The sequence below is a fragment of the Schistocerca nitens genome, chromosome 4 (genome assembly GCF_023898315.1).
Source record: "Schistocerca nitens isolate TAMUIC-IGC-003100 chromosome 4, iqSchNite1.1, whole genome shotgun sequence".
NCBI lineage: Eukaryota > Metazoa > Arthropoda > Insecta > Orthoptera > Acrididae > Schistocerca > Schistocerca nitens.
The window spans coordinates 550666455-550804314 of record NC_064617.1 but is presented as its reverse complement, the minus strand read 5'-3'; the positions used below and the strand labels follow the sequence as shown (position 1 = coordinate 550804314).

At 42.3% G+C, this 137860-nt stretch overlaps 1 protein-coding gene across 1 annotated transcript; it reads right to left on the bottom strand.

The window, feature by feature from the left end:
* Nucleotides 1-27294: 27294 nt before the first annotated feature.
* LOC126253185 (cholinesterase-like) lies at nucleotides 27295-124589 on the bottom strand. Its single transcript, XM_049954348.1, has 11 exons — nucleotides 124467-124589; nucleotides 122506-122640; nucleotides 114030-114306; nucleotides 79945-80130; nucleotides 55660-55865; nucleotides 51396-51537; nucleotides 49541-49722; nucleotides 40594-40723; nucleotides 32140-32272; nucleotides 27898-28079; nucleotides 27295-27647 (listed from the first exon to the last, which is right to left on the bottom strand). The coding sequence occupies exons 1-10, from the start codon at nucleotides 124527-124529 to the stop codon at nucleotides 27911-27913; spliced, it is 1623 nt and encodes a 540-aa protein (XP_049810305.1). The 5' UTR covers nucleotides 124530-124589; the 3' UTR covers nucleotides 27295-27647; nucleotides 27898-27910.
* Between the last annotated feature and the right edge of the window lie 13271 nt (nucleotides 124590-137860).

The window sequence follows — 137860 nt, the reverse complement described above, 5'->3', positions numbered from 1 at the left end:
GATTTTTACATCCACCAGATTAATCCATACACCATACTTAAAGTTTTTGTAAGTGTGGCTTGCACATCTGCAATCGTTTCTTCTTTTTCCTATTGAGATTTTTTGTATGCTAGTTATTTTCTTTTTGTCTCAAGTACATATAGTGTTGAGAATCAGTGGACAAAGTTCAAAACCATCGTACAATATGCGTTAGATGAGTATGTGCCAAGCAAGATCGTAAGAGATGGAAAAGAGCCACAGTTGTACAACAACTGAGTTTGCTGCGGAAGCAAAGGGAACTTCACAGCAAACATAAACATAGCCAAAGCCTTGCAGACAAAAATTACGCAAAGCGAAATGTAGTTTGAGGAGGGCTATCCGAGAGGCGTTCAATGAATTCGAAAGTAAAGTTCTATCTACTGACTTGGCACAAAATCCTAAGAAATTTTGGTCTTATGTCAAAGCGGTAGGTGGATCAAAACAAAATGTCCAGACACTCTGTGACCAAAATGGTACTGAAACAGAGGATGGCAGATTAAAGGCCTAAATACTAAATGTCTCTCTCCAAAGCTGTTTCACAGAGGAAGACTGCACTGTAGTTCCTTCTCTAGATTGTCGCACAGATGACAAAATGGTAGATATCGAAATAGACGACAGAGGGATAGAGAAACAATTAAAATCGCTGAAAAGAGGAATGGCCTCTGGACCTGATGTGATACCAGTTCGATTTTACACAGTGTACGCGAAGGAACTTGCCCCCCTTTTTGCAGCGGTGTACCGTAGGTCTCTGGAAGAGCGTAGCGTTCCAAAGGATTGGAAAAGGGCACAGGTCATCCCCGTTTTCAAGAAGGGACGTCGAACAGATGTGCAGAACTATAGAGCTATATCTCTAACGTCGATCAGTTGTAGAATTTTGGAACACGTATTATGTTCGAGTACAATGACTTTTCTGGAGACTAGACATCTACTCTGTAGCAATCAGCATGGGTTTCGAAAAAGGTCGTGTGAAACCCACCTCCCGCTGTTCGTCCACGACACTCAAAGGGCCATAGACACGGGTTCACAGGTAGATGCCGTGTTTCTTGACATCCGCAAGGCGTTCTATAATGTTCCCCACAGTCGTTTGATGAACAAAGTAAGAGCATATGGACTATCAGACCAATTGTGTGATTGGATTGAAGAGTTCCTAGATAACAGAACGCAGCATGTCATTCTCAATGGAGAGAAGTCTTCCGAAGTAAGAGTGATTTCAGGTGTGCCGCAGGGGAGTGTCATAGGACCGTTGCTATTCACAATATACATCAATGACCTTGTGGATGACATCGGAAGTTCACTGAGGCTTTTTGCAGGTGATGCTGTGGTGTATCGAGAGGTTGTAACAATGGAAAATTGTACTGAAATGCAGGAGGATCTGCAGCGAATTGACGCATGTTGCAGGGAATGGCAATTGAATCTCAATGTAGACAAGTGTAATGTGCTGCGAATACATAGAAAGTTAGATCCCTTACCATTTAGCTACAAAATAGCAGGTCAGCAACTGGAAGCAGTTAATTCCATAAATTATCTGGGAGTACGCATTAGGAGTGATTTAAAATGGAATGATCATATAAAGTTGATCGTCGGTACGGCAGATGCCAGACTGAGATTCATTGGAAGAATCCTAAGGAAATGCAATCCGAAAACAAAGGAAGTTGGTTACAGTAGACTTGTTCGCCCACTGCTGAAATACTGCTCAGCAGTGTGGGATCCGTACCAGATAGGGTTGATAGAAGAGATAGAGAAGATCCAACGGAGAGCGGCGCTCTTCGTTACAGGATCATTTAGTAATCGCGAAAGCGTTACGGAGATGATAGATAAACTCCAGTGGAAGACTCTGCAGGAGAGACGCTCAGTAGCTCGTTACGGGCTTTTGTTAAAGTTTCAAGAACATACCTTCACTGAAGAGTCAAGCAGTATATTGCTCCCTCCTACGTATATCTCGCGAAGGGACCATGAGGATAAAATCAGAGAGATTAGAGCCCACACAGAAGCATACCGACAATCCTTCTTTCCACGAACAATACGAGACTGGAATTGAAGGGAGAACCGATAGAGGTACTCAAGGTACCCTCCGCCACACACCGTCAGGTGGCTTGCGGAGTATGGATGTAGATGTACATGTAGATGAATATATTCCACTTTTCCTTTTTTCAATTAGATATCTTCAATTTCAAATTTTCTGTTAATATCAATAACACACAAACTGCACACAAGGAGATAGTTTCAGTAATATGGATAGGCTTATGTTTATTAAACACGACAGATCATTTTATTAACATCTGTGGAACAAAATTTTTCGTGGGAATCAATCTATATTTGATAGTATTGTAGAGAATTATGTTCTGAATTGAGAGAAATATGTTACCTCCAACCTTAATAAAATTTTTCTGTGTAATACTTAGATCTTCTTTTTTGGAGTATATATAACAACCTCTACATGAAACTTCCTGGCAGATTAAAACTGTGTGCCCGACCGAGACTCGAACTCAGGACATTTGCCTTTCACGGGCAAGAGCTCTACCAACTGAGCTACAGAAGCACGACTCACGCCCGGTACTCACAGCTTCACTTCTGCCAGTATCTCGTCTCCTACTGGAACCTCTACATGGTTTACGGAATATAATTATAATTTTAGGCTGCAAATCATAGTTTACTGAAGTTTCTCAGTTTTGGTTCTCTGGAAGATTTCATTCCACTCCACTCAATTTTCGGGTGTCGTCATTGGCCCAGTAGACAAACAGCAAAACTTTGTTAAATACCAAACAGCAGCTACTCTGTAAGTTATTCCTTTGATGACACGATATAGAAGTACACTCCTGGAAATGAAGAAAAGAACACATTGACACCGGTGTGTCAGACCCACCATACTTGCTCCGGACACTGCGAGAGGGCTGTACAAGCAATGATCACACGCACGGCACAGCGGACACACCAGGAACCGCGGTGTTGGCCGTCGAATGGCGCCAGCTGCGCAGCATTTGTGCACCGCCGCCGTCAGTGTCAGCCAGTTTGCCGTGGCATACGGAGCTCCATCGCAGTCTTTAACACTGGTAGCATGCCGCGACAGCGTGGACGTGAACCGTATGTGCAGTTGACGGACTTTGAGCGAGGGCGTATAGTGGGCATGCGGGAGGCCGGGTGGACGTACCGCCGAATTGCTCAACACGTGGGGCGTGAGGTCTCCACAGTACATCGATGTTGTCGCCAGTGGTCGGCGGAAGGTGCACGTGCCCGTCGACCTGGGACCGGACCGCAGCGACGCACGGATGCACGCCAAGACCGTAGGATCCTACGCAGTGCCGTAGGGGACCGCACCGCCACTTCCCAGCAAATTAGGGACACTGTTGCTCCTGGGGTATCGGCGAGGACCATTCGCAACCGTCTCCATGAAGCTGGGCTACGGTCCCACACACCGTTAGGCCGTCTTCCGCTCACGCCCCAACATCGTGCAGCCCGCTTCCAGTGGTGTCGCGACAGGCGTGAATGGAGGGACGAATGGAGACGTGTCGTCTTCAGCGATGAGAGTCGCTTCTGCCTTGGTGCCAATGATGGTCGTATGCGTGTTTGGCGCCGTGCAGGTGAGCGCCACAATCAGGACTGCATACGACCGAGGCACACAGGGCCAACACCCGGCATCATGGTGTGGGGAGCGATCTCCTACACTGGCCGTACACCACTGGTGATCGTCGAGGGGACACTGAATAGTGCACGGTACATCCAAACCGTCATCGAACCCATCGTTCTACCATTCCTAGACCGGCAAGGGAACTTGCTGTTCCAACAGGACAATGCACGTCCGCATGTATCCCGTGCCACCCAACGTGCTCTAGAAGGTGTAAGTCAACTACCCTGGCCAGCAAGATCTCCGGATCTGTCCCCCATTGAGCATTTTTGGGACTGGATGAAGCGTCGTCTCACGCGGTCTGCACATCCAGCACCAACGCTGGTCCAACTGAGGCGCCAGGTGGAAATGGCATGGCAAGCCGTTCCACAGGACTACATCCAGCATCTCTACGATCGTCTCCATGGGAGAATAGCAGCCTGCATTGCTGCGAAAGGTGGATATACACTGTACTAGTGCCGACATTGTGCATGCTCTGTTGCCTGTGTCTATGTGCCTGTGGTTCTGTCAGTGTGATCATATGATGTATCTGACCCCAGGAATGTGTCAATAAAGTTTCCCCTTCCTGGGACAATGAATTCACGGTGTTCTTATTTCAATTTCCAGGAGTGTAGTTAGCATGGAATACAGTGGAACACATTGTAAATGCTGTTTGTTGACGCTTAATACACTTATGCCGTCTTGCACACAGTCTAACACATGATTTGTTCTGTAAGTGTATATTGTAGCCTTAAGTCATGTTGTTCAGCCACGGGAGACGTTGAAGTTTCTCATAGATGCATATCTGGACATTTGATATTATTGATTAGATGGTTACCAATAACTTCGTCCACTACCATGATTGTTATTTAACGTATATATTTGTAATCTAGCTGTACAGCTGGAGCACACCCCCATTAAACAGTCTACTCAAAAGTTATTGTCACCGAATGGGGAGGCGCAGTGGTTAGCACACACGACTTGCTTTCAGGAGGATGACGGTCCAGATCCGCATCCTGTCATCCAGGTTTAAGTTTTTTGTGGTTTCCCTTAATATCTCAAGGTAAATGCCAGGAGGGTTCCTTTGAAAGGGCACAGCCGATCTGCTTCCCCATCCTTTACACAGTCCGAGATCGTGCTCTATCTGTAATGGCATCATTGTCGATGCGACATTAAACCCAATCGTCAACATTATCGTTATTTTTAATCATATTGCTCCTTCCTTTATGGTCTCGTCGCACACAGAAGTCATTGTTTGATATTAAGTAGCCACAAATCTCGATTTTGTTAAAAGTTCAAGTAAAATCTAGCATTACCGTATATCAAGATACACAACGCAGTATTTTCTTACATGAAGTTGCTACACTAGACACTTTCTCCATAACTGTACCCATTTTAGCGTCAGGCAGTTCCACTTTATATGGTATAGCTACAGGATTTTTAAAGTTGCCCGAAATGGTTACTCATGATTCCCTGCGGAATTCTTCCGAAAGACCTTGCCGTCATATTGTCGTTCCCATGTAGCAGAAGTGGTAGCTCCACCTCAACGCCATGTCTCCCAGAGATAAACTTGAAGCATTTACCACGCATATAGCTGTTAAAATCAACCACACATTTCTTTCCTTAACATTGCCTATCACCTCTTTTCTAATTGTTCTTGAGAGTCCACAGATTCTGACTAACATTATGTTGTACAGATGGGCATTGTAATGGACGAAAGTAAATTTAAATTTTTCCTACCAAAGAGTGTACAATTTCCGCTGCAAATTATGTTACCAGTGTCAGTATCATGACTGTCCAGGTTTCCCAATAATAATCACATACCAAACCGTCATTCCATTGGCCTCATGCTGATGCTTTCCGTTACGACAAACGACTGATCTGTTGCAACTGTCAAACCCTGTTCTATAAAAATCCATGGTGGTGCCTTTTATATATCCTCGTACATGCAATCCAGTCCCTAAATTTAAACAGCTATGCAGCGAAAAGATTATGAATTATATTCTGTCTGTCTATTGTTTCAATTATTTTGCTATAAACGAAGTGGATATTTCTGTGTGGACTACAACCAAAAAATATAAGTATTATACCAAGGGATTTATTAAAGCTGGATAAACATGACTTTCTCAATGTAGAGCACTGTTTCTCCACAATACTACCTAATATAGATATTACTGAGTTAGGACAGATTTCTACGAATAATATTGTCACACACCTCGGAACCAATGTGTCAAAATGACTTAAATCACTCCGTGTTCCAGGAATGAACCCTATCTGTGCAGTTAATGTGTTATGGATATGCAAAACATTACTGTAAATGGAATAAAGCGAACCAAAAAAATGAAAACTGGGGTATGGGACGAAAACTACTGTTATAAAGAAATAAGATAAATTGCAATAGGAAATAGAGAAAACTACTGCAAATATGAAAGCCAAGCTTGCAGATTACTTTAAGCGAAGTGTGAGGAAAAGCCTGGATACAACTGAAGAATATAAAACATCAGTATTTACTATAAATAGCAAGGGAATTGGACGTACCCTGATGTACTGACGAAAAATGATGAATTTCGTCATGTTTGTGACGTCAAAGAAGCACGAAAATCTGTTTGTAGAGCTCCAATCCCATTTGGATCTGTGCCGGCCCTGGCGGCCGAGCGGTTCTATGCGCTTCAGTCCGGAACCGCGCGGCTGCTACGGTCGCAGGCTCGAATCCTGCCTCAGGCATGGATGTGTGTGATTACAGGTTAGTTAGGTTTAAGTAGTTCTAAATCTAGGGGACTGATGACCTCGCGCCGGCCGGAGTGGCCGAGCGCTTCTAGGCGTTTCAGTCAGGAACCGCGCTACTGCTACGGTCGCAGGTTTAAAACCTGCCTCTGGCATGGATGTGTGTGATGGCCTTAGGTTAATTAGGTTTAAGTAGTTCTAAGTTCTAGGGAACTGATGACCTCAGAAGTTAAGTTCCATAGTGCTCAGAGTCATTTGAACCATTTCACTGATGACCTCAGATGTAAGTGCCATAGTACTTAGAGCCATTTGAACCATTTGGATCTGTTTAAAATGGGTGTTTACATTGAATATAAATGTAGTGTACTAGACATTATAAACCTAGTAATAAAGGAGTCATCGCTGATACGGGCATCATCTGTAACACGCAAACGTCTGTCCAAAGTTCGGTCAATAGCTGTCGTAGAGGGTCTTCTACACCTCGAATGAGACCCTAGTAAGTATAATAAGTTCACAATGGATCTATTCCCGACCTAGACTAATACTGCAACTTCTGATAATCAGAAACACTAGAGTTCGTGTCAGTATAAACTTGCACGAAGATCAGCCATTCTCCCATGATGAGTCTGTTGTAATATTAGTAAAGGGTAACATGTCACATCCCGTTGTTAAGAGAGTTCCTACCATATTGGTGTCTTTCGACGGGACAGTGACGGTGCAGTGTAATAACTTCAGAAGAGTTCATCGATCTGCAAACGTTTCCATGTGTAATCGTAACGTACATATGTAAAGGTGACATCGTAGGTGCTTTAGATTGAAATTATTTCGATGACAACATCGTCTGACGCAACGTCACTCTAGCACGTTCACCGCATACCGTGGATGAATACATCCTACAACAAATTATTCATCTTGTGGAGACAGGGGACGACGTTCGTACTTACATAGCCAAACAAGTATGGATAGATATTTCTGGAGTTTTAATCTGGAACCCTGCCTTTAGGGAGCAATATTCTTACCGACTGCTCTATCCAGGCACTTTCTGAACATCAAAGAAATTTTCGTTTATAGTTTGCGGGAATAGCACTATTGGAAGCGACAACTATGTGGTGAGCTAGCTTAACCATAGCTTAGGAGATTGTTAACAGAACTAATCTTTCACCCTGCAACGGATTTTGCTCCATTTTGAAATATCCTGTCAAGTTACTGGTTTCGTGCCCTGCGGTTGCACGAAAAGAAAATCTTCCAGGAAATTTCAAATCAGTGCTCACTCCCCTGTAGAGTGAAAATCTAATCGAGAAACAGTCCCTTAGGTTATGCCAATACTCGGGAAAGTAGCAGAGAGATGCTGGTTGTACCTGAATAACTCTGTAAGAGTATTTCACGGGAAAGGCAAGCTTCCAGGTTCAAGTCCAAGTCAGGACATGGATTTCAACTGCCAAATAAATTAACAAACGACGGAGCTGATCCCCCATTGTACGTAAGACCGGTCAGAACACTGTTTCAGAGACAAAGAAACAAGCATGCCAAATTTAAGCAAACACAAAACGTCCAGGATAGGCGATCTTTTACAAAAACTCGAAATATTGCGCGGACTTCAGTCTAAGACGCTTACAATATTCTCCACAACGAAACTTTGTGTCCAAACCTGGCAGAAAATCCAAAGAGAGCGATTCTGAATGTATTTAAAGTATAATAGCTGCAACACGCAATCAACACCTCTGCGCGGTTGCAATGGAAATACTATCGACGGAGCTGCTGCCAAAGGAGAGTCACTAAACACAGCCTTCCGAAATTTCTTTACCAAAGGAGACGCAGATGTTCCATAATTCGGATCACCTCAAGAACAGCTGCCAACACGAGTAACTTGGAAGTAGTGAAGCAACTTAAATTACTTAATTAGAACATGTCTTCCGGTCCAAACCGTATACCAATTTGGTCCCTTTCAGAGTATAATGATACAATAGCTCCATACTTAACAATCAAATACAGCAACTCGCTCGATGAAAGATCTGTGCCCAAAGATTGGAAAGTGGCACAAGTCCAACCAATATTCAAGAAAGGTAGTAGACGTAATCCACTAAACTACAGCCCCATATCATTAATGTTGATATGCAGCAGGATTTTGGAGCGTGTATTGTGTTCGAACATTTCGAATTACCTCGAAGGGAACGGTGCATTGACACACAGTCAATACAGATGTAGAAAACATCGATATTATGAAACACAACTAACTCTTTGCACACACAAAGTATTGAGGGCTGTTGGCAAGGAATTTCAAATTGATACCGTATTTATAAATTTCCAGAAGGTTTTCGACACTGTACCACACGAACGGCTTGTAGTGAAACTGCCTTCTTATTGTATATCGTCTCAGTTACGCGACTGGATTCGTGATTCCTTATCGGAGAGATCACAGTTCGTAGTAATTGACGGAAAGTCGTCGAGTAAAACAAGTGATTTCTAGAGTTCCCCTAGGTAGCGTTATAGGCCCTCTGCTGTTCCCTACCTATATAAATGTTTTCGGAGACAATCTGAACAGCCGTCTTACGTTGTTTGCAGATGATCTGTGGTTTATCGTCTTGTAAAGTCATCAGAAGATCAAAACAAATTGCAAAAGTGTAGGACAAATATCTGTATGGAGCGAAAATTGGCAGTTGGCCGAAAATAATGCCAAGTGTGAGTTCATCCCCGTAAGTGTTAAAAAGAAATCCATTAAACTTCGGTTACGCGATAAATAAGTCGAATCTAAAGGCCGTAATTTGAACTAAATACCTACGAATTACAATTACGAACAACTTAAACTGGAAAGAACTCGGCGAAGTTGTGGCGAAGGCAAAACAAAGACTTTGTTTTATTTGCCGAACGCGTAGAAAATGTAACAGATCTACTAAAGAGACTTTCTTTTGGAGTATCGATGTGCGGTCTGGGATTCGTACCAGATAGGATTGACCGAGTACATCGCGAAAGTTCAAAGAAGAGCAGCGCGTTTTATATTATCACGAACAGGGGAGAGAGTGTCACTTACATGATACAGGATTTGGGGTGGAAATCATTAAAAGAAAGGCGTGTTTCGTTGCGGCGGAATCTCCTCACAGAACTTCAGTCACCAACTTTCTCCTCCGAATGCGAAAATATTTTGTTGGCGCCGACTTATATAGGGAGAAACGATCAGTCCATCTAATTTTCAACCTTCTTCTGAAGCACCACATCTAAAATGCTTCGTTTCTGTTCTTTTCAGGTTTTCCAACAATCCGTGATGTATTACTATACAATGGTGAAGGAAAGCTCTGTTTGTACTAACATGGTTTTTATGTCCTTCTTGCTTCGACCGTTCTGGGTTTTTTTGCTCCAAAGTAGCAGATTTCCCTAACTTCGTGTACTTTGTAATCGCCAATTTTGATGTCAAGTCTCTCGCTATTATTTTTGCTTCTTCTCATTACCTCCATCTTAATCTGGTTTAGTCTGGATCCATACTCCGCAATCAGTAAACTGTTCATGCCATTCGACAAATTAAATCTGCTTCATTTTCACTGAGGATTGCAATGTCATCAGCGAATACTCCCATTGTTGTCCTTTCACCCTGAATTTCAATTCCAGTCATGAACCTTTCTTTTTTCTACCATTGCTTCTTCGATGTGTAGATAGAGCAGTGGGTGTGATAGATTGTATCAAAGGATTAAAATATTTTTAATCCAAGCTATTTGTTCTTGTTCTTCCACTGTTATTGTTCCACATTGTTGTACATCCGATACATTACCCGTAGTTCCCTATAGCTTGCTCCTATTTTTCTCAGAATCTTGAACATCTTGCAGCATTTTACATTGTCGAACGCTTTCTACATATCGTCAAATCCTATGAACGTGTCTTGATTTCTCTTCAGTCTTGCTACTATTATCAGGCGCCACATCGTAACTCCTTCTCTGGCGCCTTTACCTTTCTAAGGCTGAACCGATCGTCATCAAACAGATCCTCAATTATTTTCTTTTCCATTCTCCTGTACATTAACCTTCTCGGCTACTTGGATACCTGAACTGTTAAGCTGACTGTGCGATAATTCTCGCACTTACTTGCCCTTCCTATCTTCGGAATAGTGTGGATGATAGTTTTCTGAATGCATGATGGTATGTCGCCTGTCTCGTAGATTCTACACACCAACTTGAATACACGTTTAGTTACGAATTTTCCCTACGAGTTTAGAAATTTCGGTGAAATGTCTTCTGTCATCATTGATCTCAAGTCTTTGAGAGTACTTCCAAATCTTGACTAGTACTGAATACCCTGTGTCTTCCATACTGACCCCAATTTCTTTCTCTGTCACGTCATCCGGGGGGGGGGGGGGGAGCCTCCCCCTCATAAAGGCTTTAGTTGTATTCTTTCCACCATCCACTCTATCCCCTCCATTTAGCCGTGGAATTCCCATTGCACTCTTAAAGTTAGCACCTTTACTTTTAATATCACCGAAGGGTACTTTGACTTTTCTACATGCATTTTCAGTCCTCCTGACGATCATTTCTTTTTCGGTTTCTTCACATCTTTACTGCAGTCATTTCGCCTTGACTGCCTTGCAATTCCTACTTATTTCATTCCTGAGGGATTTGGATTGCTGTATTCCTGTCTTTCCCTGAACGGTCTCGTACTTCCTTCTTTCCTCGATTAGCTGATGTATTTATTCTGTTACACAAAATTCCTTTGCTGTTACCTTCCTTGTACCTATGTTTGACTGTCCAACATCCGTAACTCTGCTTTTTAGAGATGTCCTCTCCTCTTCAAATGAACTGCCTACTCTGGTATATGGTATCTACACCGTGTCTACATCCTTAGGGAACTTTAATCATGTATCATCATTTCTGAGAACTTCAGTATCCGACCTCCTTCCAGACTAATTCTTCCGAACGATTCTCTTGAACTGCAGTCTGTTCTTCATTATTACTGAATCACGATCTGGTTCTATATCTACTCCTGGGCATGCCTTAGAATACGTTATCTGATTTTGGAATCTCTTGATGACCATAATGTAATCCCGCTGGCATCTTCTCGTGTCTCTAGGTTTTTTCCAAGAAAATCTGCCCCTGTTATGATTCTCGAGGAGAGTATTAGCTATTCCCGTCTGAAACTTACTGCAGAGCTTAATTAGTCTTTCTCCTCTTTCGTTCCTACTGCCAAGCCCTTATTCTCCTGTTTCCCCTTCCTCAATTCCTTCCTCTACTATCGTGTTCCAATACCCCACGGTTATTTTCTATTCATGTCTCTTTAAATAGTGAAATACCCGCTCAACATGCTCATATACTTTTTCTATACCTTACGTGTCCTGTAGCGAACGATTGCTACTTGCAGGCAGCTGGCAACATGTACGTGTTTGCACCTGATCAAGAAAGACGGACATTGATAACAACAGTAATGTACAGACATCTGTGGGTCCGTGAGTTGACACTTGTTCAAATGCTCGTTACCAGTTACAATTTGCCTCTTCGGAAATTCCTAATCTGAGCTATGTAAACGAAAGCTACGGTTTCTCCGTTTGAGGAAACAAAACGAAAATGAGTTTCGCGCGCGCGACGATGTGATTCACTAACTTCAATGCTACACAATTCGTAAACGGCGAAACGTACAGATTTGTTTTGTTAACAAATATTTCTCAGCACAGTATCCCTTGCTATAACCCCACAAGCTTTTCAGACCGTTTCTGACTGCCATGCATATCCTATATGACATTTGAATGAGACTTCATTGGTGAGTTTTAGTTCAGGGTGTTCAGTCTTCACTAGGTTAAGGACGTTTCAGAAAGACGAGAATGGCTGGACATAGAACCGGAAGTGTAAAAGAAAATTTTAGGGTTACGCCTTTTTAACATGCTGTGGTTGAAATTCACGATTCTACTAACAGTATCCAAGTTCGTTGCCAGTTCTCAACTGCGGGATATTCGCCCCCACATATGAATCTGTTCCCTCACACGCCACTACCAGCATCACAGGATTTATGGCACATATCCCACTCCTCCCCTTCGCTATGATCCTTTTCTTTAATGTGCTCATGGCTAAGTTTCAGAGAGAGTTCCAGTACCTATAGGGTGAGGGCGTCTTCATTCCATTCCACAGCAGACAGTGGGCCAGTCCGATCGTCCTCATGGAAAAACTGAATGGTTTACTAATGATTTTTGTAGACTTCAAAACCACGATTAATGCTCTGCATTAATTCTCAATGTGTCATTGATGCATACCCTATATTAAAAGTAGAAGACATTATGGTGTGCTTTGTCGCTGGCCAAATCTTCAAAGGAACTGATCTTCATGAAGCATACCTCCAACTCCCACGAGATGAAGTGCTATAAAACATCTTGGTCATCAACGCTCGATTCCCAATACAATGAGATTCTCTTTCGCATCACCAGTGAACTTCCCACCTTTCAACTTCACTTAGAGCATCTTACACATCATGTGCCAGCCAACTACTGGTAAATGTTCAAGATTTAGCCTCCAACCTCGACTCCCTATTTATTGTTCTCTAGGGAGCCAATCTCAAGCAAAACAGACAAATGGAGTTTTTCGTACTGTAAGTAGAATATTATGCCGCACAACATCCATTCTGCCTAGAAACTCCTGACTCACAATGACATTAAATGTGTGAAATACCTGCTTGGGCAAGTCATTACCACAGAAAATTCATTCCTCATGTTGCTGCACACCGCAGAACCGCTCCATCAGCTACTGTGTAAGAATTTTATGTGAAATTGGACGGCTGGAGGCACAAGGACTTTTGGGATCTCAAACAAGCTCTTCTTTTTCAACCATGTCTCATTGTCGTACATCCTACCTTTGTATCTGCACAGTGAGTGTATTAATGTGTGCAAACTTAGCTTAAAACTTAGCGCGCAACTGGACAAAACCTCTGAACAGTCTTCTCAAGCCCACGGTGTCAAAGAGACATTCTAAATAAATATGAGTTACTCTGTCCTAAATCGCGACGTCTTTGAGTGTCTTTTTCATACATGAATCCCACTTCCCTCAAAACACCTTTAAAAGTTTCTACATTATCGCCCCCACGTCCTATCAAGGTTTGTTGATACTTCATTGGCAGTTTCGTTTTGCATATTTGAATCAATTCTCTATCGCTAGATGGGTTATCTAAATATTGGTTCCTTTTAGCCATATTCTCAAAGAATATGACCGCTGTTTCCTCACGCGAATTTTCGAATGAGACAGTTTGTAATAATACATATTTTATTCTCATCTGAACCTCAGGAGACCAATATCTTGCTATAAAGGCAGCTCTAAACAAATCATACGAATCGCAAGTTTCTGCTACCTTCTGCATAGTTTCAGCAACACTTCCCTCGATACGTGAGCAAATAGCCGGCCGGCGTGGCCGTGCGGTTCTAGGCGCTTCAGTCTGGAACCACGTGACCGCTACGGTTGCAGGTTCGAATCCTGCCTCGGGCATGGATGTGTGTGATGTCCTTAGGTTAGTTAGGTTTAAGTAGTTCTAAGTTCTAGTGGACTGATGACCTCAGATGTTAAGTCCCATATTGCTCAGAGCAATTTGAACGATTTTTTTTTTGTGCGCAAATAAAATCTGACTTATGTTTCAGTGGCCAATGTCTCGGAATTCCTACTTTAAATTGGTCAATAAATGTGCGGGGGTGGAGAATATTTGCATCTTCATTATATTGCTGGTATTTCCACGCTGTAAGAAAGTGGTTATCATCTAAACTTCTCGCTTCTCTCTACGATGTACCTGCTAGGTTTTGAAGACTGGAATTCTGTCCTTAGTTTTCGTCAAATCTACACAAACGTGTGTAACTTGGTTCATTCTTAAATTAAAGGGAAGGTCAGCGTTGGCCGTAATATTGATGTTTTAATGATGGAAAACTCGACATCTGTGCCGTAGAATCACTTGCAGGTCTTGTTATTCTTTCTTGAACAAGTTGTCGTAATCCAAGCTGTTCCTTACGGTTTACGTGATGTTCTGGCATACGCTGGTTTGCACTAATTTCCCGTTCGCGGTTTGCGGTTTCGGACTGGTATCCTCATTTGCCCGTCCCTCTTACGCCACACGTAGTTTCGGATACCCTTTCTGTCGTATTATCGGCAACTGAGGATTTTGCAGTATTTACAGTACTATCTGCCGACACTAAAGTGGATTCTGTCGTCGTTTGCGCCTCGTCACTAACGCTTTCTACGTCACCACGACTTTCAATCGAACGTAAAACTTCCGAACTCAGCCGTTGAAATTGGTGTTCGATTTTCTCTTGTGTTTTTAAAATACGAGCATCGAATTTATGTAATGCTGCTTTTTTTCATTCTTTTATGAGACGTCCTCTCAGCAATAAGATTTTTCGCCTTCGTCGTTGCTTTGATGGCAAAAGCTTCGACCTGTTGTTTAACCTTTTTCACACTTGGTTGATTACCTTCATGAACGTAATCATGTCTGTTTGGACAGTGTCAATATCTGTTCTCAATTTTTTGTGCCCTTTAACGAGCGTGTGAAGCGTGATTTGCGCTTCCTTAGCTTCAGTTCGCATTTGATCTAACTGGCCTTGAATATTATCACGCGGTTTTTGTATTTCCTCGTTAGCTTCTTTCAGCCTCAGTGTTATGAGCCCTTCTAATTCTTTTTGCCATTATTTTATGCGCCCTTCTATACCCTGTCCTGATTCTTGAAACTGTGTCGTTTGATGTGTTATGCGCCCATCTATACGTTTTTCTGATTCCTGAGACTGTTGTAATATGCGCTGCAAGATTCCAAATACGTTGGCGTTTTCATCTACACTAATTTCGCCAGTTGCCATCTGATGCAACCGCTCCCCATCTCGTTTTTCGTGTACCGTTTCCTTCACTTCCGAACATAGTGCAGGAGCACTAGCACTCGTTCTTTCATGCAATTGCAAGCCTGACTGATTCAGTATGATTACGTTTGGTTCAATATACTGTAAATCACTATCTACAGACTCAGCGACGCCGTTCTCATGTCCATTCTTTGTACCATGTTGAACATCATGTATTGCATTTTCGGTCTCATTCGGTATTTCTAAGTGTTCTGTCTCCTATTGTTCAGCTAATCTATCTGTAGTGTGTCCAACTCGATCCTATCAAGTTCCTCCATGACTTCTTCTTTGTCTTAATCGATTATTTTCTGTCATTTTTGAACGTTTCACAAAGCGTTGCTGTTCGTGAATTTTCCTAACCTAAGTACACGTTGACATCTGATCATAAGAATTGATTCTAACAAAATATCATCACGGTAAAATATTCAATATTTGAACCCGTTTCCTCGCCTTTTATGTAGACTTTTGTTTACTGGAGTTGAGCCACAACTCAACACAACCCAATTCAACGACGTAGTGCGCCAGCAATTAAGAAATACATAAATACCATTGTGTCTACACTTGCTACACAATTGAGTCACATTTACAGTTTACATTTTTTTGCTCCAGTTTGCGTCAGCTTATTGTTTGGGAGGTTTATGTGTTTTATACCTATCAAAAGCCAACCCTCAATCTATTAGACTCCTGTAATTTCGCATCCTGGCAGTGATGCCATTTTGTCATACATCTAGCCTTTGTATCTGCACAGTGAGTGTACTAATGTGTGCAAACTTAGCTTACCACTTAGCGCGCAAATGGACAAAACATCTGAACAGTCTTCTCAAGCCTAGGGTGTCAAACAGGCTTCTAAATAAATATGACTCTGGCCCTGTAAGGCAGTTACTATCAGGCATGGATCATAACAAAAATCATTATAAATGCTGCTGTCACTTACCTAGAGTGCATGAATTAATAAAAGTGAAAGTTTGGGGTCTATTCTAGAAAGACAAAACAGGTATGCCCCTTTTTTTATTCTAAATATACGAGGGCAGTTCAATAAGTAATGCAACACATTTTTTTTCTGAAACAGGGGTTGTTTTATTCAGCATTGAAATACACCAGGTTATTCCCCAATCTTTTAGCTACACAACACTATTTTTCAACGTAATCTCCATTCAATGCTACGGCCTTACGCCACCTTGAAATGAGGGCCTGTATGCCTGCACGGTACCATTCCACTGGTCGATGTCGGAGCCAACGTCGTACTGCGTCAATAACTTCTTCATCATCCGCGTAGTGCCTCCCACGGATTGCGTCCTTCATTGGGCCAAACATATGGAAATCCGACGGTGCGAGATCGGGGCTGTAGGGTGCATGAGGAAGAACAGTCCACTGAAGTTTTGTGAGCTCCTCTCGGGTGCGAAGACTTGTGTGAGGTCTTGCGTTGTCATGAAGAAAGAGAAGTTCGTTCAGATTTTTGTGCCTACGAACACGTTGAAGTCGTTTCTTCAATTTCTGAAGAGTAGCACAATACACTTCAGAGTTGATCGTTTGACCATGGGGAAGGACATCGAACAGAATAACCCCTTCAGCGTCCCAGAAGACTGTAACAATGACTTTACCGGCTGAGGGTATGGCTTTAAACTTTTTCTTGGTAGGGGAGTGGGTGTGGCGCCACTCCATTGATTGCCGTTTTGTTTCAGGTTCGAAGTGATGAACCCATGTTTCATCGCCTGTAACAATCTTTGACAAGAAATTGTCACCCTCAGCCACATGACGAGCAAGCAATTCCGCACAGATGGTTCTCCTTTGCTCTTTATGGTGTTCGGTTAGACAACGAGGGACCCAGCGGGAACAAACCTTTGAATATCCCAACTGGTGAACAATTGTGACAGCACTACCAACAGAGATGTCAAGTTGAGCACTGAGTTGTTTGATGGTGATCCGTCGATCATCTCGAACGAGTGTGTTCGCACGCTCCGCCATTGCAGGAGTCACAGCTGTGCACGGCCGGCCCGCACGCGGGAGATCAGACAGTCTTGCTTGACCTTGCGGCGATGATGACACACGCTTTGCCCAACGACTCACCGTGCTTTTTTTCCACTGCCAGATCATCGTAGACGTTCTGCAAGCGCCTATGAATATCTGAGATGCCCTGGTTTTCCGCCAAAAGAAACTCGATCACTGCCCGTTGTTTGCAACGCACATCCGTTACAGACGCCATTTTAACAGCTCCGTACAGCGCTGCCACCTGTCGGAAGTCAATGAAACTATACGAGACGAAGCGGGAATGTTTTAAAATATTCCACAAGAAATTTCCGGTTTTTTCAACCAAAATTGGCCGAGAAAAAAAATGTGTTGCATTACTTGTTGAACTGCCCTCGTAGTTTAACAACTGTTGCTTTCAGGGTTCAAGTGATAAACAACAATCATTTTCAATTACTTTTGACACTCAATAGCAAAATATTTCATTCTTGTACACTTTAGAATGATTATTATTAAAGTCATTACCTCTACACATCAAAATTTTTTATCACAGGGAAGAATAATTATTAAAAATCCTTATCAGCTCATTTAAGTCTACATTTAGCTAGTCAATGTACTGAGTTGATGGAGAATAAATTTACTTTTTGAACCAATGAAAAAGCAGCATCTGCAATGGTGTTGTCTCCGTGCTGGAGCTGAAACGTTACTTCCCTACTCTGGCCTTGACTGAATTCACTCAGTCGCATCTTTCATGCGTCCCATAGAACGTTAATCTTTCCCTAGTCGCAATAATAGCTATTGCATACTCGCTGTGGGTTGGAGCGATGTGCACAATTTCCTTGCCCGCAAAAATTCCCGCGGGAATAATTAACTACCGCTTTGCTATCTGTCGCCATTACACATGAAGCATATCATCCTCACTTCACAGAAAGCAAAGCTGACAATGCCCTCACTTATTTCCACACACTTGTGCAGTCTGCCGTGAGACAAGAGAGAGAGAGAGAGAGAGAGAGAGCCTTAAGGCCTCAAAATGCTTTTATGTGATCTCCCCACCGTGTCGCATCTGCATCGCCAAATATGGCTGCAGCCAATCGCCGCCTCACTAGCGGTGAATACATTTTCATTTTTCTTGCTGGATTATTGATGTTAGCCACTTGCCCTCGGTCCTGGCCTTATTTATGTTAAGAGGAATAATGTATTGTTCTGGCCTTATCCTCCTCTGCGCTGAAGGTCGCCGTTCTCTTGCTAAATGGGAGTTTTATGATATCATTAACCACCTGCTTGGTTCATCTCAAAAATGCGTTTCACTTTAACTTGTTTGTTCATGCCAATCCACGTATTGGTAGATATTGTTTTGTTAGTTTTCGGTACATGAGCTTAACTGCAAATTGCCTTTTGTTGATATAATATAATTATTATTTTCTGAGGATCTTATACTGTCCTGTCATTATGGATCAAGCTCATGTAAGGTCCATAAAATCCGCATGCCTTACATGATGTCCAAGCCCTTAATTACGGCATCAGGAGCATTGGACTATGACTTGTGGTGGTCCTTGTCACAAGGTTAATGGGGTTGAATGCCCTGTTGAGTTCATCTCAAAGACACTAACTCAAGCACAACATAATTACAACCGAATAGAGAAGGAGGTCTCAGCTATTACCCTCATCCTGACGAAACCCCACGATTATATACATGGCAAACATTTAACTTTTTTAACGTATTATATGCCTGTTTTGCCACTGTTTAAGGTCAACTGTAACATTCCAACCTGAGTGGCACATCGTCTTCATCTATCAGTGTTGTACACTTTGTGGTACACCTATGACTCACAGTAGAGATCCATAGTGCAACACCGGCAGTTAGACATACCATCAGAGGTCTGTTTCCACACATATACCGATGTATAAGAAATGGTGGCAAGCTTTCCTTTGGATTTGACAGTCCTTGCCCGCCTACCATTAGACAACGCAATAATCGAAAATATAATTCGATTAGTGGAGTGTGGTTCACCAGCTGACCACGAACAACTGTGCAACTGCAAAGTGTGAGCCTAGTAGTATCACTGAAACGAGCTGTCATCTGTCGATGACGTGCTATTGCTTCATGGGGACAATAGTAACACTCCGGTGGTGATTCCTCAATTCCCGAGACAACGTTTCCTGTTGCTGCTGCACAGATGTCATTGGGAATAGTCCTCACCAAATGACCGACTCCTGAGTCTCAGAGGTATTGATACTAGTAAGGCAAGGGGGCTGCTGGTGCAATTTTTATATCAAATTGATATCTAAGTTACTTAAATTCTGACATTTGATTCATTTATGGCATTAACCCATTGTTCCAATAAGTTGTTTTTCATTAAACACTCCCCTAGCCCCTCCCATTGACATATTGTTCTGCAAAGTGGTTCATGAGTCCTGGAGTTTATTTGACCCCTGGGGATCATACGGCAGTCTGAGAAACCCCCAGCCCTCCCACTCCCTCTCCACTCTCCCCCACGGTTCAGCAAACCACCCCCCACCCCTAACGCCGACAGAAGCACTCTTTCAGGCCTACGTTATTCAAATAGCCCCATCCTGCCCTTGGACTAATTAATTAAACTGAACAATTAACTGTTCCCTCCCTGGTACATCCCCAGCCCTTCCCTTTCCTCCATCACCTGGAAATTGGAGGGTCTCTGCTGGAGAGGTAGGATCTCACGACAAAAACGTCAACTACATAGGGAAGCATACATAGTTTATTTATAAAATTCAGTTCGCATGGGTTGGAGCTCTCTTGCTCATCATTCTCTGGTGTATTGATAGAGAAGAAGAAATTAAATCGACCGCTTGTTTCCCAGTCATGGAAGGAATACTATAAACATAACTCGCCACACATAATTATTGTATGGTATTGTATGGTAACCGGGGACCTAGAAACCACCGAGAAGTTCCGTCCCCGCCGCAGCCGCAGTGGTCCACAAACCCACGACGACTACCGCAGTCCACTTCATCCCTCCGCAGCCCCACACCGAACCCAGGGTTATTGTGCGGTTCGACCCCCGGTTGACCCCCTGGGAACGTCTCACACCAGACGAGTGTAACCCCTATGTTTGCGTGGTAGAGTAATGGTGGTGTACACGTACGTGGAAAACTTGTTCGCGCAGCAATTGCCGACATAGTGTAACTGAGGCGGAATAAGGGGAACCAGACCGCATTCGCCGAGGCAGATGGAAAACCGCCTAAAAATATTCCACAGACTGGCCGGTTCACCGGACCTCGACACAAGTCCGCCGGGCGGATTCGTGCCGGGGACCAGGCGCTCCTTCGCGCCCGGAAAGCCGTGCGTTAGACCGCACGGCCAACCGGGTGGGCCACACATAACCATACTGTTAAAAAGCTTCCGCACTGACAGACACGGCACTGTGTGCCCACGTCCCAACAGCTTCCCAGGCCCAGTTCACGTACTCCCTCATGCTTAGTCCACACTTCGCCTGCTTGCAACCTGCGACTACTGTCAGCAGCATCGTGCAGCAGCCACATAATGTGGCACACAGACCAGAAGCTGCGCTAATACCACGAAGAAAATCTTCAGGTTGTGGCAGCCCTTTGATATTGATAGCTAAGGAATTCCTCCCAAAATACGTGCTTTCCCACTTTCTCTCTCTCTCTCTCAAACACTCTAAAGGGGATGCTTTGTGTGAATCAACGTATGCAAACACACACACACACACACACACACACACACACACACACACACACACACACACACACACACACACACCAAGACGTCCCTGTCCCCTGACACCTCCTCCTTTCCATCCCTCTCCCACCCACCCCCTCATAAGCCACTCATGCAGACTTGGTTCAAATGGCTCTGAGCACTATGGGACTCAACCGCTGAGGTCATTAGTCCCCTAGAACTTAGAACTAGTTAAACCTAACTAACCTAAGGACTTCACAAACATCCATGCCCGAGGCAGGATTCGAACCTGCGACCGTAGCGGTCTTGCGGTTCCAGACTGCAATGGAAACCTGTAGCTGATGCGACAAAGATATTCAAGAAGGAGTAGTTAGTTTCTGTCATGTGCCGCACTAACCCCACCCTGGTCTTCAACAAAGTACGGTGGGACCTTGCTTAACGAGCACCTCCCATGACGAGAAAGTCGCATAACTAGCAAAACAAATTGTAAAAAATGACTCGCTTAGCGAGCGATGTTTCGCTTAACGAGTTCAAAAATGGTTCAAATGGCTCTGAGCACTATGGGACTTAACTGCTGAGGTCATCCGTCCCCTAGAACTTAGAACCACTTAAAACTAACTAACCTAAGGACATCACACACAGCAATGCCCGAGGCAGGATTGGAACCTGCGACCGTAGCGGTCACGCGGTTCCAGACTGAAGCGCCTAGAACAGCTCGGCCACACCAACCGGAGCGTAACGAGTGATGACGATTTAGTGTGATGTCATCAGCTGTTCGCCAGTGACGGGGGAAATGTTCACGTGCCGCACTAACCCCAACCTGGTCCTCAACAAAGTACGGTGGGACCTCGCTTAACGAGCATCTTTCACTGTCGGCAGCGCACATGAGCAATATCTTTAGTACGTACTGCAGTCAGGGTTTAGCGCTCCTTCTACTACCATCTTAAAGCAGCATACGGTGACACATTTTTCTAAACTTGTTTTAACATAGTGTTTTTTGTGTGCAGATTTTAATAAACTTCGTCTAAATGTCACCAAAGATAAAGCACATGAAAGCAACTTTAAGAGTAATATAATAAGCTTCGATATGAAACATAAAATATTTGAAAACTCGAATCTGTTGTGAGCGTTGCTGATTTAGTACGCACATAAAATCGGTCTACATCAACTGTTTGCACTATCCTCAAGAACAAGGACAAGATTAAGAAGATAGACGCATCAAAGGGAGTGACAAGAGTATCTAAACAACGACTTCGTATTCTGAACGATGTCAAAAGGTTACTCCTTGCATGGATAAATGAAAAGCAATTGCAAGGTGACGCTATTAACGAGAACATCATTTGTGAGAAGGTGAGAAAGATTTGCGCCGAACTCGTTAAGAAGACGCCAGGATCATCAGCAACTGGGGAAGTGTTTAAGCGAAGCCGTGGGTGGTTCGAGAAGTGTAAGAGAAGGGCTGACAACCACAGCGTTATAAGGCACAGCAAAGCAGCCAGTTCTCAACGAAAGGCAGCAGAGAACTTTAAAATGCTTGTCGATTCTTCGGGTTATCTGCCGCAACAGGTTTTTAATTGTGACGAGACAGGTCTATTCTGAAAAAAAAAAAAAAAAAAAAACGCCGAAGCCTACCTATATAACAGCAGAGGAGAATGCATTGCCCGGTCACAAGCCAATGAAACACTACCTCACATTGCTATTCTGTGCCAATGCAAGCGGCGGTTTGAAAGTTAAACCGTTGCTTGTTTACCATTCAGCAATTCCACGAGTCCAGAACAACAGGTTAAATGTGATGTAGTGGTGTAACAACCAGGCATGGGTGACACCTGAAATTTTTGTGATTGGATCAATGAAATGTTTGGTCCTTCTGTGAAAAAATATTTGATTGAGATGAATCTGCCACTCCGTGTCTTGTTCGTTATGGGAAATGCTCCTGCCCCTTCTCCATTCCAACAAGACCAATTCCTCGACGAATTTTAATTTATCAACTTCCAGTTTCTGCTTCCCAGCAACATTGCGTTACTCCAGGCTATGGAACAGCAGATTATTTCTGACATTAAGAAGCTCTACACTAAAGCACTCTTCGAGAATTGCTTTGAGTTTACTGAAGATACCAATGTCGCTCTCAGAGATTTTTGGAATTATCACTTCAACATCGTAGCCTCCATCAGGATGGCCGAAAAGACGTGGGAAAGTGTTACCAAGAGATTTCTCATTTCCACCTGGAAAAAGCTTTCGCCAGAATGCCTTGTCGAATGTGACTCTCAGTCATTTGAGTCAGTACCTGTAGAACACGTAGTCAACGAAATTGTGTCCTTGGCCAAGAGCATGGGACTGGGACAACAATTATATCGATGAGCTTGTGAAAGACCATAGCCAGAAAATGAACACCAAAGAGCTGATGGAGTTGCAGTGTGTTTCATAGCAGGAAGTTGTTGAGAGGAGATCTTCAGCTGAGGACACGGCGGTAACAGCAGTACAGCAACCTTCTGGCATAATAAGAGAAATGATGAAAACATTGGAATCGGTTGCATTGTACATCGAAAATTATCATCCCAATAAAGCAGTGGCTACATTATATTATATTTATTTAATGATATTTACTATATTTATTTAATGATAATGCTGTGTCGCATTTTCGCCAAGTGTAGAAGCGTTAGCAGCAGCCAATGACTATAGAAAGCTTGCTAGTAAAAAAGAGTCAGTTATGTATTGTGAATATCAAAGTACATAATACTCTATGTATCATTTTTTTAAAGAATGTGATGCATAAGATAAAACTATCAGTACTTTTTCTGTATGGAACGCTTATCTTACTTTAGATTAATTCATGTGGGATAAATTGTTTCGCTTAACTAGTGTTTCGCACTACAAGTAAGTTTCTGGAACGAATTACGCTCGACATGTGGGATTCCACTTTGGTGGATACCTGATGAAACCCCAGCTGTGGCTGTTTCAGAAATATTCCCTCACACTACCAGATTGATCGACTAATTAACTACATCGACACCCTTTGTGTGAACCCAGTTTCTCCTTTCATCCTATTGGTGGATACTAGGACTGGTATATTTGGCATTATTCGATCCTGCAACTGCCCTGTTTCCAAATCCTACTGGATTTTTTCCTTGTTGCTTTGTATTGGTGGACACTAGCACAGTTAGGTCATCTGGTAGGAAGTCCATACGTTTGAGATAGCTGAAAATTTCAGATTTAAACTCAGTTCGGTGATATGTCCTCAAAAAATTTGTGGAAGGGATGGGACAGATGCGCGCTCGCAACAGCTACTATCAGAAACAAGAAATTGACCAATCGCTAATTTGACGTTCCGATACAGTATTTAAAGGGCAATATTTCTAAAGGAGGAGGAAGGGCCTACTACATGATAGGCTAGAGACCACTACAAGGAGAGTTCAATTCATTGTATGGAGAAGCACTAAATATAAAACACTTAAACGAAACGATCTAAACTGTAGCAGTGGTGATCATGGCTAGATGTTGCAGATTGCTGAGACACTCTCATATCCCGCACGCCCCTGCCCAATGTTCACACCCAGCACGCCAATCCACTCATACACTACCATCACCAACGCTCAGAGGTCAAAGAAAACATACGTTACAACCACAGACTCTTTCGTGGGCGAGTGTGTATACCATAGTGCACCATCATCCCCTGTGATGGAGGACATCCAGGAATGACTGAAGTGGCAGAAATTCGAGCGTTATCACCCCATAAGTCCAGCGCCAACCCTTGGCAGTGATCGATAGTGAAATGCTCAATTATCCACGGAGAATACATGCAATAGAGGTGATGCGCAGACAGCCCAATGCATACTGAGTATTAGTTTGCTATTTAGGTATTCAGAGGGCACTCCTGGGACTTGCCCCTGCATCTGCGGTGAAGGAATCGACTAGCCATCTGGCTGGAACTTTTTTTGTACCTGCCACTCGCAAGAGCCTTAAGCTGAAAATGTCCACTCATTCCAAACATAGGCTACTTCCGCCACGCGCCCCACACGCAAAATGGTTCCGTTCAAGGAAAGCAACAACATATTTATCACTGTAATTACAATTAAATATTACGATTGCAGTCACAATCTGATGACATTCGACAACGAGCAAAGTATCAGAAATACTTTTCCCTGGTGACTGTGCCTCTGGAAATATCAATATCTGTATCCCTCTTGTGAATAGATATAATTTTCCACACAAAATCCTTCATTCCCTTACAGCTATCGGTGCACTCAATCTCCCACGACAAAACCATACGTCCCTCATGACCAGACATAGTTAATTTTTTTTGCACATGTTGGAAGGTAGACCACACAAACCTTACACCCCAACACGTTCGATGGACGTGCTTCAATTGTTTTTCTTGTGAGTGGTACCAGTGTGCCTTATAAAGAGAGATGTAATCATCGTATAAGCGCCCAGGTGTTAAAAACACGATCTCTACGACCACATTACTGTTACTCCTCATAAAATGTGGTCATGGTTACACACACACACACACACACACACACACACACAAGAATCGCTAATGGTATACATATTAAAAACTATACATGGTATATAAATCAAAGTTTGGTATTGCTTCCAAGTGAAGTGGTCTTCCACACAAATACTGCAACATTGAATGTAGACAGTGATCACGGGGTGTGTATTAACAGACTGAAAATATGAGTTCACTCCGGTAGTAGTGTAAACTCTTAATAAAAGCTCCATCACCACTTAATTTAGAAAGTGACTCGGCTAAGGAACGTTGTTTAAGCCTATATTTGCCACTTCCTCTTGCCACTGCTAGGTATTTCCCACACTAAGAAACAGTATTTGCAACACATTCTATCCCAATACCATGTAGAGTAGTGATTATGGATGAGCTGGGGTTTAATGTTATAGCCTGTATTCATTTTGACAGTGGACTCAGATCGGTACTGAGATTCTCTACTGCTATCTTCACGTTTATTGGCTTTTCACTTGGATACAACTGATGGAAATCAGAGTACTTGTCGTATTTGCAGAAGAACGAAACCGATGACACAGAATTTGCATATAATGAAAAGGGTACTGGACCTAATATTGAATCCTTGGGCATCTGATATTACTTTCCTCCATTATGACTTTGTGGTTCCAGACATGACGCGCTGCAGACGAGACGACAGGTATTAGCGAAACCATTGCAATGCACTTGGTGAGATATTGTATGTTAACACTGGTAAGTAAAATGGCAAAGTGAACATGGTTAAATTCCTTACTGAAGTCTAAGAAATAAATGATAGTTGCCTCTTGTGCAAGCTTAAGATCATCTGTTGCCTTCATCAAGGCCCATGTTGTGCTGTGATGCTTATGTCTACCTGAATGGTATTCATCTAGTAGGTTCTTTGTAGTTAGGTAATTTGTTAGCCAGTCACGGACTATAAATATATTCTAAGGCCTCAAACCGTGCGGGAAGAACGCAAATAGGTCAGGAATCGGATGGTGCTGCAGGGACGTCGTTTTTAGGAAGTGGCTTTACTAATCCCGTTTTTCTGGCCTCAGGGAAAACGCTTGTGGTTAAGGAGTGGTTGAAGATATCTGTTGTAGTGGGCAGTATCTAACTTTGTTACTGTGTAGACACATGAAATAATTCACTACTCTTAGTTATTCACATGTCCACTGTGTTCATGCAGATTACACAGAAAATCACTGAATACGGCTTTAACATATGGCTGTCACTCTCTCAGTGTGTTGTAGGCAGCCCGTAGTGCACACCCTCCGTCATATAAGTTCATAATGCTTGAATGACTCGGATAAATAGAAGAGTCTCCAGCTGCTACCTCGAGTGTTTCATAACTATACATCTTTATGATAGCTTCAAACCCAAGCACTTTATGTCTAGAAGAGATGGGTTATACTCTGTAGTAATTGGAGCACTGATGTTGGACATTACACAACGTAACTTACTCCAACTCTTTGATTAAACTGCACTTTAACACTGTGTTTGCGATTCTCAATTTCCATTATTACCTGGCAATCACTCTCTGTCCTTATGCCTACATTTACATGCTTTGATCTGCAGACAGTCAAATTATATGTTGTGACACAGAGTAACACCAATTAACTGCAGTTCATGTGTCTTGATCATATATATCTCGTAACCTGTATAGTAACTGCTGTGGCTCGATGGTTGGGGCAGCCAATAGATGCTGGAATAGATGTGTGCCCTGCTCCAACATGGTAGCTAGTGCTATATCACAACGCTGTTCTGCTGTTGAAAAGAAGAAAATCCATAAGTACTTGTACACAATGAACAGTGAGAGGAATTGGTTGGTAATAACAATAATTGCATTCGAATATGAGAGTATTCTTCTTATCATTCTGCCAGTGGTGGTAGCTGATCTCTGTTGACATTTCATGGCTCTTCCTTTAGAGCAAATAGAACAAAAGTGACTTAGTTGGTAAGCGGCTCAGGATTATCGTGTATGAGTAAATAACAAGTGACACAGTGAATTAGTGCATAATATTTGTATTCAAAATTCTCTGTACTGAAAGAAAGGATTACTGAAAAAATCCTTTGTACAATATACATTAATGTATGCCACGCATTATTGCAGTTTGTAACTATCCGCTGCACTTCCAATGCCTACAGATATTTCTTGATATTTATGTGGTGAATGTGTCTGAATTATATGAATTGACGCCTGAAACCGCATTGGCGATCAATTTTACGTGATGGGTTTCACAGTGGTTCAGTAGATATGCATAAGAGGTATCTGGCTCAAATTCTTGGGTGAGTTCTTTGCTGACACTCAGTACTCAGCTGTAGTCTGATGTTTTTCCTTTCCTCCTTTGTCTGTGCATATCTGTAACAGGAAACAGAAATCGTATTTACTTAACTCTGGAAAGGTAAGCGTCTGTAGAATTAATGTAGACATAAGTGATAATTTATCATCGTCAATATTGAACTTCCTTCATTCTTTCGATATTTTCAAAATTTTGTTATAATTCTTCTGGAGACGGTAGTCTACCAGTGTTCCAATATTCTAGCAAGAATGTTCCAATATAATTAAAAGAATTTTCACAAAAATGTTTTTGCCCATGCTGTGCTTGTACCTCTTATGGTGTATCACTGGGTGTCGGGAAATGGCAGCAGTGGCACGTTCTCTCTCCAGAATCCCAGGCGCTCACCAATCCTGTCGTGGGCGAGTGTAAAGTTGGCCTGCATCAGCAGGTAGCTGCGGCTGCTCTGGTCGTACGGTTCCCAAATCACAGGATCAGCCTCAGGGGTTGGGTTCCTGTTGAGACACACAATACACGCATAATCCTTCTATTTTCTCGAGATATTATCAAATAAATGTAAAGAGCAGGACTAAATTTCTTGCTAAAAGTTTTCATCACAAGGTATTTACTAATAACAAATTGAACAAATTGGAACCAGTGCACAGTCGTCACTATTTTTTTAATTTTTTCCAGGAGGAGAATGAAATATTTTGTGGACGTACTTGGAACATTTAGCTATAAGTTGCTATATAAAAGTATTTTCTTTTGTTTACAGGTGAGCCATAATAGACCGTGAAGTAGGTGTCAGGTTGCGACAAGGGTCGGTGATGGAGTTCCTCTTCAAGACCGGCGAAGACTCTGCCCCACCGATTCACAGAATGTTGCTCCCTTTTTATGGGCAGGACACAGTGGATCACAGCAGTATCCAGCGGTAGGCCAGCGACGCCAGTGAGTGATATGAATAAGGAGACCTGGCTCCACAATTAACTGGGACTGTTACTGTTTGTCATTGGACAAGGGGCGACGTGCCATCAAGACCCACAGATCACAGCTTCAGGGTCAGCTTATCAGACTACACCATGATGATGATGATGAGTCCCATACTCCTTTACAGAGCGTAGGGGGAGCGGCGCGGGAGACCCGCGCCGCCTTTCTAGGCAAGGTCCTAGTGGAGATGGTTTGCCATTGCCTTCCTCCGACCGTAATGGGGACTACACCATAACAATACCAAACCCCATACAGTTCATATGACGCAGGAGAAAATCAGAAAAATGGGTTGGAAAATTGTTCCTCATCCTCCCTATGGTCCGGTCTTGGCTCTGTCTGATTTTTACCTCTTTGGTCATCTGAAGGCCCACCTGCGCGGTAAAAGATTTGATAGTGAGAAAAACCTTATTTCCTGTGTCAAATGATGGTGTAAAAGTCAATCCTCAGATTTTTACCAAAGTGCATTTACATCATGGAAAGAAAGTTGGGCCAGATGCGTCACAGCTGATGGAGGCTACATTGAGTAGGCTCAATGTATAGCTAAATGTTCCCAAGTATGTTCACAAAAAATTTCATTCTCCTCCTGCAAACAATAAAAAAAATTAGAGCCGACTGTGCAAAACTTTTTGAACGACTTTTGTACAAGTAAAGGAAGTAGTCGTTGTTGTTGTGGTCTTCAGTCCTGAGACTGGTTTGATGCAGCTCTCCATGCTACTCTATCCTGTGCAAGCTTCTTCATCTCCCAGTACTTACTGCAACCTACATCTTTCTGAATCTGCTTAGTGTATTCATCTCTTGGTCTCCCTCTACGATTTTTACCCTCAACGCTGCCCTCCAATGCTAAATTTGTGATTCCTTGATGCCTCAAAACATGTCCTACCAACCGATCCCTTCTTCTAGTCAAGTTGTGCCACAAACTTCTCTTCTCCCCAATCCTATTCAATACCTCCTCATTAGTTACGTGATCTACCCACCTTATCTTCAGCATTCTTCTGTAGCACCACATTTCGAAAGCTTCTATTCTCTTCTTGTCCAAACTATTTATCGTCCACGTTTCACTTCCATACATGGCCACACTCCATACAAATACTTTCAGAAACGACTTCCTGACATTTAAATCTATACTCGATGTTAACAAATTTCTCTTCTTCAGGAACGCTTTCCTTGCCATTGTCAGTTTACATTTTATATCCTCTCTACTTCTACCATCATCAGTTATTTTGCTCCCCAAATAGCAAAACTCCTTTACTACTTTAAGTGTCTCATTTCCTAATCTAATTCACTCAGCATCACCAGACTTAATTCGACTACATTCCATTATCATCGTTTTGCTTTTGTTGGTGTTCATCTTATATCCTCTTTTCAAGACACTGTCCATTCCGTTCAGCTGCTCGGCCAGGTTCTTTGCTGTCTCTGACAGAATTGCAATGTCATCGGCGAACCTCAGAGTTTTAATTTCTTCTCTGTGGATTTTAATTCCTACTCCGAATTTTTCTTTTGTTTCCTTTACTGCTTGCTCAATATACAGATTGAATAACATCGGGGATAGGCTACAACCCTGTCTCACTCCCTTCCTAACCACTGCTTCCCTTTCATACCCATCGACTCTTATAACTGCCATCTGGTTTCTGTACAAATTGTAAATAGCCTTTCGCTCTCTGTATTTTACCCCTGCCACCTTCAGAATCTGAAAGAGAGTATTCCAGTCAACATTGTCAAAAGCTTTCTCTAAGTCTGCAAGCGCTAGAAACGTAGGTTTGCCTTTCCTTAATCTAGCTTCTAAGATAAGTCGTAGGGTCAGTATTGCCTCACGTGTTCCAACATTTCTACGGAATCCAAACTGATCTTGCCCGATGTCGGCTTATACCAGTTTTTCAATTCGTCTGTAAAGAATTCGTGTGAATATTTCGCAGCCGTGGCTTATTAAACTGATAGATCGGTAATTTTCACATCTGTCTACGCCTGCTTTCTTTGGAATTGGAATTATTATATTCTTCTTGAAGTCTGAGGGTATTTCTCCTGTCTCATACATCTTGCTCACTAGATGGTAGAGTTTTGTTAGACCTGGCTCTCTCAAGGCTGTCAGTAGTTCTAATGGAATGTTGTCTACTCCCGGGTACCTGTTTCGACTTCATCTACATTCTCTTCCATTTCTGTAATATATTCCTCAAGAATATCGCCCTTGTGTAGACCCTCCATATACTGCTTCCACCTTTCTGCTTTCTCTTCTTTGCTTAGAACTGGGTTTCCATCTGAGCTCCTGATATTCATGCAAGTGATTCTCTTTCCCCCAAAGGTCTCTTTAATTTTCCTGTAGGCAATATCTATCTTACCCCTAGTGATATGCGCCTCTACATCCTTACATTTGTCCTCTAGCCATCCCTGCTTAGCCATTTTGCACTTCCTGTCGATCTCATTTTTGACACGTTTGTATTCCTTTTTTCCTGCTTCACTTACTGCATTTTTATATTTTCTCCTTTCAACAATTAAATTCAATATCTCTTCTGTTACCCAAGGATTTCTATTAGCCCTCGTCTTTTTACCTACTTGATCCTTTGCTACCTTCACTATTTCGTCTCTCAAAGCTACTCATTCTTCCTCCACTGTATTTCTTTTCCCCATTCTTGTTAATCGTTCCCTAATGCTTAATACGTTGAAATCAGGCAACAGTCTTGGCACGACTGGGGGGCAATTTATATTCGTTACCAGCCAGCACAAAAGCTACTGGCAGAATAAGTCGGGTGACGACGTACCAGTCCAAGTAACTGCATCGTTGTGGTACGAGTCACGGTCTACCACTGACACTGAATGAATAAAAAATAACGTGTTCACACTGTTTAGCACGTATTTTACACTATCGAATCAAATCTGCAGTTAAATCGGTGTTCCTTTGCACATCACAAGACTCACATTCATTATCTTTTACGTAACTTGAGTGTAAACTAAAGAAGGGATAGTAAGATATTCAGGCAACAGAAAGAGAGATAAATGTAACAGTTATGTACTGGGGTACGGACATTCAGAGTCAAATCGCTATGTCTCCTTTGCTTTTTGGTATATGACACTGGCTGCCATGTTCAGTCAGTGGACCTAACTCCCGTCATACTGGTACAGCAGTACATTCCGTCCCTATTACTTTATGTTGATTGATATTCCTACTGATATGTTTGTCTGTCCTCTATGCCTGTATAAAGTGAGTATCTATCGTTTTACGTTGAGGCATTTTAACGTAGTGACAGAATGTAGTCGGAGTGTAGTCGGTCTGGAGCAGTGCAATGTATTATGTAGGATAAAGTCAACAAAATGTTGACTTTGTGCTGCACCAAGTTTCCTGTTCTGAGTAATCCCCAGGTGATGTTCACTATTCCCGGTAAAGTCTGAAGCTGTTATTTAACATTAGAATTCTCGGATTCTCTCGAGTCACCTGGTTTCTAAAAGGTTTATTAATGCTCTTAGTTTCAGCTGCAGCTGGCTTCTCGTACTCTGGCAGTATACGGTAACTAGTGATTATAATGCAGTAAATGTGCACTCTCTTTCCGAAAACGGGCATTTTCATGGATCCAAGTTTCAAGCAGAAAAAACACGTACCCATATTTTGCGAAATTCGTCCAGAGCCGCAGCATATTTCTGCGCACTTTGTCTTCTTCTGATTCAGGATCGAAGTTATACTCTTGATTTTTTCCGTAGAAAAGCAATGGTAACTCTCCCGCATGTGAAACCCCTGAAAAAACAATTACAAATAGAAAATATTTGGTTTTGTTCACATCCAAACAAATATACTGGACATATCAAGAAAATCATGACTTTATTCTTTTGCCCAGACGCCCTATTACACACACACACACACACACACACACACACACTTTAGGCTTTGACATTTTCATCTTTTCTGCTAAAGAAAAAAGTAAGTAGCAGATGTGTTATGTATGTCCTGGCAGAATATGTGCTCTCTTCCCACATCATTTCGAGCCATTTTCAGATCATTATCATCTAATTATATCAAGGCCCATGATTTTCTATTCAAAGATGTCTTAAATAGAGTGGCAGTTTGGTTCCATCTCTACTAGGATGGTGGTGTGACGGTTGTGACTACATATTACGAAACGTAAATACACTCATCATCGGAACAAACACTGGTAGCAGATACTTCTGTAAAATATCTGGGAGTATGCGTGCGGAACGATTTGACGTGGAATGATCATGTAAAATTAATTGTTGGTAAGGCGGGTACCAGGTTGAGATTCATTGGGAGAGTCCTTAGAAAATGTAGTTCATCGACAAAGGAGGTGGCTTACAAAACACTCGTTCGATCTATACTTGAGTATTGCTCATCAGTGTGGGATCCGCACCAGGTCGGGTTGACGGAGGAGATAGAGAAGATCCAAAGAAGAGCGGCGCGTTTCGTCACAGGTTTATTTGGTAAACGTGATAGCGTTACGGAGATGTTTAGCAAACTCAAGTGGCAGACTCTGCAAGAAAGGCGCTCTGCATCGCGGTGTAGCTTGCTGTCCAGGTTTCGAGAGGGTGCGTTTCTGGATGAGGTATCGAATATATTGCTTCCCCCTACTTATACCTCCCGAGGAGATCACGAATGTAGAATTAGAGAGATTCGAGTGCGCACGGAGGCTTTCCGGCAGTCGTTCTTCCCGCGAACCATACGCGACTGGAACAGGAGATGGAGATAATGACAGTGGGTGGCTTGCGGAGTATAAACGTAGATGTAGATGTAAATAGAGCTGCTCCCAGAAGGACAAGGCGGATTGCGATCATTGTTGGCAGGAAGTTAGATGATACATTTAAGAAATGATTACACTTTAAACTTGGAAGGACCAGCACGTATCGTGTTACATGGACACAAACGTATGTGCTGGTAAAGTGTTGAGCCCCTAAGGTTGTGAATACAAGAATCAAGACGTGCAGCATGGAGTTGTACAAATCTCGGATATAGTACTGTGATACTACATCGCAATCTGCTTGCACCTGAGGGCACGGATCCTACAATTTGCTGGGTGGAGTTGGAGGCTTGATGACATGCTCTATAGCATCCCACACATCGCGATAGGGGAGAGATTGAACAATGAGACTGGCCACAGCAGAGTGCCAACAGCTGCAATGCATGTTCGGGAAGTGGCAGCAGTAGGAGTACGAGAGTTGTCCTGTTGAAATGGGGCACGGCTGAATGGGGAATTTTGACGAAGGACGGTTGCTTAAGAGGACAGACAGTGCTCCTAGAAATCATGGAGTGTCTGACAAGCTGAATTATGGCTTCTTACAGCTCTTTGACAGCCTATAATATTTTATAGTCAACTATTAAAGCAAACCTGAATACATCTGCGATCTCAGAAAAATGCGGTTTATCCAGTGACACGACAATATTTTCAATATGGCTAAAACTACAGATTTAATATTTCACAGTAAATAAATATTTTCACAATGAACCTTTGAAATAACAACTTTTAAACATTTCATGCAATTTCGATATATGATATCTATGATAACACTGCACTTAGCTATCATCTGTGAAAGCTATGAATCTGTATATATTTTATTTCCTGATTTATTATGTTTTATATATCTTTTCATTACGCAAATTTTCCGCAGAACATCGCAGCCTCCGCCGCTCGGGATTAGTCGAGCGGTCTACGGCGCTGCAGTCATGGACATTTCGGATGGTCCCGGCGGAGGTTCGAGTCCTCCCTTGGGCATGGGTGTGTGTGTTTGTCCTTAGGATAATTTAGGTTAAGTAGTGTGTAAGCTTAGGGACTGATGACCTTAGTAGTTAAGTCCAATAAGATTTCACACACATTTGAACAACATCGCAGCCTCCATAGTCATACAATTAAACGAATACAGCATAAATATCTCAAATTTTGTTCTACTTGTGTATTCATTTAATGAACAGTTTACTGTTTTATCAGTAACTTCATTTAAATGTCTATTGCAGTTGATAATAGAAAACCATGGTAATTTAACAAGTAGTCAGCCGCATGTCTCAAATGACATCACTGCTGTAAAAGAGTCTCAAAAGATGTTTCTGACAAGCAGGTATATACAGTTGTTTGAGCAATGTTTAAAGGCAGTTTGTCATCATTTGTCATGAGCTTACTTGTGCAAGAATACTGACTTATCCAATATGGATAAACCTTTATTTTTATTCAAAATATCCACGGGTGTACTGCCGGTCTACAGTGTCCAACGGGCACAATATTTCGGCGATCATACATGTTGCCATCATCAGGTGAACTGACGGACTGAGCTCCTGTGAACGTGCCGGCACGGAGATCCGTACACTATGGCTGCTCAGGGGGAACTGGGTTCGATCGCGGCGGCGGCCGATTTAAATACCCTCCGCCCGCGGCGCGCTCACTCCGCCTTCCGCGCCCCGCGCCACGGTCGCGCGGTGGAACAGATTGCGACGGCGTCTGAAATGACGTCGGTGTGATGGCTCTGTCCGCCGTGGTCGTCACAACTATACATTTGCTCGATTTACTCTTGATTAACCCAATCGCTGGTTCCCAAGCCTTGCTAAGTTTAAAGCCACAGTCACGGTTTATGAGGTCGTCATTGGTGCGAATTTCGATGGCCTCTCTAACAACGCTGTCCCAGTATCTCGACGTCTGTACCAGAATCCTCGTGCGTTCATACTCCAGAGCGTGATTTTCCGACACTGTAGACCGGCAGTACACCCGTGGATATTTTGATTATCAAATACGCCGGGAGAAACTCAAGAATCACTTTATTTATATTCGTTGTAAATGATCTGAGTATATCGAAATGTTTACATTTTTTATTTAAATATTGTTGCAATATACTGGTTTAGTCCTATGTTCAAGTTGAATTAAATCATGTCTACAGATCTTAAGAACGTGTATTTTTGGCGGGAAACACCTTCACCCAATGGAAATACAGACAGTAGGGGAAACTATGGAAGCCAAGTGAAACCGGGGGCTTTTCGAATGAAGAGCTCAAGGGAGAGATACTGGACACTTTTTACAAATGTGATTGGTGAGAACAGACCTGCCTGTGGTAACAAGTGGTATTCTTTCGTTTGGCGATTGATGACAGCCGCTAACATACTTCAAGTTCTGAAGAAACCTATAGTTTAAGAGGTCTGAACATGCTCCCACGTAGGACTGTAACTTTTCCAGTTTGTGCTATGGAACTAAGATAGGCGGAGTGTTGTTGTTGTTGTGGTCTTCAGTCCTGAGACTGGTTTGATGCAGCTCTCCGTGCTACTCTGTCCTGTGCAAGCTTCTTCATCTCCCAGTACCTACTGCAACCTACATCCTTCTGAATCTGCTTAGTGTATTGATCTCTTGGTCTCCCTCTACGATTTTTACCCTCAACGCTGCCCTCCAATGCTAAATTTGTGATCCCTTGATGCCTCAAAACATGTCCTACCAACCGATCCCTTCTTCTAGTCAAGTTGTGCCACAAACTTCTCTTCTCCCCAACCCTATTCAATACCTCCTCATTAGTTACGTGATCTACCCACCTTATCTTCAGCATTCTTCTGTAGCACCACATTTCGAAAGCTTCTATTCTCTTCTTGTCCAAACTGGTTATCGTCCATGTTTCACTTCCATACATGGCTACACTCCATACAAATACTTTCAGAAACGACTTCCTGACACTTAAATCTATACTCGATGTTAACAAATTTCTCTTCTTCAGAAACGATTTCCTTGCCATTGCCAGTCTACATTTTATATCCTCTCTACTTCGACCATCATCGGTTATTTTACTCCCTAAGTAGCAAAACTCCTTTACTACTTTAAGTGTCTCATTTCCTAATCTAATTCCCTCAGCATCACCAGATTTAATTTGACTACATTCCATTATCATCGTTTTGCTTTTGTTGATGTTCATCTTATATCCTCCTTTCAAGACACTGTCCATTCCGTTCAACTGCTCTTCCAAGTCCTTTGCTGTCTCTGACAGAATTACAATGTCATCGGCGAACCTCAAAGTTTTTACTTCTTCTCCATGAATTTTAATACCTACTCCGAATTTTTCTTTTGTTTCCTTTACTGCTTGCTCAATATACAGATTGAATAACATCGGGGATAGGCTACAACCCTGTCTCACTCCTTTCCCAACCACTGCTTCCCTTTCATGCCCCTCGACTCTTATAACTGCCATCTGGTTTCTGTACAAATTGTAAATAGCCTTTCGCTCCCTGTATTTTACCCCTGCCACCTTCAGAATTTGAAAGAGAGTATTCCAGTTAACGTTGTCAAAAGCTTTCTCTAAGTCTACAAATGCTAGAAACGTAGGTTTGCCTTTTCTTAATCTTTCTTCTAAGATAAGTCGTAAGGTTAGTATTGCCTCACGTGTTCCAACATTTCCACGGAATCCAAACTGATCTTCCCCGAGGTCCGCTTCTACCAGTTTTTCCATTCGTCTGTAAAGAATTCGTGTTAGTATTTTGCAGCTGTGACTTATTAAACTGATAGTTCGGTAATTTTCACATCTGTCAACACCTGCTTTCTTTGGGATTGCAATTATTATATTCTTCTTGAAGTCTGTGGGTATTTCGCCTGTCTCATACATCTTGCTCACCAGATGGTAGAGTTTTGTCATGACTGGCTCTCCCAAGACCATCAGTAGTTCTAATGGAATGTTGTCTACTCCAGGGCCTTGTTTCGACTCAGGTCTTTCAGTGCTCTGTCAAACTCTTCACGCAGTATCATATCTCCCATTTCATCTTCATCTACATCCTCTTCCATTTCCATAATACTGTCCTCAAGTACATCGCCCTTGTATAAACCCTCTATATACTCCTTCCACCTTTCTGCTTTCCCTTCTTTGCTTAGAACTGGGTTGCCATCTGAGCTCTTGATATCCATACAAGTGGTTCTCTTCTCTCCAAAGGTCTCTTTAATTTTCCTGTAGGCAGTATCTATCTTACCCCTAGTGAGACAAGCCTCTACATCCTTACATTTGTCCTCTAGCCATCCCTGCTTAGCCATTTTGCACTTTCTGTCGATCTCATTTTTGAGACGTTTGTATTCCCTTTTGCCTTCTTCATTTACTGCATTTTTATATTTTCTCCTTTCATCAATTAAATTCAATATATCTTCTGTTACCCAAGGATTTCAACTAGCCCTCGTCTTTTTACCTACTTGATCCTCTGCTGCCTTCACTACTTCATCCCTCAGAGCTACCCATTCTTCTTCTACTGTATTTCTTTCCCCCATTCCTGTCAATTGTTCCCTTATGCTCTCCCTGAAACTCTGTACAACCTTTGGTTCTTTCAGTTTATCCAGGTCCCATCTCCTTAAATTCCCACCTTTTTGCAGTTTCTTCAGTTGCAATCTGCAGTTCATAACCAACAGATTGTGGTCAGAATCCACATCTGCCCCTGGAAATGTCTTACAATTTAAAACCTGGTTCCTAAATCTCTGTCTTACCATTATATAATCTATCTGATACCTATTAGTATCTCCAGGATTCTTCCAGGTATACAACCTTCTTTTATGATTCTTGAACCAAGTGTTAGCTATGATTAAGTTATGCTCTGTGCAAAATTCTACAAGGCGGCTTCCTCTTTCATTTCTTCCCCCCAAACCATATTCACCTACTATGTTTCCTTCTCTCCCTTTTCCTACTGACGAATTCCAGTCACCCATGACTATTAAATTTTTGTCTCCCTTCACTGCCTGAATAATTTCTTTTATCTCGTCATACATTTCATCAATTTCTTCATCATCTGCAGAGCTAGTTGGCATATAAACTTGTACTGCTGTAGTAGGCATGGGCTTTGTGTGTATCTTGACCACAATAATGCGTTCACTATGCTGTTTGTAGTAGCTAACCCGCACTCCTATTTTTTTATTCATTATTAAACCTACTCCTGCATTACCCCTATTTGATTTTGTATTTATAACCCTGTAATCACCTGACCAAAAGTCTTGTTCCTCCTGCCACCGAACTTCACTAATTCCCACTATATTTAACTTTAACCTATCCATTTCCCTTTTTAAATTTTCTAACCTACCTGCCCGATTAAGGGACCTGACATTCCACGCTCCGATCCGTAGAATGCCAGTTTTCTTTCTCCTGATAACGACGTCCTCTTGAGTAGTCCCCGCCCGGAGATCCGAATGGGGGACTATTTTACCTCCGGAATATTTTACCCAAGAGGACGCCATCATCATTTAATCATACAGTAAAGCTGCATGTCCTCGGGAAAAATTACGGCTGTAGTTTCCCCTTGTTTTCAGCCGTTCGCAGTACCAGCACAGCAAGGCCGTTTTGGTTAATGTTACAAGGCCAGATCAGTCAATCATCCAGACTGTTGCCCCTGCAACTACTGAAAAGGCTGCTGCCCCTCTTCAGGAACCACACGTTTGTCTGGCCTCTCAACAGATACCCCTCCGTTGTGGTTGCACCTACGGTATGGCCATCTGTATCGCTGAGGCACGCAAGCCTCCCCACCAACGGCAAGGTCCATGGTTCATGGGGGAAGATAGGCGGAGTGTGAGTTATTATTCTTGGTATCGCGTGTTTCATTTTGTGAATCATCATGTTGACCTCTGAACTGTTTTGAGCTAATGAATATTTCGTGAATTGTGACCATGAAATGAATTTATTTTTCATGAGTCTTTGATGAATATTAAGTTTGCGGTTTCTGCTATCATTCTAGTAACGCTGTCGATGTAATTTTACTGCATTTGCTAAGGATATTTTCTATCTGTATTTTAATTGAATATCGTAGGACCACTTCCCGTTTATATGAGATGCCCTTTCTTGAATAAACATTATTCAGTCTAATTCTCTGTCGTCTGTATCAGTTACAGATGTTAGAATAGAACCCTTGTTATTAAATAATTCGTTCAACTTTTATTTTGTATTCCTATGTATTTTATTAATGGAGTCGTGCATAGCCCACGTACCTAAAGCACGAGTAACCGAAGGTTAGGATGCAACTGGTTTTGCTGAAATTGGATGCTGTTTGGAAGAGCAATTACATTAGCAGCAACTGTTAGCAACCGCGGCAGTTGGGGTTTTCTCGTCCAGCATATGAATCTAATACTGTTCGAATTACAACTGTAATTCCCAACTATTACCATAGTCGGTCTCAGATTTATTGCATGTTAGGCAGTTTTCATGGGAGCTCCAAGCATGTGTTTCTTCGTCAGCCATGTGCTTGAGAACCGGTAGCAAAAGGTAGATGTGGGAAGTTAGACGCGGAACTTCTACTTGGAAGAAGAAGGCTACCCAGAGGAGTGCTGATTGCGAGTCTGCAGCGGAGACAGACGGCGGCACCGGCTGCGCGGACCACTGTTGGCGACTTCGTTCACCAGAGATAGCATCGGCAGCATCCACACATTCGACAGAAGCAGTATAGCAGAAGCAGCCAGAGTGACCGCCAAATGAAGTACTTGTTCTCTGCTTATCTCGTTTTTCTATACATGTCCGCCGTACCTACCGACTTTCATACCATTCGGTTAATTCCTTCATGATACGGTCATTTTTCTGTCTGAGGTGTATTTTTTATACTTCTATTTAACGAGTTTGTAATTTGAGAAAATTACGGGGGGAGGGGAGGGAAAGAGGGGGGGTGTCATGCTCTTTTCATAGGAACTATGCTGGAAGCGATTTAGAGGAATTGTGGGAAACATAAATCTGGATGCCCGGATGGGAATCTGAACAGCCATCCTTTCACATGCGAGTCCAGTGTGGCAAAAGAAATGTTGTGAAATGGGCGATTAAGAAAGCGGCTCGTCAGCTTGTGTAATCTAATAACGTAACTAGTGCGGAAAGGAAATGTTTGAAACGATTGACTGAACAAGGAAACTTTGTCCTGTTTTTAGTGTACGCTACTAAGCACATAGCATTAAAAGAGGTGACCAAGATTATTGCAATCGATACATGAACAGCAACGCTAATAGTAGGCTTCCGGGAGTGGAATATCAGAGGATTGGATAACATTATCTTTAGTGTTATTTGGTAACATCTGTAAAGCAAGAAGAGGAGCAACATTGACGTTATAACATTAGTGACAGTTACAGGTAATATTGTGATTATTGTACTTACCCCATGGATTTGTGCGAATGATGTCTCCTCTGTAGTCGAATACATAGAAATAGACGGTTTGGTTGGAGAGCTCGGCAACGGTTCTAATGAAGCCGTCATTAGGGTCGAACCATTTGAGGTCGTCGAAGAACTGTGAAAGTGAGGGACTACTTTATATTAACATCAAAACAGAAACACCGATTAACAAAATCTTACAAAACAAGATTAAACTGATGCAACAAGTAATGAAATATGTTTATTAAAATCAAATATTGCCTTTGTTGTAACTTTGTATTCTTATTGTAATGTTCTGTAGGCACGAAACAGAGTAACAGAGTAAGAAATTGAAATTTAGTGGTATGTGGTGCTTAAAGAAGAAAACATAGCTTGACAATTTATGTAAGTTATTATAAGCTATCGGAAACAACGAAGATACTTAATAGAAACCTTTGCTATTACGAGCAAAGGTATGACTGGGTAAAGGAGATTAGCGTGGGAGATGAATCATTAATTAACCTCAAAAAATCCATATAAAGACAATAATGAATGATCGAAAATTAATATGAAATGAGGAAACATTGATTACCAGTAGATGAGGAAACATTGATTAAAACGAAAAAAGCCATATAAAGACAATAATGAATGATCGAAAATTAATAGGAAACGTCATAATATTCATTAAAGATACCATCTCCGTGCGTATCAATTCGTCAGCAACGGTCGTGCGAATTCTGTTAACAATTCTTCAACTGAGAAATGTGACCGATGAATTACAATTTGTAGTACAGGGTTATTATAATACTACTTTCGCTACTTGAATCAGTGGAAAGGTAAAACTATTTACCGTATGGGTACCCAACTTTATAGGAATGATGTTCAGATTGTGCGCTGCATGCTTTGCGTTGTTCGTAGTGTTAGTGTCATGACTTGCCGTTAGGTGCTGGTACTGGTTCGGCAACGTACGTTGAAGCAAAAACATCAGTGTACAGAACAGTTGCAGACAGTCGACAGGGATCTGAGCAAGATGAGCAAGGCCTTACTGATAAAGTTATTTTGTCAAAACAACAGCAATAGTGCCACTGCTCTTCGCGAGTATCGAAGCATTAAAGGAATACGGAAAGGTCCTCCTCCCGCACCGCAGTTGAAGAAAATGATTCCGAATATGGAATTAAGTGGCGATTTGGGAGTTGGTCCTGGGACAGGCTGACAGTCAATTGTGCCACAAACTGTTGAAGAAGTTACTGCTGCCATGTGTGTGAATGGTGGACGCAATGTGCGATCTTCAAGCAATGCGCGAGCTGTGTCACGACTGCTGAACATTCCATGGTCCATTGTTCGAAAAGTGTTGCGAGCGATTGTGAAACGGTATCTCCAGTGCGGTTACAGGCTGTCGTGGATGCAGATGGTCGTAACTTTGAGCAACGTCTGTAACCTGGAACGTAAACATGGCACGCAATTAATAAATGTTACCATCTCTTGTGGAAATCAGCATGTGCTTCATTCAATCGTTTATTCGTTGTTTCTCTTAGGCATGTCCTTACAAATGTTTCTACAGAGTTTAGTTGTCCTGTGATCACTGTTTTTTTTAAATAGGGGACATTAAAAATAGTAAAAGTTTAATTATAACCATCCTGGACAGCCGACGTTTGTCGTTGATGATGCTATTTCAAAAATGAAAGTACAAGTCGTACACACTCGTAACAGTGAACATGAGACGATTTATGCCACTACTGAATAATTCGCTAAAATAACTGGCCACTTGCTTCTCAAAGGTTCCCACTAATCGACGCGTTTCGGGCAGAACTCGTCATCAGAACTTCAACACAAGAAGTGTTCATACAATGTACCGTAGTCAGTTGACTACTGACGTTGACTGCTGACACGTGTGACCCCATACTTTATATGAAGACTTTTATTTTTGGTGCTTTATTGATGGGCTATGTCGAAACGCGTCAATAATAAGAATTTTTGAACAGTAAAGCGACCAGTTGTTTTAGCGACCTGTTCACCAGTGGCATAGGTCTCATCAAGTTTACCTCATGTCGCAGACCTTGTGCGTAATTTTATTTCACTCCTGAACGTAATGACGAAGTCGGCAACCATAGGCGGTGTTGCATGTTTCGACAGGATCGAGACTGGAATGTGTCACACGTAATTCACGGTCATGCTCTTAAGGCTCTCGATGTAGAAAGTCATATTCCATGAGGTAGTTATTTGTTGTTACATTAAATTCTTGTTAGTAGACAGTAAAATATGCACAAAGAAAACATGATGTCTGGAAAGAATTTCTTTGATGGTGTTCCAGGTCTGGACCGCTTCCAACATCGCCAATTTAGCAAGGATTCTGTCGACGTAGTTAAATAAATACATTCTTGAAGTATCAGATGTGACCGTGGACAATTAATATTGATCGAAAACTGTCTCACAGAAGCTACCGCACAGAGTAAATTAGCAAATGAACCGTAAAGTCCTATCAGTGCGTCGTCAGAAGTGTACAGATTTATTTACGTTCGAAGCTTCTACCACTTTTCGAAGGAAGCTTTGCTGGTGGTGATCGACTTTCTTCGAGCTAATAGCCAGCCTAGTTTCTGACAGTTTGAACGACAGTAAATTGGGGAACAAGCTAAAATACGACGTACATTAATTCTAGAGCTAGTCTTCCACTCTTCAGTGGATTGTATGACGTTTCCAGACTTCCTGATTTAAGGATAGTGTGAAAATGTTTATATTACAATACTCGTAGTAATTACACGCTTACCTCTAACGACAATGTTTCAAATAGACCAAATGGGGTTGTAGACATTTTTTATTTCCGTGCAGTTAGATTTCGCAAACATTTTGTGATGGATTTTGCGGAAGATTCTTATATATTTGTAAGATACTGTTTTTCAGCCTCTTGGGAGACTACTTCCTAAACCCAGAACGTCGTCTGCAGCAAGTACACTACGTAAACTGATGTCTCCAGACACTTGTTACTGTTCCCTCTCAGAGAACCCAAAGAAATGACTAATATACAACAGGTGTTGACCTCCTTTCATACTGTTGCAGTAATTAGTTTGGCAAGAACGTTTTATGCTCCCTTTCAATACATTGAATACAGAGTTTGTTATTATCTTACCGAACCTTCGTGAATCATTGCACAACAGCTTTCTAGTGGACTTGTCTGACACTCCAGGGACGTAACAGAGTCTACGATGAAAGTCAACTCAGTTAATCTTTCTTATTTTGACATAGAAATGAGAGAAAAGTGTCTTCATTACTTTATCATTGGTTAAAAGGTAGATCCAGGAACAAACCAAGGTGTCTGCTGTACGTCCTAATGCCACCTTGACTGAATAACTATCGCCACAACACGTTCAGGCAAGTATACTTTCCAAGGTAGTCAATAGGTCCACACACGACCACGTTATTCAGTAGCTCAACATACTAAAGATAGCATTTCTTACATCTCTCTATGTAATTTGGTCAATAGCATATCAACAGATTCACAATCAAAGAAATTGACAGCTACCACATGTTGACACATTATTCTGTCACTTATCGAGGATTTAAGATGAAGCACAACTATGACAAATGAATTCCCACTTACGTGTGATAGTTCACTCACTTGGTGAACTTTCCATTTTGGCGATACTTCTCAGTTAACTCCCTATTCCTACGAGGTGCGGTGTTTTCACAAAGTTGTGAAGTACTAAAGACTTATCCCGTCGTAATTAACTCTTACCTATATTCATACTTCTGAAGTCGCATTTACGTATATGGCTGAGGCTGTTTCAGGTGGTGCTACAAATTCTTCCTTTCGCGAGGTCAGTTTCTGGACTAGGTTGACAGTCTCAAATTTTTCCACCTGGATCATTTCAAGTGATGTATGTGGGAACATTTGAAAGTTACCGGACTTTTATTGGAAAGTACGGCCTCGTAATTTACCAGTAAACCTCACCATGATGCACAGCGTCTTTCTTCTAGCGGCTGACACCGAAGTCTGGTAACTATCTCCGATTTCTCCGACTGTTCTTGAACAATGAATTTTGAAAAACGAATTGAAATCATTTCCTTATGACAACTTATTTCTATAGATGAAATATTGAATACATAATATATGTATAGGGTGAGGTGATGTTTAATGAATGGCACAAACATGTGATCTATTTGCCTGATTGTACACGCATAGTACAGCCTTTCTTCACTGCGGCTCATGGAGGGGGAGGGTGGCGTGAGCAGCATTCCGGCCGACTTTAACCTCCGAGGAAGATCTCTGGTACGCATCTGACAGCAGGATGAGTCGACCTGCCCCGTGCTGGAGGTACTGGAACGAGGAAAATTCGTCGCACCTCTCTGGGACTCAATCTGAGACCAATAGGACCGGAGTCTGGTGCTCTGCATGGTAGACCACCACAGCCACTGTCACGTATATGGTATAAAAATCTACCTACAAGCAGTTTTATAGGGTTTACAGGACATAAAAATAAACACCTTTTATGAGACAAAACAGTTGCTCCGTTTACCCTCTTGGGGTCCATGAAATTTTTAACGGTAGTGATGTTCAGAGAGACTTTGTTCAGACAGCCTGTGATGTACTTTGTGTTAAAGAAGTTGCTGAAAATGTCGCTGTTTACATTAATGCACAGCCGGCATCTGCGTGCTAATGGTTATCTAACACAGTCGAAGCAACCAGGACTTTCACCATATCGTCCACTGGCGGTCCTGGTATGTCTGTTGGTGTCATGTACGGCAAAAGCTTCATCTCCTTCAACAAAAAGAAATGAGGTCACGAAAACGCGGTGGTCTCGGTACTGGCTTGTCACTACAAATCCAATAACTGGGGTGAAACATTGTCTAAATGTTCTGTAATATCAATGGAAACGTCCGTTGGGCCCTCCCATCATGCTGAATCAAAAATCGTTTCCCGACCGGAACGTTCTCCAACATTTCCTGCACTATTTTTATAGAGGAAGTTCGATAATTTCGTCCACCAAGTGTGGTAACCAGAAGATAGAGTCCGGTCAGTCATGAACGACGCCAGCCTACTCACTTACAGGAAGTCTTTGTTGATGGTAGAACACACCAGTGCAGTAGTAACAACACCCATACATAGCTATTGTGGTTGTTAGATACTCCTTCCCTTGTGACGGCAACCGCATCAGTGAACAAAGTCATGGATGTCTACAATTTTGTGTCGATACCATTGGCAAAATTGCACGCGCCGGGAAGGTAATCAACTGGTGGGTCTCGTACTTCACGAGTGAACAGCGCTTGAGGTGGCAGAAGTGGCGTTCCCCGGAACACTGCTACACCTGCCCGTCTAGCAATCCCAGTGAAGGTTGCTGTAATTTAAGTAGATTCTGACTGTATTAGATTCGTCCCTTAGTTAAAGACTTCTTAATCAGAACAATCTTTGGCGTCTTTTTTCGTTTTCACTACTTCAGCACAGTCTTTTAGTCATATCCAAGACTCACAATTTGTTCTAATTAGATATGGCAGAAACCACCCTTGTCCTGAGTTGTTTCAACTCAAAAATATGATGGGTCTCAAAAAGAAACTTCGTAAAAATAATTTCTGACAAAAACAATATCTTTTATTTGACAAGAACCTTTTATGTGTTAAAGCAGGAGACAATGCAATTTCCGAGTTCACTGTCGCCTTTGTAATACTTGTTGGATTATTCTAGTTTAGCCTTTAGCAAGTGATGGTTCAGTGTCGGTGGTTCTGTAATGAATTCCGAATACAGCGTTCGGTGGCCTAAAAAGCAGAAATGTCAAGGGAGTTTTTGTGATGGGGCATTCGATTCCTTCACCAGCGCTGCTGACAACATGGAGGACCGTTGGTGATGTGTACGCTGATTCAATACGTCTCCCCAACGCATACGACGAGAGCTCGATGGGATTTAAGTCAGAGGAACTGGCAACTCTGTCCATTCGCCGAATGTCCTCTCGTTCCAAGAGCTCGTCCTCCTGCGGTGTTCTATGTGGTCTCGTACTGTCATTCAAAAATGGGCGAGGCTAAATGAGGTTCTGAAAAGAGGCACAAGCTGGCGGAGTACAGTGTAACAATATCGTTGACAGTGACAATAAATGGCTCTAAGCACTGTGGGACTTAACATCTGAGGTCAGGCAGTGACACGTCAAGCGAAAATTGGTTTCATATTTTAAAGTTTTAAACATGGCTGCGTGGTCAGCGACCGTTTATAAAGTAAAATTAAACCAATAAGAGACCTCGGTGGCAAAAATTAAGTCTTTTGACCTGGTTTTGGCACTACTATGAATGCCTTCATCAGAAGTAAAACATTCAAACTGGCATGTTACGTATAAAATAACGGCACCAGTGTGAAGACGTAGACGCGTTCCTTCCGTCAGTTAAGCTTGATTTTATTTTCCGCCATCACTTACTTTTATATCTATTATATCTTCGACACCTGCAAATATACTTCTGCGGAGGGTACCCTGTACCACTACTTTTTCTTTCCTCTTCTGTTCCACTCGCAAATAGAGCGGGAGAGAAACGACTGTCTAAAGCCATTCGCACGAGCCGTAATTTCTCGCATCTTATCTTCATGATCCTTGCCCCAAATATAGGTTGGCGGGATTAGAATCGTTCTGCAGTCGGCCTCAAATGTCGTTTCTCTAAATACGAGCAATAGTGCCATGGGGAAAGAGCATAGTCTTCCCTCCAGGGATACCCAGTTGAGTTCACGAAGCATCTCCGTGATACTTTAATGCTTATCGGACCTACTGATAAGAAATCTAGCGGCCTGCCTCAGAATTCCTTCGATGTTTTCCTTTAGTCCGACGTCGTTGAGATTCCAAACAGTCTAACAGTACTCAAGAAGAGACCGTTTTTTTGAATGAGCTACGCGTTCGCACAATTCTCACAATAATCGAAGGTAAACAGTCGCTTTCCTTTCTGCCAACCTGACATGCTACTTGCATTTCATATCGCCCGGCAACGCTACGCATGGATATCTAATGGAAGTATTCTGTATTCGTACTTTACAAGACTTTTTTTCCTTCTAATCCGCAGTGACTGACGTTCTTCTACATTTAGAGCAAGCGCCGCTCATCAAACCAACTAGAAATTTTGTGCAAGTCACCTCGTATCCTCCTACAGTCACTCAACGACGACACCTTCCCGTACACAACAGCGTCATCAGCAAACAGCCGTAAATTGCTGCTCACCCTGTCCATCAGGTCATTTATGTATGAAGAGGATGCATATCATACTTTTCTGAGGCACCAACGACGATTCCCTGGTCTCTGATGTACACTAGGCATCGAGGACTACATACTGGGTCGTGTATCTGGAAACTTTAAACGGTATGCTCGGACCTCCACCAGTAATCTACAATGTGGCACCGTGTCAAATGCCTTTCGAAAATCTAGGAACACGGAATCTGCCTATTGCCCTTCCTCCACGGTTTGCAGGATATCATGTGAGAAAAGGGCTAGCTTAGTTTCACACAAGCGATGCTTTCTAAATCCGTGATGATTTATGAACAGAAGCTTTTCTATCTGAAGGAAATTTTCATATTCGAACTCATAAAGTGTGCAAGAAACCTGGAGCAAACCGATGTAAAGGATACTGGTCTGTAACTGTGCGGATCAGCTCTTTTACCTTTCTTATACATAGGAGTCACTCCCACTTTCTTCCATTCGCTTGGGACTTTTCGTTGGGCAAGTGATTCGCGATAAATACAGGTCAAGTAAGGAGTAAGGCCTCGGAATACTCTCTGTAAAACCGAGTTCGAATTCCATCTGGACCTTGTCACTTCTTTGTTTTCAAATCTTTCAGCTAATTCTCCACGCCACGAACGCCAGTTTCCACGTCCACCTTACAGGAGTCTGTACGACAGTTAGCCGACAGTATGTTTGTACGATCCTCATACGTGAATGATTTCATCAACGTGAAATTTCAAACTTCAGCTTTCTTTTCACCATCTTTTATTGCCAACGCGGAGTGGTCGATGAGAGTCTGGTCAGAAGCCTTCGACCTGCTTACTGATTTTATGTATTACCAGAACTTTCTCGGGTTGTCGGCAAGGTTTTTCGCTGGTCTATGACGGTGGGAGTTGTATGCTTGGAGCATTGCTCTTCTTACTGACGCGCGAATTTCTGCTAGCTATAGTCTGTCAACATTTATGTGCCCTTTTTTGAAGCGAAAGCGCAACAATCAATGTTTCCTCACTATTTTCCGAATTTGATTATTAAAATACGGAGGGTCCTTTCCGTCCTTAATTCACTTATTTGGCGCATACTTCTCCTGAACAAAATTTACGGTCATTTTAAACTTTGCTTTTAATCTCTCCAGGCCCATCACACTGGAGCTTAATAAAGTCCACTCATTGTCTAAGGAATGCTAACAACTGCTTACCTGTTTTTTCTAGCTTAAACCATCGCCTCGGCATTTTGACGGATTTGTAACCTTAGAAACCATCTTCGACATGATGACATCATCATCACTAATTCCTGTTTTTGTACTGACACTGTAGATATGGTCGTTCGTGCGACAACTGAAGAGAGGGACAATATTAGGTCTTTCCACAATGAAACCATTTATGATGCCTGAATTCATTTCGCCGTTAGCTCTGCAATTCATTTCTATGCTAGTACTATCACACAGTGTACTGTAAAGGATTTTGATTTGTTTTCTGGTTTTACATAAGATGAAAACGTTCTAAGATTATCTGCCACGTTGTTACTTACATTTCACATTCTAATTCGGTGAACTCCTTAAGGTCCGTTTGATTTATTTGAGCTCTTATTTGTTTACAGCGCTCTGAATTTCTATAAATAAATGATGAAACTCCCTTTGCTTACACAAGCTTCTCATCTGATTCAGTCTGACAGGAAACAAGTGTTCATCAACGAGCGGCCTTGCGGCGAGTCCCTCAGGTTGGGTGTCCGAATACTTTTATCTGCGCTGAAAAGGTTACCATCATTACTAAGAAGTAGTTCAGCAATAAGCAGTCACTCACGTAAACCAGAGGGTCTGGATTGTCTACTGAAATGGTGTCGTTGCCGAAGTAGAAGTCTCTCAATTTGTAGGCAGCCTCGGTTTGCTGTTCCACGGTAGGCAGATGGAGTAAGGGACCTATCGCCGCCACGAAGTCTTCGTTCATACTGGCGATCGCTTCCGTATTCCGAATAATTTCGTCTCCTGTGAGAAAATATAAGCAATCACTTAGAACGAAATATTGTGTTCCACTGCACAGATATCAGTTTACGAAACTGTCATGACAAGAAAAATTAATAAATTTCAATATCCATTACCAAATAAAAATGTATGTTATTACACACCATTAATTTACTAAGAACAAGTAAACAACTACGTAAAAAATTTGTAAGACAGCCAATTAATAACGTTTTTTACCTCTGCCTGATTGTACTGAGAAAAAACAAGAAACATATTACTTCCATTCTCAATTAGTAGTCAATTCTTATTAGTAATTTGACCGCAATGGCTGTGATTAGACATTACATAGTTGTGTGATACGGAAAAACAGGTAAGATAATATTCTTATGGAATAGAGATGTTCGGTAATACAACATTTTTGTCCTTCTATTTGTCTGTTCCAACTGGACATGTGTCATATCTTAAATGTATCTGTGTAGAGAACATTTGTGATTCGTGGAGTGGAAATTTGTTATTTATTCAGAAAATTTTGATATTATGGACAAATTAACTGTCGTGAATAATAATAACAACACTGAACAATCAATATCGCTTTAAAGTGCAATAAATATTATAACAAAAAGTCGATAGTGACGATGTGTTTCCAAAAGCCGCATATATCGTTCAGGAGTTATCCGGCCTTGCTCATTCAACAGCCATACTTTTACATTTTGAAAAATATCTTTTGGGTGTACACCAATTCATTATGACAACCCGCTAGTGTGGTTTCACTCTTAACGTAGACAACTTCCCTAAAGGTGGGACTCATAATTGTCCATCAAGAATTAATTATTTCATCTCTCAATGAGCTGTCAGTTCTTTTCAGTACTTCGGCCACAATAGCTGTGAGTAGGTCTTACATAACTTGTTGATGCCCTAAAACAGTGAGATAATATTCGTATGGAATAGAGATGTTCCCTAATATAAAGGGAATGGATTTTGTCCTACCATTTGTCCAATCAAGCTGGGCAAGTGTCATATTTTACATCTGTCTGGAGAACCTTTGTGATTTATGGAGTGGAAATTTGTTATTTATTGTGTGTGTGTGTGTGTGTGTGTGTGTGTGTTGTCTGGGGGAGGAGACCAGACAGAGAGGTCATCGGTCTCAGCGGATTATGGAAGGACGGGGAAGGAAGTCGGCCAGCCCTTTCAAAGGAACCATCCCGGCGTTTGACTATGCGGCTTAGGGAAATCATGAGAAAGCCTAAATCAGGATGGCCGTACGTGGATCCGAACCGTCGTTCTCCCGAATGCGAGTCTAGTGTGTTAACCACTGCGCCACCTCGCTCGGTGAAGTAGATGGACTGCCACCGATTCTTTAGAGTAACTCAACAAATGGTCATAAATGCATTGTATTTCAATCCTAATGTTTCAAATGGCTCTAAGCACTATGGGACTTAACAGCTGAGGTCATCAGTCCCCTAAACTTTACTTAAACCTAACTAACCTAAGGACATCACACACATCCAGCCCGAGGCAGGATTCGAACCTGCGACCGTAGCAGCACCGCGGTTCTGGACTGAAGCGCCTTGAACCGCTCGGCCACAGCGGCCGGCATTTCAATCCTAGTTTTACTTCTAAATCTCTGAGTATTACATATTAAAGCACAAGTATTGTCAACTTAATCAGTTCCGATAAAGAAGGCCCGGAATACGTACCGGATTCTTCAGAAACAGTACCCGCCATGACAGGCACCTTGTTGAAACGGCCGTCGATAAGTCTCTGAATATAGGATTCAGACAGGATAGCACCTTCCACGTCTGGCTCGATGTTTGGTCCCCATAAGAGGCCTATTATTGGCTGAAATCGGAAACGTAATTTGTAGTTCACACATGTAATGTGGCAAAAGACATATGAGAGGTATCGAATCCATGTTTAGCCTCAAGTATTACTTATATTTGTTTACAGTATTACTCCGTCATTTTTATCTTTTAGAAAAAATCTCTAGTAAACACAACTTTAATGAGAGAAGTGTTTCATGAATCCAGCTACATATCAGAATTTTGAGACTTTTCTCCTTTCCTCAAAGAATGGAAAATGAATAAAGTAGTCTTCTGCACGTTGGCTAACGATGAACTAAAATAGCTCATGAATCTCAGAGATGTTGCACGGCTGGCATAAAAACTACGCCCTACATATGAAACTCATATTACAAGCAGAAACGGAACAGTCAGTCATGGCAAATGCTCAAATCAAGGATGGTCTGCGTGGTCTTGGCATACGCAAAATTAAATCTGTAGCTGATTCCATTGTTCCAGCCGATGAATTGAACCGGTGTTTCACCGTACCTGCAATCGCAATTGAAGCGAAGACGGAACAGAGAATTATTGATTACTTAATTGGGGTAAACGACTGATGCTACGAAAAATTATATATAAAGCATACTATTTGCAGTATCACCGTAAATAAAGCCATCATGCTTTTCAGATCAGCAGCAAGCGGACACAATCCCATCGCATTCCAAATGATGAAGCTTATTATTGACCCACTTCTGCCCACTATAACATGTATCTTGAATACTCCTTAATCATAGGTGTTCTCCATGAGGCCTGGAAAGAAGGACTAGATAAGCCACTACCCTAAAGAAAGAACGTTGACACAGCACCTTCTGATTACCGACATGTTTGCATTCTTCCGTAACTGTGCAGGGCCTGAGAATATATATTGCACACCCTCTAATAAACTTCTCAACTACAAAAAACTAACCAGACGAATTCCAAACAGGTTTCCATACACATCACAGCACATCTGCGTTAATAAATGTAACAGATGATCTGAAGCCCGTCATGACGAACAAGAGGTGACTGCATATGCTCCTCAGATTTCAGCAAAACCTTTTCACTCTGTAGACTTCGATATTTTAGTTGCCAAGCCTAAATTTCTCGCCAAGTGCAGTCCAATGGCTTTGCTCATGCCTCACGTCTCACCGTGTCTGGTACCATAAAGTTACAGTGGAGACAGGCTGTATTAGGAGTCCCGGAGGGCTCGCTATTGCTTCACTGATGTGTCAATGATGTGTCGTCAGTTGTGTCCTACTGCAAATGTATGTATGCTGTTGATCTCTAGTGACATCTAACTGCAAAACCAACAAATTTGAAGACTGCTTGTGAAAATTTCAGCACTGGCCCGTGTGCACTACGATAATGGACTCAAAGTATGTGGTTAAAGCTGTAATCCTAAATGGGACAAGTACCAATACCTCTCACTTACCATAGAGTGTAAGAGCAATAAGAGATGTAAATTTAAATTAGCATGTAACTTCAGTGCGTAAACAGGCATCAGCATCTCTCTATGCCCTACACAAATATAAAATGCTCTTCCTTCTTGTACTGAAACAGAAACTTGTAAAAACATTTATACTTTCATTTATTGATTACAGTGATGTTTTTGTGCATGGTCTTTCTCAGGAGAGCTCACTGCGCCTTGAACACGCCGTGAACGCCTCTGTTCGATACATCTGTGTGACGCACTGATCATACTTCAACATCATATGAATAGCTATCTTGGCTGCGAGCAGGGAAATGCAGAGATTGCCGTACGCTCTGTCTCGTCTAATGTCTTATCAACGTACAGTGTCCCTCATATCTTTTCTCAACCATAATATTCATGTCTGAAAAACATGGCAGGAACACCCATTCCCATCAGAGCAAAATCCTTTCTGTCCCACTCTGTCACGCAGCCACTTTGTCCTTTTCAACAGCAGAAAATTAACTCTGGAATGACCTCCCTCAATGTATTATAGAATTCAATAACATCTCCAGTTTCAAAAGACAGTTAATGACATATATGCTGAAACAGGAATAATGACTACCATTGTCTCTGTCGGAACACGTTACCTCTTTAAATTCTTCTTCCAGCCAGGTGTGCCTTATTTCCCAGTATACATAGATGGTGCAGTCTTCTTAAATCTCCGTTCCCCAGAACTAGCTTACTTTGTCTCTAAAGACACTCATTTTATTAGTTTACATTAGACTTATAGCTATTTTTAGGTAACAGTGATATAAAAAGAAGTACTGCATGTGTGAAACCTTGGTCCGACGTACATGGTGCCCGAAGGCCCTAACCAAATCATGTTAAATCCAAACATAAATAATATTAAAAAAGAAACGTATCCTCACTTTGGTTTTGCTTTCACTGCTGCTGGGGAACACATTCGTATCGTCGTTGCATAGCGCAAAAAATATCAAAAGAATGCATTAGTCGACTAATCATGTTAATGAAATCAAAGAAACAGTTTTATCGTAGGGTGTCGGATAATAGGTGCTGTTACCTAAGAAAATTATTCCACACTGAGTTATTGTTGTCTGATGTGTAACAAATAGTTGTCCGTCTTCAGATGCAACAATTAATTATGAAGACGTCAAAAATGTACACTCCAAACAGAAAACAGCGTGTTTCTTTTTATATGACTTAGTTTGTACTCGTTTTAAAGAAAAATGTCACAGATTACGTTTTGGTGACGTTTTAAAGTTTTTGCTCGTGGACTAAGTTGCATACCTTAGATAAACATTCAGTCGAAGAGTTGTAATTCATACTCGCCATTTACTTTTTGTAATAGTTCCCCAAAAACCTCTATATGTATCAAAACATGAAAGCTACAAAAAAGTATATTCACTTTCTAAACATAGATTACAATCGTAAACTGTACCAAATCAATAATCAGCTATGCTTCTTAGCTCATATGCCATTGTGATCCACACACCAAATCATACGCTATGCTCGAGGAACTAACTAATTTACATATCTCAACATCTCGTTGTGGAGCAAAGCACCTACAGAAGTATTCAGTATCAGTCTGAAAATACGTGGCGTGTGTAATATATACTGACTAGCAGAAACTGAACCAAGAGTTTTGCTTTGAGTCTCAGTCTTCTGACAAATTTCGTTAAGCCCGCCATTAATTCGTCTGCTACGCTAACGTCTTCATCTTAGACTAGCGTTTATGCTATACGTCCTGTGTTATTTGTTGGATATATTCCATCCTCTGTTCCACTACAGTTTATACCCTCTACAGCTCTCTCTAGTACCATGGACGTTATTCTCTTATGTCTTAACACGTGTCCTCATTATCCTATCACATCTTGTTGTGAGTATTTTGCGTACGTTCTTCTTTTCGTCGATTCAGCTGAGAACCCCCGCCCATAGCTTATTACTCTACCTATTTAATTTACAACATTCCTCTGTAGCACATCTCAAACGCCTCGGTTCTCATCTGTTCCTGTTTCCGCGCTGTTCGGTGTTCACTACAATGCTGTTCTCATGACATACTTTTTCAGAAATTTCTTGCTCGAATTGAAGCCTATGTTTGACAGTAATAGACTTCTCATAGCCAGGAATGTCCTCTTTGCCCGCGCTAGTCTGCTTTTTATGTCCTCCTTGCTTCTTCCGCCATGAATTATTTTGTTTTCAAGGTAGCAGAATTCTTTAGCTTTGTCTACTTCGTCGTCACCATTTTTGTGACAAGTTTCTAGATATTCTCATATCTGCTACTTCTCATTGCTTCTGTCTCTTTCGGCTTTTTCTCAATCCATAATTTGTACTCGTCAGACTGTTCATTCCACACAACAGCACCAGTAATTCTTCTGCGCTTTCACTGAGAGTAGCATTGCCATCAGTAAATCTTATTCTTTTACCTTGCATTTTAATTCCACTCTTGATCCTTTCTTTTATTTCCGTCACGTCTTCTTCGATGCAGAGTTTGAACCGTAGGATCAAAAGACTGCACCCTGTCTTACACGCTTTCTAATTACAAACCCAAAGCTGTTTCTAGTTAAATCTCAAACCGTATACTCCCCCCCCCCCCCCTTCTCCTAACACTGCTACCTACCGTAGCTAAGATCATGGGACCACGGGCCTGCTCTTGACCAGAAAGACATGCAGTTAAGACACGGTACAGAACAAGAAGGCTGCGCTCCTACGTACCTTTTGTGGCATGATGAGTGAGTCGTCTACCAGCACGAGGTCTTCAGCGCTCACAGACTGTAGGAAGTCGATCAGCTGTTGCGAATCGTCTGTTCCGTAGCCGAGTGCGGCACCCAGTCCGAAAGAATGGTTCCGGGCTTCTGCGATTGTGAGAGGATGTTCGGTGATGACGGTCCCACTCTGAAGGAGGACTTGTGAGAACAGACCTGCGAAACGAAGTATTACATAGTTTAATTTACTGCTGGCGCTTAGAAACGTATGATAGGTATTGTACTCAGGCGTGACTTATTCACCTTGTTTCTGGATAACTCAAGGTAAACATTTAGTGGCGCTGTCTGTAGGACATTATTAAATAATGAGAAAGCAGTTCCAGGTAAATTGAGTAAATAAGGAAGAAATGTAAGAATCTCTCTTTTCACTTAATGTTCAATAACTTCTAAGTGTTATCTAGAATTAGCCGATCTGATACCAAAATTTAATTAGAGAAATGGTGAACCATCAGGATTCTGAAAATGTTTAGACCATAGATTGTATAGCAAGTATTGTACTGTCAATAACATATATTTTTGTGAGTAGTATCGCACAACATGATTCATAACTCTATAACTATACGAGGAAAATATACGCAAGGAAGAAGAAAAATAGAAAATGAATAGAGGGAAGATCAGCTTTTAGGATAGAAAGAAACCCAAACCTCGTGTTTAGTAGAATAATAACAGAAGAAACTGAAACCTAGATTCCTTTAGTTAGTCTAAAATGTGTACGGTATCTAAGAACGGCGGGGCTCAAAGGAAAACAAAGATAAGTGAGTACGAAGATTTCGAAAAAATAAGGCACTTAACTGGAAATTTAAGGTAGGCATCAATCCGTTACATAAAATGATTCGGATTTTCTTTCAGTGTCTATAACACGGCGCCTTGTAAAGAATCTAATAAATGTACTGAGAGATATTTATAATTCACATCGAAATGATCTTCCCATGAAGGTAGCTGTGGATTTGTCCGTGTCAAAATTACATTCTTACAACCAATAGAGGACGAAATAAAATTGTATACTGTAGAAGAAGAAGAGATCATATAAAATAAAGAACTACAATGGTACCTGAATTGAATATGCTTTGCAAAGACATTCTCTATACTATGATGGAATAACTGCACTAAACATTCTTTCAGAATTAAGTACATTACGTTAAGGAATTACGAACACCTTTATTTTGAAATGCAGTGAGTTTCATGGACGACAACGGAGAATATGACGTAAAGCAAAATTCGAACTACTCGGTGTTGTAGCAACAGCTTAAAAGCAGTACTTTAGAGGCAGATAACTAAATGGCTCCGAGCACTATGGTACTTAATATCTATGGTCATCAGTCCCCTAGAACTTAGAACTACTTAAACCTAACTAACCTAAGGACAGCACACAACACCCAGTCATCACGAGGCAGAGAAAATCCCTGAGCCCGCCGGGAATCGAACCCGGGAACCCGGGCGTGGGAAGCGAGAACGCTACCGCGAGGCAGATAACTGCCTGAGTTTGTGTTACTATCTGTATCTCATTTTACATAAATAAAAGTGAGACCCTTTGTTTTCTACAAGATAAATTCTCACAATCTTCGTCCCGTTTCTATTCAGTGGCTTCACAATAATTATAACTTGGAAGAGGCTAAATTATATTTTCTATTGCCAAACGAAATGTGATGGTGGAAAAAGAAAGAAAAGAAAATTCAATCGCCGCTTCCATCTCAACAACTTTTATGCCTCATTAAATTACTTATTATGTTTACTGTTTGTCCACCCTATGAGGCTCCACACACGTGTATGGTTTAATTTTCATTTTCATATGCCATAAACCATTACTTTTTCTTGCACACCTATTGCGGGAGGAATGAAAGAACGTCATTTCACAGTTTCGGAGCTGAAGAAGCGTTATTGCTTTGAGTAATCAGAGATTGTAGAATTAGATTGTGCCATACTCTTCGGGACTCAATTAGTGTTGAAATCGATCGGGACAGTCTGTAAAATTTGTACCAGTAGTAGTAGCAATCATACAGATTCTGGAGAACGAAAACCCTTCACAGATTTTAATCAGGCGTATAAAACCACAAAAAGAAAAAAAGAAAAAGCAGTTCCAGCCATCAAGAAATATGTAACCACATTCCAAATACAGCAATTCTAGTTCTCTTCTTACGTAACTCAAGGCAGATCTACAATACAGCTGTCGCTCAGTATCAGTAATGTATAACATGACATATGAAAGGTTCTCTAGTAAAATGATAGTGAGCCATGGATCCATCGTACATAACATTCCAGTTCGAGGAGGCGCCTTAATGACATCGCTCTCAAACCAAATGATATTACTTCCATAAATTATAGTGCGTTCCTCTGATCTGTGTAAGAAAAACTTCGAGCTGATGGTAAAAAGCTGCACGAAGCAGACATTACAGATGGAGCAGTTCTACACTCTCTCTAAGAGGATGTGCTGGATATAATATTGTACCTTTCGTAACTTGCCCTAACTAATACGACTGTACAGGAAACTTTCTCCAAGAGAGTACCTCTATGGTTGCATTTATAACGTCGAGAAAGCCTTTGACAAACATGAAGGTTCAATATCTCATTAAAGGTTAACAGTCAGTTTTACTACTGCCTTTTTCTGAAGATATATCTTTCATGTATCAAATAAAGGTGAGCCGTGAGATACTAAGCTGTTTCTGCAAGTAATTTCATCGGACAAATTTATTTAGTAGCAAAAATGTATTACGGGCAAACGTAAAATTTTCTCAAAGCCCTCTCGAGCCAGCAGAAAGCCAAGGCAAGTGAGTTCAACGCCCAGTGTCGCAGTCAGACAGGCAGAAAGCCGACATCGTGAACATCAGAGCAAATCTGGAACATATTGTCTCACCCCGCATGATGAGTGACTCGTAACCCAGCAACATGATTTCAGCGAGAAGAAGACATAACGTTGCTCTAGCAGCACGCCAAGAGATACTAAAAGAGTTAACTGCAAAACAACAGAGATTAAAAGAGTCACAAGAACGCCTGAAGCCCATACTTCCGAAATAGACGAGTGGTAAAGACTGGCGACGAGCCGGGGGGAGAGAAGGCCACATACGGTCATCGTCAGGGAGGCATAGCATCATTGCGTCAGACGAGTAGTAATAAATACTCAGGCTCCAGAGTTTTACAATCAATTACGTTGCAGTACACGAGCTACGAGACACAACGTGTGTTGGACTGCTACCCTTCGCCAAGCTGACTTCCGCTTACGAAAGTCAGCTGCGACTTCGCACCTATTAATGAGAAAACATGTAAATTTCTAACAGCTGTTTGCCAAACAGAACTGATGAAGTTTGTCGCACCGTCCAGTTGCCAAAGGGTTCAGGAAACGCGCTAACAGCTGATGCCGCCGCCTACTACCTGTGATCTGTGGTAATGTCATCGACATCCCCTACCTTCCTTGGTGGTAGGGCTGCCCATTGTCCATCTCCACACTGTGCAGAATGGCTGACAGATTACCTGGGCACAGCCTTTCGATGTCCACGAGAGTGCTGTGGAAATACACAGTCACCGACCTGGGCAGCAGCGCCTCCCGTATGGGCTACACCTGCCGACAGCGAGACCTGCCACCCGCCACAAATTGTCTTTATGTGAATGGGCGGCGATATACTCCGAAGACTGCGGAGACAGCATCAGCACGTTATGAAGCAATGCACTGCAATGCCGCTGGCCTGAGAGTCACCAAACTATTGTGGCCATATGTAGTAAGTGTTGCTTCACGCAGTGGAGAATGGCAAAACAAAGGCACGCCAGCGACCGAGGCGATGCAAAATAAGCACGCACAGATAGCCTTGCTGACAGCAGCAGTCTACCAACAGACTGACGCAAGGACGCACACAGACTGATAGCGGAGCGAAGCCTGGAGAGTGCTGAGTAAGGGGAAGTGAGGTCAGCACACTAAGTTACGCTGCAATATACTGCGGGAGTAATAACAAAAAGCTACCACCGAGGGTAAAAAACGTCCTCCTGCCAGATATAAATAGTGGAGCGCAGGCAGCAACTGACAGAAGCCATTAGGAATCAGTTCGGATCTGAGGACGGACATGCTCTGTCAACTGTTCGCCGCCAGATGTCAACTACAGCTCCGGAGGTCGGCCAGAGTTCGGTCGGCAACATGGCTGACTAACTACAGCGAGAACTTCCAGCAGGACCGGCCGCAGCGCAGTCTTGGTCACAGGCGCCGCTGGGGACTGATGCCCGAACTTCACGACAGCCCGGCCCCATGGCGCGTGGTCCGCCCATGACAGGACCTTGTAGACATCGCGACCGACAGCTTCCCAGCCGCCGGTGCACCAGGCGTCAGCAGCTGACCTCATGGCGACGAGCTCGTCTCAACCACAGGGCATCCTGCCTGCAGCGGAGCACTAGTGGCCTGAGGCTCCCGAGGGCGATCAGCGGCGCGCGTTGCGCGCATTGTCACAGAATCTACACAGCAGCAGCCAGGCGGAGGGATCCGCAGGGCTGGGCAGCGACGACGGGGGAGAAATTGTAAGGAAAGATCAATAAATAATTGTAAAACTCCACTTCGTCTCAGTCTTTGGCGCAGCCACTGTGTCTGGTGCTAACAAGTGGTGCAGAAGTCGTAACAAGTGGTGTCAGGCGCACCCACGCCACGACTTGGACTAGCAGTGTGCGGAGCAACCGAGAAACACCGAATAGGGTGAGTCCAGAAACTGCATTCTCTCTATGTTTTCCGTGTAGCTAGACATGTCGAGGGTAACGTTAAGGGATGTGAGAGTGTCATTTGAAAGGCCTAGCAGCCCTGTAGACTTATCGCAGTTTCGTGGGAATGATAGTCACATTAACTTAGTACCATCTAAATGTGTAGTGTATGGATTAACAGGTCACGTCGCTCCTTGCGATAAATTTTTACCAAGCACTTGTGATGTGTGTGGCTTCTATGGTCATGTAACGGGGCAATGTGGTAAGTCTAGATTTCTTGCCATTAGACATGCCTGGAATTAACTTGATGCTGGATAATATAATTTTATTTTTGTGAGGTGAGGTATACCATACGGAAAATGCCAGAGACACGTGCAACCGGGACAAGTGACGCCGTAGTCGCATTGACAGAGCAAGTTAAGAAACTGATTGAAGAAAATAAGGTGCAAAAGCAGCACATGCAGAAGGTGAAGCAACAATTATTGCAAAATACTCAATCAGGTTCGGGAAGCGATAGTGTAGAAAGCAAGGGTACTGTCTTTTCCGGTGTGGCAGATTGTTCAGCGGCTAATTTGATACCTTCCAACTCGGGTAAAACATCAGAGGATGTGAATATTTTCATTGGTGACGTACGTAGTTTGGATAGACTGTGTGGCTGGTCGGATGAAATGTGTTTGCAGATGGCGAGGTTACGGCTAGTAGATGACGCAAAGACTTATGTGGCATTCCAGGAAGGGTTAAAGGATGCTACTATGTTCACAGACCTCCCCCCATGAACCATGGACCTTGCCGTTGGTGGGGAGGCTTGTGTGCCTCAACGATACAGATAGCCGTACCGTAGGTGCAACCACAACGGAGGGGTATCTGTTGAGAGGCCAGACAAACGTGTGGTTCCTGAAGAGGGGCAGCAGCATTATCAGTAGTTGCAGGGGCAACAGTCTGGATGATTGACTGATCTGGCCTTGTAACACTAACCAAAATGGCCTTGCTATTCTGGTACGGCGAACGGCTGAAACCAAGGGGAAACTACAGCCGTAATTTTTCCCGAGAGCATGCAGCTTTACTGTATGATTAAATGATGATGGCGTCCTCTTGGGTAAAATATTCCGGAGGTAAAATAGTCCCCCATTCGGATCTCCGTGAGGGCACTACTCAAGAGGACGTCGTTATCAGGAGAAAGAAAACTGGCGTTCTACGGATCGGAGCGTGGAATGTCAGGTCCCTTAATCGGGCAGGTAGGTCAGAAAATTTAAAGAGGGAAATGGATAGGTTAAAGTTAGATATAGTGGGAATTAGTGAAGTTCGGTGGCAGGAGGAACAAGACTTTTGGTCAGGTGAATACAGGGTTATAAATACAAAAGCAAATAGTGGTAATGCAGGCGTAGGTTTGATAATGAATAAAAAAATAGGAGCGCGGGTAAGCTACTACAAACAGCATAGTGAACGCATTATTGTGGTCAAGAAACACACAAAGACCACTCCTACTACAGTAGTACAAGTTTATATGCCAACTAGCTCTGCAGATGATGAAGAAATTGATGAAATGTATGATGAGATAAAAGAAATTATTCAGGTAGTGAAGGGAGACGAAAATTTAATAGTCATGGGTGATTGGAATTCGTCAGTAGGAAAAGGTAGAGAAGGAAACATAGTAGGTGAATATGGATTGGGGCTAAGAAATGAAAGAGGAGGCCGTCAGGTAGAATTTTGCACAGAGCATAACTTAATCATAGCTAACACTTGGTTCAAGAATCATGAAAGAAGGTTGTATACATGGAAGAACCCTGGAGATACTAAAAGGTATCAGATAGATTATACAATGGTAAGACAGAGATTGAGGAACCAGGTTTTAAATTGTAAGACATTTCCAGGGACAGATGTGGACTCTGAGCACAATTTTTGGTTATGAACTGTAGATTAAAACTGAAGAAACCGCAAAAAGGTGGGAATTTAAGGAGATGGGACCTGGATAAACTGAAAGAACCAGAGGTTGTACAGAGTTTCAGGGAGAGCATAAGGGAACAATTGACTGGAATGGGGGAAAGAAATACAGTAGAAGAAGAATGGGTAGCATTGAGGGATGAAATACTGAAGGCAGCAGAGGATCAAATAGGTAAAAAGACGAGGGCTAGTTGAAATCCTTGGGTAACAGAAGATATATTGAATTTAATTGATGAAAGGAGAAAATATAAAAATGCAGTAAATGAAGAAGGCAAAAGGGAATACAAACGTCTCAAAAATGAGATCGACAGAAAGTGAAAAATGGCTAAGCAGGGATGGCCAGAGGACAAATGTAAGGATGTAGAGGCTTATCTCACTAGGGGTAAAATAGATACTGCTTACAGGAAAATTAAAGAGACCTTTGGAGAAAGGAGAACCACTTGCTTGAATATCAAAAGCGCAGATGGAAACCCAGTTCTAAGCAAAGAAGGGAAAGCAGAAAGGTGGAAGGAGTATATAGACATGGTTTATACAAGGGCGACGTACCTGAGGACAATATTATGGAAATGGAAGAGGATGTAGATGAAGATGAAATGGGAGATACGATACTGCGTAAAGAGTTTGACAGAGCACTGAAAGACCTTAGTCGAAACAAGGCCCCCGGAGTAGACAACATTCCATTGGAACTACCGACGGCCTTGGGAGAGCCAGTCCTGACAAAACTCTACCATCTGGTGAGCAAGATGTGTGAGACAGGCGAAATACCCACAGACTTCAAGAAGAATATAATAATTGCAATCCCAAAGAAAGCAGGTGTTGACAGATGTGAAAATTACCGAACTATCAGTTTAATAAGTCACAGCTGCAAAATACTAACGCGAATTCTTTACAGACGAATGGAAAAACTGATAGAAGCCGACCTCGGGGAAGATCAGTTTGGATTCCGAGAAATGTTGGAACACGTGAGGCAATACCGACCCTACGACTTATCTTAGAAGAAAGATTAAGGAAAGGCAAACCTACGTTTCTAGCATTTGTAGACTTAGAGAAAGCTTTTGACAATGTTGACGGGAAATTCTCTTTCAAATTCTGAAGGTGGCAGGGGTAAAATACAGGGAGCGAAAGGCTATTTACAATTTCTACAGAAAGCAGATGGCATTTATAAGAGTCGAGGGACATGAAAGGGAAGCAGTGGTTGGGAAGGGAGTGAGACAGGGTTGTAGCCTATCCCCGATGTTATTCAATCTGTATATTGAGCAAGCAATAAAGGAAACAAAAGAAAAGTTCGGAGTTGGTATTAAAATCCATGGAGAAGAAATAAAAACTTTGAGGTTCGCCGATGACATTGTAATTCTGTCAGAGACAACAAAGGACTTGGATGAGCAGCTGAACGGAATGGACAGTGTCTTGAAAGGAGGATATAAGATGAACATCAGCAAAAGCAAAACGAGGATAATGGAATGTAGTCGAATTAAGTCAGGTGATGCTGAGGGAATTAGATTAGGAAATGAGACACTTAAAGTAGTAATGGAATTTTGCTATTTGGGGAGCAAAATAACTGACGATGGTCGAAGTAGAGAAGACATAAAATGTAGACTGGCAATGGCAAGGAAAGCGTTTCTGAAGAAGAGAAATTTGTTAACATCGAGTATAGATTTAAATGTCAGGAAGTCATTTCTGAAAGTATTTGTATGGAGTGTAGCCATGTATGGAAGTGAAACGTGGACGATAAATAGTTTAGACAAGAAGAGAATAGCAGCTTTCGAAATGTGGTGCTACAGAAGAATGCTGAAGATTAGATGGGTAGATCACATAACCAATGAGGAGGTATTGAATAGAATTGGAGAGAAGAGGAGCTTGTGGCACAACTTGACTAGAAGAAGGGATCGGTTGGTAGGACATGTTCTGAGACATCGAGGGATCACCAATTTAGTATTGGAGGGCAGCGTGGAGGGTAAGAATCGTAGAGGGAGACCAAGAGATGAATACACTAAGCAGATTCAGAAGGATGTAGGCTGTAGTAGGTACTGGGAGATGAAGAAGCTTTCACAGGATAGAATAGCATGGAGAGCTGCATCAAACCAGTCTCAGGACTGAAGACCACAACAACAACAACAACAACAACAAGTTCACAGAGTTGGCTGAGGGATTATCGCAAAGGTTTAGGAAACAAAACAGTGCCAGATTTTCTAGAGAAAAATTGGGGAGGATGATACAAAAAACGATTGAAACGGTAGAAGAATTTTCAGACAGAACTAGGAGAACGAATGCGAACACGTATGAGTTAACGCAAGATGTGAGTGCAAATGAAGTTCTATTGAAAGAAGCAGAGAATAGAGCTTTAGACGCATTTTTGCGAGGGGTTTCGCCGGATTTTTCACGCCGGATACGGATGGAAAATCCAAGTGACTTAGTAGCAGCATTGCGCGTAGCTACACATTTGCAGGAAGTGGATAGTGCCACTAGAAGTCGCAATGACAAGAAAATTTTTTCGTCTTCCAAAGAGTGTTACCGTTGTGGGAAGCAAGGTCATTTTAAGGGACAATGTCGGGAACCGCAGTGTTTCAATTGTCAGAAAATAGGGCATAATTCACGGCAGTGTAAAGCCAAGAACTGGGTTAATGATACAGCAGGTAAAAAATTGTTAAACGAAAAAGGGAGTTTTCCTGCCGTCGGCAGGCATTCGCATTAAAAAGAGGTACTCAGAGAGTGCACGAAGAGGCGGATTGTAGTTTGATGGTTTGGATAAAAGATAAGTGGCGAAGAGTTTTAGTGGATACTTGAGAGCTTGTATCAGTTGTCAGTGTGGACCCTGTGGGCAAGAAAGGATTGGAAGCTCCGAGATACAGATTGCGCGCAGTAGGTGATAAAAAATTAGATACACTAGGGACAGCACAGCTCAAGTTTAAGATAGGGAACGTGTGGTTCCGGGAGCAAATGGAGGTGTTTTCAACTGTGGGACAGGGATTTTCAGCGATACTTGGGTTGGACTTTCTGATTAAACATCACGCCAAAATTGACCTTTCGCAACACACGCTGTAACTCCATGGTAACTTGTTCTCAATGGGTTCAGCCGTTGCAAATGTTTCAGAGTCGCAGGGTGGACCGGTAGCTAAGGTCATACCAACTAAACTGGGTACAAGTACATTAAAAGTGATTTCGTGTGACAAAGTACGAACAGGTACAGGGAAATTGATCAGGGTACCGATGGATGTCGATGTGCCACAGCAGGGGTTATTCTTGGTAGAGCCACTACCGAGTAATGAGGTTTTAGACGAAGAGCATTGCTTTATTCGTAGGAGTGCATCATGGGTAATGGACATAAACGGGCGGTTTATGGTTCCGGTGAGTTTAGATAACTTCGGTCGGGATGAAGTCGATCTGCCGAAGAGTTTTAGTAATAGCCACAGTAGAGTTAATGGATGAAGAGGACATTGATAGTCCGAGGCGAGACTATGATGTGATGCAAACCGTCAGCACGTGTGCACTTCGTGACAAGGTAAATCATTTGAGAGGAAATGATCGTTCGGGTATGGAAGCATTATTACTGAATTATAAAGCATTGTTTGAAGCACAGGGTACGTTACCTGCTACACCGATAACACAGCATCGTATTCCGACAGGGAATCACGCTCCGGTGCATCGTAAACCATACAGACATTTGAATGAACGGACAGTGGCGGACGTATATCCGATTCCGAATATCACAGAAACGTTAGACAACCTAGGGCAGTGTAAATTTGTCTCCACTATGGATTTGCGAAGCGGTCATCGCCAGATTGAAGTATGTCCGAAGCACAAGCCAAAAACAGCATTTACGACGCATTGCGGTCACTTCGAGTATAATAGAATGCCGTTTGGACTAAAAAACGCTCCAGAAACATTTCAGAGCTTGTTGGATGGAGTCCTTCGCGGGTTGAAACCGAAAAAATGCATGGTGTATCTGGATGACATAGTTTTTTCAGGGGATATAGAGCAGCATGTGGAACGGTTAGAGGAGGTGTTCAAAAGATTAGAGGCAGCACGGCTAACATTAAGTTTGGACAAATGCCATTTTGGGACAGCAGAAGTAAATTATCTCGGGCATTTTATCAGTTAGGATGGGGAACGGACAGATCCTCGTCTCACATCTGCAGTACGAGATTTTCCGGTCGCGCAAACGGTTAAACAACTGCAATCGTATATTGGTCTTGCGAGTTATTATTGAAAATTCGTACAGGGGTTCGCAGAAATAGCGAGGCCACTTACTAAGTTGCTAAGAAAAGGTGTTACCTTCCAGTGGACGCCAGAGTGCGAGAAAGCATTTCAAGAGTTGAAACGGATACTGACATCAAATCCAGTTTTGAAGTTTCCAGACTTTTCGAAGGAGTTTATACTGCAATGTGAGGCGTCTAATCACACTTTTGGGGTTGTACTTGGGCAAGTCTCGTCAACTTAACAAGGCGGAACAAAATTACTCCACGACGGAAAAGGAATTGTTAGCGGTAATACACGGGACTTCGTACTTTCGATGTTATCTGTACGGTAGAAGGTTTAAAGTTGTGACCGATCATTCAGCTCTGAAATAGTTATTAGGTCTGAAAGACCCAGCGAGTAGGCTAGTGAGTTCGATTATGAGGTAAATCACAAGCCAGGTGTGAAACATGCAATGCTGACGCATTGAACAGGAAAGTGGCAGTATTACAAATAACAGGGGTGACTGAAGATGATTGTAACAGGGCACAAGCCGTGGATTGCCAATTGTTCAGAAAGCAACAGTAGTTCCTAGTAGAGGACGGGTTACTTTGCAGGTCGACGAAATGCGGCCAGCGCGTCGTCGTACCAGCAGCGTTAAGATCTGAAGTTTTGCTACAGGCGCATGGCCACTTTCTTTCAGGACATGGCGGGAGAAGAGCTACGGATAGGCGGATAGCGGAGAAGTTTTGGTGGAGGACACGACGTCAAGACGTGGACGAGTACGTCAGGAATTGTGTGCCATGCGCACAGCGTGCAGACTTGAGCCATCAAAAGCCTCAGCTTCAAAGATTACCAGAGGCAGACAGACCTATCCAACAAATCGGAATTGATGTATTAGGCCCATGTTATAGGAGTGCAGGAGGGAATAATTATCTGTTAACAGCGACTGACCACTTTTCTAGGTATTTAGTCATGGTCGCATTACCAGATCACAAAGCAGGTACGGTGGCACAAGTTTTAGTTAATAATTGGTTACTCAGGTATGGGATACCTCAGTCTTTAATCTCGAATCAGGTTACTAATTTCACGTCTGATCTGAAGAAGCAACTGTGTAAGTTACTGAAGGTAAACAAACTACGGACTAGTCCATTACATCCGCAAGCAAACGGACGAACAGAGAGACTGCATCGCACGATCGCTAAGATGTTGAGTCACTATGTAAATAGTCAACACACCGACTTGGGTGTGTACTTGCAATTCGTAACCAGTGCATATAATAGTAAGGTACATACGTCGACAGGATTGTCGCCGTATGAAGTGGTGTACGAGAGGAAGATGCCATCACCTTTTGACGTGTTTCGTCCAAGCCTGGGGGCGGAGGGCGAGCGTGTAAGGCAAGTTACGAAAACCATTAAGGAAGTATGGCAGAGAGCTACACGAGCTTACACGAAAGCATTGGAACGACAAGAACGGATGGGAGGTACAACGAGGAAGTTGCCACAGTACGGAGTAGGCCAACGGGTGCTACTAGCTAATCCGTATGTTCCAAAAGGAAGAACCAAGAACACAAACAAGTTCCAGAGACCGTATCAGGTAGTGGAGACGATGTCACCTGTCAATGTAAAATTACAATTGCCTACCAAGACAACGGTGGTTCACGTTAGTAGAGTTAAGCCGTTCCAGGGGGTAGTGATGGGAGATTTTCCCTTCTCTCTCCATTCTGTAGGTGACGCAGGATGGGGTACAAGTGCATAGTATGGGGTGTAGTCCTCTGTCAACTGACACAAGCTGGCCAGGTACAGGATATGCCATCACGAAGTGGGATGTTGTTCGGGAAACAACCGGATGTGGTCCTCATGAGTCACGAGTGGACGCTTCGGCTGGCAGTCAACATCCTGCAGGCAAGGAACGAGATGCGGCAGCTACAGGAGGTGGTATTGAGTGTGGAAATGGTTGCATCTAAGAACGGAATATTACGGGATGCGCAAGAAGAGTACGAGGCTTTGGATAGGCCACGTAAGGAAATAAGGGAACAACTGCGCCAAGTCGTGAGAATGATTCTAGGGAGGAGAAAGAGAGTAAAGAGGGGTTGGTTGAATGGAGGTGGGAAGTTGCTCAAAACAGTTTTTGGAACAGCGGATAGAGACGATATTGAGAGTTTGAACAATTAACAGTTACTCGCGACAGGGAGGAAAGCATAGGGAAGTTAGTGGATATACACACAACAGAGATACGGGAATTAGGCACAGAGTTGTTGAATGTGACATGCATTGTGCGTGGGATGGCTACAGGGTTACGAGTATATATAGAACAAACACAGAAATTATTGAATACGGATCTGGAACAGGTACAAACGCGATTGGATATAGTGGAAAGGAAGCTGGTAATGGCTAAATTGCTGCGGGAACTGGTTAACAGCATTGGTGATGCACGAGTGAGGATGGATGAATTGCAAGAAGCAGTACATCACGCATTGCACGAGTAGGTGAGGGTGACATTTATATCACCAGAAAAATTCAGTTGGAGTCTGAAGCAGGCAGAGGGAGAGTTTCCAGAGGGTGTAGAGCACGTAGTGCCGATAATTTAAGTGAGTATGTCAATTTTTTATCATATGTCTAGGATTAAGGTAACAACAGACCTAGTAAAGATGTATATAGAGATTAGATTTCCAATAACTAGTGTGGGGAGACAGTATCACTGTTACACAGCGCATCCTTATCCAGTCAGATGGGAGCGCATGGGGAAGGGCGTACAGTTCAGGACACAGGAGGTTTCATTAACTTCTAAGGAGGGGGATACTCATGCTACTATGTCGAGTTTAGAGTGGAGTAGATGTCTAACGGAGTCAGTTTCCATTTGTGCATCACGGGTTGTTTTCACGGGCGAAGGGTCGTGTGAGATAGAAGCAGAAGCTTCTGAGTGTCGGAGAATAATAGCGAAGCCTACGCCACATTTTCAGCAAGTTGGGAGGCATTGGTTGTATTCAGTATTCGCTACAGAGAGGATATCAGCCAAGTGTTATGACAATGGGAATTGGACAGCAACCATGGAAATGGAATTATGGGACAGTGGTTTGCTAATCAACGGGACAAATTGTGAAATATTAGGGGATCGTTTCAGCTTACCAGCGACAGTCACAGGAGTCACCAAGGTTACAGATACTCATGTGACGTTGTACTGGCCTGATGCGTCATTCAGCATCGCTCCAGGAGAAACTTTTACATATATTAACAACACCTTGGATGCTACACTATTGGAAACGATAGATAAACTCTTAGATTCGGAGAAAGGTCAAATTTCAATGCAGAAATTATTAAGACATGTGGAGGAGTACGATACAGGTGGAAACATATCATAGTGACCATTGGTATTTCAACCAGTGCTATTACCGTGTTGATTGTATTTATCGGTGTGGTATATGTCTTATTAAAATGGAGGATTCGGCATGTTAATGCAAGACCACACCATGAGATTCCTGCGGAATGGATTACCAATAGGGCATGAGTCAGGGCAACCAGGATGTATGTAGGGAAGGAGTAGAATATAGGATAGAACTAGAGTTAATGTATAGGGTAAATTCGGGGACGAGTTTAATTTTTAGGAGGAGGCAGTGTTGCGGCCACATGTAGTAAGTGTTGCTACACACAGTGGAGAATGGCAAAACAGAGGCACGCCGGCGACCGAGGTCCTGCGAAATAAGCACGCACAGGTAGCCTTGCTGACAGCAGCAGTATACCAACAGACTGACGCAAGGACGCACACAGACCGAGCGCCGAGCGAAGCCTGGAGAGTGCTGAGTAAGGGAAAGTGAGACCAGCACGTTAAGTTATGCCGCAATATACTGCGGGAGTAATAACGAAAAGTTACCTCCGAAGGTAAAAAACGTCCTCCTGCCGGATATAGCCTGGAGAGTGCTGAGTAAGGGAAAGTGAGACCAGCACGTTAAGTTATGCCGCAATATACTGCAGGAGTAATAACGAAAAGTTACCTCCGAAGGTAAAAAACGTCCTCCTGCCGGATATAAATAGTGCAGCGCAGGCAGCAACAAACAGAATCCATTAGGAAGCAGTTCGGATCTGAGGACGGACGTGGTCCGTGTCCGAATGTTCAATCTTCGTAGGTGACGATTCCGGAAGTCTGTTCCAGCTTGCAGGAGTCATCTGTTCGCCGCCAGATGTCAACTTCAGCTCTGGAGGTCAGCCCGAGTTCGGTCGGCACCATGACTGACTAACTACAGTGAGAACTTCCAGCAGGACCGGCCGCAGAGCGGTCTTGGTCACAGGCGCCGCCGAGAACTGACGCCCAGACTTCACAGAAACCCGGCCCCATGGTGCGTGGTCCGCCCATGACAGGAGCTCGTGGACATCGCGACTGACGGCTTCCCAACCGCCAGTGCAGCAGGCATTGGCAGTTGACCTCACGGTGACGAGTTCATCTCAACCACAGGGCATCCTGGCTGCAGCGGAGCACTGGTGGCCTAAGGCTCCCAAGTGCGATCAGCAGGGCGCGTTGCACACATCGTCAGAGAATCTACACAGTAGCAGCCAGGTGGAGGGTTCCGCAGGGATGGGAAGCAACGACGAGGAAGAAATTGTAAAGAAAGTTCAATAAATAATTGTAAAACTCCACACTATCTCAGTCTTTGGCGCAGCCACTGTGTCTTCTGCTAACAAGTGGTGCAGAAGTGGCAACAAAAAAATGGTTCAAATGGCTCTGAGCACTATGGGACTCAACATCTGTGGTCATCAGTCCCCTAGAACTTAGAACTACTTAAACCTAACTAAACTAAGGACAGCACACACATCCACGCCCTAGGCAGGATTCGAACCTGCGACCGTAGCCGTCACGCGGTTCCGGACTGAGCGCCTAGAACCGCTAGACCACCGCGGCCGGCGAAGTGGCAACATCTGCCGATAGAGATACCTGCAACCCGCCACAAATCGTCTTTATGTGAATGGGCGGCGATATACTCCGAAGACTGCTGAGACAGCGTCAGCACATTAAGAAGCAATACGCTGCAATGCCGCTGGCCTGAGAGTCACCAAAGAGAATAATACATGATTTAAACAGGCCTGAGAGCCACCAAAGAGAAGAAGACATGAATTAAACTTTAAGCTTCTAGTTACGCTAATATTGTATCATTACGGCCAAGTATGCTAACCGATTTTCTCCACCGCACTCGACGCTGTCATCCCAATAACAGTAGGGATCTCAGTACAGGACACTACAGATTATTACTTAATGGACTGGTCGTGTTGGGCCGCTTCACTATCATAGGTTCGAGTCCTCCCTCGGGCATGGGTGTGGATAAGTTAATTTAAGTTAGATTAAATAGTGCGTAAACTTATGGACTGATGACCTCAGCGGTTTGGTCCTATCAGACTTTACCACAAATTTCCAATTTTCGTGTTGGGTCACTGCAGATAGTGTAGAACGGATACCAGGTGGTCATGTGACCTTCCACTGCTGATGTAAGCCATGGCACTGAAGTGGAGTGTGTATTTATCTGTTGGTTGTATGCAGTCAGTACTGTAAGATGACCTAACTTGAAGACGTCACAGAATTGGAGAAAGGAGCTACTGTGACTAGTCCATGACCACACCGTGACTGAAGTGGCTTCATTTCTTGGAATACCAGTGCAGACTGTCCAACTTGTCTACAACTAATGCAGCATAAGATCATTAGCCGCTAAAATATCCTGCCCGAAGCGGTCCTGAGATGTAGCGTCATGTCTTGTTACTGACAGTAACTTTCACACCAGACTAAAACGTCCGAAGAAGCCTTGCAAGGCCCAACGGTCCGACCAGCCGCCGTGTCATCCTCAGCCTTCAGACGTCACTGGATGCGGATATGGACAGGCATGTAGTCGACACACCTCTCTCCCGGCCGTATGTCAGTTTACGAGACCGGAGCCGCTACTTTTCAGTCAAGTAGCTCCTCAGTTTGGGTCACACAGGCTGAGTACACCCCCCTTGCCAACACCGCTAAGCTGGCCGGATGGTCACTCATCCAAGTGCTAGCCCAGCCCGACAGCGGTTAACTTCAGTTATCTAATGGGAACCGGTGTTACCACTGCGGCAAGGCGTTTATCATTCAAACCAGACCTGAATTGCTGCTATTGCGACAATCAGTTTCCGAGCGAACACTGCGAAGAGAATTGCATCCGTAATTGGAGTCGACCATCCCACAAAAGGCCATTGCTCACAGAAGAACATAAAGGTTACATCTTAAGTGGACCAAACAACATGCAAACTGGACAGTAACTGGAGAAATGGAGTGGGTTCCAAAGGGTAACCATTTTGCTTCTTTTCAAATGACTATGTGCGTCGAGTTGTCATGTAATTGTAGATACACAAAGAAAACGACGCACCACGAAAGAATTATTGGAATGGGTCTGACGTCAGTAGATATGCACAGACAAAAAAATGATTACAGTTTCAGAAAATTTTAGAAGAGCTTCAATGGTGTGAATATACTGACATCTAAAAGCAATGCTTCAAGAATATGCTTCTAAGAAACAATAAACTACTAATTTAAACAATGAAAGTTAGCCAAAATGTTATTATGGTGTAAATCTGCCTATGTTTACATGTTTTATAGTGAAATTCTTTTCGTGAGTGCTAAATTTCCCATTATTCCTCTTCCAAAATATTAAGTTTATTTTCCTTGCTTTCTCGATCCAGTATCTGAAAATTAGAGGGGAGATTCGTAAATGACTACGCAGTTTCCTGTAGGTGGGTATTTAAAGCTGATTTGAAGCCCGGCTTGTTAATGTGTGCTTTTATCGATTTGATGCGTCCTTTTCGGATCATTCTAAATAAATCGTTCTTCCTCAATTTTAATTTTTCTCGATTTCAGCGTCATCCGTCAAAGGTTTAAAAAAATATTTCAGACAAAACTTGATAACTTTTTTATGGAGAATCGGAATCTACAATTAAAAAAAGGGAGTTTCCATTTAAGATTTAGAAGTTGTCCCTCCCCCCCCCCCACCACCCGCCCCACCCAAGGGGGCGGGGATGGGTGGTCACGTGTAGTATCATTTGATGTCCCCCTTTGAGCTTACGAACTTGTCTTACCCACTATTTTTACCCGATCTATAGTTTTCGAGATAATCCCATCCGAAACTTCAGATGGACCAACCTGTAGAACAAGTTTGACACTATGCGAATGGGCTAAACTTCAAATTTATATCTGTGTTTCAAGGAACTTTCCACACTTATGTAATTATCTGTGGTCCTATGTATTTTGAGTCATTTATTGAGCACTGAGCCTATGTGCCTATTCACATAATGCTGACTTTTAAGTTCAAGTGGATATAACTTATTATTCATTTATTTACTATGGTTTGTTTCTGTTACTGTGTCATATATGAGACTTTTGATCTCCTATGTCAGTTACGAGACCCTGTTTTCTCAAAGGATGCAATGAGAATGCTTTTATGATCTTCATGAATTCTGAGGCACTCGACAAGTTATACTTGTGCCTTATACTATTACTAGAGATTCTGTACCGTATCATTTCTCAATATGGAAAAGAGTGCCACATTAAAACATTTTGGTGTGGTTTTCAATGGACAAAGTGTGAGTTGTCCCTGAGTCTGCTGCACCTAAAACATGCGTTTCTTCTATTGGTAGATGATTTTTACATTTTGACTTCTTGCCAAATGATACTTGTACGTATATTTTATTTCTCTTTGCACTATTTCCAATTCTATATAATACTTGTATCTATACAACTGAAAGGCAACTTATTTTTATAATCTTAGTGAACTTTAAATAACATTTTGGTATTCTGTCAAATTAAGTACTATCAATGTCGGCCGGAGATCAGCACTTACAGAGAAGCTGCGCGACTTGAGAGATCGCAGCCTGCCGTGATCGTGCTACACAGAAACGCAAAACGAAACTCGTATGAGTATGTGAATTCAAATACAGAGAACTTTAAACATGCAGAATACGGCGCTGCTGTCGGCAACGCCTACGTAAGACAACAAGTGTCTGGCGGAGTTGTCAGATCGGTTACTGCTGCTGCAATGGCAGATGAACATAATTTAAGTGCCTTTGAAAGCGGTGGTATAGTCAGCACACGAGCGATGAGACACACCTTCTCCGAGGTAGCGATGATGTGGGAATTTTCCCGTACGACCATTTGACGAGTGTTCTGTGAATATCAGGAATCCGGCAAAACATTAAATCTCCGACCTCGCTGCGGCCGGAAAAAGATCCTGCAAGAAGGGGACCGACCAAGACTGAAGAGAATCGTTCAACGTGACAGAAATGCAGCTCTTCCATAAATTGCTGCAGATTTCAATGCTGGGTAATCAACAACGACGAACCATTCAACGGAACATCATCGATATTGGCTTTCGGAGCCGAAGACCTTCTCGTGTACCCTTGATGACTGCACGACACAAAACCTTACGCCTCGCCTGGGCCCGTCAACACCGACAATAGACTGTTGATGACTGGAATCATGTAGCCCGATCGGACGAGTTTCGTTTCAAACTGTATCGAGCGGATGGAAGTGTACGGGTATGGACACGACTTCGTGAATCCATGGACCCTGCATATCAACAGGGAACTGTTCAAGCTGGTGGACGCTCTGTAGTGGTGTGGGGTGTGTGCAGTTGGAGTGATGTGGGACCCCTGATACGTCTAGATACGACTCTGAAAGGTGACGCGTACGCAAGCATCCCGTCTGATCACCTGCATGCATTCATGTCCATCGTGCATTTTCGACGGACTGGGGCAATTCCAGCAGGACAACGAGACACCCCGCACGTCCAGAATTGCTACAGATTGTTTCCAGGAACACTCTTCTGATTTAAAACATTTCCGCTGTCCACAATCTCCCCAGACACGAACATTATTGAGCATATCTGCGTTGCCTTGCAACGTGCTGTTCAGAAGAGATCTCCACCCCCTTGTACTCCTAAGGATTTGTGGACTGCCATGCAGGCAGGATTCATGGTGTCAGTTCCCTCCAACACTACTTCAGACATTAGTCGAGTCCATGCCACGTCGTGTTGCGGCACTTCTGCGTGCTCGCGGGGGCCCTACGCGATATTAGTCAGGTGTACCAGTATCTTTGGCTCTTCAGTGTAGTAGTGCCGGAGGAGCCTGGTTTTCATTGAGGAGTTTTGGTAATTTGTCTTTTTGCTACACGTAGTGTTTGGTTACTTGCGCAGTAGAGGGATTTTGTCAGATTTCTGTCTGCATACAATGAGAGTTGTACCCGTGAGCCTTGGTAAAAGATTGCTGTTTTGATGAGCGCGCCGCAGCGCGTTGTGTGAAGCAGTCGCCCTCCGTTCTGGCGGTGGCACCGCTGTGGTAATCGCAGCTTTGGTGTCTCCCTCTGGTGGGAAAGCGGAAAGGTTGCCTGTTCACGTGCATTTAAGGGGCGCTATCAGCTCGGCAGGGTGGTCAGTCGGAGTGAGGCTAGGTCAGTCTCGCGTCACCAGTTGCTAGTCTGTCTCTCGTTTGCATTTGTGCGGCAATTAGTGACTGTCTGTCGTCCGAGTGCTAGTATGTCTGTCCTTTGGATCAACTTTAAAGCCAGAAAGTGAGAGTCTTGCCACTCCGGCAGTAACAGAGCTAGTGGTCGCCCGGTCGGGACTGAAGTCCTGCATCTGAGTATGCGCGTTAGGCCGCCACTCTGCTCGAGTTGCTCGGGCAACGGTGATTGAGGGTTGGATCGGTCGGTTTTGTCGGTCGAGCACTGAGACACGAGATGACGTGTGCGCCTTGAGCGTAGGCCCATGTGAGGTCCCAACGTGAGTCCAGTGGGCAGCGCCGTATAGAAAGAGGTAGTGGCTTCGCGGTTCACGCGAGAGCAACAGGAGCGAAACCACGACATCGAGCTGGTCGGGGCGAGCTGCGACGCCGTGAGACGGGAGATCGGCGCGCCTTCCTGCGTCCATTGAAGAGGCTGGCAGCGGACGGTTCGGGAGAGCGTTGGGGGTGCTGCGCCAGGTCTTCGCCAGAAATTGCAGTTTGTTAGAAGTTAAGTGGTTGGAGATATATCGTTTCATTTACTTGTTAAATTCTACTTGTTTTCTTGGTGAGGTCACCAGACGCTTTGTTTTGGGGTCGTCCCACCATTCTTCTCCGTTTGCCCACCCGCGGGAAGGTGGTTATTTTTGACCCCCACCCCCGTCAATGTGCCGTACGTTAATAGCTGCCTCTGTCATGTTTGTCGGGTTCGGTGTTAACGAATTAAGGAAAAGGCCGAATTCCTGAATTATGTTTCTATCTTGCCTATCATCTTGCGAGGCGGTATATGTGTAATGTAGAGCATGTTGCACATTTTATGTAAGTCTGAATTTCATGGGTTTTATTTAAATAGTCATTTTTATAAAGTTGCCACCCTTCCACCATAAGAGCCCTTTTAGAAACAAATTGCACTTTTGGTGGCAAATAATTTCTTAGTGTGAGTGTTTGTACCATTTCCATCCCTCTTACGGGGTGCATAATTAATGTGTTTGTGTGAGTTGCTAAAATTTTTAGTTTAAAGTAATTTGCACCAGTGTAGTTTTTCAGAGGTCTTTGTGAGCGGTCGTGACTACGGCCGTGTTGGAAGGGAGCGGAAGCTTCTCAGCCCGAAGGCTTCTACAGTTAAAAAATAAAAATTAAAAAAAATAAAAAAATAAAAAAAGTTGTTATTCTGCCTCTGAATAATTGTAACTGGATATTTAGAGGGTGCTTTCTGGTTGTAATATTAAATCTGTTTTTGAAAAGGTTTTTAGGAATAAAATTCACATTTGTTAAAGGTAATTTTATTTTCCATCAGTTACTTCCTGGCAACTACTTCCACGCTCACCTAGTGTGATTAAATGGGTTAATGTTCTTTTTGAATCGCTAGTAAATAAAGTTAATTCTTAAGGAAAGGTTTTGAAAGTAAATTCACGGTTCAGGAATAATTAAAGGTCTGTGTAAAGCTTGTCAGTGTTTGAAAAATATATCACAAGTGTAATAGACTGTACACTTTATTGGTTTCTATCACTTTTTCTTACATCGCTGAAAGTTAGTTGACCAAACACCCCCTCATCATTCGATTTTTATTTGTAAAAAGGTATGGCTGTAGTTGCTGCAATTAGTTCATGCATTGTAATCTGCATGGATCGCAGTATTGCTTTTGTTCTGTGGCAGTATGTCAGGGAGGAAATGGAGCGATTTCACGGGATCAATCCGAAGATTCCGTTTACCAAGGAGGAGGAGGCAGGCGGAATATTACATTTCCTTGATGTACTAGTTTTGAAGAAAGAAGATGGTTGCTTGAGCCACACGGTTTCCGAAAACCCACGCACACAGGTGGTTACATACGCCGGGATTCTAACCACCACCCACAGCAAAAGCGAGGCATTATAAAAAAGTTGGCGGCGGACAGAGCAAGGAAAATCTGTGAACCAGAGCTGCTTGACGCAGAATTAAAACATTAAAACACCAATGCATTGCTTAAGAATGATAATTCGTTCACTAATGTGAAATGAGTGCTAGGAACACCGCATGGAAATTATAGCGGTGTTCTAGCGCCGGTGAAATCGGAAGTATTCGTTCCATTCATTAAGGACATGACTGACCGCATAGGAAAAATCCTAAAAAAAGCGGAACATCGCAGTAATCTAAACACCTACACGGGAGATACTAAATGACCTAAAATCAGCCAAGGATGCTCGCAAACCGATGGAGAAAGCTAGAATTTATGGGATTCCTTGTAGTTGGAGGTATACGTGGGTACTACAAAAAGAATTTTCAAAAGCGACTCGAAGAGGACAAGGGAAATTGCAAAGAGGGGAGAATGACAGATTAGCTGTTGCGGAACATGACCTGCAGCAGGAAATCACCACATTCATTTTGATAGCCACAAGCGGATACCATGAAAGGCTAGTCAGAAAGGCCATTGTAACTGCGAAACACCACAGGAAATTCATTAGGAAGAAGGAGGGCGTGAAACTGAATTAAATTTAAATTCCGGTGGTGAAGAAGATGTGTAGTCCACCGTGGGATGATAGCAACAGCGGCCGACGGCAGTCGTCAGCGGCTAGTTGTGCTCGCGTGTTCAAACCAAGTGACTTCACGCCACTGTACGGAAGCTCTAGGAAACGGAATTACTGTAGCCAGGATGTGAATCGGACACTCAACAAACGTACGATCCCCCTTGAAGATGGCCTCAGCTGATAGGGACGAAACACTGGGTTTTGAAGTGAAATTTATTCGACCATGGCATAGCCCAGAACATTTTATTAACTGTGACATTTCCGTCCATGAAAGTTTACATTCTACTATAATGTACCTGTTACCATGTGGTGTGGCCTGTTTGATGACATGTGTGCACGTGCAGTGTGCGAGACTAGCCCCGTCTGATCGACGAGAAAATGGTAGTTTCTCGTCGTCGGTCAGTTGCGCTACAGAGTAGCTCGAACACTAGACTTTTAGTATTTTAAGAAGTGCTGCATCAGTGAAGAATAATGTTTCATTTGCTTTAAAATACTGAAAACGGAAAGAGAACGGAAGGAACCACAACAAACTTGCTACATCAAATAAGAAGAAAACTTAAAACTTAACAATTAATTCACAGTTTACGATAAAAATACAAAGTATCTCATCGGCTACCTGTATTTACATAACACTCCTGTATCAGCTTGTAGCCCTTAAAACTGGGATATTAACGCGAAAGACAGAGTTCTTCAACCTCAGTTTTCATCCTTTAGCACTGCCTATTCCTAATATGCAGATGGTCGTATGATCGTCAATTACAACAAGATTCTTAACCGTAGTTTGAAACGATTAGAACCAGTAGGAGAATACTAATGATTTTCTGTAGTAGTTCACCACTTAACATTCTTCGAGGAAATCAATGAGCCGTGGACAGATTATTTTCTTTCCTTTTTTTCCCTCTTTCATTTAATATTCGGATTACATGTATATCGAAACGGAGGAAGTTCATAGTTTTTCAATCTTTGCCCTATGCCTACGTTTATCATAGCAGATAATATGGATAAAAAACTGAAAATCTGTTACTTCAGAAACAGGCAATTTTCGCGGTTTCAGAGGTCAGGTTAAACTGGCATTGAAAAAAAAACGATAAACATCATTCATACTCCATCTTTCTTCCTCTTTTAGTTCTAAAACCGGCGTGCAAACCTCTAGGCACTGGAGGGAAACACCCGTAAAGAAGTCGTCGGTATTCCTATTGCTGTACTGGAGAACACTTCGCTTAGTAGCTTGATAGTTCCTCTATATGAGTGCTCCGCTAAAGGCGGTGCTCATCTGATTGATGTGATCTTTAAGAAGTGAGTGCATGGAACTCAAAAGTCTCACTAACACGTGTGCATTTGTAAATCATGATGACCTGTGTTCATAAAGTTTTAGTGAACTGTTGAAAAAGGGGCGTTCTCTCTGGATCACCCTGTAAAGTAAATGTGGAGCTAAACACTGCCACAACTTCTCACCTGAGGAGAGCGGTGAGACAAAGTGCACTGAGGTAGACATCGAACCGGCGCTTTGTCCGAATAACGTGACTCGCTGCGGGTCGCCGCCGAAGCTGGCGATGTTGTTCTGCACCCAGGTCAGCGCCAGCTGCTGGTCCTTGAGTCCCGCGTTGCCAGGTGCGACGGCGTCTCCCGTGCTCAGAAAACCTATAATTGAACACGACATCCATGACAAAGAAAGTTATTCACAACAGAATCAAGCGACTACTGTAGAGGTAGACACCGAATGTTAAAGCGAAATGTATTGATCGCAGTTGTGTGTATACAGTATTCATGATCCATTTCAAAAATATCTTTAATTTGTGGTTCAAAAGTACCTGAGTTAGTAGTGCACGAGTACAAAACAAAAGCGAGAAACATATAGACGGTGACACGGAGAAACTTTTCTACAATCTAATAAAACTATAAGTGAAGGAAAGAAATTCCATTCATAGTAATTAAAACAGTACAACTTTGCCATTTACGAAACATTGATGGTATTTATCATTTTTAAAAATTGTGTCCCTTAGAGAGCGTCCTCCTTTACGAATAAATTCGTGAAATATGCTGATGAGATTCCTCATTGACCGCTGCAACGTCTCAGCTGTGGTCCTGTGAACTGTATCCCGCTGTTTCAACTCATACAAGGTTCTCGGTTGAGTCATGTAGACTTTGCTCTTGAGGTAGTCCCACAAGAAAAAAAAATCACAAACGGATAAATCTGACAATCTACCGAATCGTGAAATCACAAGGTTTCCGAACAATTCTTGCACATGTGCCATTGATTGCCGTGCAGTGTGTGATGTCACTCCGCCCTGATGAAACGAGGCTTCTTGAACGTTTGTAAAGTTGTTCAATGCAATTGTAACGAAAGTTCGTAGCATCTCCACGTACGATCGGCATTGACAGTTATTGTGTTTCCCCGTTCATTTGCCAAAAAATACGGTCCGACAATCCCATGTGATGAAACACCACACCATGCTGTCACTTTACGAGCGTGTGAAAAGCGCTCATGAACGTCATTACGATTTGTGTTTGCCCAGTAACGGTAGTTCTGTTTATTCACACAACCTGTGAGATGAAAATGTGCCTCATCTGACACCAACAATTTGTTTAGAAATTTAGTCATTGTTTATTTTTGTTATCATTTCTTAACAGAATCCTAATCGTAATCGGTAATCGTTGTCCTTCAATTGTTGCACCATCTGTAGTTTGTATGGATGAAATTTCAAATCAAGATGAAGAATTCTGCGAACACTCTTGCTTACGAATTGAATAGCGTGGGCTCCGTAAGACTGACTCGCGTACAACATCAATGTTCGCTGGAGAACGCCCACTTCTTGATCGTCCTGTTGGTTTCTTCTTGAAGGCAGATCCAGTCTCTTCAAACTTATTAATCCATCATTTTATCGCGTGTTTCGACGGAACGGCATCATGACGTCCTATATTATAAAATCGTCAAAACCCCCTCTTCACCGCTACCAAACTATCATTGTTTTCATAAAACATTTTTGTGGTTAACGCACGCTGTTGTCCGTTCCACCGATCCATGATTACTGAAATGGCGGACTGTTACTCATCGAACCCGCAGCGCTGCCACCTGCCCACGGCTGCCACTACTCATTTCAAACATTCCCGTTATTCTGTGTCACCCTGTACATATAGATGAGTAATGAGGAGAAACTGAATAGAATTGGCGAGACAAGAAATTTATAGCACAACTTGACTAAAAGAGAGGATCGGTTAATAGGACACATTCTGACACATCAGTGGATCACCAATTTAGTACTGGAAGAAAGTGTGGGAGGCAAAAATCATAGAGGGAGACCAAGAGATGAATACAATAAGCAAATTCAGAAGGATGTAGATTATTGCAGTTAATGAGAGATGAAGAGGCATCATTCGAGTCTTCAGACTAAAGACCACAACAAGAACAACACAGTACCAAATTTTCCAACGTAAAATTCATGGACCTGTCCCAACCCTTATATAATGATAAGTTATGGCTGACAATTTTTAACATACAACTTGTACATACAGTTGGTGTCTACATATAATGTGCCGTAAGTACATGTAAAATACACATACTTTGACACCGCGGATCCAAGTTTCCGGAAAGCATCATCAATGTGAATATAAAGATGTTGCTAGTAAGATATTCCTACGCAATTCTTAGCTCCAAACAATGGTAGTTGCTTGTAATTTTAATATTTCCTTACTCTCGTGACATTAGTATAAGTGTAATTTCAAATATTTTCCCTTTACCATTATTGTCACAGTGCAGGCTCTTGGTGACCAACATTGAAGAGTTTTTGGTCACACCTTATAATATCCCAAGGGTAACCTGAGCTATTGTCACTCATCATTCTTCCCCGTATTCACGACGTTACTAATTTACTTTGCCAATCTCCAAACTGCTTTCAAAAAGATAAAAAAATAACCACACAATATCATGTAGTACTTTTGCGTCAAACATATATATATATATATATATATATATATATATATATATATATATATATATATATAATTTTCATAATTGTAAAGAATTAGCATTCAGAGCGTCTGTTTTATCGATGAAACCATGTATCTGGTGCTCAAGATGGACCAACCATTCACAATTTGTGAATGTATGAGCTGTTTATGAAGAAGTCTAGTGGTGTCATAAACTATAAGATCAGTCTAAAATACTTAAAGAACATGTACCAGTGCGGCGAATCAGTTGTGTGTCCTATCTACAGGTTGGAAAAATACCTTCCCATGCTACTAATACCAAATGTCAATCTCTAAAACGATAATATTCGTAAATTCAAGCCATTAGTTGAGGTGATCAAAATAAAGTAGCTCGCCCCAAATCACATTAAGACAAGACTAGACGCGGTGACTTTACTTATAAGCAGACACGACTGATCATTCAGCAAGTCACTTTATACAAGGCATCGTCAAAATCTTCCAACACATTTTCTTGTAGTCTTTAGTATGAAGACAAATGTGATGCCATTGTCCATTGTCCATATCTACTAAGTCCACAGCTCGTGGTATAGTGGCTAGTGTTGCTGTCTCTGGCCCAAGGGGTCCCGGGTTCAATTCCCGGCCAGGTTGGGGATTTTCTTTGCCCAGGGGCTGGGTGTTTGTCTTGTCCCCATCATTTCATTGTCATCATCATTCGTGACAGTGGCTAGATTGGATTGTGTAAAAAGATTGGACTGTGTAAAAATTTGGTCTTTTTACGGGTGCTGATGACTGCTCAGTTGAACACCTCACAAACCAAATATCATCATCATCTACAATTAGTTTTGGAGACGTAAAGGTGTTCATCTTATTCAGTTCTTGGTCACCCCAGAACAAACTTCCGTCCGTTAGCAAATTTACTGTTCCTTGATGCATCTGTATGCATTGTATTATATTTAGCCTATGTTGTTTAATAAAGGCCTTTTCTTCTAAGTTCGGTTCAGTATCTCTTCATTAGTTACTCGATCTACCTCTCTAACCTTCAATATTCTTCTGTAACACCACATTTCAATACTTGGTATTCAGTTTTGTATGGCAATATTACCGCCCACGTTTGATTTCCATACAACGAATGCTCCATACACATACAGAAAACACATTCCCTGACAAAAAAAGTTAAGTAGCCAGAAAGGGGGATGAAAGGAAATGAAAATTCACCCGTTGAAGGGGTACATGATGTTATTTTTGTGATTATAAAACGTAATGAAATTTATGAAGATCTTGGGCAGTATGAGCACACATATCAGTATGACGTTGCACTCTCACTAACCTGCACTGATACACTGATTCAGTTGGGATGGGCATCATACAGCTGTTGTATAGTCACCTGAGGCAACCTAGCCCAAAAGTGTTGTAAGTGGTCGTTGATATCCAGGGACTGATATGGAGTTGACGTCCTAGCTATTCCCAGGTATGTTCCACTGGAGACAAATCAGTGGATCTTGCTGGCCACAGGTGTACCTCAGCATCACGAAGAAAGTTCATAGAGACATGTGTTACACATGAACAAGCATTTTTAATTGAAAAATGACACCACGATAGTGACATACGAGAGGTAAAACAAGATAATGTAAGGTGTCCATGATGTACCGCTAGGCCGTCAGTACCTGCTGCGACCCGAAATCATACTCGATAGCTCCCCACACCATTATACCAGGAGTACTGTGTCTCTGAAATAATGGGATCTCTCTCCAGATTCTTGCTACACATGCAGATGATGACCATTCTAGGTAGGGCAGAACTTCAATTCATCGCTGAACACAATGTGATGGCAGTCATCAGTAATGCATGCTTCCCCTTCATAACACCACTCCAATCTCAGACATTTGTGTTGTGATGTTAATGGTAGTCTATGCACGGCATGATAATTCTCTAATCCGGCTGCCAACCATTGGTGTGGGATGACACTGAATGACGCAGGGCGTCCATTACTTAATCTTGGATGCCACACACAGACGTGAAGGAGTTACCCCGACTGTATTCCGTTAGAAACGCGCGAAGTACGAATTATATCACAGCTGAGCTAGCCACAGGTGAGCGCAGATATTACGCCTTACAAAATACAACACAGCCACGGAATGTTGCGAGGGAGCCATCCAGGCGAGATATGAAAATAGTTGACACGGCAACATCTAAGCGGAACAAGGCGGAAGCCTTTAGATATCAGCAACTGCATAAGTGTCCAATGTACATGCTGCAAGGCATAGCAAAGCCAAAAATAGTGAGGCCCGTGAATTATAAATACCTAGTCACTTTTGTATTGAAATGTTCTTGTGTAATATTGCAGCATTACCATCACACGGCTGTGAGACTTGGGGTGCCGTCTGGAATGCTGTAAAGAATCTTCAGTTCTACTTCATATCAGAGCCCTGAACATAAGGCACAGAGCTGCCGCCGCCACGGAGCCTACCGTGTCCTAGGTCATAACGTGCTGGCTACAGTGCTCTTAAAGTCACAGCACTGGAGACATACGCCACTCCTGAGCTCTGAGGACTTCGCTGACGGAAGCTGTGGTGTTACGCCATTGGTTGGGCATGCTAAGCTCTGTCAGCATTGTGGGTTGCCACGCCTACCCATGAGGGAGGCAAGTCGATGCCTCAGCCATAATAAAGGAATCTGAAACCAGAAAACCAATCTACTAACTCTACTTCTATTTCAGTGTGCTTGGTCCACTATGCAACTATTCCTCCCCCACCCCTCCTCCCCACCCCCCACTCAAAAATGTGGTGGTCACATGTGGTGCAATGAAATGCTGATGATGAGTCAGTCTGACCTCACGTTCTGATACAGTCCCACGTCAGCACACGATTACAGCCAAATCTCCCTCAAATCTGGATACTGCACGATTCGACCAGCCGACTAAATGGAGTCCTGCAATGACACCCCTTTTCAAACTCTGTTACGCGCTGACTACACTGTCTTACAAGTGTATGCAGCCTCTTCGTGTCTTTCACAGTAATGACTCACCATGTTACGCTGTTCACGCTTATGTACACATGAAACCTGGAAACAATAGTAAACACAAACAAAACTAACACACTTGGTGGCTGTTCAACCTGTTACACCGAATTGCAACTCTGATCATTTATCTTTTGCCGATGTATGCATGTGTAGGAAGTTAGTTTATCATCATACTATGCCTTCTGCTTACTTCAGTTCTTTTTTTTTTTTTTTTTTTTTTTTTTTTTTTTTTTTTTTTTTTTTGGCAGACAGTGGACATTCCAATAGGAAAAGTTATATGTGATATTACAATATTTTCTTTTAAGAGAAATCTTTCTAATGCTGTTGCTAATCTATATTTTATATCTTGGTTGCCTCGCTTTCGTTGGTTAGTTCTGTGTCCCGAGTGAACTCATGTACTATTATTAGGGTATAATCTCCTCAGCATCCCCAGATTTTCTGTCTCCTATATTGCGTTATCATTCCTTTGTTTTTGTTTTGTTTTTGTTTTATACATATTGTAACATCTTTTCAATAAACTATTCGTTCCATCACTGATATTCTCAGTCCTTTGCCATGTAATAACTTTAAAGTTATTATCTCTCCATCCTGAGCTTTAATTCTTCTTTGCAAATTTCTCCCTAATTTGTCTCACTGCTTGTTGAATCCTTTTCTTTTTATTAGTCATAAGTATTTTGATTATCTTGATGGTGTCTGCCAAGATACCTCTATTTTGCCAGCCTCTGCATCTCACAGTAACATCTTCACTTTTCATTCTCAATAGTTTTCCTGACGGATCCCAGTTTCTGTCTTTACCTGGAGTTTTCACAATCTACCACTTCCTCTAGTACCGCGAAAGTTGTTCCTTAGTGTACTGATACATGTTCGTTCATCTGGTCTCTTCTTCCAGTGTTTTCCATGTGTACCTTTCTTCGCCAATTATGTGGAAAATCTGCTCATTCCTGATCTTATTAGTCCATCTAATTCTTAAAATCCCTCTGTTGCACCACATTTGAAAACCTCCAATTTTCTTTTGTTTTTGTTCTCCCACAATTTATGTTGGATACAATGCTGTGCTCGATAAGTACATTCTAAAAAATTTCTTCCTCAAATTGAGGACTATCTTTGATTACTAGTAGACATCCCTTGACCAGAAATGCCTTATGCTAGGCTGTCCTCCTTTCTTCGCGCATCACTTGTTATTTTGCATCCAAAATACCGAAAGTCCTTCACTTTGTCTACTTCGTTGTCATCAATTTTGATGTAGAGTTTGTCACTAATCTCCTTTCTAGTGCTCCTCATTTTACTTTTGTCTTCATTTATTTACTAACTATCTATAGTGTATGCTCATTACACTGTTTATTCCAATCAAGACATCCTTTAAATCTTCCTTCCTTTCACTGAGAATTGCGTTCTCATCAGCGCATATTACCATTGATATCCTTTCACCCCGTATTCTAAGTCGGCAAATTTTATGACTGTGTCATGATTTGTTTGACCATTGCTTCTGTTAACAAACGCAACATAGGAATTGCCGCTCTCCTATCTTTACCTTTCCTAATGTCAAACTGTCATCTTTTCCATTCTAGTTTATTTTATTCTTGTCAGTAAACGGGATGAGTTATCGGTTAAGCTGATTATGTGATAGTTTCCGTATGATGTATCCTACATTGCTATTTTCGGAATTGCGCGGATAAAATTTTCCTGAAAGTCAGATGATGTATCTCCAGCCTCATAGATTCTATAAACATTTGAATGGTCTTTTAATTGCCACTTCCTTCAATAATTTTAGAAATTACAAAGTAATATTATTTATCCCTTCTGCCTTATTTGATAGAAAGTCTTCCTAATTTCTGTTAAACTCTGACTCTAATATTGGATTTCCTATGTCTTCCATATCGACTCCCACTTCGTTTTCTATCACATCATCAGACAAATCAGTGCCCTAGAAAAGGTCTTCAGTGTACTCTTTCCACTATCTGCTCTCTTCTTCGTGTTAAAAAGTGGAATTCTCATTGCACTCTTAATGTTGACGCACTTGCTTTTAATTTCATTGATGACTGGTTCCTCATTTTCTATATTTCGAATGTGTTCTTCCGGCAATCATTTCTTTTTCGAACTTTTCACGTTTTACCTCTAGCCATTTCACCATTTATTTCGTGCACTTACTACTTGTTGCAGTCTTAACTGAGTTATACTGCTGCATTCCTGCCTATATTTCAGTATATCCTACTTCAGTCGATGAGTTGGTGTATTTCTTCTGTTACCCGAGCTTTCCTCTCAGTTACCTTCCTATCACTTATACGTCCAACTTCCGTGATTTCTCTTTTTGTAATGTCCATTCGTCTTCAAGTGAACTGCCTATTAAGATATTTATTACTGCAGTATCTACGGCTATAGAGTACTTCAAAAGCTTCTCGTGATTTTTCAGTATTTTAGTATCCCCATTATTTTCGCTTTACTTCTTCTAAGCGATTCTCTTGAACTTGAATTTACTCTTCTACATTAAAAATTGCGGTTAGAATCTACTTCTGCTCCTGCATACGTCTTACAATGCACTGTCTGATTTCGGAATCTATGTCTGATCACGATGCAATCCAGCTTGAATCTTATCATATCTCCTCTTGTTAACATCAGTTTCCAGTACCAAGAAGTTGCCCTTAAACTCTGTCAGCTCTTCGGCACTCTATGACAAGGCTGATAGCTGACCTAGGATGATTCCTTATAACGGACGTCTTCGGCCAGCATTGCTGATGATTTTTATTCAAAGTTTAAACAATGACTGGGATACAACTCGATACCCAGAATGTTTTGATTACTAATTGAAGGCGTACCCCCGGTTCACGAGCTCAATGTAGAGACCGAATGACAGAGTAAATGTGTTACTCTCCAGTCTAACTCCTTTCTCAACTACTGGCCTTTGTCAAATAGTTTGAATGTGGTTTCTATACTAGCTGCAAGTAACCTTCTGCCTCCTATGTTTTATTGAAGTTTTTTTTTTTGGGGGGGGGGGCGGGCAAGTTGGGGGGGGGGGAGGGGGGAGGGAATCAGTATTGTTTCAAGGGTTCCCATTTCTCTCCACAATTCAAACTGATCTTTTCTCCGTCCAGCCTCTACCTATCGTTCCAGTCTACACTGTACTGCACTTACCCCTTTTCGACTTATGTCTTTCAGTGCCGTGCCAAATATTTCACGTAATATCACATCACTCCATTCCCCTTCAGTTTCCCTTCCCTTTCCATAATATTGTTCCGGTCTGTGGTAGATAGGTCGTGTTAGTATTTTGGAACAATTAAACTGATACCAGTTAGCACAAGTCTTCTTTGGTAGTAAGATTATTACATTATTCTTGTCATTAGAAGCTATTTTGCCTGTTTGATATATCACCCCTATTAGGCGGACCAAACCTCTCATAAAGGCTCTCCAAAGAATATAAATAATTGTGGAGGAATTAAGAGTACTCCAGTTGCCCTCTTCCGACTTAGGTCTTTCAGTGCTCTGCCCAATATTTCTCGCAGTATCACATCACACCACTCACCTTCACTTTCCCATCACTTTCCATAGCATTGTCCTTTATAGAGTTCTTCTATATATTACAGCAAAACTTTCAGTTCTTCGTTACTCGGACACGGCTTTCTACCTGTGCCCTTGATGTTACTACATGCATGCTGCAGTTCCAGTGTATTACGTATTTTACTGGTGAAGTGAGAAAGCCGTGCCTTAATCTGATGTTCAAAATTAGTTGTAAAAATATTACGGAGACGATACGCTAGAGCTGATCCCATAAAAAGATCCCACTGCACGACACCAGATCTAAACTAATTAAAATTAAAAACTACCTCCAGTAGCTGTAGTACATTACTTATTCGTCATCTGATCTACCACTGTGTTTCCCAAGGTTCAGTGCAGCCTGGTTAGAGACATCACCCTTGGCGACACTGGTATAGACTTCTGTAAAATGTAAACTTTCACGGCCATAAATGTCACAATTAAAAAAATGTTCTGCGCTATTATGCGGTTGTCGACTGGATTTCATCTTAAGCTGAAATCCATCCGACCACGACGTAACAGACCGGAACATTATATTAATTGTGGCTAGTATAAACTTTCTTAATGCCAAGAGGCACAGTACAGGTTTCAAGAGGAATGTTGGTTGCTTGGTTGATGTGGTGGAGCGGACCAAACAGCGAGGTCATCGGTCGCAGAATGTTGATTACTGTACTTTCAGTACTGTGATAAGATGGTTTCTATTCTAGGTTGCACTGAATCTTCCTACACATAGTGGCAAATCAGGTGACAAAATAAGTAATATATTACTGTTACTGAAGTAGTTTCTGATCATAATTATTTTAGATTTGGTGACCTGTCTTACCGGCAACAACAAGACCTTGCTGTGGGGTCGTCTCTGGCGTATTGGCTGGCTAATATTGATATGACTGACCTTAAGCTGCAACCACTGTGGGGATGACGTGTTATTGGTCTACACTGGTACTAAGAACATTCTTTGTCCGGAGATGATCTAAATATGCAACATGCCTCTATTCACTTCACAATGCAAGAAAATAGTCAAGGGAAACTCCCTTACCTCAATTTGCTGGTTATATTTGTCGACACCCAAATTAGGTAAGGTATGTACACCAGGGGTTCAATAGCTAATGCAACACAACGCGGCCAAATTTCGTTGAAGAAAATGGGGAATTTCTTGTGGAACATCGTGGAACATTCCCTCTGTAGCGCATACGAGGTGCGGCTAGAAAAAAACCGGACTGATGCTGGAAAAAACATTTATTTACAATTATTTACAATTTCATGTTATCTCCTTCAATGTACTCTCCTCCTCGGTCTCTACACCGCTCCATACGAATTTTCCACTGTTCATAGCAATCCTGCAGATCATTTTCGGTAAGTCCATACATTACTTCCGTCGCTTTTTCTTTTACTGCTTCAACAGTCTCAAATCTTGTTCATGTTGAAACTTTCATGAAGAATCTGCCTAACACTTTCCTTGTCAACTCCTGTTAACTCAGACACTGCTCTGATTGTTAAACGGCGATCTTGTCGAACAAGTTTACCGATTTTTTCAATGTTTGCATCAGCTTTTGCTGACAATGGTCTGCCAGTGCGAGTGTCATTACTGGGGTCTTCGCGGCCATCTTTAAATCGTTTAAACCACTCAAACACTTGTGTTCGCGATAAACAATCATCGTCGTACACTTGTTGTAACATTACAAACGTTTCACTTGCAGATTTTCCTAGTTTGAAACAAAATTTGATGTTAACACGCTGTTCTTTCTGTACACTCAACATTTTCCGACGCACAAGCAAAACGTCAACTACTAAAAACAGACGCCACGGGCAGACTGAGTGCAGGAGGCAGATGAAACTCGAGCAGTAGGCGGAGCGAGAGTCACGTGACAGGCCACGCGACTTTCAGCCTTATTGCATTCGTTTTATTGTTTCACCAGTACTAGTCCGGTTTTTTTCTAGCTCGTATAGTTTCATGAAGTCCTGATTTGTGGTGGCGCTACACGTCGCCTTCAAAATAGCGTCTTGTAACGGAGGAGCGTCCCAAGCAGAGATCTATCAAGAAGATTCTTTTGGCGGGAAACCAGAGCGTCACAGATATTCATAGCCGCTTGCAGAGTGTCTACGAAGGTCTGGCACTGAACAAAAGCACAGGGAGTATTTGGGCAGGTGTCTGTCATCATCGCAACGAGGTCGAGCAAAACTGGTCTCCCGCCTGCATACCTACGGTGAACAAAAGCTCGGTGAGTCGTTGGGGGAGGCGTCTATCACCATCGCAACAAAGTCGCGCAGATCTGTCTTTATCCCGCGTGCCGGCCAGCCGGCCACAATTGTGACCACTGCAATATTGGAATGTGCGGACGCTCTCATTCGACGTAATCGTCGGATCACAAGTAAACACCTCGCTGCACAACTTGACATCTCTGTTAATAGTGCTGCCAAACTCGTCCACGAGTTTGGCAGCACTCAAAGCTGTGTACCTGCTAAGTTTCTCACCACGTAATATAATATCATAAAGAGCAACGAAGGACCATCTGTGCGCAATTGCTTGCTCGTTACGAGGCTGACCGTGACAATTTTATGTTCGAACATCGTCACAGGCGATGAAACATTGGTTCACCAATTCGAGCCGGAAACAAAATGACAATCCATGGAATGGCGCCCCACCACCTTTCTTCCGAAGAATAAGTTCAAAGCCGCACTCTCAGCCGGGAAAATCATAGAGACTGTCTTCTGTGACTCTGGAGGGATTTCTGTGTGATGTCCCCCATCATGGTGCAATGATCAAGTGGAAAGTGTATTGTGCTACTCCCAGAAAATTGGAGAAGGGGCTTCAGCGTGCTCGTCGCCAAGAAAATGCAGACGCAAGGCATGACAGCGCAAGGCCAGACACAAGACTCGCAGCCTACAGAGGCTCACAAAGCTACACTGGAATGCTCTTCCTCATGCACACTACCTTTCGGATCTGGTACCATGCGAATTCCATCCGTTTGGCTCAATGAAGGATGGACTCCGCCGGAAGTAGTATTTGGACGACTGGGAAGTTGTTGATGCAGTAAGGCTTTGGCTCCGACGTCGACCAGTAGAGTGGTACCATGAGGGCATGCAGGTCCTCCCAGTAAGCTGCCTCTTGCATTGAACGGCGATTATGTTGAAAAATAGGGTTTTGTATCCAAAAGAGTGACGAATAATAATGTGTATTGTAACGAAGAATGAAACCAACGGCTTTCATAAGAAAATGGTTTACTTATTGAAAGTCCCTAGTGGCAAAGAGATCACTATTGACTTGATCATTCACAGTGATTCGAACCAGCCTTTTTCTTATAAGATGGCTGACTTCAGGTCATTATTTCACAGGTTGCATAGTGTTCCACTTAGCCATGAAGCATTAGATATGGAACTGAAAATACATACCAATACTAATACCATTTCAATGGATACAATGCCGAGTTTTTTTAACAACATTATTAGAGGAATTGTTAAAATAAATCTGAAAAATAATGAATAATACCAACTCTGATTAACGCTAACTAGGTCTTGGTATAATTTTTGAAGGAGTTCATAAAACATAGCATGCAGAGAAGGTTACCCACGCTGGTTTGATACTTGTTGGCTGTGCGAAGCACAAAAAGAGGTCAGGGGTTGAGTTCTTGAATGGTAAAGGTGCGTATGGGATTTCTTGCAACTGTTGCCCAGTAAAATATGTTGGTCAGACGGGGAGAAGTTTTAATTTTAGATTTAAAGAAGACTCTGGTAGAAGAACCCGAAAATCGTGCACAGTACACATCTACGTGATGCAGAACATTCTAGTACTAATGCTTCCAAAAAAAAATAAAAATTTTACATAATGAACCTAAGGGTCATCTGCTTAACACTTTAGAAGAGATGGAAATAATGACACACCCTAAAATTATTCCTGAGTTTATCGTAAATGGACAGGTAGAACTACGTCACCATTCCATTTTAGCAAATTTTGATTGGTACACATGTGGGAGACAAGGGGAGAGGGGTGTGGATCACACATAAGTATGTTTACCCACTGCCTGTGCCTTTCTTGGGATTGTTTGTATCCTCTTTCTATAGAACCTGACTTGTGTTTGTGACACTGTGCCAGATTACTTTAGGATCTTCTTGGTACTTGTAACGCTATTAACACCTGCTATCCCGATATTTCTGCGGGAGTTTCTCTATCTTCCAAAGCTTACCAGCATATTTACATCGGTTTAGTTTTGCACTTTACCATAGCTTCTCACGTCAGTGGGTGGCTCTTGGTTTGTTAGGTCGGTTCTCCCAGTTATCCCGCGTGCCCTGCTGCGTAGTCCCCCTCAGATGATGCTTGCTTATTATGTCTATGTGACACTAGTGTAGCTGGTCGCAGCCTGAGAAGTCGTCCCACAGTGTCCGGTAAGCAGGTTAAGGGTTGTCTTGTTTCCACGGAAAAAAAAATGGTGAGTGGTTCTCATAGCAAAACGCGACCGCACTGTGAATTAACAAACACTATTACGTAAAAGCATTATTTTTATCACCAAAATGGAAGAGACCGAACAGTTGTGGAGGTGTGGACTCCGTTATTGGAAGTGACTATTCTGGACAGTTTGTGTTTGAGAAAATGAAATGTAAACGGAGTGACTGTTGTCAAATTATTTACTATTAGGAAAAAAGCACTTGTTATTCAAAAGTAGAAGTGTAAATCAAGTGACAGTAAACCACTCTAATTAAAGCGTATGTGATAGTCCATTGTTGCAACCAGAGAACAGTGGGTTTGCAATATAACCCAAATAAATCCCACCCTACGCCTCACCTGAGGTGTTCTATGTTCTTATGTTCATTATCAGAGCAGCTATTTGAAAGGAAAGTATGTTTCTTATAATCTGATTTGAGGATTCGTTGCCAACAAAGCAGCTTCCTGTTCATCACGGAACATCTACCACACTATAGATTCAGAGATTGTTATCTGCCGCAGCGTTTGCAACGCAGACGATAAAAGGTTCATACTTTTCTGGGCAGCCATTTCCCCAGTCTTTACACTGGAAATGAGCAATAAGCTATAGACCTTTTAAAGTGTAGACAACCGCAAAAGACATTGAAATAGTGTTAGCTACTAAAAGAATAAAGAAATGGCAAAGGCACCTCGGATAAAGTGCCGCAGTGAAACACCAAGTTTTCTCATAGTCGAATATTTAACACTACTATTTAACTACAGTAGGAAAACCCTACCCACTTGAAGGAGAGAAATTGAATCCTATTGCACCGATAGCTACCTACTGTAACTTCGTGATTTAATTTTGTTTTGGCAATTAATGCCATAGCAATGCTCAGCCGATATATACAAACAGCCACTGACTGTAGAGCGTCGAAATTGAATCCTTTTGCACCGATAGCTACCTACTGTAACTTCGTGATTTAATTTTGTTTTGGCAATTAATGCCATAGCAATGCTCAGCCGATATATACAAACAGCCACTGACTGTAGAGCGTCAACGTAACAGCAGCAATTTTGCATTAGCCAGTGACTCCTTCGCGCTGATGGCTACCTACTGCAACCTCGCACTTTAATTTTGCTTTGGAGATTAATGCAATTGCAGCACCCTGCCGACATATGCAAACAGCCCATGGCTATAGAACGACAACGCAACAGCAGCAGTTTTGCAGTAGCCAGCTGATATTACAGCCTCTATTCAGCCCTCACTGTTCACTCACAGATCGCTCAGGAGGCTCAATAAATTCATAACAGTTAAAGGACTCGTTATTTTACATAAAACGATTAACACCATCAACAATAAAACACACAAATCCGTCAAACCGAAACGTGACATATTTTAACTACAGGATTAGTTGCACAAATATTATTGTAACACTATATTTGTATCTATACTTACATGTGTCTTGTGTGTATACGTGTGAACTTAATTTGCAGGGGCGGAAATGAGGGAAAGCCAATTCAAGAACAGCAAGAGAGTTTGCTCAGATTTAATGTATTTTACCAAATAGTAGCGAGTGTAGAGGTAGTATTTCTATTGTTGTTCATCAGTGATTCCTTCATATCTGTGTTAATGAAAGAGCAGTATTCAGTCGATAGAGCAGTGTATCTGATTTAGAGACGAAGTCTGTCCAAGTGTAAATTATAAATGTTTTAAGACTTTGTAATGTGGTAAATGACTGCCATGTAGTTGCTGGCCTCACACAGGATTGTTCGTAAGCCCTCTGGGGTTTCAGAAAATGATTGAGCGAAAGGTACAAGACTTACTAAAAATGGCCGCATATTAGCGGACAGTGCATTTCTCCAAACCTTTAATTCAGATTACAGAATCTCAAAAAGGACATACTTGTGTCATGGTAATCATTAATATGTGGATGCAATGTACTGAAGACTCTGTTGCTGTTGGCCATGAAGCTATAATGACAGTGGCTCGTATGAAAATATCTTCATTGGGTCGCCTAAATGCAATCACGAAGAACACGAAGCAGATGATTTGTCTAGGTGTTCTGACATGTCTTCCCTTTAGTGGTGTGCTCTACTACACAGCGCCTATTACTCATCTGAACTTGAAGAAACGCTCTATCTACTGATATGTGCCATTTTTTAGTATGTCTTCTAATCTTCTGAAATTCCGGAGTCGTTCATGAATATGTATAACCATGGTACTGGATGTAACGTCACTGTTGCTTAGTCCATCGCGATATATCGCAGTATGTTCGTTCCATCTCCACTCTCTCCGCATTTTCCTGGCAGAGGGCAGGGTCCACGCTGTACTAAGTAGCAGACTCCATTTTTAGGGAGAGTGTCATTAGAGATTTTTATCTCTTATAATCTCTACTATTTTGTATACCAGAAATCATCCCTCATGATGATACAGGAGTCGTTGGACATAAGCTCATGTCCATTTTGCAGAGGACGTTCAGCTCCCGCATTTTCTCTGGAAAAAGTAGTCGCACATACCTTTCTTATTCAATATGGCGTCGTTCTGTCGTGCACACACTATGCCCTCAGTACAACTGTTCACTCTCACTCACACAGTGTTTTGTAAGCAGCGTCTGTGAGGCATATCAAGTAGTAAAGGCAACAGTATTCAATCACAAATATTTTTTACTGTCCATCGGTTTGCTATGAGGTCATCTTCAGAGCAGAAAATATAAGTTAAAACTTTTGACACGAGTAGATCAGACGGTACTTATATGTAAGTGGTCTCACTTTTTTAACTTACATTTATTGCCCTGGAGATGGCCACACAGTGTCCGAAATCTGGATATGCAATAAACAATACGTGCGATTGACTTCTGTACTCTTTAGTACTTGAAATAAAAACAGTCGCTGGGCACAAATGTTTCACCATGCTGTCAAATCTGAGGCATATGTTATCTGTTAGAGGATTTCTCTGGAATGCGTTAGGTGAGGGCTACAGTACTTGGTACTATGTCTCTTAAGAAGACAGTTATTGTTCCAAATAATGACAAAACCGGAAGCATTTTAGTCGCCTCGTGAGCAGTGCTCCGCTTCCGGATACATCCTAACACAGCTCGCGATGTTTGTTGGTCATTACAGTCATTTTCACCGAAATATCTTTGCAGCTGGCGGTGGGAAGCTTACGGCGTCAGAAATGTATTCCGCTGGAAGAATAAAGGTTCTTATAAACGTACCATTATGGGCCTGGTGGCGGTGAATAAATGCGTTCGAATACAGTGAGTGGGTTTCCTATATCCACTGTAACACGTTTTCGCGGACGATGAGGTCATGGAAGGCAAAGGAACCGGTTATTAATGCTACTGAGGTAAGACATCGAATCTGTCGTTGATGAAGCTATGGAAACGACTTGTCTTTGCTGAAGTAGCTCCCTAGACAATATCTAAACGTCCTTCATGAACAAGTTAACTACGGTTGCAGTTTGCTGCATCTCATCGCAACACGATCCATCTCGTCCAAAATACTCTTTAACACTCAAAACATAAAACATCAGAGTGTGTCTAAATAGATATTCCTCTGTCAAAGAAGTCTGAGAATAAGCATACCATCTCAAATACGAAGACGCAGATACGTCATGCATCAAAACTGGCCGAATGCTTCTTGTTATAAGCGCGCTGTCTCACTTTCGAAGTTCGTAGACTGGAAAGATCTGTTGCCTATTTATGTATGTCAGAGATCCAGTGGTGCTAAACATATGACGTACCTGTAGGAGTGTCTCCTTTTTATGAAATGGACATCTGTGAGAGGGAATTCTTCACAATACCTTTTTGTAGCGAAAGCCGCATTAGTAGCTGCGATATGTTCCTCATTATTTTTGAGTTTTCGTCACGCAACAATTTTCGGTAGGTGTAAACGGATCTTCATGCCACAGCGAGTATCTCACCTTTGACGAGGCCGTTAGAAAGGAGCAGAAGCTCGGGTTGAGTAAATGTAGGGGTGGAAGCTGCGTTCTTTCATGGGAGCCATCTCGACATTTGTTTTAGGTGGTTTAGAAAAATAATGGAAGCACTCAGTGTTGATGGCTTGACGCATATTTGAACGGCTGCCCACAAAAATCTAAGTCCACTATGCTAACGACTGTGTTCTGCAACTACCGGCACGCCACAGCGTGTATTACGAATCGAAGAGATGATCCATCCACTAACATGTGTCTTTTTCAGTATGTCTAGTAGTTTTCGCCCAGTCATCTTCCCAAGTGCTGGAGGTCTTATGAATAACTCTGTATAGCTCTTGTACTGCCTGTGACTTTAACTGATACTTGAACTCACAATTAAGTTTCACTTATTTAATGATTGGCTTCGGGAGGCTAACAAAACCTGCCCTCATCTGTCTGTATTTATCGACATCCAGAAACCATCTCCTAGTCAAGGACACCACTACATCAAGTACGTAGTTATTATCAGTTTCGTTATCTGTCACAAGTGCTGACAATAACTATAGAACTGACGCAAATGGAACCTCCCTTTAACCCGCCGTAATGGTATCTGTGACTTGAAGATCGTCGGCAGTTTTCGACAAATACACATTAAAACATCTTTTGGTGATTTCGTGATGCTCTCCTGTAACGACAATGAAACAGTGCAGCACTGGCTACAGAAGCTTCATGTGTTTGATGGAAAATGCCATTTTTTTGGGTAATATTTGTATCTACGGTTTGAAGAATGCAAGAATTTTGAGATTCGGAACAAAGTCAAATAGAAAAATCGATAATCGCATCCCAAGTATTTTCAACTGGGAACCCCTCAGCCTTACTACCAGCGGGGTGTGACCATAGTGAAATGAACGGACCTCTACAAGCATAAAAGACTGGATATCAAACATACCTCATGCACATTATCGAAAAAAAGAAAATATATTACAGTTACATATTTTGCGATCTGGCAGTAATGTCTAAGGAGTAAGTTAAAAATGTTGTCCATTCCTTGTTTTCTCTAAAATTTTAGTATGTTTACCTCGGTCAAGGGGCAGATGCCTTCAATACATTTCATCAGTATAGGCGGCCTTAGACTACCGATATAAACAGTCACTTACTATTTGCTCACGCATTGTCAAAATATGTCGGAGAAGTTCAGAAGTTCGGAGGACGCACTCTCCCTTCACATAGAAAACTGCTCCTGTATGCAGAAGAATCAGCAATAAACAACGGCACGAGTGTGCAGAAGGCAATGAGAAACACTGCGTTAAAGACACATAATGTCAGTCCAAAGAAAATATGTTCTGTAACTGAAAGAAGTATCTTGAAGTTCTCTCACATTAAACCCTATTTGGACGTCTGGGAGGAGACTATCATGGGAGAGGTGAGCATAAGATGAAAATGGGAAAAACTAAATAAGACTAACTTTCTACTAGTCAGAGTGAGGAATGTCAAAAGTATGAATGAGATAGGTAGAAACAAAATACGAAAATGTAAATATAATGGCTCAAACTAGATAGAAAAGTGGTCAGTGATGTATAACGAAGATAAAAATGGTTGATAGGATGAAGGTAGAGTATCTAAAGCACCAGGAAATACGCTATGCCACATAATTAAAGGGTCACTTTTTCGAAACCCCGTAACTGCCTCCGACTGCACCACAGAAGTTTGAAACTTGACTCCAATGTGCCTAAAACCTTCCTCTGTAGTAGTGCAACAGCGCGGCACCATACGACGTCACTCTCGAGCACGATTACACGGTTACACTCCAAAGTCGTCGATACATGAGGGAAACAAGGTCGGAGCTTAGAAGTTCATGTGAGGTTTAACGCTGATTAGTAATGTCACAGTAACACCAAATTTCACCACAATTCTGCCCAATGCCACCATGGACGTTTCAACCGTTGGGAAGGTCGCCATACCTTTCATACACACATTACACTCCTCTCGCAACGCCTCTACGATGGAGGTCAGAACCGCTAAGCGAAGCGTTGAAAGCACTCTGTTTTCTATGGGTGGCCGAGGAAAAGATTTCAGACATGCCACCGCTTAGTATTTATACTAAAACGCCTCAGGCGGTGGCAAAAAAGAGCGTCAACGAAACCAACCTTTCCTTTGGGTCGTTGATTCCCACACATTTCGCGGTCACAAACGACAGTTTAGAGTGCTATGACCAACACGACGACTGCCGGCCGCGGTGGTCTTGCGGTTCTAGGCGCTCAGTCCGGAACCGCGCGACTGCTACGGTCGCAGGTTCGAATCCTGCCTCGGGCATGGATGTGTGTGATGTCCTTAGGTTAGTTAGGTTTAAGTAGTTCTAAGTTCTAGGGGACTGATGACCACAGATGTTGTCCCATAGTGCTCAGAGCCATTTGAACCAACACGACGACTTTCTCGACAGCCTTCGACACTGCTGACAGCCCCTGGACGATTCGACCCTGAAATCGTGGTCCTGAAAGCCTACTGCACGTGACTGCACCCTTTTGGAGTGTAGTGAGACCGCAATTGTTGCTCTGGTGTACAGGGGGAAACACCAGGGACGCTTCAAAACCATTAGACCAAATCTGAATGAGACCTTAAGCAGAAAAACATACCATAGATAGTTTTCGTCTGCAATGGCTCATGTGCAAATGTTTAATTATAACCCCCCTGTATTTAAATGGAGACATACCAACGTTTTGTATCGTATTCTTCAACAAATGATTACATTGTGGTGAGAAAAGTTGAATGATTTCGTGTAATAATTCATTGTGTGAACCTTGGAGGGTCCTGAAACACCCCCTCCCCCTCCTCCTTCAACACAGACGTTTGAACAGAGTGAGACTGTGACATACGTTTTGTATGGAGCCGTCTTCACATTGTTAGATGATGCTGAGTACATAGTGTGATATGACTAATTTTTAATCGACATTAATGTGTTTCTAGAGTTGGAATATTTTGTGTTCGGAGCTGGGCTGCGGTAGAAATGAGGACACCAGGCATGTAGTAGAGATTTTTTGTGGTTCTCTATTCATTCAGATAATCTTTCCCGCGAATATTTAATGTTTGTGGAGCCACTACTAAACGCTGAATACAATTCTGTAGCTAAACCTGCATATTTCCTGTGCAGCGTTGCTTTTGCTTCAGTTTTTATTTCTGAGATTCCGCACATTAGTGGGGAGAGATTTCGAGTGTTGCCTTATTTAATATTAGCATGAGCCGGCCGGTGTTGCCGAACGGTTCTAGGCGCTTCAGTCTGGAACCGCGCGACTGCTACGGTCGCAGGTTCGAATCCTGCCTCAGGCATGGATGTGTGTGATGTCCTTAGGTTAGTTGGGTTTAAGTAGTTCTAAGTTCTACGGGACTGATGACCTCAGATGTTAAGTGCCATAGTGCTCAGAGCCAATATTAGCATGGGGCTTTTTAGAGAATTTTGGGAGATTCATTCGAGGAATTTTTTGGTCATCAACTAGTTGTAAGTTTACCGATTTGGTGAGCTGCTCTGAGGCAGTTGTTCATTCATTGGAACTTTTGTTATTAATTTTATAACGCAGAAGGCTACAGTAAGTCAAAGAGCGAAGCAGCAGATTGGGTAGAATTGAGAACTCTGCGGTAGAAATGTAGTCTGATTTTAATGTTGTTCTGACCACTGTTACCCAACATGATAAATGTGTACCTTCTTGGGATTCAGTCAACATATCAGTTAGTTAGACGATAATAACTGAGTTAACAGTGCTATTTTTGTGACTCAAGAAGTTAGTGGTGTGATTATGAATGAACTAGCAGTTATTTCTGGTGCAGTCTGTCCATATGAGTCCTCCAGCAGTTGTGTTGCCTATTTAGGAGATTCTGCAGCTTCTCATGTGATCTTCAGTCCGAGGACAGGTTTGATGCAGCTATCCACTCTAATCTGTATAAGCCTCTTCATCTCCGAATAAATACTGCAGTCTACATCCTTCTGAATCTGCTTACGGTATTCATCTGTTGGCCTCCATTTACAATTTTTAGCCCAAACACTTCTCTCCAATACTAAATTGGTGATCCGTTGATGTATCAGCAAGTGTCCTGCGAATCGATCCATTCTTTTAATCAAGTTGTGCCACAAATTTCTTTTCTCTCCAATTCTTTTCAGTACCTCCTCATTAGTTACATGACCTGCGCGTCTAAACTTCAGCATTTTTCTGTGGCATTACATTTCGAATGCTTCTATTCTGTTCTTGTTGAAACTGTTTGTTGGTCATTTTTCACTTCCATACATGGCTATACACTATACGAATAATTTCAGAAAAGACTGCCGGACGTTCAAGTCCATACTCCATGTTAACAAATGTCTCTTCTTCAGAAATGCTTTTCTTCGCATTGTCAGTCTACATTCAACGCCAGTGAGGAGGGAGTAAGTGCATGAGTGTCATTTTATAACTTTTCTTCTCGCCGTACGATGATTTTTTCGTAGTTTTATCCACAGTCGTTTCTTTTAACGTGCGTAAAGGCGTTTATAATCACGAAGTTGAGCACCCATAGGCTCTAAACATTGCTTTGGGCATCATCATTTATCTTGATGTTCAAACAGCAAAATTTGTGTACTACCTTAAATGACCCGTTTATTAATCTAATTCTCTTAGCATCACCTGATTTAACTCGTCTACATTTTCATTATCCTTGTTTTGCTTTTGTTGATGTTCATCTTATATCGTCCTTTCAATGGACAGTAATTTGAAAGGAGGATATAAGATTCTGTCTCTGACAGAATTATAATGTCATTGGTAAACATCTAAATTTTTATTTCTTCGCCCTGAACTCGAATTCCTACTCTAAATTTTTCTTTGGTTTCCTTTACTGCTTCCTCAATGTACTGATTCAATAGTATCGGTAATAGGCTACAACCATATCTCACTCCTTCTCAACTACGGCTTCCCTGTCATGTTCCTTGACACTTGTGACTGCCGTCTTGTCTCTGTACATCTTGTCAACAGCGTTTCGCTCCCTATATTTTACACTTGCTACCTTCAGAATTTCAAAGAGAGTAGTCAGGTCAACAGCGTCGAAAGCTTTCTCTAATTCTACAAAAGTCTATAAAAATAGCTTTGCTTTTCCTTAACCTATCTTCTAAGGTACGTTCCAAGTTCAGCATGGCTTCGCGAGTTCATACATTCCTTCGGAATCCAAACTGATCCGCCTCGAAGTTGGCTTCTATCAAATTTTCCTTTCTTCTGTAAAGAATTCGTGTTACTATTTTGCAATCATGACTTATTATACTGATAGTTTTGTAATACTCACTCCTGTCAGCTCCTCCTTTTTTTGGAATCGGAATTACTGAATTCTTCTTTAATTCAGAAGACATTTCGCCTGTCTCATACATTGGTCACATCAAATGGAAGAGTATGGTCATGGCTAGCCCTCCAAAGGCTATCAGTAGTTCTGATGTAATGTCAGCCAAATGAGGCCCAATTTCGGCTAGGTCTTTCACTGCTCTATCAAATTTTCTCGCTGTATCATATCTCCCATCTCATCCTCATGTACGTCCTCTTCCAGTTTTATAAAATTGCCTTCACGTTCATCTCCCTTGTGTAGACCATCTATACACTTCATACACCTTTCAGCTTTACCTTCTTTGTTTAGGATTGATTTTCCATCCAAGCTCTTCATATTCACACAGCCGCTTCTCTTCTCTCGAAAGGTCTCACATTTTTCCTCTAGTCGTTTCTTCTTAACCATTTTGCACTTCCTCTTAATCTCATTTTCTAGGCATTTGTATTCCCTTTCGCCTGCTTCAATTTTATATTTTCTCTTTTCGTCAGTTACATTCAATATCTCTAGCGTTATCCAAGGTTTTCTCCTATGCCTTGTCTTTTTACCTATTTTATTATCCAGTGCCTTCAGTATTCCATCTTCGAGGACTTTCCAGCCGTCTTCTATTGCATTCCTTTTCCTTGTACCAGTCAATAGTTTTCTAAGGCTCCCTCTTAAAATCTCAACAGCCTTAGGTTCTTTCAGATTATCCAGGTCCCACCTCCTTACATTCCTATCTTTTTGCAGTTTCTTCAGTTTCAGTCTACGGTTCATAACCAATAAATTGTGGTCAGATTCCACATCTGCCCTTGGAAATGCCTTACAGTTTAAAATCTGGTCCCTAAATCTCTTTCTTGCCGTTACATAATGAAACTGAATCCTCCAAGGCTCTTCCAAGTATACAGCTTACTTTCATGATTCTTAAAGAAAGTGTTAGTGATGATTAAATCATGCTCTGCACAAGATTTACCAGGATGCTTCCTTTTCCATTTCCATTCCATATTCACCTACTGTTTTTCCCTCTTTTTCCTTTTCTTACTATTGAATTCTAGTATCTCATCACGATTACATTTTTGTCTCCCTTAACTATTTGAAGAATTTCTTTTGTGTCGCTATATATTTGTTCAATCTCTTCATCAACTGCGGAGATAGTTGGCATATAAACTTGTACTACTGGGGTCGGTGTGGACTTCGTGTCTACCTTCGCTACTACAATGTGTTCACTGTGCTGTTCATAGTAGCTTACCAGCATTCCTACTTTCTTATTCGTTATTAAAGCTACACCAGCATTACCCCTATTTGATTTTGTATTGACGACACTGTGTTCACCTGACCAGAAGTGCTGTTCTTCCTGCCACAGAACTTCACTAATTCCCACTATATCTAACTTCAACCTATCGCTTCCCTTTCAAACATTTTCTAATCTACTTGCCCGACGAAGCGATCTAACATTCGACGCTCCGATCAGTAGAACGCCAGTTTTGTTCCCCCTTATGACAACATTCTCCTGAGCAGTCCCGCCTGGAGATCCGACTATTTTACCTCCTGAATATTTTAACCAAGAGGATACTATCGTCATTTAACCGACAGAAAAGGTACATGCCCTTGGGGAAAATTACGACTGTAGTTTCACCTTGCTTTCAGCCATTCGCAGTATCAGCACAGCAAGGCCGTTTCGGTTGACGTTACAAGGCCAAGCCAGTGAATCATCCAGACTGTTGCCCCTGCAACTACTGAAAAGGGTGCTGCCCTTCTGGCACCACATGTTTGTCTGGCCTCTCAACAGATACTCCTCGGTAGCTGATGCTGCTATGGTACGACAATCTGTATCACGGAGGATCGCAAACCACACCACCAACGGGAAGGTCCATGGATCATACGAGGAAGGGATCATTTCTAGGTCGCTTACTGTACTGGTGAAATTCGTTAATCTGGAAACCTCTGCAGTCGTCCATTAGATGCTGCTGAGTATGGCATGCCGAATTCGATCTTTTCCTGCCGCTGCTCCAGTCGAGACGAGTAGCGACGGTGCAGTGTGTACGTTAAGTTGCTCTTTGTGACGTTATTTGTGTAGTGAAGCGTCAGGCGGGTCGGATTCAACCCTGATAACCTATTTCGATTGGTGAAAATGAAATTACTACGAAATCTTCTTCGTGAAAATGGTACTGGTGTAGAGAATTAATCATTCACATGTTTTATTTTATCTATTACGGTGCAAAAATGTTATCACCGATTAGCAACGGTTACTATTGTAACGCTAACACATACTTACGATGCTAGTGATGATAATGACGAACACTTCACGGCAAGCGGTGTGATGCGGAAAGTTCTAGAACAGGCGATGGTTACGGTGAAAGTGAATTCCAACCTTCACCTGATAAAAAGTAAGAAGTGTCATCTCCGTGTTTGATGAAAACACACTAGACAGAGCATATACTACAATAATTATGACGACAGAGGTTTCAACATATGTGACAACTCCCTGAAGAGATGTCATAAACTGAAGCCAGGAAGCAATATTAAAAATGTACTGGACTATGTGGCAAAGAAAAGGCATGATTTTTCAACAGAAATCGCTGCAGTTCAATGTCGTCAAGCAGCGCGTAAAGGCGAAGTTTGATGGAACCCTAGAATGCGTTTCTTGAGTTCATTACTGGCATTTACAGCGTTGGGCATTGGGCGTAGCCAGAAATCTCGGGTGAACGAACTTTACAGCATCACTGGGATTTATTACAAATTCGAAGAAGAAGTTTGGGATGATATAACACCGTGTAACAATATTCCATGCATGAAAAGTTAAATACGATGAAGAAGAGATGTTTCAAAGTGCTCATACGTTTTTTGCTGAAGTTATTACGCTTATCACGACAAAAAACATCAAAATGGATTGTACAATGAACAGTGTTCAGAGTCAGTTCAACTGCGAGCTCTCTTCCGAAAGAATGCTTTTCATTAAGGGATAGAGGAACACAGTCTCGACGCTGTAATCAATTAACAGTGCAACATACACCTATACGATCGACGTTGCTTTATCAATGGACTGACGATTGACAGACAAATTCTATGTATGTTTCCAAGAACCAAACGGAAAGTTAATAACTCGTGTTTCAAGGGATATAGGAAAACGGTGTCCTCCACATGTCTTCGCAGATGCAAGTGCGAGCTGGAAGGTGACAAAAGAACATCTGAAGAGGTTTTCTCCTATTTGTTTTTCAGTTAAAATCACTAGTGCTTTGTGACTCTTGGTCTGGACATAAAAATGAACAAGTACGACGGAAAGCTTCTGGAGAAAAAGATGCAATTTTAAAAATCTTCTACCGAAACTACAAAATATGCACAATCTCTGGACGTATTTTTTCAGGCATTATAAACTATATGCCAAGAAATTGACATACTTTCTTAAACAACGCCCCAGAAACATCAAACCACAATGAAATGACAGTTTCTTTATCATAAAAATGCGTTTACAATCAATTATCTGCAGAAGTATAGAGACCAGCACCTCGTTACACTTATCTGAACGCTGGCTACGATGTTGACGACAATGTGGACAACTTCAAAAGTGTCAGTACTGATACTATAGGATGTACAGTTACGACTTCTGATCAACTCTCTAACCATCACTGTGCGTTTTGTAGCTATTCGCATTCCTCTGAGGATATTACTGACAGTCCTCACGTGCATTTGTTGTTCACGATATCTGCGCTGCGTATGGCTTTTACCTTATATAGAGTACGTTTGCAGAGTTTTGCAGAAAACCGGCAGTTACCAGCACATTGAGAGGTACTTAACGTTCTGTAACCAAAATTTCAAACATACATGTTTGCTCGAACACATATAATTTTCTTGTCTGAATGAGATTTTCACTCGACTCGAACTCTGGACCTTTGGCTTTCGCGGGCAAGTGCTCTACCAGCTGAGCTACCCAAGCACGACATACGCCTCGTCCTCACAGCTTTACTTCTGCCAGTACCTCGCCTCCTACCTTCCAAACTTTACAGAAGCTCTCCTGCGAACCTTGCAGAACTAGCACTCCTGAAAGAAAGGATATTGCGGAGACATGGCTTAGCCACAGCCTAGGGGATGATTCCAGAATGAGATTTCCACTCTGCAGCGGAGTTCGTGCTGATATGGAACTTCTTGGGTAGTTCAGTTGGTACAGCACTTACCAGCGTAGGCAAAGGTCCCGAGTTCGAGTCTCGGTCCAACACACAGTTTTAATCTGTCAGAAAGTTTCAATTTTCTTGTGAGGGAAAAATGAGGCGAAAGGTTAGATATTAGTAAAATAAAACAGGGTAACGAATTCGCAGAAGAAATAGATGGAAATCCGGAAAACTGACTGAGAAAATGAAGGCTAGTGCAATGGAGCATCGAACTAAGGTTATTACTTTAGAGGGAAATATATAAAATTTAGAGCAAAAATTATAATCTAGTTGGAAATATATTTCAGGGATAGTTGATGCGCTAAGCACTCAGGATTTTGATGACAGGATTTCTAGTCTAGAAACCGAAGTTGTTTCGTTAGAGAAAGATCATATTAAATTGCAAGGATCTTCGGGTGAGCAGCACAAGCAATTACAAACGGATGTTTAATCTCTAAGTGACGAATGTAAAAGCCGGCCGCGGTGGCCGTGCGGTTCTAGGCGCTTCAGTCCGGAACCGCGGGACTGCTACGGTCGCAGGTTCGAATCCTGCCTCGGGCATGGATGTGTGTACTGTCCTTAGGTTAGTTAGGTTTAAGTAGTTCTAAGTTCTAGGGGACTGATGACCTAAGATGTTAAGTCCCATAGTGCTCAGAGCCATTTGAACCATTTTTGAACGAATGTAAAAAAAAAGAAGAAAGATTTGTCACGGAGGTTGTACGCTTTGCCTATTCAAGTAGGTATTACTAACATTCAAAAGCGAATGTTACGTCATGCTACATTATTACAATGTTTGGATCAGTTGAACAAGCCTCCACAAGGCGTGAACCTGGATCTCTATCACCCCAACAACCTTGGCAACCATTTCTTCTATCACTGTGATTGTGAGCAAACCTTCTGCCATTCCAATGATTTTAACCTCTCCTCAAACTGCCGCTTTCATTGTGGCCAGGTAACCCTTCCCATTGCCTCCACCAATCATTCCTGTATCTATCTCATGTTGCCTACGATAGTAACTTTGATACCTCTGTAGCCTCAGATCAGAAAAGAAATCTGATTATCATTTATACTACCGTCATCCTCTTCACTATGATTATACTCTGAAATACTATGAAAAACTTCTAAGCCACCAGAAAGAATAATTTTATGCAAAAGATACGAAAATTTCATGAGACTAATACGAATCAATTATGCAGATTAGTAAGGATTGTACAAAAATAAATTTTTAAATAATAATATTCAAACAATACAGCAGAATTTGGAAAGCCAAACTATTAATATTTTTCATCACCAATAGGTCATATTTGTCACGTTTGTAGTGTCTCAGACAAATATACAGACAAGAACAAATGATAAAAGACCTCTTGAGACACTGTTTCTAGCTAAGGCATACATGCGCATAGTAGATTTACTTTCCAAATAGTCATTCACAGTTTCTTGCTTGAACCATAAGAAAGCCCTTACTTGTTCCTAATGACCAACACCAACAGCTACAGTACTGACAAACAGCCCGCTGGCTTTGGTTTCGGGATCTTTGGCCGACGTTTGTTTGATGATTTTTCTGACGTTTTACCAGCACGAGTGGCTGGCCTTCTCAAAGGTTAATCATACATTGCTGGTGGTACACAGGATCGAACTCGTGGCCACAGCTTGTGTGTCCCCGTGCGCCAACGGCCAAAGGCTTTCCTGTGGTCATTTCCGGTACGGTTCTTTCCTTGCTCCCATGCAACGGTCGTTCGCTGCAGCGCGGGAATTTATCCGTTAACGTTGAGGTTTTTTCTCTCCTGTTGAACTCTTATCTTGTTTGTGTATTTCTATAGCTTCACTGAACAAGTGGGTGTTATATCTCTTCTCTACAGCAATAACTTCCGTGCCGCCGAACTTTACTGTCCGGTCGCTCTCGACAGCGCATGCTCTGCCCCAGTCTGCACTGCCGCTTATGTTATGTGATCCTGGTACTGATTAATGTGCCAGTCATTCCAATGTAAACTTTTCCGTATGTACATGGTATGCGGTGCCCATTGCTCCTCAGAACGCTTTCTAGGTGTTGAATTTCGCATCTGAGGTGCTGAGGCTTACATATTCGTATTTCTTTCGTTAAGATCGTATTAATCATGCCTCTTTTCTGGGTCCGGTGGTGATTTGACAGTTTGTGAAGGTATCGGCCAATGTGTCAATTTTCGATACACGCTGTGTCCCTGATTTCCACCATCCCTTGTGGCCAGCACATACAGAAAGGGTAGTTGCTAGTCCTTTTCTGACCCCATGGTAAATTTTATGTTGCAGCGTAGGCTGTTAAAGTGTCTTAGGAAGTCACTAAGCAGTTCCTCATCATGGCTCCACACAAATAAGGTATCATCAACATATCTGAAACTCACGTTAGGCTTACAAGTGCCAAGTCCAGTGCATGAACTTCGAAATATTGCATGAAGAAGTTGGCCGCCACTGGACTTAGAGAACTGTCCATGGCGACGCCTTGCAGCTGTTCGTAGAAGTTGCCTTTCTAAGTGAAACAGCTCGTGGTGAGACACCCATAAAAGAGCTTGGTGGTGTCCTGCGAGAAAATGTGCTGCAGAGAATCTCTGATTGGCACATTGTTAAGCAAAGAAACAACATCAAAGCTGACCAGTATGTTGTTTGATCCAAGTTTTAGTTTTCTTGGCTCCTCAGTGAAATCTCTTGAGTCCTTCATGAATGTGTCAGTCATCGCCAAGTGCAGATGGAGCAAAGAGGCCACATGTTTCGCCAGTTTATACGTCGGTGAGGCAGGAGCGCTAACACCCGGTCTTAATGGAACATTTTTCTTACGGATCTTTGGTAATCTATAGATCCGAGGTGGTAGAACTGTGTTGCGCGACTTCCTCTGTATTTCAAATGGCTCTAAGCACTATGGCACTTAACATCTGAGGTCATCAGTCCCCTAGACTTAGAACGACTTAAACCTAACCAACCTAAGGACATCACACACATCCATGCCCGAGGCAGGATTCGAACCTGCGACTTTAGCAGCAGCGCGATTCGGGACTGAAGCGCCTAGAACCGCTCGGTCACAGAGGCCGGCCTGAGAGTTACATATGAAATGACACAAACATTCAGCGAAGTGATACATCGGGTTTGGCATTTCTGCCATATATTCCCACAATGACGGACAGAATCGGCCGTATATTGTGCAAAAACGGCGTAAAGACTATTTATAAACCGAAAAAGGAGATACAAGAGTGTCTCAGATCGGCAAAGGAAAAGAGGTAGCCATTCGCAATATCGAGAATATATCGTGTACCATCCACATGCAGAAAAGGTTATGTTGGTATGACTGAACCAACATAAACTTTTCCGCATGTAAATGGTATACGATATATTGACTGAATGATCGGTCAACACCAGGATCACACAACATAAGCGGCACTGCAGTTTGGCACACGCTGTGTGAGACCGACCGCCCAGTAAAATTCGCCGACACGGAAGTTATTGCTGTAGAGAAGAGCTATCACACACGCTCGTCCAGTGAAGCTTTTTTTCTGGGGGGGGGGGGGGGTCAAGAGTCTTCTGACTAGGCTTTGATGCGGCCCGCCACGAATTCCTCTCTTGTGCCAACCTCCTCATCTCAGAGTACCACTTGTAACCTACGTCCTTAATTATTTGCTGGATATATTCCAATCTCTGTCTTCCCCTACAGTTTTGCCCTCTACAGCTCCCTCTAGTACTGTGGAAATCATTCCCTAATGTCTTAATAGATGTCCTATCGTCGGGTCCCTTCTCCTAATCGGTGTCTTCCACATATTTCTTTCCTCTCCGATTCTGCGCAGAACCTCCTCATTCCTTACCCTATCAGTCCACCTGATTTTCAACACTCGTCTGTAGCACCGCATCTCAAATACTTCGATTCTCTACTGTTCTGGTTTTCCCACAATCCATGTTCCACTACCATACACTGATGTACTCCAGACGTACGTTCTCAATAATTTCTTCTTAAAATTAGGGCCTGTGTTTGATACTAGTAGACTTCTCTTGACGAGGAATACCCTTTGTGCCATCGCTAGTCTGCTTTTGATGTCCTCCTTACTCTTTCCATCATTCGTTACTTTGCTTCCTAGGTAGCATAATTCCCTAACTTCATCTACTTCGTGACCATCAGTCCTGACTTACTCTCAATTCATATACCGTACTCATTAGATTGTTCATTCCCTTCAGCAGATCTTGTAATTCTTATTCACTCTCACACTTGGCAACATTGTCATCAGCGAATCGCATCATTGATATCCTTTCACCTTAAATTTTAATTCCACTCCTAAACCTTTCTTTTATTTCCATTATTGTTTCTTCGATGTACGGATTTAACAGTAGGGGCGAAAGACTACGTCCCTGTCTTACAACCTTCTTAATTCGATCACTTCGTTCTTGGTTATCCATTCTTATTATTCCCTCTTGGTTCTTGTACATATTTTATATTACCCATCTCTCCCTATAGCTTACCGCTTTCTCAGAATTTCGAACATCTTGCACTATTTTACATTGTCGAACGCTTTTTCCAGGTCGACAAATCATATGAACGTGTCTTGATTTTTCTTTAGTCTTGCTTCCATTACCAACCAGAATTGCCTCTTTGGTGCCTATACCTTTCCGAAAGCCAAACTTATCGTCATCTGGCAAGTCCTCAATTTTCATTTCCATTTGTATACTATTCTTGTCAGCAACCTGGATGCATGAACTGTTAAGCTGATTGTACGATAATTCTCGGACTTGTTAGCTCTCTCAGTCCTCCGAATTGTGTGAATGATATTTTTCCGAAAGTCAGTTGGTATATCTCCAGACTCATACATTCTACACACCAGTGTGAATTGTCGTTTTGTCCCCACTTTCCCCAACGATTTTAGAAGCTCTAATGGAATGTTATCTATCCTTTCTGCCTTATTTGATCTTAAGCTCTCCAAAGCTCTTTTAAATTCCGATACTAATACTGGATCCCCTATGTCCTCTAAATCGACTCCTGTTTCTTCTTCTATCACATCAGACAAATGCTTCCCCTCATAGAGGCTTTCAATGAATTCTTTCCACCTATCCGCTCTCTCCTCTGCCTTTGACAGTGGAATTCCCGTTACAATCTTAATGTTAGCACACTTGTTTTTAATGTCACCGAAGGCTGTTTCGACTTACCTGTGTACTGAGTCTACCCTTCCGACAATCATTTTCTTTTCGATTTCTTCTCATTTTTCATGCAGCCATTTCGTCTTAGCTTCCCTGCACTTCTTATTTATTTCATTCCTCAGCAAGTGGTATTTCTTTATTCATGAGTTTCCGGGAACATTTTTGTACTTCCTCCTTTCATCGAACAACTGATGTATTTCTTCTGTTACCCATTGTTTCTTCAAAAATACATTCTTTGAACGTATGTTTTTCTTTCCAACTTCTGTGATTGCTCCTTTTAGAGATGTCCATTCCTCTTCAACTGTTCTGCATACTGAGCTATTCCTTTTTGTTCTATCTACAGCCTTAGAGAGCTACAAGCGTATCTCAATATGGGGGCATGTTGATTCTTCCTGACTAATGTCTTAAACTTCAGCCTACTGTTCATCACTAGTATATTGTGATCTGTGTCTATATCTGCTCCTTGGTACGCCTTAAAATCCAATATTTGATTTCGGTATCTCTGTCTGACCATGAAATTATCTAACTGAAATCTTCCTGTAATACCTGACGTTTTCCAAGTATACCTCCTCTTCTTATGGGTCTTGAACAGAGTACTCGCTATTACTATCTAAAATGTATTACAAAACTCAAGTAGTCTTTCTCCTCTCTCATTCATTGTTCTAAGCCCACATTCTCCTGAAAACGTTTGTTCTACTCCTTCCCCTACAATTTCATTCCAGTCCCCAGCGACTACTAGATCTTCATCTTCCATTATGTATTGTGTTACCCTTTAAATATCCTCATACTTTCTCTATCTCTTCATCTTCTGCTTGCGACTTCGGCATGTATACCTGAACTATCGTGAAGCTATAGAAATACGCAAACATGGCAACAGCTTCAACGAGAAAGAATAAAACCTCAAGGCGAACGGATCAAGGGTTCCCGTGGTGTAGCGAACGACCGCTGCTGGCGGTAAGAGGAAAACGGTACCGAACATTACCACGGAAATACTCTTAGACGTTGGCGCGCTAGGTATGTATAATCTGCGGCCGCTAGCTCGACTCCAGTCCACCATTAGCGATTCAGGGTGAAGCTTTGACAATGTCAGCCACTCCTGCTGGCAAATCATCAGAAAAATCCTCATACAAACGTCGGCCGAATTACCCGAAACAGAAGCCAAGAGGCAGTTTGTCAACAAGTGGCCACGAAGGCCGAAACGGTTTTCAGCTAGAGTACTACTAGAACAGCTAATTATCTAAAAGCAGCAGCTAAATAACCATCCTTGTTAACTGCTTTCCGAAACTCTTCCCTACATTATGAAAGCTTCCTCTCTGAGCTTGCTCTACCTTCCTATTTCTGCTGCTGTTGATATTATCCTATATTCGTGTCACTGGAAACCTCTATCTTTCTAGCAACTCGTTTCAATGGTCCCCAGTGCAACTAGTGTGAATTTTTCATTTCCCTTTTCAGATTTTCGAAGTTTTACCTACGAAGTTCAGACTTCTTACACTCCATGCTTCGAATCGTGGAGTGTATTCGTTCGTTGGTCTCTTAATCTTGTTTCCTTTGGCAGTCCCATCCAGATATCCAAATGGTGATTTAATCCTTAATCTTTTGTCAAGGTCGAGATCAATAAAATTGGAAATTTGTGGTAAGGTCATATGGGACCAAACTGCTGAGGTCATCGGTCACTAAGCCTAAACCCTACTTAATGTAACTAAAACTAACTTACGCTATGGACAACACACGCACTTATGCCCGAGGGAGGATTCGAACCTCCAACGGGGAGAGCCGCACGGACCGTGACAAGGCGCCGTAAACTGCTCGACTACCCCGCGCGGCAAAGTCGAGATCATCGTGACACTTTTTCAGCTGGAGGGGACATTTCTTGTGGATCCATATTTTGTGGTTCATTGCCATGATTTCCATTACCTTCCTAACGCTATTGGTATCTGCCTATTCTGCAGCATTTAGGGCAGTTTCTCGCTGTAGGGGTAATAAATCTGAAACTCTGTATGCTTCTACGGCCTCCTTGAGCAGATCGTTGACAGAATGGCGGTGATTACTGAAACTGAAAGACTTTGATCGGTACTGCTGATGTCTAACTCGGGACTCAGGACTATATGACTGTTAATCAAAGCCTCTACACGTAGATAGGACTATCGAAAGCAATACTTACCAAGGGGTCCCAGGCGGTAGTTAAAAGCGACGAATATAACGCCGTAGGAGACGAGAAAGTCTGGGCTGAACTGGTCTCCAGAACCACTGCCGCTTCTGTACCCTCCGCCGTACACCCAGAACATGACGGGCAGTTGGGCGCCCTCCACCGGCACACCCGGCACGTACACGTTCAGGTAGAGGCAGTCCTCGGAGCCCCGGCCGCGTTGTTGGACACAGTCACTGCCGTACTCGGTGGCGTTGAGTATTCCCTCCCAGTTTGCTGCCGGTTGCGGAGCCTGTAATGATTTGTCGGAGTAATTTCAAATTCTACATAGTGAAATACCCTCAGGCTTCTAGAAAAATGTAATAATTCCAGTTACAAAGAAAGCAATAAGTGACGGGTTTGAAAGTTATCGAACTATCAGTTTAATAAGTGATGGTTGCAAAATATTAACACGAATTCTGTACAGAAGATTGGGAAGACTGTTGGAAGCCAACCTTGGGGAAGATTGTTTGGATTTCGAAGAAATATAGTAACATGCGAGGCAGTACTGATCCTACGACCCATTGTACTGGGCAAGCAGTAAAGGAAACGAAACAAATATTTGGAGTAGGTATTAAAGTGCAAGGAGAAAAAATGAAAATTTTGATGTTTGACGAAGACATTGTAATTCTTTGAGAGACAACAAAATACTTGGAAGAGCAGTTGAAAGGAATGGAGAGTACCTTGATGGGGAAATATCAGATGAACAGTAATAGAGTAAAACAATGATGATAGAATGTAGGCGTATGTGATGCTGAGAGCATTAGATTAGGAAACGAGACAAAGCAGTAGATATTGCTATTTGCTATTTGAGCCACAAAATAACTGATGATGGCCGAAGTAGATAGGATATAAAGACTTGCAATGGCAAGAAAAGCGTTTCTGAACAAGTTCCTTAACATAGAATACAGAGTCAAGTGTTAGATGTCTTTTCTGAAGGTATTTGTCTCGAGTGTAGCCACTTGTGGAAGTGAAACATGGACAGAAAACAGTTTGAAAAAGAAGGGGATAGAAGCTTCTGAAATGTGATGCTACAGAGGAACGCTGGAGGTTATATAGTCGATCACGCAATTAATGTGGAGGTACTAAATAGAAGTGGGGAGACAAGAAATTTGTGGTAAAACTTGACTAAAAGAAGGGATCGGTTGATAGGACACATTCTGAGACATCAAGGGATCACCAATTTAGTATTGCAAGGAAGTGTGTAGTGTAAAAATTGTAGAGGGAGACCAAGAGATGAATACAGTGAGCAGATTCAGAGGAATGTAGATTGTAGTAGTTATTACGAGATGAACAGGCTTGCACAGGCTATAATAGGATGGAGAGTTGTGACAAACCAGTCTTTGGACTGAAGACGACGACGACAACCACAACAACAACAACAGAGCATCATAAAGGCGTTAACGAAACGTGTCAGGGAAGTGGAACTATAATAGGTACGCAGGGACCTTAGAAGTAAGTTACAATGTCGTCTCACGCTAAAGTCACTGAGCAACAAGTGTGGCGCGTTTCCAGACGTGGATATCAGCCTCTTAGTTTCTAGCAGACACGGTTCTGCTGCGGTACGGATAACGTGTGCAGCACAGTGTGCGAGTTGCGTGACGCGGCAACTGTAAACGTACTCCAAAGTTGGAGTAAGTTGCTCAGAACGATTCTTGTGTGCAAAACATCTAAATTTCATCCAGATTCAGAAATAATGCCAACAACTTGAACAAGCTCGCACACAAGTCAATGACGCTGACCGGGCAGGAAGGCCATTGAAAACGGCCATAGACGACTGTGTCCAGGCTATCGAGGAACTGATTCTCAGCAACGACACAGGAAAGAGATTTCCCAACGATGAGGATGTACAAGCAGAGGTTCTCGAATGGCTCTGTTAGAAATGGGCGGATATCTATAGTCCAGGAAGTAAACGACAGGTAGAATGTTTCGGCGATTTTAAAAGGGCTTGGTGACTATGCTGAAAAATAGTGTCATGAATACGTGTCACTTTGAAGATTAGTGCAGTATTCGTCAACAGTTACTTGGCACACCATAAAAACGTGTAACTTAATTTTAAATGTCAGCTTGTACTGAATCGTCACTGTTGTTTCGCTACATTTGTTATTTTCATTAAATGGTAATTTGCTATCGTTGGTAGGGGTATCAAAACCATTCTCCTTTTTATTGTCGTACTACGCCTGGTGGCTGAAATGGAATTTGACTTATGTGTAGCACTCCTTTTTTCCTCCCCTCATTTCCATCCTGATGTGTGTGAGTGGATGAAAGTGAGTTTGGGAAAAATATAGCGGATCAGGTCTGGCCAGAGAGAGTGGCGGTAAAGTACAGGTTGTACCAACTTAACCTTGTGAGAAAATTCAACAAAGGAAAGCTATCATCAAAGATAAATGATGTTAGCAGAGAAGAGGGGGTGTCTGATTGGTCTCTGCCGAGGAGAACTAACACCTTCTATTGAATTCGAACAGAGAGCCATTGCCATCTACTTCCGCCCTCTTGGGCAGACATCGGCTGGCTGGCGGGCAGACTTAGGCTGCCTGGCGAACTGTGCAGACGTAGCTGTATGCGGCTCCTCACATTGTGGTAAAAAGGATGTATTAGAACGTATTGTTTGTTCGTGCAGAAAGCAAATAATGTTCCTTTCAGGGTCAGTTTACTCAGAGAAACTGTAAATGATGTTTTAATTATTATTTTTGCGGATTAGATGGCAAAATACGGGCATTTAGCTGCAAGTTAGTGTGTAGTGTGAACCGTCAGTTCACTCTCTTATTTCAATTGCTGTGTGTTTTCTCAATGTTTCCTTGGCTGTAAAATTTCATTTTGCTGCTGGATCGGTGCACTTTTGGTTCATTACTTTAAGAGTTCCAGGCTTTTTATCGTATACATTTATTGGCCACATATTGGCGTTATTTGCCGCGAACTTGCTAACTGTGCTGAAATCTCAGTGTAGTGTGTTTCCGATTCTGCTCTAAAATTAACTGAGTGAATATGATTGCAAACACACCATGTTAGTAGCGAAATTTATCGAATTTTGGATGGTTCTTTTGTGACTTGTGTTCGACAACATGTTCCAGCTATTTGTCTCGTCCTAACGTAACTTGGCTTAGATTACGTTTGCAAATAATTGATCCCAGTAGAAGTTAATCCAGTTCAGTACCTTTGAGGCAACCATCATTTGTGCATAAATTTTATTTAATTTGTGCCGTTTTCTTTGTGAGTTGTATCCAACCACATTGGTACGCCAGTGGCCACATGTTAGACCTGTGTAGTTTCTGTTTCCACGAGATGTTTGCCCACTGTAAAGTTAATTAATATAGTCTGTGTGAGAATTATATTAATTTTTATCGTGTTTCTTTGTGAATGATATCGGACCACGTTGTCATGATATCATTGGTACGTTAACGTAGATTCCATTTTGTCACAATCTACTTGCTTTGCAAGCTTAAGAAGTGAAATGTGGTACACCGACACCAATTTTGGGGGACATTTTTTCGCACTTAGGGTGTTTTCCTTGTGATTAGTGTCCACCCATGTCTATATGTTACGTATTATGTGCCAGATTAATTTCTCCTAGTGACCGAATTTAAAAATTTCGTTTTTCGCCCGAGCCTATTTGAGTGTTATTTACTGTCACTGACACGTTTCGTACAGGAAGTTTGGTAATTTTGAAGTGATTTCGTTGTAAGTTCAGTTTTGACCAAACGTTCCCGCCTTTAGTGCCCACCCTGTATTTAATGTTGACCACGCAACCATCGTTCATCCTCTTGTATGCGCTCGAAACTCAAGCTATTTCCAAGCTTAAGTAATGATTTTTTTTACGATCTGGCCTCCTCCTTGTGTTTGTATGCCTGTATCAAGTTTGGGGCAACGTTCATAGATTTCACTGTGTATTGTCATTTTGATATTAAACTGACTAAAATAATATTAAGCGGATTATACAGAAGAAACTGCACCAGTGGCACATTGTTCCAATTCTAACACTCTTGGCGTATTGATAACATCTGTTCCCGTCAAATCACCGAAGTTAAGTTCTGATGGGCTTGACTAACACTTGAATGGGTGGCAAATAGGGTGCACTCATCCCTTGTGAAGCCAGTTGTGGAGCTGCTTGATTCAGAAGTCGCGGCTATGGCCACGAAAATTGACAATGGCCGGGAAAGCAGGTGCTAACCACAGGCACCTCTATATCCGCATGCAGTGACGCCCATCGTCTGAGGATGACATGGCGGTCGGTCTGTTCCGTTCGACCTTCCGAGGCCTGTTCCGATAGAAAGAGAGAGAAAGATATTGCTCCAATAGTTGTTTCATAAAAGGCTGTGATCAGCCAAAGAGTTAGGTAACAAGTGTTTATCGGTCTTATGTAGCCGAGTGGACATCGTAGCTTTGCTGATGTTGGTCATTACATTACGTAGCTTTTGGTACACGCCCCGTATTACACTAATAGCACATGCGTAGATGTGAAGTGGCAGGCTTATGTGTTCGTGAGTGTCATTTTCACATTCCACACCTCACCCACCGACAGAGCACGTGTGACTGTTAGCCATAGTCCTACAGAGATCAAAATCAAAGGTCGTTGAAGGCATTACAACACTCTGTGAGCTTGAATATCGAGGCAAAGTGTCACTTTAGTGTTTTCGTACGATATTATAAAATACACGTGAATCTCAGCAAAGGTAAACCTTTTTCATTGCTACTCCCCCTCATATAAACTCAAACAAAATTATTCAGTCCCATAATCACTATTCTCGCCATTGGTAATGGAAGAGTTTGCTGATTAGGGAATCGAAGTTGTTATCCTATAGAAAAGCAATCTATGGCAATAACAAAGTGTTACAAGCTCCTGTGCTTTACGTACTGTCCCACAGTAAATCGCCATTCTACTTTTATCCGTTGCGTTAATCACCATAATAATTTAGAGAAGGGTTTACATTGTCCCATACGCCAAATAGATTCTCGGGACTATTCACTGAAATAACTGAAGTGCAGTTCTAAATCACGGTACATACTGCGCAGTAAGACAAGATGCACATTTGTCAATGAGCAAGCACTCACGATCTTTAAATGGGGAAAGAGGCGGTAATTTTTCAGTACAAGCAGTAATATGCGACTAATATCATAGACAAGCTATTTTATGTGAATGTTTAAGTAGTCAGATCTTGTCACTGAAAGTAAGAAACAGTTTTACAGCAGCAACAATAAGTTAAATATCGAAGGAACGTAGATCTTCGTATACATTATTTCTGTTTAAGTTCATATGTAAGCAAAAGAACAAAAGCCTTACAGAAAGTATGTATGACTAATTAACTGTAGGCTGTATTCATAGTTTCCATCTCACGTGTACTTAATATAATTAATCTCAGTACGTCTTCCCCCAAAATATAATCATACTTAGCGTATTACATTACGTGTTTTCATCTTTTTCACATATTCTAGTCCTGAGTAACTGATTCTGAAGCCAAAAAATCGTCTAAAATTCAGCTAATATGTGCAATAAAAATTCAGAACACTCAGGGTTTAGCCAAATGACATTCCCTATTGTACGTGCTTTGCTATTTTTAATACGATAACCGAACGCTACTAAGAGAAACGATATGCCTGATCCAGAGAGGGAGAGAGAGAGAGAGAGAGATGTTTATTATTATCGCCATTATTGTCGTTAATATTTTTAGTTCTGTTGGATGTATACGATACAGGATCTTAGCAAAATATGCAAAACATACAAGCTCATTGTCCTTTACATTCTGATACAGCACTCTGTAACTGCCACTCGAGTTTTGGGTGTCAGCTTCTTGTATCCTTACCATTTACTAGTTTAACTTCGCATGGATTCGCATAAGAAACGAGCACATTGACCGGAATCAGTATAAACGTTTCATTAGCACATGGAATAATTACAGTAATTTCTTTTTCTTAACTCAATAGATTGCTTCATTGTCTTTTTCTTGCAGCAGTAATAACATTCTCGTAACTCAAAAGGCTTTACCACCGCAATATGTGTGCTAGACCAATAGTCACTGATTACTGTTTATCACTCTGCACCGGATGTGATGCATGTATGGGCAAGCCAACAATGAAACCACACTGAGGGTCAATGAAAGACTTCCCTCATTAGGATTGGTCACTGTGTAACTTCTAGTGTGACAGCTAGCTTGTCTCGGCAAGCTGACTAGCCAGAACCTATTACCATTCTTGCAGTAACAGACAGCGAAATGGTCGCCCTTGAGGAGGATACGATCTGTCCATGTACCACGTACCATATGGGTGGCGCATCAAAAGTGGAATGTTGCACAAGGGTGATGCACCAAGCGAAGGAGACACCTTCAGCTGTCAGATCATATCATGAGTTGACTTTTCCGGAGAGAAATATAAATGAAGCAGAAACTACGAGACAACTCGATTCCTTATATGCATGACATATCCAGCTCTCAACTACGAGTCGTCCTTACGACAACAGACTTCACAACGGATTTGGTTTATCTGCGATATGCGCTCCGGTTGGATTTTTTTTATTGCTCTGGATACTTTACTTTCAGACTAGTACCTCAGAATGTTGTTTCTATTGTGTTGTTCCTTGCCTTCCGCAAGATGCTCGGTACAGTTCTGCCCCGTCTCTTAATGAACAAAATTCAAAGGTTTGGGACGTAGGACCAATTGTGTAATTGAAGCGCAGAGTTTCTAACAAACAGAACACAGCATGTCATTCTCAACGGAGAGAAGCCTTCAGACGTATAAGTAACTACGGGCGTTCCCTCAACGGAGAGTTATAATACCACAGTACATATAAGAAACTTTTCAAGGGTGACGCCTTTGTTTAAATAGGAGTCGCAGTGCCAGAGGACTGTGGCGAAATACAAAAAGACCAAAAAAAGATTGACGCTTGGAGCATGGAGCCACAAGGTGAACAAATGTATTGTATATACATAGACATACGTAACCGTTATTGTTTGGCTACTAGATTGCAGAACAATTACAGGAAGCAGTTACTTCCCTAAAATATACAGGAGTATGCATGGAGAACGATCTGAAGCGAAACTACCACATAAAATTCACCACACATGTCACATATCAAATTGAGATTCATTGGAAGAACCCTCAGGAAACAGAAAACGTACCTCACAAAACATTCTTTTATACAATACTTGAATACTGATCGTCAGTTTGTGATCCATACCAGATGGGATTGATAGAGGAAATAATAAGATTCAAAGAAGAGTGGTACATTCCGTTACAGGTTCATTTAGTGTGCGCGAAATGGTCGCGGAGATGTTCATCCAACTTTAGTGGCATTTACTACGGGAGACGCATTTTGCATCACGCTAGTAGGGGAATACAGAGAGGATGACGCTCCTTTAATTTATTCGATTATGTCCCTCCCTCAGCCCATCTCCTATGGCTCCCAGTGTAGATGTTGCAATGTCGCACTAATGACGTGATGGGTTTTCCCACGTCCCCTCCTCCATCAGGAGAATTAATATTGATAAAATGTTATTCACAATCTTAAATTCTTCACAACTTTTGAAAATATTATTGACTTGCAAAATCTAAGACCCGGTTTGGAATCAGTACAACAAATCCGTTAAGAGGAAACATTTTGAACATTATTTCAGTCACTGTAAACTTCGTAAATATTACACCTATTTTAATTTTCTGAGATGGCAGAAGATTCTTGGAGGGAATGACTCAAACATTTTTGCTGTGACATTGTTTTAAACAGCCTAATTAACTTAACATTCAATCTCTTTCATGTTCAAAGTATTGCAAATTAACTTAGTGCTTTCTCTCCGACAGGTTAATTCTTCTATGAAGTATATATTGATACTTTTCTTTTGTGACCTCACAATCCTTAATGTGGTGCAGAGAGGTATGTGTACATATAGGTTTTTAAGCGATGACACATTCAGTTCCGAGCTGATGATGAGATGGGCGTTAAGATCTCCAATACCTAGTTTTTTGAGAAGGCCTGCTAACATTAAGTTAAGAAACATGGTCGATGGTCGTTGTTGTGAACTGGGGAGTCACAGAACTATGTTCACTAGTAAACCACGTACTTTGAATACATGTTTTGACTTATTACTTGACATATGCACACAACACATTTAGCACACTTAAAGTCTGGGCGCAATTTCCTGGATTGGCTGCAGCCACTTTAAATAATCAGTGTTATCGATGATACCCATAATTTATTTGGGCTCAGAATTTAATTTTTATAGGCCCTGCACACAGCCTGTATCAGTATCGTGTCTCGTATAAGGAGCAAACTGCTTTGCAGCATAATCACACTTCGTATGGAAGTTAGTTGCACTATCGTAAACTGGCACATCAGATTCGTCAATTTCAGATACTTTCCAAGTTTCAAAATTAATTATTTTCGTAGTTTTTTTAACGGTTCTCGTTCCACTGAGACAAACGTAGCTTAAAGACTGTGCAGATTAACTCTCCGTCAGGAAACACTTACCTGGAACCGGAGTTTCCCTAATGGCGGCGTAGCATACGGGATGCCCACAAAGGACGTGTAAGACACGTTGTAGACGCTCGTGGCTGTGGTCCCCCTTAACACTCCTTGCTTGACAGTCACCAGCACATCATCTCCCTGGAAGAAAAAACAAGAAAGAGCAATGTTTAACGCCTCGTCGCCTATGACGCCATGGTAGACGTAGCACAAACCCGGATTAAGATTCGACCGTGGTTTTTGAAAGTAACAATTTCAGGATTTCCTCCATCGATTTAAGAACACGGAACACGTAAATGAGCATAGTCGGGTGCAGATATGAACCGTCGTGTTCCAGAATGGGAGTCCAATCTGCTACCACTGCGCTACCTGGTTCGGCGGCTGGGAAAGAGGTGAAGTTCGACGGGAGCGATGTGTTAGATGTTAGTAGATGAAATTTTTTCTCACTTCTAAACTGACCGGACAAAACTCTGAACCGCCAAAGGAATTCGACAAAATAAGTACATAAATAAATAACTGAAACCTAACATTTTCCCCAAGTCCTCAAGGTGGTTTGTTTCCGCAATTGAAGTTCACGTTACAAAATGAGTCTTGTCTGATAATCGTTTCATGGACATATAGTAATAGGGGCAGTAAAACTAGAAAAATAACCATCAATCCAGCAGAGGCGCTATAGCGTCTGCCGCTAGTAGTCAACGAGGGCCAGGGTTGTGCTGTCACTGCTGGAACACTGGACGTTCTCAGTTTCACTGTTCCTGTTAACGCATATCGATAAAACAAATATCACACTAGACTAATCTGGCATCGCTCTATCGAATGGCCACGTAAACGTCCACTTAAAAAACATTTTGTTTGTAATGGGAAACAAATTGACGCTTTCCGACGACACTGGGTGTAGCGTGAAATACGTGACGGCTAGCATTTTTTTAGGCTGACTCCAGCTGCACGATGCAGAAACGAAATTGCAAGTATCTGCTGAAATACCTGAGAGAATGCGCCTGACGACTATTAGGGGAGAATTCCTGTACACACTATGGCGCGGACCCTACGGTTCTTGCCGCATTTGAGCCTCCGTAATAACCTACATTTTGTATCTTCAACGGTCCAGCTTCTGTTGGTCGCGCTTCTTTCTATCCCATAAATCCATTAATTTCAAGGGAGATATTCTGTCCGGTCACCGACTGAATACCACGTCACGCCCGAAAATGGCTTGGAAACGGAAGACGTAGAAATTGTGAATGGTTACAGTCTTCCATACTGTTGACATTCATGTCATTACAAACAGGTCATTGTATAACCTGGAGAAAGATTCTGGGGTCAAAACAGTATACGCATGTATGGCCAGGTCTCAGCGTCCATCGGGTACAATTAACTATACCTGAAACAGGTCTTTGTACAGCGTAACGCATAACTCGCAGAAACTGCTTAAAGCTAGTATGACAAGTCACGAAATTGTCTAAATACATGGAATTTTTCTCTGAACTGTTGGTGTACACGTTCTTTGCCCAAATGAAGCTAATTTTCAGTATCCTTCTTGCTTGGAAAGTCTAAAACAGTACGGAAAAGTGCTTTAGAAAAGCTACGTAATACTGTGTAAGGATATACGCATTTCCCCTGTAACATAAATCGACTCCGGGTGACGTACGAGTAAATATCCTGCAATTAAATATCTTGTTAGTCCATACGACACTAATACACTCTTATGATCACTTTGTAAACTGACGCCGGCTGCGGTGGCCGAGCTGTTCTAAGCGCTTCAGTCCGGAACCGCGCGACTGCTACGGTCGCAGGTTCGAATCCTGCCTTGGACATGGATGTGTGTGCTGTCCTTGTGTAGTTAGGTTTAAGTAGTTCTAAGTTCTAGGGGACTGATAACCTCAGATGTTAAGTCCCATAGTGCTCAGAGCCATTTGATGTTTTTGTAAACTGACAGGTATTTCAACTGAAACAATATGTATGGTATTCACCTTGGCGAAACGTGCTATGGTGACGAGTATTAACAATCCACACAATGAAAGTCTCAACTCCATATCTGTTAGTGACGCCAACGGATCACGGCGTTAATGGGCGAACACTGAAGTCGACTCCGGAGCGGAGGCTCTTATATGGAGGTCAGTCTGTGGCGACTATAACCTGATTAGATATCATGTTACTCAACTGATAAGGGAGACACTACTGAACAGAGGAACGACAGTTCGGGTACGATAACAGAGTTTTTAAAAAAATTTATTTCTTGATTGAAGTCTCAAAATAAGCACGATGTAGGCACGTATTTTGACGAATAAGAATTCGCAAACTTTACTGTTTTTTCGATTCACACTTGGTTCGACTGACTGAAGAACTGTTCACCGGTGGAATTTGGAATTAGTCTGCTTCCTATTTCGCTTTAAATACAGTTGTCCTGTAACATTGTTTAAATCATGAAGAGTTCTATCCATTTTTTGGGGGTGGGGTCATGGCATTAACATTAATATCATCGTGCAGAATATCAGAAACATTATCTAATTCCTTCAAAGGTTTCATTGTAGACAAGAGGCTTTATTCAGTTTGGTCTGATGAGCGAAATACTTATGACATAGTGTTTTAAAAATAGTAACTGAATTAATTCCTCCCTAGAAGAGTACAGACACGCTTGCAAATTGTGATGCAGCGACCATTCTGCATATTTGGTACAAGACAATAGTAATCATATCCTTCATACATGGAAAAAGAAGAATAAAGTGAAAGTTTCCCATACCGTTATACTGCAAAAACAATATACACTCCTGGAAATTGAAATAAGAACACCGTGAATTCATTGTCCCAGGAAGGGGAAACTTTGTTGACACATTCCTGGGGTCAGATACATCACATGATCACACTGACAGAACCACAGGCACGTAGACACAGGCAACAGAGCATGCACAATGTCGGCACTAGTACAGTGTATATCCACCTTTCGCAGCAATGCAGGCTGCTATTCTCCCATGGAGACGATCGTAGAGATGCTGGATGTAGTCCTGTGGAACGGCTTGCCATGCCATTTCCACCTGGCGCCTCAGTTGGACCAGCGTTCGTGCTGGACGTGCAGACCGCGTGAGACGACGCTTCATCCAGTCCCAAACATGCTCAATGGGGGACAGATCCGGAGATCTTGCTGGCCACGGTAGTTGACTTACACCTTCTAGAGCACGTTGGGTGGCACGGGATACATGCGGACGTGCATTGTCCTGTTGGAACAGCAAGTTCCCTTGCCGGTCTAGGAATGGTAGAACGATGGGTTCGATGACGGTTTGGATGTACCGTGCACTATTCAGTGTCCCCTCGACGATCACCAGTGGTGTACGGCCAGTGTAGGAGATCGCTCCCCACACCATGATGCCGGGTGTTGGCCCTGTGTGCCTCGGTCGTATGCAGTCCTGATTGTGGCGCTCACCTGCACGGCGCCAAACACGCATACGACCATCATTGGCACCAAGGCAGAAGCGACTCTCATCGCTGAAGACGACACGTCTCCATTCGTCCCTCCATTCACGCCTGTCGCGACACCACTGGAGGCGGGCTGCACGATGTTGGGGCGTGAGCGGAAGACGGCCTAACGGTGTGCGGGACCGTAGCCCAGCTTCATGGAGACGGTTGCGAATGGTCCTCGCCGATACCCCAGGAGCAACAGTGTCCCTAATTTGCTGGGAAGTGGCGGTGCGGTCCCCTACGGCACTGCGTAGGATCCTACGGTCTTGGCGTGCATCCGTGCGTCGCTGCGGTCCGGTCCCAGGTCGACGGGCACGTGCACCTTCCGCCGACCACTGGCGACAACATCGATGTACTGTGGAGACCTCACGCCCCACGTGTTGAGCAATTCGGCGGTACGTCCACCCGGCCTCCCGCATGCCCACTATACGCCCTCGCTCAAAGTCCGTCAACTGCACATACGGTTCACGTCCACGCTGTCGCGGCATGCTACCAGTGTTAAAGACTGCGATGGAGCTCCGTATGCCACGGCAAACTGGCTGACACTGACGGCGGCGGTGCACAAATGCTGCGCAGCTAGCGCCATTCGACGGCCAACACCGCGGTTCCTGGTGTGTCCGCTGTGCCGTGCGTGTGATCATTGCTTGTACAGCCCTCTCGCAGTGTCCGGAGCAAGTATGGTGGGTCTGACACACCGGTGTCAATGTGTCCTTTTTTCCATTTCCAGGAGTGTATGTTGCATGTGTTCCCAGTATACGTGTCTCAGCTAGCTGACGATGTTTCTGTTTTTGCCGTCACAAGTTAGCGGGTGGCAATTCTAGAAGTGTAGGGTATGTAAAGCTTATCGCTTTTCTGCAAAAACAGCGGTTTATCTGACGTCCATAAGGACATGATCATTGGTTTTTGGGACAAGGGTGGAAGGATTTCCTAAGCGGCAAATTCTGTAAACATGAAATGGATATGGACAACAACCTTCAGCTATATAAAGGAATGAAGATAATGAAAATTTGTGCCGGACCTGGACTCGAAACCCGGATTTCCTGCTTATCGAGAGCGGATGCCTTACCATTAGGCTATCCGAGTGCGACTCACACCACACTAAAACTCCCTTATTTCATCAACAATTTATCTACAGCCTGCACTCTTACTTCTATTATGTATATTTTCGTACGGGGGAGACATTTTTAATTGGCTGTCGCTTGCCCGGTTTCGGCGAATAAATACGATCATTTCATGCATGTCCTAAGGCTTTGTAAACAGTTCGCGTGCCGCCGTGGTTTAAGTATGCTGTGCATGGCAAAATTGTGCTATCCAGAACCAGCGCCGAAGCAACTGTGAAGCACAACGCCCATATATGACCATTGTGATCGACTGCTGCGAAGATGTCTAAGGCCGAAATGAGCTGCAACCGTGTATCAGCACATGAACGCATCTATCCTTGGCGATCATTTAAGGTTTTTGGCAGGTGGTCCCATTAATGTGACCGTTCAGTGTATTTATGCAGACAATTGAGACTGATTCATGCTCTAACCAGACCCTCTAGGCGTCGTGGATTGAAATGAAAGAGTGACTCTAATTTGGGTTCAGAAAAAGGTCTGCCGGTGGACTATGCTCTACACATGTCGATCAGCGACAAGTCAAGCGAATATGCAGAGCATGAGAACAGCGGTACCCTTCAGTCTTATACAGATTTCTTGCACAATTTTCACCATAAATGACTGTACACCGCCCAGGGCTGCAGGGTATGTGGCTGTATTATGTTTTGATTTAGCTGTTGCTGCTCTGATTTTCTTCGACACATTGGTTCCTTGAACCATTACACTCGTGATTTTTGCGCTACGCCCCACAGCAATGTAAGCTGATAGACTGTAGTCATTGTGTCGGCGTGGAAGACAAATATGACAATCTCTTTAGAATCAAGTTGACACTAAAATCCACTGGAAACTCTGCAAAGTGCAACCCACCGTACCAGAGACGACGTTCACATGTCTGTTGCATTATTTACATATTTCTCTAGCTACAGAAACTTGCCAAAACAGCATGCATGCTGCCAGTGTAGCTGACTGCAGAATGAGTCGAATCGTCGACACAGAAAGGTTCACAGTGCGTGAAGCAACATCAAGAAAATAGTAAGCTAAAGCTATAAGGACAATACGTCAGCCATTCCAAAACGTGGTATAATAAACTGCCACTGTTACATACGAACATCGTTTATTTATTAAGTCCATAGGCATACTGTTCAGGTTCCATGCCCTTGCGACCTGAAATATTGCCATACCCTTTCCTGGATTTGGAATATTCTGCCTCAATCAATCAAAATCACATTCAGAAATCAGCGTCTTTTGAGTACTCTTTTCTGACGTTTACACTGTGGTTTCGGCTGACTTATAAAGGATCCCCTACTATTCCTATGGATGTGGCGTCGCTCTGCACCATCAATCTCTCATCAATAACATAAACCGTGCACGTTCTTAGGCTACCACATCTTCGGAAATCTTCGATGCCACCTAACGCTTTTATTAATTGAAAAATCATTAAAATTTTTGTACTGGCAAATGAATGTGTCAATTCGTCCTGAACTCAGCCCCAATTGTATGTAGAAGCTCGCTAGCAAGAAAAGACCAGTAAGAAGGAAAGTATTTGGAAGAATACTGTACTCATCGGCAAATTACGTGAGGCTATGCGATGTAATTGGTGGGGGGCCAGGCATGCGACGCAGTGGCGCAAAATTGGAGGCACGTACACCCCTAGTAGTGTTATAGCACGTAACAGCGTAACAGCAAAGGAGCATAACGGCCATGGGAGTCCAGGGTAATGAGTGGAAGAGCGAAGAACGTGAGTGGTGTGGAAGTGCTTTGGAAATATTTGGAACCAATACACTGACGGAAAAAAAGAAAAAAAAGCAAACAGGAAACCACGGAGCAGTGGGACATAAACTTCAGTTGATAGGCGTGTTTCTACATTTAAAAGGTGATACCTGTTCAAATTGACGCCAGTCGTATGAGTGGCGCTAGTAGGGTCACTATGAGAATACAAATAAGGTTCGCTTTAAATACACACTATAGCGGTAGTGAGCTTTAGTTTCCTTTGTGACTGGACGTCGTGAGCTGTTACTGAAAAAAGGCTTTAAGGCGACAAAGGTGCCACTATCAACACCTCACTGACTTCGAACGAGTTTGGGTAACAGGTTACGAGAAGCTGGATGTTGTGACCGCGACACTGCAGAAAGATAACAGGAATGTAGCCACAGCATATGATCGCTGGCAGCAGTGGTCAATGGAACAGACTGTCGCAAGAAGACTGGGCTCTGGGCAGCCACGTGGTTCTACCGACAGGAAAGCCCATTGTGTTCGGCGTATGGCTCTGCTGGATCGTACTGCACCTGCTTCAACAATTTGGGCAGCAGTTGGCACCACAGTGGCACAACGAACAATTGGCACGACAGTAACGAACTGTTACAAATCGGTTACTTCAAGGCCACCTCCAAGTCAAACGCTCTCTAGCGTGCATTTCTCTATCCCCAAACTACCACCATTTGTGACTTCGGTGGCATCCAGGGAGAGCTCATTGGAGGGCAGAGTGGAGGTCTGTTGTGTTTTCTGATGAAAGCTGGTCCTGCCCCGGTGCGAGTGATACCCGTGTGTTGGTTAGAAGGGCCAACTGAGGCCCTGCAACCAACCTTCTGCGTGCTAGACATGCTAGACGTAGACCTGGAATTATGGTCTGGGGTGAGATATCGTATGACAGCAGGAGAACACTCAACGTTATCCCACGCATCCTGACTTTCAATCTGTTCGTCAATCTGGTGATTCGATCTGTTATACTGCCATTCATGAACAGCATTCCAGGGGGTGTCTTACACCAGGCTAACTCTCGCCCACTTACTGCTGTTGTAACCCAACATGCTCTACAGTGTCGACATGTTGCCTTGATCTACTCGATCACCAGACCTGTCTCCACTCGAGCACATATGGGACATCACTGGTCGACAACTCCAGCGCCATCCACGAACAGCATTAATCGTCCTTATATTGACCGACCAAGTGCAACACACATGGAACTCCATCTCACAAATTGATATCCGATACCTGTACAACTCAATGCATGCACGTTTGCGTGCTTTCATTCAACATTCTGGCGGTTACACCGATTATTAATGTACCATCATTTCGTATTTGCCACGGCTTCTCACTCGCTTACATTATCCTGTTATCTTGCAACGTAAATCGCCTAAATATGTTACCTAGAGAAGTGTATTCCTTAAATTACTTTACATTAATTACTGTTCGGTATTGCGATCTTTTCTTCTGACAGTGTATGTGAGACAGGTTACTGGGAACACAAGATGGACATTACTACAGAATAACAACTTTATCGAACACGTTTTATTTTAGCGAAGTGTTGTGCTCAATGGAATAAGGTGGCGCCATAATTGGTAATAGTGTATAATAACAGTTGGCGCCATAAGAGAAAATGTTAATAATAAGTTTTAAATCAAAAGGAATTTCGTTGCTTCATATAGACCTAATCATCTCCCTATGAATCAATTCAAAGTAAGCTCTGGTCTGAATTGGAGCTAACTGTTACCTTGAAGATAACGCAGAAGAGAGAACACGAGTGAGTAACAAAAAACTTCCCCGAAGTAGAAGATACATCGGAAGATGGTTTCAAGATAAAGACTCGGGATTTTCATTGATGGTGATTAGAGTTTCCATGTCGCTGATTCTCACTAACACTTTACAGCAGTCAGATAACATCAGATGAACAGATACAAGAATCTATTGCGATAATACACACTTAGAAACTAACACTTGAAAGATGACAACCAGAACAGCCCAAGAGAAGACACGTTATTCTTAACTTTCATTGCCAGTATTTTAATAGTCAAAAGCACTATGAACAATTGTCACGGAAAGATTAGATTGTAAAGTTAATATCTGGCCACTATTTCAGCCTGTCAAATTTATGACAAACGTTAGAACATAGGAACATCTAAGCTTGCTTGATGTTATCGTGCAGGCGCTGTAACTAAACGAGTGGAAGGGATCAGGCTGATGGACAACACAATGTCCAATGAAAACCATTGCAACCGATACCTTTCTCACTCTGTGAAGAGAAGTAAGAAACATTTTAGAGCTCAGCTGACCGCGGAGAGCAACTTCGTTGAGCGCGTTTGGGACATATATGTATCGAAACATGTTATTTTTGTGTATTGTGATGTACCTCAACTATAGCAAGAATCTCAAATTTGTCGTTTTCACAAACGTTAGCATAATGCTTGTTCCTAACAGTAGGTCCGCACTACAATAGTTAGCAGTCAGATTTTGGTATCACTTTATCGTAGAAATGGATAATCTGGAGACTTTGTTTCCGATTGCGCATAAGGTATATTACTTGGAGATGGATGTGCTAATCCAACTCCTTTCTACAGCGAAACTCCATTTGCTATAAGCTTTCGGTGGCCCAATCAAGTTTCCTTGTTCCAATCTCCCACTGAATCGCAGACGGATGAGAAATGGTAAAAAATTTCGTTTTTCGTTTCTTAGGAGACACACGTTGAAACACGTTAAAATACTTACAGCAATTGAACTTAATTCATTTAAAATTTGATGCTAATTGGAATAGTTTGAACAGCTACGCACTGGAATATTTTTTGCCTTTATTCCTAGGGTGAGAAAGGTTTCCCCTGCAATGGTTTTCATTGGAATTATTCGTGATCAATGCCTTCTTTGGTTTAAGCAGAGAAAAGATAATAGCAAAAGCCCTCACCAGCAATATAACATGAACAACCAGACACAGTCACGATGCATTTGACACCATTTTCTCTTAAATAAAAATCCACACTCATAAAGCTTATGTTTATAACTGTTCTCTTAATTAGATTTTGTAATTCTAGCTCTGAGGAGCTTCAAATGAGGGTACGCAATAAGCACGAGTAGCATTTAGACTGATTTGTCTTTCTCGACGTATTTCACTGATGAATTCTTCTCGGGTTATCAGCCGAGTGATGGCGTCGTCTTGTCACAACGTTGCAATGAGTTTGGTACCCATCATCTTCTGGCGAGGTGTCCACTTCGCCTGAAGATGATGGGTACCAAACTCATTGAAAGGTTGCGACAAGACGACGCCACCACCACTCGGCTGATAACCCGAGAAGAATTCATCAGCATTTTGAGTGATATGGAGAAAGAAATCAGAAAATAATAGTTCGAGAGAGAGAGGTTGGCACAGGAGTGGAATTCGTGGATGGCCACATGAAACCAGTCAGATGACTGACGACCCCAAAAAAAGGAAGGCTGAGGCTGTCGGACTATTTCTTTTTCTTTCTTTTTTTTTCAGGGAGATTCCTTCGTTGATGTAACCTCTGCTTCAAATTGTTCAAATTGTTTAAGATTGCTCCGTGGTCAGTTTTAAGAATTTATTGTGAAACCGACAAACGTCTCTCCTTTCTTGTGATACTGATAGAGCTTGTCCTAGCTTGTGTTGGTTTAAAAAGGCACGAGCGCCTTATGGCCTTTCGTATAGCGCGGAGTGATTATAAGCAGTGGTTTGTGTGGCTGAATGTGACTGTGTTGTGGGGCTCTAGGGCAACATTAAAGTTGTATGGTGTTTGCGTTTCCTCTGTTGTAGAAAGCTGTGCAAATTTGGTTGGTACTAAGGGTAAACCTGGTGCAAGATTATGAAGCTACGAGCTATTCTAAAGTCCTGTGGTCTTAAGTACCCTGTGAGTCCCTGGTAGCCGGCTGCGTGCCACGGAAATTTACTAAAGCTGCTTGAAGTCGTTGGCCAGCTTCAGTACAGCTCACAATGAAGTATACGTACCGCAGGGAAGTACAGTTGTTCGTCTCAGTTCCACAGTAAATAATTCTTACAACTGCACAAAGAGTAATAGTAAACCTTCTGAAGCAGAGCGTGTATCGACATAAGAATGTTCCTGCAAAAAATAGTCCTGAAACCTGTACGTGTGGCAAAGCGACTTTAACATTCTCTAATAATCTTGCGTGTCTACCACAGTAAGCTTTCATTGCTTGATTTATATAGCGCTAAACTGTTTGATGAATTCTTGTCTAGACGTAAGTAAGTTTCCTGCAGGGCTATGACCGTAAAATTTCTCCTACTGGTTTTTCGCCTGTGAACTATTTGCTCAATTTAACTGATAGTAGCTTATCATATCTTCTGTGTTCTGACTGCTCCGATTATTTTCCTAAGAAGTGCCGCTGTCTAGCTTAGTGCCGCTGTCTAGCTTAGTACTTACTGTGTGTTCCTGAAATGGCGACCCCCCTGAGGTGATAATTATACAGTGATTTAATGTTGGGAGTTTTGATCGTTAGACTGTTTCACGATAAAAAAATAAGACCCATTAACTCAGTGCATTCTCTTGTAAGTGAATGTTAAAAATTGGCAATCTGGCAACACTGTAATAGCATTAACTGTAAATACCTCTGTTAGCAAACAGCAGTGCTGCTGTGCAGTTGGTGCAGTAGGTAGCCCTACTAGGGATGTAGGACCATAATGCAATGTAATGGACGTGAACGTGACCAGAATAGTAGTTGGTACTATAAGTGAGACCACTGGGGGAGGCTACACAAACACCAGGTTTGCAATCTAGTAGATGCAGTAGTGTGAAATAATTCGCTTCCACGATATGCAAAAGACTTCTTTAAAAGATAATCAGTGAAAAAAATTACACTTCCATTTCTGTGTTCGTAGTATGTAGGTGCAAATGCTTTGTAGGAGACCCACTGTAATCGCCGTATGACCAATAAGATTCAGACACCATATCACGCAGACTACATTTAGCAAATAAAGAAAAATAATCCTCAATCCAGAATCGAGCCGTTGACCTCCTGCACAGTAACCCAAAACGCTATCCACTGCACCTCCTGTACATCACTACACTTGTTTGCTGACAGAGATACTTACTATACATTTGCTTACAGTGTTGTCATACGGCCGACATTTAACATCCATTTACTGCCGGAAATAAGCACAGCACAAAATTTTGTGACAGACATTTTTGTAATGCTAGTATGTCAGGAATCGCACTGCGAGAGAGAGACACAGAAAGAGGGAGACTCGTTCTGTGGAATACTTGAAATTTAATAGCATGGTGCTAAAAGGTCGTCGGCCCTTATTCAGTGTAAATCTTATCATCGTCTTGTGTCCCTCTCGTGTATTTTAACTGTACATATGATTTTCTAAAGAAGGGGCAGTGTTTGAGGTCTGCGTCATAATTGAATTTGGAACCATACTGGGTCAATAAGTGGAGTAATCCAACCTCAAGTAATATTTCTTAAATGCTAAAGTAGGTCAAATGTAAATCCTACTTTTCTCTCGTGCACCTATTGTGTATTTGATTGTACAAGGTGTTTTCTTAAGAAGGGGCAGTGGCTGATGTCTAAGTCAAGACTAAAATTGGAATTATAATGTCGCCTAAGGCAAACTTCCGTAGAATAATTCAAGATTTAATAATGTTCGCTAAAGCGGCTAACTGAATCTCGTATTACAATTGTCCGCATTTGTACCAAGACGTACCTGTTGTGAGTCGCGAGTTATTATGCGATAACAGTTAATGCAGTAAACTAAATTGCAGTACAGCCTGCAGTATTGGAGCCGTTGGCTGTGAAGTAGACAGTAAGTTGTGTCCTAGCAATGAGTCACTAGCACCTGTCGCTAATGCCAGCCGTGAGATACGGCATTCATGTCGCTTCGAACGACTGTATATTCATGCCACCTATAAACCTAAATAAACTATATTAAATATTATTCAATCATTTTCAAAATCGGTTTACTACTTCTTGTTATTCAGGAGAAGATTCTATAAAAATCTCATCCTTTTAACTATCAGTTTCGGATATAGAAAAACTTACTTAAAAACTCCAAAACCGACACTTGGGGAATTAAATTCAGTTAGGAACCACAACAGTTTATCTTTTGGTATCATTTGAAAACATAACCACAACTCTCAAGGGGCAGAATTATTTAATTAATATTTTAATTCAAAAACTTTAACTATTTTTCGTTTTTGTAATACAAAAATCAGATAAAATTATTATTTGTGTCTTATGTTGTTGTGGGAATGAATGATAGTAAATGTGAGAGTGTATCAGAAGCATACGTTAAATTTCAAAAGTAATTTTATATAATGCATTACGCCGTCTTTGTGCGTGGAAGATTGTGCCCACTTTACTGATGACGTATGTCTAAGTGTGCTTGCTTTTGTAAGGAGGCAGCCAAAATATCGGCAAAAAGTAATATCGATTTCTAAATTTATTTCAAGACTGATTTTTGTTTCATTGGTTTTATTAAATCTTATATTAGTATTTGCATGTTGGAATGATGTAAATGCATCTGTGAATAGTGATTGGCGCAAGCCGGTTTTGGCGCGAAAATGATCTCGAACAATTCTTCTGATTGGCCAGCCAAAATGATCGGCCACTCAGAAATAAGCAGTTCCCGCGCACTGCTAGATAGATATGCTGTGATAGAAGCAACACCTAAGGAGTCCCTAGTCGGCTATTGGACGTGCAAGTCATGCTGAACGTTTCAGTCTTCATTATGTGTAAAATGAAGAAGTAATTGTTTTCTCACGTCCAGATTGTGTTGCTGTGAAAGCAGTTGCATTTACGAACAGTTTTTTGAAAGTTGGAAGTTTTGGAATTGTTTTGTTGGAATGTTAGCTGCGTGTGAACTTTCGGCCTGTGTGTAAATTCCGCATGATACTAAAATGTAGACTTTCACGGCCGGAAATATCATATCCATTATAATTATCCGGGCTGTTATGCCGTGGTCGGTTGATGAATTTTGTCTCGATTCCCAACGTTTCGTCTCCGACTGCGGGAGATATCTTCAAGGGGGTCCGTAGGTCGATGGAAGGTCCAACACACCCACTGGCTCGCTACTGACTGCCGCTAAATTCCTTGTCCGCGCGCTCCCGCGCCGCGGTGTGACGTCACGTGTTTTGAAAATGTCAGTGCAATTGACCGCTGTCGGTCGCCATCGATCGCCGTTGCCGTCAACCGACCACGGCATAACAGCCCGGATAATTATAATGGAAATTCCGCACGGCATGTTTCGCTTTCATATATGGAATATTTGGCGAGCAGTTTCTGTTAAAGAAATCCACTGAAAAGGATCGAGAGTGAAACTCACTATTAGTAGCGTAACTTTAACTGTAAACTCGTGTAATTACTCGGGTCGGACTTATGTTTATTTCTAGCTGCTTTGCGTGTGATCTGGATTGCATGAACTGTTAACTGAGAACAGTGGACTTGTTAGTTAAGTACATTTGGACTTGATGGCAGGTTTTTTTTCATTTAAGCAAAAGGAAATGAAAAGATCTGTATTAGAATGTTGATATTTTACTAAAGGAATGAAACAACCACCTTCCGCTCGAAAATTATTATAAAATATTTGCAGGAAAGCTGGCTACTAGAGTTACGTGGACTTTGCAACTTAAATATAGGCGTCGTTTTATCAGCGTTGCTTTTTCGAAGTACTAAATAGTACCTACGTTTGCAGAGAAACGTGATGGTGAACTGACGCTGTACTGAGGTAGGTGGAAATTTTGCTTCGAACAGTACGACAAACGAAGAACAATTTTTTAACCCACCCCAGCGCACAGTGTAAATGAAACGTTTCTGAAACAAAATTGCATCATGGTGCTCAGGTGCTAAACAACCAGGAACCCTTGCGTTCAAGTCTGATCCGATACAAAGGTTGTCTGCAACTCTCTATCTATGTCCTGTAGGCCGCACTGCCATACTCCAGAATACTTGTTCATAGTGTTACCACTGTATCACATCGTTCTGTACTGAAAGGAAGGCAGCTCTAGTAATCATATTTGGAATATAAAGTACAGTTGTACTGTATTATATTGTATTTGAGAAAGTAAGTACTGAGTTCAGTATTGTCATTTCTGTCGGATTGTATCTGCTATCACTAACGCATTAGTGACTTAATACTCAATCTGTAGGTAGGAAATTCCAGGTAGTAGAAGAAAATTAGTTTTGCTACTGGTATATGATGGCTTGGAAGTAGCAATGTATAACTGCTGATCACTAAGCTGTATGGATGACTACTTTCCCATCAATTTCATGTGAGCATATGACATGGTTGAGGGTGCTCCATTCTTCAAATGCAGAGTTAAGTACACCAGCATGGTGATGATTTTCTTAAAAACAGATTTTGTATCGCTCACAGTTCTTAGTCAATCAAATAGTACAGCCCTTAAATAATAAAATACCGCCAATTGTTAGTTTTGTGATCTTTCCAAGGCGTTTGACTGTGTAGATCACGTTACTCTCTTAGAAAACTCAAGTAATATGGATCTAGAGCATAAGAAGTAGTCAATAAATAGAATGCTTCATGTTTATAGGTGTACATTTTTACGAAAACTTAAACTGCCGGAAGCATACTACTGATATTTTCAGACAATTACGTCCAGTTACTTTTTCTCGCTATAAATTGCTAATCTTGGAAACAAACGAATCAGCCGCCTGATATACTTTGCATGTTTCCACTCAGTAATGTCCCATGGGGTCATTTTCTGGAGTAACTCATCACTTCGAAAGAATGTATTGCTTGCAGAAAGATGTGGTATTCACCGATGGACATCATGCAGGTAAGTTTTCAAGGAGCTATGCAATTTTACTGCTCTGTCACAATATACATATTTTTAATACATCACATTTTGAGAACAGTGATGTACGCACCTAGAATACTAGAGGGAAAATGACCGACATTACCCACTATTAAAGCTTTCAGTGGCTCAGAAGGGAGTTCAGTACGCAGCAGCAAAAATCTTCGAACATTTGCTCTAAAACATAATATCCGACAGGTAACAAAGCAAGCGTTTAAGATAACTTAAAATCATTTCCCCTGTTGAACTCTTTTTATTGCATTGATGAAT

What these genes read in the sequence shown, in the direction of transcription:
- LOC126253185 (XM_049954348.1), bottom strand. Translation starts at nt 124,529, where the DNA reads ATGGAGTTGAGACTTTCATTGTGTGGATTGTTAATACTCGTCACCATA. An exon ending in CTACCGCCTGGGACCCCTTG is followed by an intron (nt 80,131 to 114,029) that starts GTAAGTATTGCT and finishes GTTCAATTATAG; the next exon opens with GTTTTCTGAGCACGGGAGAC. An exon ending in TGTCTCACCGCTCTCCTCAG is followed by an intron (nt 55,866 to 79,944) that starts GTGAGAAGTTGT and finishes TTCGTTTCGCAG; the next exon opens with GTCTGTTCTCACAAGTCCTC.